At 40.6% G+C, this 144179-nt stretch overlaps 1 pseudogene; it reads left to right on the forward strand.

Moving 5' to 3' along the window:
- The first annotated feature begins 50385 nt into the window (after positions 1 to 50385).
- LOC114079437 (melanoma inhibitory activity protein 2-like) lies at positions 50386 to 108997 on the forward strand (annotated as a pseudogene).
- Positions 108998 to 144179: the final 35182 nt, after the last annotated feature.

Genomic DNA, 144179 nt, shown 5'->3' on the forward strand with positions numbered 1-144179 from the left:
TACTTCTAGAGGGAGGAGGGACTAAGGCTAGGATGCAACTATGTGAGATGCTGGCAAGGTGCTCTTCCTGACTTGGTTATAGAATATTTGACACAATTTTTCACTGTTACACTTTTTTCACTGTTGTCCCCTCCCCTGCTTTGTACTTGCATTGCTTTCCATTACTGTGACAAATATCTGAGGTAATCAGCTTAGAAAGACAAAGGTATATTCTGGTTGACTGTTTATAGACTTCAGTCCACAGTTGGTTGCCCTGTTGCTCTTGGGCCTGGGGTGAAAACACATATCACCCTTGGAGTGCATGGTGGCAAGTGACTCACTTTATGGTGGCTGGGAAGCAGAGAGTAGGAAATGAAGAGGCCAGGGTTCCTCAGTCCCTTGAAGCAGGCCCCTAACAGGAAACCCTCCACTACCCCCCCGCCCTAAAGGTCCCACATCCTCCCAATAGCTAATGAAATTATGACCAAAGCTTTCCCACGTGGGCCCGTAGGGATCATTCCATATTCAAACTTTAGTAGTGGCAGTGCTTAATTTTAAAAGGAAATTATTGGAAGTATACCCTCCACAAGTCTTTTCCTACAGATAGGAGTCTACAGGTGGGAGAAGCTAGGATCCCACCTGGAGTCATTCCAGCAAACAGGAGAGACCACATCTTGACCAGGGAGGCCAGAGCAATGGAGGCATGGAGTGGAGGCCAAGTTCTGGATGCACTGGAAGTAAGAACCAGCACAGCTACTGACAACTGATTGGAGCAGAAGGAAAGAGAAGATGGCACCAGGGTGGAGCTCAGGGGCAGAGCACTTGCCTGGCATGTGTGAGGCCCAGGATTATATCCCAGCAGCACAAGAGAATTTTTAAAAGAAAAAAAATAGGAGATACAAGGTTATATCTGTGCTTTTCCTTCCTTTGTTGCACAACCAGACAACAACAAACTCTGTCCTTAGGATGGTATTGATCACACCTGGGGCAAAACAGCAATATGCAGGTAGATGTCAAGGAAATCTGCTTTGCAACAATGAGATTCTCAGATCCCCTGGCTTGCATTCTTGTCCTTGGCAGTTGCCTGTAACTTTGTTTCTGTTCTCCCACTAGATAAGGGTGCCTGGCCAGGGCCCAGCAGGTAATGCAGGCACAGGCAGCATTTACCTGGTCCAGGGTTGCTGTCAGTCTAGACCCCAGGAGAGTCCTGGTGTCCCCTGTTACACTAGATCATCCACTGGGAAGGTGCTCTTGGCAGCAATGCTGCCTGCAGCTTCAGTTTCTACAGGGTGGGGCCTATAGCCACCTGCCCTTGTAGTGAGGGAACTGATCCCAGTGATGAATGCAGCTGCCTCCTCCCCCAGCTCACAATGTTAGCTGATTGGTGAGCCCAGAAATCTGCTGCTTTGGGAGAACAGGGAAAGCAAAATAGTTTCTACTTTAAGAAGCTCCTGAATCCTAATTATCTTATTTGTTAAGATAAAGAGATTACATTTTCTATGTATTTCTTCATTTAAATCTACACTCAAAGCCAAGTAAAAGAGTAGCACAGATGAGGATCCATACTTTGCTTGACCTTTATCCCAGAAGTCTTGCCCCTGAGGTAGAAAAACACCTGTCCTTCAGGGGCAGCTGTCCTCTTTTTCCCAGATCCCAGTAACATACAGTATGCACCCAATAAAAGTTAATTTTGCATGAGTGAATGAAGGAATAATCCAATAATATTTCTGGAGCATCCTTATAGTCAATATGTAGCCTGTGCCTCATGATGCTTTTCTTACACAATCACTCTTACTTGCAGGTCACCTGGCAGAATTCCTTATCTTTATTCACCAGATCCACATTTTAGAGTTGTAGGTAGTTTTGTATTCACTCACACAAGCATTTATGTTGTACCCTCTATTTGCCAACCACTACTTCACAGTAGCTTAGGATACATCAATAAACAAGAAAAATAATCACCTGTCTTGTGGGTGTCATTCTGATGAAGAGAAGCAGACAACAAGTAACAAATACAATAAATAATCCAGTAATTCAAAAAAAAAGTAGATCTATGGGGGTGCAGAGTATAGTAGAGGATAGGAAAGGAAGCAGAATACAACAGTTACTAATATGGCATTATGGAAAAATATGGATGTGTAACCGATGTTATTCTGCAATCTGTATTTGGGGTAAAAATGGGAGTTCATAACCCACTGGAATCTAATGTATGAAATATGATATGTCAAGAGCTTTGTAATGTTTTGAACAACCAATAAAAAATAAAAAAATAAAAACAAGAGAAGCAGACAACAAATAATAAAGACAATAAAGAATCCATTAATTCAGAAAAAGTAGATCTATGGGGGGGCAGAGTATCACACAGGATCTGATGCAGGAGAGGGACTGACTGTGTCATCGTAACATCTTATTATAGTAACATAAGTTCCAGAACCTGTCTTGTATGTCTGCTGAAGAGCAAACTTGACTTTGATTTTCATTTAATAGTGTGCCCAAATATATTTAACAAGAATACCAAAACCCTAGAAAAAATACAGAAGTACTACTGAAGCTATAGAATGAAATAAAAATGAGAATGCCTAGGATTTTGAGAAGATATTGATTCATAAATAACTTTTTAATAATTTTTTTGTTTATAAAACTTCAGGGAATATGGAAAATATTTTAAATTGGTCACTAACTGATATATAAAATGTAAAAATGGTACGTATGTATAGAGTGCCATGTAATGTTTTCATACACCAAATAATGTACAATGGTTAAATCAGGTTAAAGACACCTTCCTCCTTAAACATTTTCTCCTTTTTATATGGTGAAAACATGTGGGGTCTTTTCTTCCAGCTTGTTGAAATATACCATATATAACTGTTACCAATACTCACCACCCTACAGTGCAACAGCATTCCAGAAATTGTTTGTTGTTGGTTTTTATATATTTATTTGTTTGCCAATGTTCTTTCATTTTATTTCTTTATTTAAATGTGGTCTGAGATTTGAACCCAGTACCTAACATAAGCTAGGCATGTGCTCTGCCACTGAGCTACAACTCCAGCCCTGTTTGCTGTTCTGATAATAAGTATATTTTTGCAGCACCAGCGACTGAAGCCCAGGGCCTTTCACAGTGGGCAAATGCTCCAGCATAGAGCTACACACACAACCCAGCAGAAAGCATTTTGGGTGGGAGTGAGAGGATGAACTGAATCCTCCCATGAAAGGAACAAATTTGGACTATTTCCATTATTTTTTTTTCTGGTTGGTCTCATGTCTTTTCAATTACAAAAACCATGCATATTCTTTGTAAAACAACAACAACAACAACAACAACAACAACAACAACAACAACAAAAAACAAACAGCCATACTGCACAGAGGTTTATGAAATAAGTAAAAAGTCCTCAGAGACCTGAGAAGAGATCTCTTATTTTGACTTTCCAAAAGTGTAAATGTGTTAGTATATATATATTTTTTTGTTTCAAAAACATGGAAATGCATGTCTCCTTAACAGATATTCGATTCAGCACAATGCCCTATGGGCAGGGAAATGAAGGAGGTTTTCATTCTCTACTTTTTGTTTGAATGTTGACATTGAGTACCTTACATGTATATACTTAAAAACTGATGAAAATGAGAGAGATGTGGTGATATTTTATAAACTAACCAGTGAACAGTATGACAGTTAACACCCAGCAAGCTGAATAGTAAGTACGAGTTTTCCACTCCAAACTCATGGAAGAACAGAGTTTGAAACCTAGCTTGACTATCCAACTAATTACATGGGGATTGCCATTAGGAAAATAGCACACTTCCTCCCTTTATCAAAATGTCAAGAAGAAAGCACTTTTTTCCTGACTCTACCCACATGGACATTGGTCTAATGCATCTTCCATGGCATCTCATACAATCATCCAACCCAACCACAGCCAGGATCTCCACCATCCCCAAGTCTTCACCTGTGCTGTCCTCATGCAGGCCAATGTCAAAAGCCAGCTTATCAGTTAAAGACCACCAGGTGGAGAGGCAGCACAGATACTAAAAACACAGAACCAGAAGTGATCACTCAACATTTGTAGTCACCATGAAGTTCTGGTCTGACAACTGATTTGATAAGTGTCTCTCTCTTCTGCTTAGCCTTTTTTCTAAGAATCTGGATCCCTCTGCACAAAGCCCAGATTTTTAATGGCTGAGGCAGAACAGCCCTAGCACAGCATTCATTAGGAGCAATATTTAAAGGAAGTGTGTAATTTTTCCCTCATAAAAGACTAAGGAAATGTGCTGTGTCACAACAAGACAAGTAACTGGATATGTGATTATACATCTCTCACTTCATGTGATATTCATGATCCCCAGCAAGAGCACAGTATGATCTGACAGTGAGAACTGGCTCCCAAGCAAAAATTGAGAAACTATTCAATTTTATCTTTTAGTTCTGTTTTCCCCTCATTTTCTAACTCTCCGAAATCCATCCAGAATTGCTTGATTTTGCTGGGCAGGATGTCATTTTACTAAAATGAAGTTTGTGCATATGTTTCTCTAGGAGGAATTGGTTTCTCTTCATACTATCATCAACTACCACCCCTGGGTTTTCCTAACTGTATGGTCATGAAATTTAGGGTCATTTTTTCAGACCAACTCCCAGCACCTTGTTATGTGCTATAAGGAAGAGGACACAAAATGAATATAGTATGAGCTTACAGTACACCACCATCTGAAAAAAGCACACTCACAGCCAGTAATAACCGGACCATGTGAAGAGAACACAGAGATAGTTCTGGGGATTAGGAAATGCCAGGGCCCTCTCCAAAAGCTCTAGATAATTAAGGAAAAGACTATAAAATTTCCATTATGGAACAGGGACCATTCAGCTAAATGGCAGCCAGTGAGTGTGTGAAGGCAGGAGATGAACTGATTGAGGGGGGAAGTCAGCACCATAGGGATGTGTCATCTATATGACCTGGTGACTCAGAATTGGCCTGCTGACTATGAAGCACTAGCTCTCATGGTTATAAAAGAGCTTCAAGTGTCTCCAAACCTGTAATGAGTAAGAACAGTACAGTATGTCTGACCTGGAGATAGGCAACCCACAGGCATCCCTGAAGTTCACAAGCTTCAGATATAAACTGTGTTAAATGTCTGTTTTCATTATGTAAAAAGTAACAACTTTACATTACTCTGTTCTCAGACTAAAACAAGGTGATGCCTGATGCAATATTCTGTGAATTTCCTCAACAATATTACAGTCCTCAGCACTTCAATTATTAACAGACATATTATCTGCTAACTTTCACAGTTAACATTGAGGTAGATGCTATAATTATCCTACTAACTTCATTAAGTTCCATGGAAGCAGGGACTTGGCCTATTCACTCTGTACTCCACACCTAGTATATTGCCAAACACACAGAAGTTGATCAAGCAAAGTGATTAAAGGACCCAAAGAAATTTTCAGACACAATTAAAAGTTTAAAAACCCAGAAAAGTATCCCAGGCTCTATGGTGGCAATGTGTTCCTGAACCCAGACATAGCACCAACATGCAGAATAGACTCAACTCTATGACAACCTTAACACTGAAATACAAAGAGTAACCTCAGGTTAGCCACCACCAAGTGTGCAAGAGATAGTGGTTGGGTCAACAGACATTAGTGACCAGATAGCTATCAGGTCTGTCATGAGCTGGGATTTGTTTTCATAGTTTTAACTAATTTGCACTTAGTCATAAATTTTAATGCAATTCATATGAAAATTCCAAAGAGAATTCTTCACAGAACTAGAAAAAGCAACCATGATATTCATGTGGAAAAATAAGAGACACAGAATACCCAAAGCAATCCTTAGCAAGAAGAGTGAAGTAAGACACATCATAATAGTATGGCTTAAACTGTACTACAGAGCCACAGTAACAAAAACAGCATTGTATCACCATCAAACTGACACATAGACCAATGAATGGTACAGAATCGAAGACACAGAGACAAACACACAAAAACACAGTTATCTCATACTAGACAAAGGCACCAAAAACATTCATTAAAGAAAAAAAAGCCTATTCAACAAATGGTGCAGGGCAAAAATTGGAAAGCCACATATATTTTATATATGCATGTAACATGATTACAATGACCACTTCAGGGTAAAATTTAAAAACTTGCCATAGTAACAATGAATGACTTATTTAAATTGAAATTCTTGGGCTAAAGGTAGGCATGCACTTTAAATTTTGGCATATTTTCTGAAACTTCTCTGTAGAAGAGTTATGGCAATTTTGTATTGCAGTTATCAGAGCCTGACAATTCCATTTTCCAACACTGCTGACATTAGATTTTCTCCCTCTCTTTATTCTTTGTATTTGATAGGCAAAAACACACATGTACATTATGTTTCCTTTGGATTACTAAATTGTGACGGGGAAAGTCATTTCAATTTTTGGTATGTCATCTTTTATAAACAGCCGATATCGTGTTTTTCCCATTTTTGTTGGCTGTTTATCCTTATTGACTTGTAGGAGCTCAGTATGCGATTAAGCTCTGTGGAGCTGTGCAGACAACCACAAGTACATCAGCAAAATACTGTTTTCTAGCAACTGGCAACAGTTTTGCCTCTTGCAGAGAACCCTTTTCCAGCTTTAGAATTCTGGTTTTACTTCTCAATTTGCAATGGAAGTCAAGAGTTTTTCAAAGTTGCAGTGGGTGGCTTCCAGTGGACAGAAGCGGTCCTTGGCCAAGCCTGGACTCAGGCTGGGTTCTGCGGTGGCAGGATGAACCCAGGCCTCTACTGGGTCCCGTGTCCATTGCAGGTTGGCAAGGTGGATGTGGACCAAGCCTGAGTTCTGGCAGGTGTATGCCGGTGGCGGGATGGAACTTGGATTACAGTGTTCCCAGGCTTCCGCCACAGGTCATCCTGGAAGATTTGGGGTGATCTTGACTCCCAAGGATGTCAGGAGGTGAGCGGAGGCAGTCCTTGGCCAAGCTTAAGAAACACAGATGTCAGGTGGTGGCCAGTAGAACTAGGGCCTTCCTTGGGGTACAGCTCCTGGGGAGAGCTTGAGCTCCAGTGGAGGTGTGCAGGTGGTGGGATGGAACCAGTTCTATCCTTGCCAGGGTTCCCACACAGGTCCACATGGCAATCCTCAGCCAAGGCTAAGCTCCTCCTGCTATCTAGCAGTTGCGGGATGAATTAAGGCCTACCCTGGATCTGGACTCCCTCAAGAGTACTGGAATAATCTGGGCTGAGCCCAAGCTCCAAGAGGTGTCTTAGAGTGATCAGAGGCAGCCTTGGCCCGGGCCTGACCTCTGGCAGGCTTCTGACAATAGGTGAAGATGGTATTGGTCCCAGTGGGGGGTCACTGAGTGGCGGGATGGAACTGTCGCTACTCTTGCCCGGGCTCCCACGCAGGTGGACTATGCTGACCAGAGCCAAGTTTGAGCCCCTGAAGATGTCTGCCTGTGAGCATAGGAGGTCCTGTGTCTGCCCTGAGCTCTGCTATGGTCCTGATTGTGGCAGTTGGTCCCAGGCACCTTGGGCCAGCCTCCTGCGCCTGTCAGCTAGGCTGATCTGGGCTGGGGTTGAACTTCTTCTACTGTCTGTCAGTGGGCAGAGTCCGTCATGGGCGGAGCCTGAGCCCAGCTGCCAGTCTCAGGGTGACTGGATGAACTTGGGCTACCCTGGGCTTGGGCTCCGTCTCCTGCCAGGTGGTCGAGTTGGATCTTGGCAGAGCTGGAGCGGAGTCATTCCTGGGAGGAGCTTGTGCTCGAGTTCCAGTCTCCTGGTGACTGGATGGACTTGGGCTACCCTGGGCTCGGGCTCTGTCTCCTGCCAGGTTGTCAAGTTGGATCTGGGCATAGCTGGAGCTCTGGTGGGTTTCTACAGCTGGCTGGCTGGATGGGGGCCTCCCCTTGCCTGGGTTCCCTCACAGGTCAGCAAGGCCAATTGGCTGCCTTTGAGCTCCGCCTGTTGATTGGAGGCTGTCCTATGTCTCCCCTGAGCTCTGCCTGGGGCCTGCTTGTGATAGTTGGTCCCAGGCCTACCTTGGGCAGGCTCCTGTATCTGTCAGCGAGGCTTTTCTGGACTGGGGCTGAACTTCTGCAAGCATCTGCAGTGGGCTGAGTCCATTGTGGGTGGATCCTGAGCTCTGATGCCAGTCTCTTGTTGAATGGATGGAATGGGCTACCCTGGGCTCAGTTTTCATTTTGCCAGGTCACTGAGTTGTATCTGGGCAGAGCTGGAGCTCTGGTGGGGTTTTGCATATGGCGGGATGGAACCGGGCCTCCCTTACATGGGCTCCCATGCAGGTCAGCAAGGCTGATCTGGACTGGGGCTGAACTTTGGTGACTGTCTGACAGTGGATGGAGTCATTCTTGGGCAGAGCCTGAGCTCAGGTGCCACTCTGAAGGTGACTGGATGAACTTGGGCTATCCTGGGCTCGGGCTCAGGCTCAGTCTCCTGCCAGGTTTATGAGTTGGATCTGGGCAGAGCTGGAGCTCTGATGGGTTTCTGGAGATGGCGGGATGAAACTGGGCCTCACCTTGGCAGGGCTCCTGTGCAGGTCAGGGAGACTGATGTGGGCCATTTATGAACTATGGCAGGGGTCTTCATGTAGGCAGAAACAGTCCCGGGCTGAGCCTGAGCTCACTCAGGTGTCAGCCAGTGGAGGAAAGGAACATGCCTATCCTTTTCTGGGCTCAAGAGGAGGACATCAAGGTGAACATGGGTTGGGATTGAGCTCTGAAGGGTGTCTTGCCTGTGGGTGGAGTCATTCCTGGGCCTAGCCTGAGCTTGGATGGAGGTCTGGTGGTGGCCATATGTTCCCAGGGCTGGTCTGTGCTCGGGCTCCTCTGTGCACAGGCTTACCTAGTAGGAGGAGCTTGAGATCCCGCTGGGGGTTCAGCTGGGGGCTGGATGGAAGAGGGCTTACCCTTGCCAGTGCTTCTGATTAGATCACAAGGCATATCTGGGCTACAGAAGAGCTGGGGCAGGGGTCTGCCTGAGGGTGGAGACTGTCATGTGTCTGGCCTTAGCTCTGCTCAGGGCCTGCTTGTGCTGTTGGTCCCAGGCCTACCTTGGGCCAGGCTCCTGTGCCTGTAAGCAAAGCCGATCTAGGCTGGGGCAGAAGTTCAGCGACTGTTTTTCATTGGGCTGAGTCAGTCATGGGCGGAGCCTGAGCTCCGGTGACAGTCTCATGGTGACTGGATGGATTTGGGCTATCTTGGGCTCGGGTTCTGTCTCCTATCAGGTTTATGAGTTGGATCTGGGCAGGGCTGGAGCTCTGGTGGCATTATGCAGGTGGTGGGATGGAACCTGGCCTCTCCTTGCCTGGGCTCCCGTGCAGGTCAGCAAGGCCCTGGATGAGCTCCAGCAGGGGTCTACCTGTGGGCAGAGGAGGTCCTGTGTCTGGCATGAACTCTGCTTGGGGCCTGCTTGTGGCAGTTGTCCAAAGCCTACCTTGGGGCAGGTTTTTGAGCCAGTCACAGAGACTGATCTTTGCTGGGGCTGAACTTTGGTAACTGTCTGACAGTGGGCGGGGTCAGTCATGGGTGGAGGCTGAGCTTGAATGCCAGCCTCATGGTGCCTGGATGGATTTGGCTAACCTGGGCTCGGGCTCTGTCTCCTGACAGGTCGTAGAGTTAGATCTCTGGTCAGGATCTGCAGGTGGTGGGATGGAGCTCGGCCTCCCCTTGACCTGGTTCTTGTGCAGGTCAACTGGGTGATCTGGGCCATTTATGAGCTCCTGCAGGGGTCAAGCTGTGGGTGGAGGCAGTCCTGGGCTGAGCCTGAGCTCCAGCAGGGGTCAAACAGTGGAGGAATGGAACATGGCTATACTTGCCCAGGCTCTCCTGCAGGTGTTTGAGGTGGACCTGGGCTTGGACTGATCTCTAAGCTCTGGAGAGTGTCTTGCCTGTTGGTGGAGTCAGTCATGAGTGGTGCCTGAGCTCAGGTGGAGGTCTGTTCCCAGGGCTACCCTGTCTCAGGCTCCTGTGCACATCTGCAAGGCTTATCTGGTCAGAGCCTGAGATCCACTGGGTAGTGGAGGTCAGTCAGTGGCTGGATGGAAGAGCGCCTACCTTTGCCAAAGCTCCTGAGCAGGTCAACGTGATGGTTCTTGGCCTCATATGAGCTTAGGCATGGGTCTGCCTGTGGATGGAGATGGTGTTGTGTCTGGCCTGAGCTCTGATCTGGGCCTGATTGTGGCAGTTGATCCCAGGCCTACCTTGGGCCAGGCTCTGGCACCTGTCAGCGAGACTTATCTGGGCTGGGGCTGAAATTCAGGGACTGTCTACCAGTGGGCAGAGTCAGTCATGGGTGGAGCCTGAGATCTGGTGGCATTTTTCTGGTGATTGGATGGACTTGGGCTACCCTGGGCTTGGGCTTCATCTCCTGCCAGGTCTTCTAGTTGGATGTGAGAAGAACTGGAGCTCTGGTGTGGTTCTGCAGGTGGCAGGATGGAACCAGATCTCCCCTTGCCCAGCGCAGGTCAGTGAGGACAATCTGGGCTGTGTATGAGCTCTGTCAGGGGTCTGATTGTGGGCTGAGTTGGTCCTTGGCTCAGCCTGATATCAGGTGGAGGTCTGGTGGTGGCCATATATTCCCAGGGCTACCCTGTGCCCAGGCTCCTGTGCACATCTGCAAGGCTTATCTGGGGGGAGCCTGAGATCCAGCAGGGGTCAGCTGGTGGTGGAAAGCAGCAGGGCCTATTCTGGGTTTCAGCTGCCATTCAGGTCATTGAGGCTGAAATGGCCCAGGATTGGCCACTAGGGAGTGCCTGTTGGTAGGCAGTCTGTCCTGGTCCAAACCTGAGCTCTGGAGGGAGCTGCTTGAGGGTGGAGGTAGTCCTGGGCAGAACCTGAGCTCTGAGGCCAGCCTCAGGGTGAGTGGATGGACTCGGGCTACCCTGGGCCCCTTCTCCTGCTCAGGTCCTTGGGGTGGCTCTGGACTGGATCAGAGTTCCTGAAGTGATCTGCCGGTGGGCAGAGGCAGTCCTGGCCCGAGTCTCAGCTCTGGTTGGCCAGTGTTGGCATGGACCTGGACCTACCCTTTCCCAGACTCCGTGCATGTTGGCGAGGCTGATCTGGGCAGAGCCTGCGATTCAGTGGGTGTCTGCTGGTGTGCAAAGGTGGTCCTGGGCCCAACCTGAGCTCAGTACAGGTCTCCCAGTTGAGGGGTGGATGCAGGCCTACCTTTTGTCTAGCCTCCAGTGCAGGTTGGTGGGGGAAGATCTGGACTGTACATGAGCTCTGGTGGGTGACTGCAGGTGAGTGGAAGCAATCCTGGGCTGGGCCTGAGCATCTTTCGGTTGGTGGGATGAAACCGGGCTACAGTGGGCCCTGGCTCCAGTGCATCTGGGAAGGGCCTAAGCTTGGGCAGGTGTCTCTGGACCTTTATTTTATTCATTTGTTTGTATGTGGTACTGAGAATCAAAGCCAATGTCTCACATGTGTGAGACAAGAGCTCTATCACTGAGTCACAACCCCAACCCTATTTGCTTCTTTTTGACCTTTAATCATACCATCTTTTGGTTCTATAGCATTTTTTCATGCATGCATTTGAATTTTAACAAGTAGCTATTATGTGATATCCCTAGCAATGCTTCACAAGCTGGCCCCAAATGAGACCTTGATCCTCAGCGAGATTACATTCCACCCATTCACATCACCTCTGGCAAAGGTGCAGAAGAGAGATGACTAAGACATGGTTCATGACTCTCAACTTTTGGGAAAAATTGTTTTGAAGAGGTAAAGGATAAGGGGTCACTTGTCAGAGATATTGAAGGTATGTTTTTAAATAAGGATTTATGTATTGATAAAGTTTGTTTATTTCCTTTTTGCTGGCATTCACTTACCTGTAATTTTATTTTTTCTTTTTCTTTTCGGAACGGGGATCGAAGGCAGGGCTTGGGGAATGGGAGGCAAGGGCTTTGCTGCTTTCTGATTTAGCTGCTCCCAGCCCATTCATTCATTGTCAGTGTGGGAATTCTGGGCTGCTTTAATGAATGAATATAGTTTGAATATTAAAACAGACTGACCAATGGCGTTTGTATGTGTCTAACCCAATTAGCATAACTTTGGGCCAATAGCATTGGTACTTCTTTCAAGTCCTAATTAGCATAAGTTTGGACCAATAGCAGTGGGCCAAGTGCTATATAAACCCCTTGGAGGCTGTTTTGACGAAGAGAATCTACCTGGACCTTCAAGATTACTGCACTGGAGTTTCTCTGGAGTTCTGCCTGAGTTCCACAGAAGTTGCAGCCTGGTTTGGTTCCCAGAGATGATTCTTCGACTTTGAAGAGACTGCTAAAGAAGAAGAGATGGTTGAAGATCTGCTGGGGTCTGCTGCAGCGCTGGATGGAATGGCCCACCATGAGGAGCTAGGACTCCTCTCTGCTGCAGAGGCCTCCCTGCCCCATGCATGCAGACCCTTACCTACCAGCAGAAGCCATGGATTTTATCTTTGAACTCCGGTTTCAAAGGTATTGTTATATGTTAGCTATATAAATATATATTTATATATTATATATAATAGATATATAAATATTATATATTTATTTATATATTATATATAATAGATATATAAATATTATATATTTATATATCTATTATATATCATATGTTTATTATATATTATATTATATATTGTATATGTAAATATATAAATTTTGCAATTTTTAAATTTTAATTTCTATCAGTGAAATTATGAGATTCATAAAGAATAGAAAATTATTTCCCACAGTTCTGGAGGTCAGAAGTGGGAAAAGTCTGTCCCAATAGTTGTGTCATTATTTGGCAGAAAAGTGGGAGAGACTAAACCCACTCATAAAAGCCCTTTTTCTTTCCATTCATTTGAGGTTTATTTCAGTGCTATCAAAATGTTTAAAGGAACCTAGGAAATGTTCCATTTTATTAATTTTCATTTATGTGTCATTTTTAGTTATAAAATACTTTTTTTTTTCAAAATTTTTAAGTTGTAAATGGACCCTTTATATTATTTTATTTATATTTGGTACTGAGAATTAAACCCAGTTCCTCACACATGATAGGAAGGGCTCTACCACTGAGCCACAACCCTGGCCCATGAAATTCATTTTGATATAGTCCATATTTGTATAATTATACCTTATCTATTTAGAGTTGCATTTTTATGATGTATATGTTGGTGGGATTTACTGTGTTGTTTCCACATATATACATGGGAAAGCTGCATCAGAGTCTTTCCACAGTCCTTAATTTGCTTATACCCCCTCCTTTCCCTCAATTTCCCATTGTCTAATCTACTGCACTTCTGTTCCCATCATCCCTCCTGTTGTGGGTGAGATTCCATATATCAGAGAAAACATTTGTCCTTTTTTTTTTTTTTTTGTAAACTGGCTTATCTTCAATTAGTGTAAATGCCTCCAGGTGGATCCATTTATGGGCAGATATTGTAGTCATATTTTTTTTTTCTGCAAATTGATGTTTTTTAATCTACTTTTAAAAAAGTTGTTCTAATTCTACATGACAATAGAATGCACTTTGACATATCATACATAAATGTAGGCTAATCCCTCATGCTTCTGGTTGTGCCGGAAATAGCATTACACCAGTCATGTATTTGTATATGTACTTTGGATGATAATGACTAATTCATTCTAGGATCCATTCTACCCACTATACACTTCCTCTCACTTCACTCCTCTATGCAATCTAAAGTGACTATATTCTTCCCTACCTGCCCCCACCCGATTACTGTGATTAGCATAAGCATATCAGGGAAAACTTTTAACTTTTGGTTTTTTGGGATTGGCTTATCACTTAGAATGATAAACTCCATCCATTTACCAGAAAATGTCATCATTTCATTCTTCTTTAAGGCTGAGTTGTATTCCATTATATATATGTGTGTGTACAATTGTTTTTTTTTTTATTTTTGTGTGTGTATGTGTGCATATATATGTATATACATATATATACACACATAATATGTATATCTACATATACATATATACACACAAATACACACATATGTATATATATGCTCATATACACCACATTTTCTTTATTCATTTATCTGTTGAAAGGCATCTAGATTAGCTCCATAGTTCAGCTGTTATGAGTTGAGCTGCTGTAAACATAATGTGATTTTAAGTTCTTTGGTTATAAAATGAGGAAAGTGATAGCTGTGTCAAATGTTAGTTCCATTTGATGTTTTCTGAGGAATCTCCATACTGCTTTCCATAATGGTTGCATCAATTTGCAGTCCCAGAAACAATGTGGACATGCAGCCTTTTCCCCACATCCTCGCCAACATATTGTTACTTGATGATTGTATTCTTGAAAATCATGTTTTTGACTGAGGTGAGATGAAATCTTGGAGTAGTTTTGATTTGCTTTACTCTAATGGCTAAATGTTGAACATTTTTTTTCATGTATTTGTTGCTTCTTCTGTGAAGTGTCTGTTCAGTTCCTTAGCCCATCTATTGATTTGGTTATTTGTTTTTTGGTGTTATGTTTTTTGAGTTCTACATATATCCTGGAGATTAATGCTCTGAGTTGCATGTGATGCAGATTTTCTCCCATTCTGTAGGATTTCACATTATTGATTGTTTCCTTTGCTGAGAAGATGCTTTTTAATTTGAATCTGTCCTTTTTATTGATTCTTGAATTTACTTCTTGGAAGGTAGGAGTCTCCTTAAGGTAGTCAGATCGTAGGCTGACATAGTGAAGATTTGGGCCTACTTTTTATTCTATTAGGCATAGGGTCTCTGTTCTAGTGCCTAAGTTTTGATCCATTTTCAGTTGAGTTTTGTGCAGAGTGAGACAGAGGGCTTTACTTTCATTTTATTTTATGTGGCTTTCCAAATTTTGCCCTGCACCATTTGTTGAATAGGCTTTTTTTTATTTAATGAATGTTTTTGTCGCCTTTGTCTAGTATGAGATAACTGTCTTTTTGTGTGTTTGTCTCTGTGTCTTGGATTCTGTACCATTCATTGGTCTATATGTCAGTTTGATGATGATACAATGCTGTTTTTGTTACTGTGGCTCTGTAGTACAGTTTAAGCCATACTATTATGATGTGTCTTACTCCATTCTTCTTGCTAAGGATTGCTTTGGGTATTCTATGTCTCTTATTTTTCCACATGAATATCATGGTTGCTTTTTCTAGTTCTGTGAAGAATTGTCTTTGGAATTTTCATATGAATTGCATTAAAATTTATGACCAAGTACAAGTTAGTTATAACTATGAAAACGAATCCCAACTCATGAAGGACCCAACAGCTACCTGGTCACTAATGTCTGTTGACCCAGCCTCTATTTCCTGCACACTTGATGATGGCTAACCTGAGGTTACTCTTTGTATTTCAGTGTTAAGGTTGTCATAGAGTTGAGTCTACTCTGCAAGCTGGTGCTGAGGTCTGGGTTCAGGGACACATTTCCATCACACAGCCTGGGATAATTTGCTGGGTTTTTAAACTTTTAATTGTGTCTGAAAATTTCTTTGGGCCCTTTAATTACTTTGCTTGATCAACTTCTGTGTGCTAAGCACTGTACCAGGTGTGGAGTACAGAGTGAATAGGCCAAATCTCTGCTTCCATGGAACTTAATGAAGTTGGTAGAATAATTATAGCATCTACATCTACTTCAATGTTACTGTGAAACTTAGAAGATGGTATGTCTGTTAATAAGAGCAATGCGGAGGACAGTAATAATCTTGAGGAAATTCTCAGAAGATTCATCAGGCATCACCTTGCTTTTGTCTGGGAAGTCTGAGTAATGTAAAGTTGTTACTTTTTCTATAATAAAAACATCCATTTAACACAGTTTATATCTGAAGTCTGTGAACTTCAGGGTTCCCTGTGGGTTGCCAGTCTCCAGGTCAAACACACAGTCCTGTGCTTACTCAATACAGGTTTGGAGACCCTTGAAGCCTTTTCTATAACCATGTGAGCCAGTGCTTCATAGTTATCAGGCCAAGTCTGAGTCTCCAGGTCACATAGATGACACATCCCTATGGTGCTGACCCCCCCCCCCCCCATGAGTTCATCTCCTGCCTTCACACACTCACTGGCTGCCTTTAGCTAGATGGGCCTTGTCCCATTATGTGAATATTATAGCCTTTGCGTTAATTGTCCAGAGCTTTTGGAGAGGTGCCCGGCCTTTCCTAATCTCCAGAACAACCTGTGTTCTCTTCACATGGTCCTGTTATTACTGGCTCTGAGCATGCTTTGTGCAGTTGGTGGTGTACTGCAAGTGCATACACATTCATTTTGTGTCCTCTTCCTTATAGCACTTAACAAGGTGCTGAAATTTGGTTTGAAAAATGACCCTAAACTTCATGACCATACAGTTAGGAAATCCTAGGGGTTGGAGGTGATGTTAGTATGGAGAGAAAACAATTCCTCCTAGGGAAACACATGCACACTCAAACTTCATTTTAGTAAAATGACATCCTGGCCACCAAAATCAAGCAATTCTGGATGGATTTCAGAGAGTTAAAAAAAATGAGGGGAAAACAAAACTAAAAGATAAAATTGAATACTTTTTGAATTTCTGCTTGGGAGCCAGTTCTCACTATCAGATCACACTTTTCTTTTGTTGGGGATCATGAATATCACATGAAGTGAGAGATGTACAAACACATCTCCAGTTACTTGTCTTGTTGTGACACAGCACATTTCCTTAGTGCTTTATGAGGGAAAAATTACACACTTCCTTTAAATATTGCTCCTAATGTATGCTGTGCTAGGGCTGTTCTGCCTCAGCCATTAAAAACCTGGGCTTTGTGCAGAGGGATCCAGATTCTTAGAAAAAGGCTAAGCAGAAGAGAGAGACACTTATCAAATCAGTTGTCAGAACAGGACTCACAAGTGACTATAAATATTGAGTGATCACTTCTGGTTCTGTGTTTTTAGTATCTGTGCTGCCTCTCCACCTGGTGGTCTCTAACTGATAAGCTGGCTTTTGACATTGGCCTGCATGAGGACACCACAGGTGAGGACTTGGGGATGGTGGCGAGCCTGGCTGGGGTTGGGCTGGACTATTGTATGAGATGCCATGGAAGTTGCATTAGTCCAATGTCCTCATGGGTAGGGTCAGGAAAAATTGCTTTCTTTTTCACCTTTTGATAGAGGGAGGAAGTGTGAATTTTTCCTAATGGCAATCCCCATGTAACTAGTTGAATATCAAGTTAGGTTTCAAACTCTACTCTTTCATGAGTTTGGAGGGGAAAACTTGTACTTACTATTCAGCTTACTGGGTGTTAACTATCATACTGTACACTAGGTAGTTTATCAAATATCACCACATATCTCTCATTTTAATCAGATTTTAAGTATATACATGTAAGGTACTCAATGTGAACATTCAAACAAAAAGTAGAGAATGAAAACTTCATTAATTTCCCTGCCCATAAGGCATTGTGCTGAATTAAATATCTGTTAAGGAGATATGCATTTCCATATATTTGAAACAAAAAAAGTATATATTAACACACTTATACTTTTGGAAAATCAAAATAAGAGAACTCTTCTCAATTCTCTGAGGACTTTAGACTTATTTGAAAACCTCTGTTCATTATCACTATTTTTTTTTTTTTTTACAAAGAGTATACGGGGCTTTTGTAATTGAAAGACATGGGACAAAGTAGAAAAACATAATGGAAATAGTCCAAATTTGTTTCTTTCAGGGGAGGATTCAGCCCATCCTTTCACTCCATCCAGAAATGCTTTCTGCAGGGTTGTGAGTATAGCTGTATGGTGGAGCCCTTGCCCAGTGAAAAGGCCTTGGGTTTAGTCCCTGGTACTGCAGAAATAAGCAAAGCAGAAAAACAGCAAACACGTCTGGAGTTGTATCTCAGTGGCAGAGCACTTGCCTAGCTTGTGGGAGGTACTGAGTTCAAATCTCACAACCACATTTAAATAAATAAATAAATAAATAAAGGCTCATTGACAAACAAATAAATATATAAAAACCAACAGCAAACATTTTCCGGAATGCTGTTGCACAGAAGGGTAGTGAGTATTGATAACAGTTAGATATAATATATTTCAACAAGATCCAAGAAAAGAGCCCACATGTTTTCACCATTTACAAAGGGGAAATATTAAAGGACATCAGTGTCTTTAACCTGATTTAAACACTGTACCTATTTTGGTGTATCAAAATATCACATGGTACTCTATAAATACGTACAATTTTCATATTCTATATATCAGGTAGCTACCAATTTAAAATATTTTTTATATTCTCTGAAGTTTTATAAACAAAAATGGATAAAAAGTTACTTATGAATCTAATCAATAACTTCTGAGAATCCTAGGCATTCTCATTTTTTTTTTTTTTAATTTTTTATTGTTGGTTGTTCAAAACATTACAAATTTCTTGACATATCATATTCCACACTTTGATTCAAGTGGGTTATGAACTCCCACCTTCACCCCATACACAGATTGCAGAATCACATCAGTTACACATCCATTGATTTACATATTGCCATACTAGTGTCTGTTGTGCTCCGCTGGTTTTTAATACATCGAGGGTATATATATATATATATATATATATATATATATATATATATGCATTCTGTTATGGTTTAGATGTGAGGTGTCCCCCAAAAGCTCATGTGTAAAACAATGCAAGAAGGCCAGATGAAAACTGATTTCATTGTAAGAGCCTTAACTGAATCAGTGGTTAATCCCCTGATAGGTTAACTGAGTGGTAACTGAAGTGGGAGGGTGTGGCTGGAGGAGGTGGGAATTGGGGCATGGTTTGGGGTATATATTTGTATGTGGCAAGTGGAGTCTCTCTCTGTTCTTCTTGATCACCATGATGTGAGCTGCTTCTCTTTGCCACACACTCCACCATAATTTTCAGCTTCAACTCAAGCCCTGAGGAATGGAGTCAGCCTTCCATGGACTAAAGACCTCTGAAACTGTGAGCTCTCAATAAACTCTTCCTCCTCTATGATTGTGCTAGTCAGGTCCTTTAGTCACAGCAGTGAAAAAATCTGATTAAAACAGAAATTTGTACCAAGAAGTGGGGTTGTTGCTGTGACTAACCTTACCATGTGGTTCAAAGTTTTTTGAGCTTTTTATAATTGGTAGGAGGAATTTTGAGGTGTTTAACAGTGCAAGCTGGAAATACTTTATGTTGTCATAAGTTGAGCTTAATGGCCAATTCTGGTGGGAGCTCAGAAGACCAGAATGCCAATATGACTATGGTCAGTGAAGATAGGACTCAAGAGGGTTCAGAAAAGTAATTTGGAGGCCATTCATGCTATTGAAATTTGAAGGCCATTCATGTTATGTTCTGAATGAGAAGCTTTCTTCATTTTCCCCGCATCTAGACACTTTTTGTGAGATTGATTTTAGAAGTGATGGACTCCTTATCTCATGGAAGAAATGTCTAGGCAGCATTGCATTCAGGAGGTGGCATAGATGTTCCTGCATATTTTAGCCAAGAGCATTCTCATTTTTATTTCATTTTCTATAGGCTCAGTAATACTTCTGTATTTTCTCTAGGGTTTTGGTATTCTCATTTAATATATTTTGGCACACTATTGAGTGAAAATTAAATTCAAGGTTGCTCCTCAGCAGACATACAAGACAGGTTCTGGAACTTATGTTTCTATGATAAGATGTTAGGATGACACAATCAGTCCCTCTGCCCTGCATCAGATCCCTTGTGATACTCTGCCCCTCCCCCATAGATTTACTTTTTCTGAATTATTGGATTATTTATTATATTTATTATTTGTTGTCTGCTTCTCTTAAGGAGAATGACACTCACAAGGCAGGTGATTATTTTTCTTGTTTATTGATGTATCCGTGAGATACTGTGAAGCAGTGGTTGACAAATACTGGGTACAGTATAAATGCTTATGTGAGTGAATGCAAAACTATCTACAACTCTAAAATGTGAATCTGGTAAATAAAGATAAGGAATTCTGCCAGGTGACCTGCAAGTAAGAGTGATTGTGTAAGAAAAGCATCATGAGGCACAGGATATATATATATATATATATATATATATATATATATATATATATATATATATGCTAAGGATGTTTCAGAAATATTATTGGATTCCTCCTTCATTCATTCATGAAAAATTAACATTTATTTAGTGCATACAGTATGCTATATGGAGCTGTGAAAACCAGGACAGCTGCCCTTGAAGGGCAGGAGATTTTCTACCTCAGGGGCATGTCTTCTGAGATAAAGGTTAAGGCAAGGTGTGGATCCCCATCTGTGGTACTCTTTTCCTTGGCTATGAGTGTAGATTTAAATGAGGAAATACATGGAAAATTAAATCCCTTTTTCTTCACAAATGGGATAACTAGGACTCAGGGGTTTCTTAAAGCAGAAACTATTTTGCTTTCCCTCTTTTCCCAAAGTAGCAGATTTCTGGGCTCACAAATCAACTAACAATGTGATTTGGAGGAGGAGGCAGCTGCCTTTGTCACTGGGATCAATTCTCTCCCTCCCAGGGCTGGTGGTTACAGACTCCCCAGGCCCCACCCTGTAGCAACTGAAGCTATAGGCAGCCTTCTTGCCAAGAGCACCTTCCCAGTTGATGATATTGTGCACAGGGGACACCAGGACTCTCCTGAGATCTAGACTGACAGTGCCCCTGGGCCTGGTGAATGTTGCCTGTGCCTACATTACCTGCTGAGCCCTGGCCAGGAACCCTCCGCCAGTGGGAGAACAGAAACAAAGTTATAGGCACCTGCTAGGGACAAGAATGCAAGTCAGGGGAACTGCAACTCTCATTGCTGCAAAGATTTCCCTGACATCTACCTGCATATTGCTGTTTCACCCCAGAGGGGACCAATACCAACTTAAGGTGAAAGAGTTTGTTATTGTCTGGTTGTGCAACAAAGGAAGGAGAAGCACAGGTTTGACTTTGTGTCTCCTATTTATTTCTTTAAAAAAATTCTCTTGTTCTGCAAGGGATGGAATCCATGGCCTCACACATGCCAGGCAAGTGCTGTGCCCCTGAGCTCCACCCCGGTGCCATCTTCCCTTTCTTTATGCTCCATTCAGTTGTCAGTAGCTGTGCTGGTTCTTACTTCCAGTGCATCCAGAACCTGGCCTCTACTCCATGCCTCCACTGCTCTGGTCTCCCTGTTGAAGCTGTGGCCTCTCCTGGTGGCTGGGATGACCCCAGGTGGACTCCTGGCTTCTCCCACCTGTAGACCCCTATCTGTAGGAAAAGACCAATGGAGCGTATATTTCCCATCCTTTTCTTTTAAATTAAGCACTACCTCTACTACAGTTTGAAACTGGAATGACCCCTACAGGCCCAGGTGGGAAAGCTTTTGTCTCAGCCACAGGTGCTATTGGGAGGAGGTGGGACTTTTAAGGGGGGGGCGCTAGTGAGGAGTTTCCTGTCAGAGGCCTGCTTTTAGGGGACTGAGGAAATCTGGCTTCTTAATTTCCCACTCTGCTTCCCAGCCATCATGCAGGGAGTCACTTGCCACCATGCACTCCCAGGGTGTTTTGTGGTTTCACCCGAGGTCCAAGAGCAACAAGGCAAACAACCATGGACAGAAGCCTGCAAACTGTAAGCCAAAATATACCTTTGTCTTTTTTAAGTGGATTACCTCAGATATTTGTCATAGTAATTGAAAGTAATGCAAGAACAAAGCAGTGGAGGGGACCAGAGTGAAAAAGGTGTAACATAGTGAAAATTGGATGAAACACCCTAGAACTAAGTCAGGAACAGCATCTTGCTAGCATCCCACATGGCTGCATTCTAGCCCTAGTCCCTCTTTCCTCCAGAAGTAACCAGCCCCACTACCCACATGCTCAAAGACTAAGACACCCCATGAACCACTTGGCATGTCTTGGTGCGGGTTTTGGTTTGCAGGTTCCCCTCCATGTGTGTCTTTCCTTGTACTCTTCCTGTTACAGTGGCAGGCGCTGTGAATCATGGAGGCTCTCATATCTGGACTCTGCTAAATCATATTTAGAATATAGTCCACACCCTCCTTTCTGTTTCCTCCATATCTCTTGCAGAATGTCAGCTGGATGTAGAGACCTATTCAGAGTGACCTGTGATGCTGAAAAAAGTTCTGAATTTTAAATTAGATATTGGGGCCTGAGGGAAATAACATTAGAAACAAGATCACGATGCTGATATCCACCAATTGAAGCTCACCAGGGTGTCACCTGTGGTCAGAGTCAGTTTACTTAGATTTCTGGTGGCTCCACAGCCATGCAGAAGCATCTCAGAAAGAAGCATGGAGCAGTGCCCCTTAGAGGATTCTGGCTTCTATTCAATGACTCCAAGATGTTAGTCTGGACAGTGTCAAGAAGTGAGGCAGGTTGGTGATTGGGCATCTTAATTACTTTTGTCCCAGGTGTGGGAAGATTACTGGAGAGTCACAGTCCATGTTGGTAAAGAGGCAGCTGTCACTCATGTTAGAAAAAGGATGGACTCAGTGATTTTTCTAGTCTCAGAGTCAGTCTCCACCTAGTTTTCGATAAGACCACCATGTGGTCCTGCCTGCGGTTTTCATTCTATTAGCAGTGCATGTTTTGACGTGGGAAGATCATGGATGAGCCACCTATTGTCAGGAAAGTCATTTCCCTTTCTCAGTTCCTCTCAGGGTGTAGATGAAAAGAGCACTGATTCTATTTTATCAATGACTATATGGCCAATGGCCTTGAGTTTTAGTGAGAGGAGGTTTATACTTAGTAAGGTACATGATATTTAGATAGGAGGTGTCTCCCAAAACTCATGTATGAGAAAATACGGAATTGTTCAGAGGTGTCATGATTATATCATGAGAGCTGTAACATAATCAGTGGATTAATTAATTTGGTGGGTTAATAATTTGAAGGGGTTAATTGGTGATAATTATAGGTGAGTAAGATGCAATCAGGTCATTGGGGGTGTACCTTTTTGTTTATATTTTGCCCCTGACCAGTGAAGCTCCCTCTATCCCTGTCTCTCCTGGTGGCCATGACCTGAGAAGCATTCCTCCACCTTCCACTATGATGTTCTGCCTCATTTCAGGCCCAGAGTGATGGAGTCGGCCAGGCATGGAGTGAAGCACTGAAACCATGAGCTAAAATAAGCTTTTCTTCCTCTAGGTAGTTTGTTGGGTATTTTTGTGACAGTGATGGAAAGCCAACTAACAGAATGGATAAGAGAGCCACAAGAAAATTTGGGTGCCAGAGTGCTCAGCTGAGCATCAAGCTTGAGGGATCAGCATCTGTAATTCTTTGGGGAGACTGATGATCTGAGGCAGGTCTAGGAAGAGACAGTTCCAGAGGAGCAACTGAGGGGAGGAAATGATGAGGCTGCAGCCGAGGCAGGAAGCTGGCAGAGAAGGGAGCGAGTGGGGAAACTGAGGCCTGCCTCTGGACCGTGCCCACTTCTCTGCCTGCTGCATGTTTTTTCTAGGCAAAATGAAAAGGAATGGTGAGCTGTCAAAACCAGTCCTGGCTCTCCCAGTCAATTGGTCAGGCAAGCTGTCCATGACCTCACTCTGGCTAATGGGGTCCTGGGAATGGTCTTATATGTTTTCAAACTAAGAGTATAAAGAGGCTGAGCCCTAAATGGCCATTTTCCCTTTGTTCTGGGCAAACCCAGGGTAGGTGATGCCTGGTGTCATCCTTCCAGGTTTTGTTCTAAATTTCTTGGGATTTTCAGAACTTACTTAGTTGGGAATGTGGTTCCTTGTAGCCCAAAGCATCCCCATTGCAGTGACAGAGACACCTGGACTTTCTGAGGTGGCAACACACCTAGCCATGGAGCCTGAAGAGGTATGAGAAGCTGAGGGAGGAGCTATACTGGGGGTGGGCAAAGAAAAAGAAAACTTTGTTAGAATCTTCCAGGGGGTATATTGACAGTGAAATTCTGGGTCTTGGGACAGAGGCTACAGCCTGTGAGGAAGCAGATAGACCCCAGGCTCAAGGCTGTGGTTTCTGTCACAGGAGAGGAATACAGAAAGTGATCAGGGATTCTTGGTAAACAGGGACTTATTGTTCTCCACATTTTCAGGTATTTCTGTTAGGAGTTTGTGAGGTGAAGGCCTGGCTGGGTTTCTGCACTTCCAAGCCCTGCCAGAAAAATAAACTCCATCCCTTGTAACTATACAGCCACTACCCACTCCTCACAGGAAATTTTATTTCTCCTCTTCTGTGCCTTTGTATTCTTTTTTTTCTTTTCATTTTTCAATGTTCCAAATGCAGCTGTTGCCACACTCTCTAAGAATCTGTGCATCAGCAGGGTGACCTGCAGGTGGAATAAAGCCTGAGGAAGCAGGGGGAGGAGGGCATGGAGGTGTGGGGTGCAGAGCTAGTACTGTGGATAGCACAGGCTTCATGGTGAGTCAGAGTTAGAGGGTGAGGAGGATGCCTGGGAGGACCCCTGGTCTGCTAACCCCTCTTTGTTTTAAAATATCCACCTCTAGTGACTTTAAAGCAGGAACAGATGCAGGAAAGTGAGTCACAGAGTTGCCTATTTTTCTAGAACCAGGGATTAATTTGGGGTTGCCGCCAGAACTCCTTCTTGGTCTTGCTGTTATTCCTAATTGTCACTGAGAATAAGATGAATAATAAACAGAGGGCTTGGAGCAGAGGACTCATAGGGCCTTCTCCAAGCTGGAGGACATCATTCAGAGTGCTCTCTTGAGCAGAAGAGGCCGAGAGTTGTTACAGGCCTGAAGGGCAAGAGGTAAGAAGCTGGGAGAGATGGAGCTGAGATTCAGTGGGGATAGTTGAGGAAAGCTTGGGGCAGGCTTCGTATGTTCCAGAGATGGGGTTGCTTTTCCAGATGGACTGTTGAAAGTGAGGTGACAAAGGTGACTCCCAGCTTAGGTCCTGAGAACAGGAACCATGATCTTGCCATTGACTGAGATGCTCCAGGAGCAGCAGGTTTAGAAGGAGGTTGTCTCCATCTGTGCAGGCTGCTAGAACCAAATACCATAGACCAAGTAGGTTATACATGACATAAAGTCATTCCTCACCATCATGGAGGCTGGACAGTCTGAGTTCAAGGTACCATCAGATTTCATGTCTTGCCCTTTCTGTCTCATGAAGAGGCATTCTGCATGCATCCCTGCACATGAATGAGATCCTGGGCCTGTTTGATCAGGAGGCTAAGCTAATTTCACTCAGAAAGACATATCTGGGTAACCTAATCTCCTTTGAGAGGCACCTTCTGATACTTTTGGGGTAAGGATTCAGCCTTTGGTGTGGGGGCAACCATCATTAATGCTACAGTGAAGGCATGAAGATTTTTACTTAGACAGGTTGCATTTTAATTTATCTGGGCAGTTGGGGGATGAGTCAGAGTTCATATGAGTTTCAGGCCAGAGATATCAATGTGGGGGCACCTGGGAGGTGTTAAAATCCTCTAGCTTCAGAGGATCTCCCAAGAGAGGATGCTAACCTTCTCAAATGTGGTGGCCCCTGGGCCATCCTGGGAAGCCATGCCATTGCTTGAGCCTTTTTCTTGACTGTAAAGATGTGATGTGAATTGAAGCAGTTTTTCTCCAAATTCTTGTCCTGCTCTGAGATTCTGCAGTGAAATGTCTTCAAAACTGATTGGTGCAGATTGACCAAATGATTGCTGTCCACACCTCAGTGCTGATCTCCTGTAAGTGAACATCTGGGTTACTTGAGTTATCATGGGACTGACACTGTGGGTGCTCTTGGAGTGAGATCTGGGTTGGCTCCCAGTTCTTCAAGCTTCTCAACAGGAGGTGTTATCTCCAGGAAGTCAGAACCACTCAAAAAAAACCAGTCCAGGGGGACCAGTCACCTCTGCAGCTATATCCCCAAAACCTGTTTTCAATCTGTTCTCCCACCAGCCATTAAGCCAAGCACTACAGAAACAACCAGAGCCTTTCTGTCCAACATCCTCTCCCACTGCAGAGAACTGACATTTCTATTGCAATCACTGAAGGATGCAGACATTACAAGATGAACTTGTTCTGTGGTATCACAGGCTGATGCATTAGAAGTACGGCCATGGAAAATTGGGAGGTCAGTCTTTGCCGGTCAGGTGGGCTGTTCTCAGGAACAGAGAATAACCTGGCCCTTAGAACAGAGTGAAGTGTTTTGTGGGATGGACTGCAAACTCTCAGCAGCCACACAGTTAAGGTCAGGAGGGTGCCAAACAGGCTGTGCTGAGACCAACAGGAGCACCTGCCCATGCAGCCTTCCATGTGACAGTAGGTGGGGTGGCTAGGAGCCAGAACTCTGGGAATGTTGCTGAAATTGAGGCCAGATATCTGACCCTGTGGTCCCAGAAAATAGGTATAGCCACTCATCCCAAAACCAAACTGGAAAGTAATGGAGGAAACAAGGAAGGAGCTTTCCTCACCATGGCCATGTCAGGAAAGCAAAATGAGCCCCAGGGTCTCGGTCCTGTCCATGGGATGCTCTCATGAGCTTTCAGGTTAAATAGAGGAGGGATTGAGTCAGAGCAAGAGGGCTGAACAAGGATGTAGCCCTGAGAAAACTGATCATGTCATTGTCATCTCCTTGATGCTCCTAGGAGTGCTTCTTGTCTATTGGGCTGTAGGTCCAGAAGGGGGCAATTTGGTTCAGACTGGACACATGCACCTGCTTGGTGGGGCCAGCCTTGTCACCAGGTGATATCTGCTGCAAGGTTCTGCTGTTCTTTGGAGGGGCATGGCAACTACTGGAGACTTCTAGGCCACTCCAGGGCTGTGGAACAGGATGATGTGAAAGCTGACACTGAATGTCCCTGAAAACTTTGGAAATCCCTTAGGTATTCTCATGTCATCATCTTGTCCCTCTTCAAGACTAGGTAAATCAGGGCTAATAAACTTTGTGCTACCAGGTTTTAGAAGAGCACTCCTTAAAGGAGCACTCACCTTTATGCAGAGATGAGCAGGATTCTGAAGAGAAATAAAAAAGGAAGGCAGAGATACCAAGCTTCCTCCTCTTTTGTGCCAACATAATTATCAACTTGTAATTCTGTGTTGGGGACCTGCACACTCCCTTGGCTGGAATCCTGCTTCTTTCATTTTCTATCTGTTTCATATTGGTTGAGTGACTTCACTGTGTTTAGAAGCTTGATATGAAAAAATGGATGCAAAACTGTGCCATTCCATCATATCATGCTGAGGACCCAAGGAGCATTATGCCTCGGAGCAACACTTGGAGCAATGTGAGTGTACTTAAAGGAGTACTGTGAGTGTACTTAAGTCTTGTTCTTCCCCAGGACCCACTGATTCTGTAGCCAAATTCCAGATTCTCCCTACTCTGAAAGATAGCCGGGAGCACATCTGGATTCAGAAGTGTTTCAGTACCTCAGAGGAAGACCTCAGCTGCTGGTTCTTCCCCCTCCATGATCTCTCTCATCAGATGACATCAGAGTGATTGACTGTGGTGTGGGAAACTCAGAACCTTTAGGTGGAGATGTGAAGCCAAGACATAAGCATGTCACTGATACACAGAAAGAGACACCAAGTGACATTCAGGGTTGTGATGGGGACTTGTCAAAGGGCAGTACAATGCAAATGGTTAGATGCTTGGTGGGACAGATAGGATAGGCATGTGGACAGAGAATCAGCAGATCATTGCTGTATACAGAAAGCCCCAGAGAATCAGCTACAAGTGTCAGATCTTATAATTGTGTTCAGAAGCCCATAGGTATGTTGGGGCTCAGTTTGTCAGTAAAACAGTCACATGAACAGGATAACAGTAAAAGAACCCTAGGAGTTTAAGGAAAGGTAGGACATTTAGGAAGGGCTCACTCCACCAGACTTGGTTTTGATTCTGTAATGAAGAAAAACATGACCGGATTCTTGTATGTTCAGAATAGTGTACTTGAGCCTGTTGTCCTCTCACATGGAGGCTGAGACAGAAGTTCAAATCCAGCATCACACATGCAGATTTTGATGATAAAGCTGGGGTCAGGTGGAGAGCAGGTGTCGGATGGAGAAACAGATCTAAAGAGGCAAACTTGAAGTTGTGGACCAAGTAGCCCAGAGTCACTTGGGCATAGAGGGGGTCTTATGTATAGTTGGAGGGAAATTAGGGATCCCACTAGGAAGGCTAGGGCACTGATACTCGTGTTGGTGGAGCCCTTAATATTCTGTAGTATATTAAATTTTGCAATAGAGGACACATCCAGAAAGAACACGTGCCTTTATGATCATTAACACGCAGTTGAAGTGAATACTCAGGTGCCACATTAGGTTGCAGGCACTCCCAGAAGACTTCTGTCCTCTTGCCCGACCACAGCCTCTAAAGTCATCACTTGCTGACTCAGGCAGTGGCTTCCAGTGTTCCTCTGTTTCCACACTACCCAGTGCTGCTCACTAATGTCACATCTGAGTTTTACCTGATTCTGACTTCATGTACATTTTTCCATGTCTGATTTTGCTGGATGGGGCTTCATCCTGTCAGTCATGGTAGATAGTGTGCCTTTGGGTGGACATCCCAAGGTGCTTATATGTCGGCTGCAAGGGACTCTTCCTCATGCCATGGTACTGTGGTGGAGACCTTGAACATGTGTCACATGGCATTTCTACTGAGGATACACCAAGAGTGCATTGCTGAGATCCAGAATCTCCATAACTTCAATTCCATTAGACAAACTGCTCTCATAGGCCTGACATCACCCACATGCTCCATGGACTTGGTGGTTTCCCATCATTCATGTCCTCACCAATGCTTCTCAGGACCTTCTATGCTCACTCAGGTCCCTGCAATTTGCCACAGGCTTCCCTGAATCCATGGAGGTTAGGACCCAGGATGAGCCTCTTTAGGCAGCAGTCGGAACAGTGTGTCCTGTATACTCAGCAGGCCAGTCCTCAGAATGGCTTAGAAAAGCATCCCTGGAACTCACATCTTGGCTGACCCTCTTGCTAACTGTGTAATCATTGGAGATTTAATTAACTCCCTGTGCCTCCATGTCTTTGTGTGTGGAGCATGGGTGAGAACATGTTCCTCCCTGGGCCATCTTGATGATTAACAAGTGAAGGCTGCAGAGCATTTGGAAGGAGGCAAGGATGCTGTAGGGGATCCATATCTGTGAGCCAGAACTGGAGCCTTCCTAGGGCACAGTCATGACTATGTTCTACAGATGGCTTAGAAGACAGAAATGGGGCTTATCCCATATCACTGGTAGAGCTCAGTGTGTCTAGGTGTGTCACCTCTCAGGGTGGGATAGGCATCATCCTTTCCAAGCTGAGTCCAGATGAAGGAGTTGGCTGTTTTCAAGGACCTGTGTTCATCTGCTATTCATCACAGTGACAAAAATGCCCCAAAATAACAATTTACAGCAGGAAAGATTATTTAGGCTCATGGGTTCACAGGTCTCAGTCCATGGTTGCCCCAGCTCTATGGCTCTGGGCCTAAGAGTGAGGCACAACATCATGCAGCAGGGTATAGCAAACGAGAGTTGTTCAGCTCATGGCAAATGGGAAGCAGAGAGAGAGGGAGGAACTTTGGAGACAAAATTATGATCCCCAAGGAAATGTCCCCACTCTCCTAACTTCTTCAGCCAAGCCTCACCTGCCTACAGTTAACATTCCAGTACAGTAGTATTCAAATCCATCTAATGGATTAATCCATGATTAGGGTCATGGTTCTTGTATTGTAATCATTTCAGCTCTGAGCACTGCTACCTTGCCTGACATGAGCTTTTAGGAGGACATCTCACATCCAAATCATATTAGGGCGGGTCATGTTGTAGGAAAATAGTCTCTCTTTCAAGAGCAAGAGTGCTTCCTCTCCATGAGATGTTCAGAGGGCAGCATCACAGTGGACATCCACAGGCTGGGAATGGTGCTCTTGGGCTTCTGGTCCACGCTTACTTGGCCTTCTGATTAGCCGATGGCCATGGTGGCCAGTGCTGGTCCTTCCCTTTGGCAGAATGCACAGATGAACTCGCTTCAGGGTTTCAGGCAGCTGAGGATGTGCTCGTAATCAAGATGAGTGGAGGGTTCCAGGACCCAGCAATGGGCAAAGCCACAGCCCATCCAGTACTGGTTCAGTTGAAATTCACTTTAAATCTTCTGATCACATCAGGAGGAAGTTCCAGTGTAGTCCTGGGAATCCTGAGCCAATAACGTGTGTATCTGTTTCTTTCAGGGGGGCGGGGAGGAGAAAACTGGTCCTGCCTAGAGCCATCAGATCCCTTGTCTGCGCTGAATGTATCATCAGTGTTTGTCTTCATTGGCTAGGATTGTCTTCTTCCTGGCCAGTATCTGAGGGCTGTGGCTGGGTGTCATCCATGGGGCATGAGTCTCTGCAGCTACTCTAAGGTGAAATCCAATGGAGTCACATCAGCCCTTGAAAACCCATAATGAGCCTGTTGAGCAAGGTCCTGCATACCTAACCTTGGGCAAGTGAACAAACGTGAAAAAAGACATGTATGTAAACTCAGGTGATGATACATTCTTAGATACTTGCTTTCTTTCAGTTAGCCCTCACATCATTAAATGCACCCTTTTAAAGCAATCCTCTCTCTCACCTCAGGGTAGCATCCTGTGCACAGACCCAGATGTTTTAGCCATCACCACCATCTAGTTTGATTACAAAGTCACTGATTTTCAAATGGTGTGCTGTGAACTCTGGTCGGGAGAGGTACTTCATGGTTTGGGGGCCTGGAGGAGGCTCTGAGCCTTATCACACTACCTGCTGTTACTCTTCTCTGCCTCTACAGTTGATTTGGATTTGCTTTTATGCATTGGGGTTCCTTGTAAATTTTAGGTTTGAAAATCCCTGTTTTGGAATTTTTAGGAAAAAGGTTAAAAAGTTCTGGCTTAGGCAGTTTAATTGTTTTTGAGGTTGCTTCTAGTTTTAACATTCCCTGATTATCTCTACTCATTTTCTTATCGGCATGATAACATACATCCTGCCTGAAAACCCCTCATACCATCTCTGAGATGTGTTGTAATCCCACAATCCCAGGCCCATGGCTGTGCAAATCAGAGGGTCTGTACACATCATGAATGTCTGTCAAATCAGTGAGTGAGCTCTGGGCTAACTGCTGCCAGTGTGCAAGAAAGGGAGGGAACAGAGAAAGATTTTTAGTATGTTGTAAAAGGTCATCAGTTACATTTCACTAAACATGTTGTATCCTACACTGGCCTTGCATATTAGCAAACTTTCTTTTTTCTTAAAAAAAAAAAAAAAAGAAGTAAACAAATAATCAAGGGTGCCCTCAGTGCTGGTGGTCATGACAATGAGAGACAAAAATGCCTTTTATGCCTCAGGATTGTGAGCAAGGCCAGCTGATTTTATTAGCTCCTCCTCTGTTTTCCTAAGTTCCATCCTTTCATGTCTGTTTAGGCTTTTTCCACCTGGCCTGTGCCCTTTCTATCACTGGACCTTGCTCTTGCAATTTCATTTTTCAGTGCTATGACTCAGCACCTCTCCCTTCACTGTTTGCACTCTGTGAGATACTGGGCCAGAGGGTTCTTATTCTGTGCTGTGACTCAGTTCTTGTCACCTGTTGAAGTTAAAATGCTATCTCACCACTGTTCTGAAAAGAGGACCATCGTCTGAGGAGTCTTGGTTAGACAGACGTCTTCAAGAATGCAATGCATCCTGCAAATGCTGTCATAGAGAGTGGGCTGTTGATGAAAGGCTTATAACAGGTAGTGGAGGACAGTTGGTGAGGAGCAGAAAGTCCCAGAATAATTCAGTCTCTCATTTTCTACTGGCATGTTTACTCTTTACTAGAGAGATGCACACAGAGGCATGGTTGATTATTTTCATCAACTGGATCAAGCACGTCCCCAGTAACTGCATTTTATGGTGCTAAACAGGCTTGCCTCTTCTCCACAGTGTTCAAATCATGGCAGAGGTACCATACTGGGGGCCAAGAGACTGGGGTGGGATCCATGTGATTTCTGGTATCTGTCATCTTTTGTAGCACTTATGTTCTTCCTGCAGAGATTGAAGAAGCCAGAATTTGTGTCTCATTTAATCTATCTGGCCTCTCCATGTTGTATGTGTCTGTCTGGATTTAAATGGAGCTTTGTATTTGGACCCCTTAACTCTGAGGCCCTACCTGTGTTTCACAGGTCTGGATGTGTATAATCTGCTCCTCCTTTTATGCAAATAATACACCCAGCCTGGCTCTCAGCAAGCAGCTTCTGTATCCTTAACAATAAATCAGTTCTGTTGCAACCAAGAAAATGCATGCAATAATGTTAATTTCTTTCCTTTAAAAGTATATAATCTTTTTTTCCATAATCAAAAATTGCCAGAAACTATATACCCTATTATTAATTTAGTGACATTTTTCAGATTGAAGTTGATGAAACATAATAGAACCAAATATCTCCTATTAATTGTAACTGTTGATTTTAAGAGACATTATATTTTGAAGTTTAAATGTGAAAAATTTTGTCTTTCCAACATGTACATATTTCTTTTGAGTAACTTGCCTCTTTTTCATACAGTTATCTTAGGAGGTAAAAAAGCATTGCTCTAAAACACACATAATTGAGCTTTGCAATATGAGGTTAGAAGAAACTAAATTTACATTGGTAATAGGAGAACTTCTGGGGATTTTTGTTGTATCAGTAGCTAAATAACAGCACATTGCATTTGATAACTAAGGATTTTTTTTTTTACTTCTCAGTATGCTGACCCCTTTTGTCATCATGCATTTGAAGAAAAACAATAAATACTAATTTTAATTTTTTTCAAAACCAGAATCCATTTATATTAAGATAAAACTACTATGAAAGAATTCAAAATATACATTCCAAAGTCAAAGTTCCTTATGAATTTCTCCCTTTAATTAATCCATTTAACAGTTAGTTGAATTTTCTGCAATGCTAAAAAACAAAAGAAAACAAAAACACACACACAAAAACAACAACAACAACAACAACAACAAACGTACAATATAAGAGTCAGAAAGGTGGCCCATGCCTGTAATCCCAGCAGCTAGGGAGGCTGAGACAGGAGGATCCTGAGTTCAAAGCCAGCCTCAGCAGCAGTGAGGCACTAAGCAATTCAGTGAGACCTTGTGTCTGAATAAAATACAAAATAGGGCTAGGATGTGGCTCAGCAGTTGAGTACCTTTGAGTTCAATCCCCAGTACAAAAAAATAAATCATTTTTTGCTAACTTGTATTTTTAAACATCAAGACTTCGGTTTAATAAAAGGAACTTTGATTTGATTTAGGAAGTTTCTGAATGCAGCAGGGTGTATGCTTGTGAAGTAGCAAAAACCCTTCCTTAAATTTCTTTTCTTCCAGACTAAAAGTAACTTCAGCAAAAGTGCAGTGAAAATCTTATCTAAAGTGTGTGAATTATAGAATTCTTATTTATAAACTTTTTAAAGAGGAAAATATTTAAATATTTGACCAAAATCACACTTCGAATACATCTTTTTTGATTTGAAATCCTGTGATTTTCTGGAATATCTGAAAAATCTTCCAAATGAGATATCCCATTATACAAATACTATTTAATTATTGAAGCATGTATTAATGAGACTGGGCACCTATAGTCTGATTTTTGGCTTTAAGTTCCTGAGGGTCCAGGAGCAATCTAACACAGTTGTAACCAACTCTTGATAAGCTGTGTGGGTGAGTGTAATGGTAGTGTACAGGGTGTTATGGCATCAAAGTGTGGGCCATCCACCCAGCCTGTGTGGAATTCAGATGGAGAAAAAAGTAGATGCAGATGTGAAGGTTTCCCAGAGAGATATTGCTTCAGCCCAGCACTACTGTTTGAGAGTCTTCAATTGGGTGCAGAGAGGCTATATGGAGCATGTGTAATGGGGACCATCTGTAGATTTCTGTAGATCCAAACTGTGTTAGGATGTTGTATACAGTATCTGTAAGATCATAGTGAGGAATGAGTTTCAGATGTATGTAAAGAGAGGATCATAGTCTAAGGTAAATTGTTTACATTTTATTCTGAAAACCTTTACAAGTTTTTGAAGAAGTTCAAGTAAAATAATAATTATTTTTGTGACCATGGATTTGAGATGGGTCATTGGAGGCAGGGAAGGCAAGTAGCAATGTTGGTGGCAAGAAAGTCACTTATATTTTATATATTTGTTGTTGTTTGTTTTGTTTTAGTTGTAGTTTGGCATAATACCTTTATTTAATTTTTAGGTGGTACTGAGGATTGAACCCAGCACCTTGTATGTGATAGGTGAGCACTCTAGCACTGAGCCACAACCCCAACCCCTTACTTATATAATATTAATGGAATAATCCAGGTGAGTAATGACAGTTGGCAGTGCAAGAGATAAAGTAGAAACTGTGTTTACATGCTTAGTGTTGGACACATAAAGATGAATGATTATGATTTGTCTCATTAGCACTTCCAGGCTCAGAATGTCGGAAATTTCATCTCATTGAATAACCACTCCATTACCAGTTCTTAATTTTTTTCTCATGAAATCTAATTTTACTCCTTCTTTGCAATCCAGTCTGAACCCTCATTATTTAATATCTGAATTTAGTGTTAGGATTTCCTGACTTGTCCTCCTGCCTCTAGATTTTCTCAGGAAGCTCTGTAACTGCACACTCATTATCACCATCCTTCCAGCAGTGTTGTTCCTTCTTTTTGTTTTTAATATTTAATTTTTTAGTTGTGGTTGGACATAATAACTTTATTTTATTTATTTATTTTTATTTGGTGCTGAGTATCAAATCCAGGTCCTCACACATGCTAGGCGAGTGCCCTGCAACTGAGCCCTGCATTTTACAATTTTTACACCATCAATAGAGTTATGGGTTATGGGTTCTACCATTTTGATTATTATGAACATTCCATCTGTTCTTAACTTTTGAAAGGAAAGCCTTAAATACCATTATATGTTATTCCACTGGGCAGAAAACATCCAGCACGTACAATCATTTAAATATCAATATCATTTGGGAACCAAAAGCAAATATACAAGGGTTAATAAAACTGAGTGTGTGGCCTCCTTGTTCCTGTTATGCAGCATTGTGTTGGAAGAGGGGAATAATGTAGGTGACATACTACCATTACCTTTGGGATCTTTTTACCCAATTCATATGAAAGCCTGGATTAGAGATAAGTTTAGAATGCAGAGTGAAAGTGAAAAATGGAAGAATAATCCTAGTATTTTTGTCTCTCTACCCATATGTACTGAGAGATGATTTTAAAATTAAATAAGTCTGTTTTAGAGTAGAGTGTCTTAGGGGTTATCAATTTTAACTTTTCTCCTATTCTGAAACCCCTTCAGTAGTACCCTACTAAATATCAACTGACTTTTTCTGCTCCATCTCCATTCATAGTCATACACTTGGTTCTTCATCATATTAATCATTATTCCCATCCTATGATATTACTTTAAAAGGTTCTCAAGTTTTCATGTTTTATGCTAGTTGCTTCTTGTCTTTGTCTTCATCATCTTATTATTATTATTACATTTGTTTTTCAGAAAAATCTGTTTCCCTTGCCAAGAGTTCAACATTCTGTGTTAAAAGTCAGTGGCCAGAACAGCAGATCCTGTTATTCTACACCATCTGTATCACTGGCTGTTCATTTTCTACATCTTTTTTTTCCTTTTCCAAAGTCCAAATAATCAAATAAAATAAGAAATAAAAAACAATATTTATGTATGCAACATATTTAATTCCTATGTAGAACTTTGCATACCCAGGAGGCCATGCTCATCAATTTTTATTACATTGTTATTTACCTATCATTAATTGATCAAAGTTGGTGGTGGTCAGGGGATTTGTTGAGGTTAGTGAAATCTTCCAGTATTAATCTCTTATTTATTTAAGCCACTTTAAGTGTCATTTTAAAATGGTCCTCGTGATGACTATGAGTCATCCTGTGTAGAGTTTTCACATTTGGTTTTTGCTTTTCCAGTGAAAATACTAAATTACTAAAGAATCTGTTTATACCATTATGGTTTTAAAATTTGAAGGGTAGTTCTTTATAAATAGGGAGCAAAAAAAAGACAGGTTTTCATATTTTCAGCTTTTGTGTATATGGTCATCTTCTCAACAAATATTTACTGATGCTTCCTTAGGTCTTGTCCTCAGAGGAGATTACCTGTTGAGTATTAAGTAAAAGGAATATTAGGTTACCATTGTAATTTTGTATTTCTTTTGTTTATGATAATTATGTATGTCTTAATTGCAGAATGAATGCACAAAATGAAAGAGAAATAATCAGCTTCATCCTTTACCTTTTTCTAAAAAAAAAGATACTTGAAAATATCTGTTTTTATATGTAATCACATGGGAAAGTAGCTGAGAGTTCAGTGCACAGAGCAGGTTGAACAGGTAGAAATATTGTCAAAAATAGACATTTCTACTTGTTTGGAAGGAAATAATCAATTTTCTTTGTTCGGAATGTCTGCAAAGGAAAGCAAATAATCTATAAACATGAAAAAAAATAAAGTGGAAAACAAAAAAAAATTACATAGCATTTACAATAGTAAATTATCCAAGTGTTAATTTGATTAGTTCTTGAATTGTAATTTAATGTATGAACACAATAGATCAAGTCATTTACTGCTGATATATTACTGGTACTTTTCTTAGTTCAAACATCTTTTACATGACTATTTTTTTCATTGAAGGGAATAAGAATATTTTATAGCCCTCACTATAAAGCTAGTATTAAATATACAAAGGTTGGTTTTGAAACTTAGAATCCAACTATCTTATTAGTGAACTTAATATCTATCTACCTATCTATCTATCTATCTACCTATATAATATAAAATATATATATATATATATATATATATATATATATATATATATATATATATATAATATAAACACATGTAACCAATGTATTTGAGCTTTTAAAAACCAGAGCAGTTTTACATAAGTGAGAGAATCTTATTTTTCTCTATTAAATAATTTCTGTGTTAGAAGCACAAATAATGTGATAGTATAAAAAAATCTTACGTTTGTACATATAAAGCTTCATATTGCTAAATATTTTTATTAGTTGGCATTCAAAGGAAGTATGTAGATAAGTACATCCCCCCAGTAGAATTTCTGTGATAATGTATTATCAAAATTTGAACAAGCATAATGAATCCACAAATGTGCAAGTATGATTTTCAACAGTCCACTGTTTGCTTCAGGCAGGAGAGTGAGGTAGGAGTTTTCAATTAAAAGGAGGTTACAGAACACAAAGTTAATAAATGATTTAATACTTTTTCTATTTCACCCAATTTAGAAAAGAAGGTGCATTACATGAACCAGAAAATTATTGTGGATATGAAAAGAATTGGCAAGAAACATGACTTCAGCATATATTGATTTGTAAAGGCACTGCATTTATTCTCTCATGGAGCCAAGAGCAGACATATGCCCTTGAACTTCTGCCAAAATCTTAGGCAGAAAACTAACGGAATTGCTACTAATAGTTCCATTCATGATTTACGATAATGGATGCTGTGGAAGACTAAATCATTTAAATTTATTGAGCTCATTTGTTTTGTTGTTGTTTGTAGTTTCAGACATTGTAGAAGATTATTAAAATCCTTATATGATATATACATATATAAAATTATAAGAATAATAGCATAAAATATACCATAAACCAATTGGAATTTTACCACATACAATGGATGTTCCTGGTGTTGCTGTTGTTGGGTTGGGGTTATACTCTATAGGCTTGATCAAGGGAGAGTAGGCATTTTTCTGAAGATAGTGAAATGATGATCTTCAGAAATCTGACCAAAGGGTATTGTCCAGGTTTTAGTAGTTTTTTATTATTTCCCTGGGCATATATTTTCAGCTGCTGTCTGTCTGGTAAATCTCATTTTTGGTGCCTCGAGAATGGGAAACAGACATAGATGAGAAGTGCAATAATAAAAATTGTACAAGGAGCTCTAGGAGTATAAGCAAAAGGTGGTTTCCATGCTGGAATTGTAGAACATTGACTGGCATACATTTAGCCCTCTTGAAAAAGTTTTTCAGCTTTTAAGAATTGCTTTATAGTGATTTGGTTCATTATTTTGAATTAGGGTCACATCCAACTAGGGTTGAAGTAGTGGTCTGTGGGCATATAGTACACAACCTTGCTCAAGGATACTAAGCAGGATGCTGCAACCCTGCTTAAGCTATATTTGTATTTTCTTTGGGGAGTGCTCCTTTGGCTGTACACAGGTCATGGCCTGCTGGGATAGAGATTATGTTGGCTCATGTTTGTGTTTATGTGTGTGTGTGTGTGTGTGTGTGTGTGTGTGTGTGTGCTGGGGATTTAACTCAGGGCTTGTGCATGCAAGGCAAGCACTCTACCAACTAAACTATATCCCCAGACGCTGGCTCATGTTTTTAACCAAATGTGTCAAGCAAAAGAATAGTGAAACTTTGTTTTTTATGTTATTCTAAAATAGCTGGCATCTTTTAAATAACAAATTTATACTACTTGGCCATTACTGTGACATGATCTGATAAACTTTTCTGAGATTTGTGAGAGTTTAATAGCAGAAAACAAAGATATTGGATCTATATTAGCTAGTTTGATTTGCTTAATATTTTGTTTTAGTAATTCAAGTGCTCCTGGCTGGTTGAGAGACAAGACCAAATTTCACTTGATAAGATAGTAAGGTCAGTTCTTTGCAAAACTTTGAGATGAAGTCCTCACTGTCCTATTTGATTCTGTGTTATTAGAAACTCAAAGTGATTTGTTCCTTATTTGTTGATGCTGCAAATAAATGATTTTGAAATTCTAGAAGTAATGAAGATGCCATAGTTCTTAATGTCTTTATAAAACAGACGTAGGCAGCCAATATCAGAAAAGATTGCTAAGAGTGACTGTTGAAATGTGCAATCTATGATTTTTACATATTTCATATATTTATTGGTGCATTCTAATTATATGTATATAATGGTGGGATTCATTACTACATATTTCTACAGATACACAAAATATAACAATATAATTTGGGAAATATCATTCCCCAGTGTGTTTCTTACTTAAAAGATAAATTAGGAGCCTAATTAAGTTATTTTTCATTCTTGCAAATGTAAACAGTTTGAACTGCCTTGTTCCATAGGTTTAAAGTATAGACTAACGGGAATAACATTGTAACCACTATAACTTTTATCTGCAAAATATGAAGAAGTGAGAGTTATTGATTTTCTTGCTCTTAAGCTGCCCTTGTGCAGATAATCATGCAAAATTATTGAGAATTAGAACCTGTAGTACAGATAGTAGCATCTACAAATGATGTTGGCATTAACAATATAAAGAAACGTCATAGAGCCCATGAGGATCTGTTGTTGTTATAAACCAAAAAACCCACTCCTTGGTGTTCAGAAATCATAAGTGGACCTATTTGGAACCCCAAGGAAAGAAGTCCTGTGCTAACAGTGGTGTGTTTATAGTGAGTGGTACAGTTTACCAAATGAATGAGGGACCAGGATGTGTCTACACTGCCTTAACCAAGAAGAAAGAAAGCACTTAGGGAAGGAAACTTGCTTGTTTTCTTTCCTTTCATCTTGTCACTATAGTGCAAAGACCCTGATAGGTCTGTGCTCTGCAAGGAGGGTTGAGTCCTCCCCTCATACATGTTGAGTAGCAACCAGAATGTTACTTTGCATACAGAAGCATCTAGCTATCTAGCCAGGAAGCTGCTTCTGTCTTGCTACTGGTGCATCCTCTTCACGTAGCAGACATGTGTGCATGGAGCTCATCCACATCGCATATTTCCTTCCAATTCTATTCAACCTTAAAGAGTGTTGCCATCCAAGTTGAGGGCAGGACCATTCTGCTGTAGAAAATGTAGAAAAGTAAAGGTCTCAAACATTTTTGCTTACTTATTTTTGTGACTGTGATTCACCATATTTTTATTTTTGTTTTATTTTACTATCCAGTGGAAGAAGACACAGAATAAAATTCACAATCAGGAAGAGAATCTATATCCACAGCCAGTGATCAGCCTTTACACTCTCTGGAGAGACAAATGAATGGGAACCAAGAGACAGGGGACCATACTGATAGGAAAATGACAAAACTGGAAAAGAGAAGAAAAAAAAATCAGATAAAATGAAAGCCAAGAAGATAATGCTGAAGGGTTTTGGAGACATGTTCAGGGTAAGTCTTTACCACCATAAACTGGAGCATTCTTAAATATACAGTCATGCACTTAACAAGAGGGATACCTCTGAGAAAAGTATATTGGGTGATTTCTTCATTGTGCACAATTTTGGAACTTACATGGTATAGTCTACTGCATGCTGGACTCTGTGGTACATGCTATTATATATGTGGTCTGTGATTTACCAAAATTTTAGGTGGCACATGACTGTATGTTATGGTGACATTCAGATAAAAAACACAAGAAGCACATATTTGAAAACAGTATCTTTGAAGACAATGAAAATTTTTTATCATTTCCAGTCTTAGCTACTGCAGTATTACTTTATTCAGGATTTTGCCTTAGTTATTTCAGCAGCCTTCAGCATGATATCTTGCCAACCACGTAGATAACCCTGTGGAGGAAGGAGGGAGTCCTCTGTGTTTTCACTCTGTACAACAGGTAGAGGCCCATGGAAACAAAGGGCTATTAAAATAGTTTTTGTTCTTTTTTTTGTGTGGAACAGTGGTTCATTATCTGCATTTAACAACCCAGAGTTCAAGTTGTGGTAGCATTTAAAGGTCCATTAATAGGAAGTCTAATAAATATTATGTTACATATAGAGCTTCAATTAAGCTGTGAAGATTAATTTAATACTTATTACTTTAAGTCTGCAAAGATTGATGAAACGTAATCTCTGCCTATTTCTTGACAGTCATTTTTGTGTCCCTAAATTATACTCCAGGATGACTTAGCATATCATTTTTACAAATAATTTCAATAAAAATGACAAGTTCTTCAGAAGTTTCACTGAAATTCCCCCATAAATGTTTATCTAAGGTGATTTATAATATTCAGGTATTTAATGTTAACTGTAAAATTGCCTGATTGTTCCATAAATTAAAGCCCTAAACTATCAAAATGATGCTTTAAAATTGAAATCATATAGCATCATCTATTGACTTATTAAAAAAGTAGTTACCCTATGTTTTGAGTCCCTTTCTTTTAAATTGTTTAATTGAAGAATGTAAAGAAGAGATTTATTTTCATGGACTTATGATCCTCAAGTTGACCTCAGTAACTCAGGATGTTACAGGTATGTCATATCTGGAAAATTTAGGAATCAGAATTCAGCTGAAAGGTCACACAACAGAGCAGATGTGTTCTGTAAATGTGGTGAAGACACGTGCATGTAAGAAGCAAACTATAGATTCATATTAACATAAAATCTGGTCTGTTCACAGTATTATCTTTAGTTTAAAATAGGATTCATTTCTCCAATGGTTCACGCAGTCATTTTTCATTAGACTTTTTCTTATTTATATACTGCTCCTTCTAAATCCATCTTCAGTCAATTCTTCATTCTTAATTATATTCCATGCCCAAAAATATTCACGGAACAAAATAGCTCCTACTGCCCTTTGTTCAAGCTCCTGTGTTAGCCAGGGGTCTTTTCTTTTCATATATACAATCTGACACCTCATAAACTGGCACCTGTGAAATGCACAAGACACAGGCTGCTGTCCATCAATTAAAATTTAAGGAATTTGTGCTAGTGTCATCTTTAAATTAGAGAATAACAGGTAAAAGGAAACCTCTTACAAGAATGCAGGATAGTTGCATTTCTAGGGCTCTCCTGAAGGCATATTGAAAACCAATGGTTTGCTAGTTTTCATTCATCAACCAATATTTATCTGATAGATAAAAGGGTTCTGGACTTGTTATTATGTAATGGTTAAACAAATTTCTAGTCTTTTGAGATTATCTTAATTATAAATTATCTTTGTCTTCAATTTGCAACTTCAATGGTGGACTTACAATTTGTGGCCAGAGTAGAGGACTTTGGGCAAAATGTATATTTTGTAAATGAACCATGAACACTTCATGGCCCTCTTTTTCTTAAATGGCTTGCAGAACATTATATGACGTTTTCTCAAGATCTAAATCCAAAGACTTTACCTATAATCTGTAAGGAAAGCCAGCCATATAGTAGAAAAAAATTGACCTATATATAACTTCCCAAACCTGCTTACTCTTGAAAATCAAATTATATATTCTGGGATGGAGGGTGAAGTTTCTTTCATTTTATTTTTTCTTTCTTTTTATTAATTAGGCTAATATTCTTCCAGTACTTAAGAATGGCTGGTAAGAAAATCATGGATACTTAAACTTCTCTGGATACCTGGTATCATTGGTTTGTTAAAGTCAGCCCACATTTATTTTTTTATGAGAGTAGTTTTTATCAATTTGCAAATCATTGTTAAACCCAACCATTATTAAAAATTAAGTAGATCATATTAAAAATCAGGGATAATTAAAACTTAAAATTCATCCCTTCCTAATTATTTTTACCATATTATAATCCCAGGTTCTTAGAAGATGTATACCTGCTTAAATTTGGGATTTAATATATGTTAATTAATATATACATTTGGAATTAATATGCACATTTCCACAAAATTGACTGCTACAATTTGTAATGAGATGACATCAAATCTTTAGATAAATTTTGGGAGAACTAACATCTTCATAATATTCAACCTTCTAACCTGTCAGCAGTGGATTCTGCCATGAGACTGGATCCCATTCCAGCAGAAGCAGCACAGTACCTGGCAGGATGGAGGTGAGGATAGTGGTAGCCAGGAGAGGGGCTGCTGGAAAGGAAGGATTCATAGTTCCACGGGCACCTGTAGAGGGGACATCCAACAGAAAAGTGAAGAAGGGGCCAGTTGTCACAGGGCTGCTTGGGTGTGGGGTCACAAAGAACGTGGTGGTACTCACATGAATCTGAGAAGGGACACTGAAGGAAAGCCCAGACACTTCTCTGATCCTTGTGGCAGCTGAGGATTGCTGGAGCTGATGAGGACAAGAGGGCTGATCTCCATAGATTGTCAGTTCTGGGATGCATGAAAGGACTTGCATGCCATGAGGAAGGAAGTGAAGGAGTGCTGCTATTTCATGTTCTTCTCGGTGTCAAAAGTGCTTTGGGGCAGTGCTGCTCTGGGCTACTGCTGAGGTACATGTTTCAGCATCAACTCATGGCATGGGAGGCTTATCCCATTCTGTCAGATGCTTAGCAGCCAAGTTACACTCAATGTAGGAAATCAGAAATATTCTGATTTTGTCTGCCAACATTCCTTCAGAACAGCTTACATCCACTCTGGATCACAGACAGAACATCATCCTTAGCAAATGGAAGTCAGTCATTATGTGCTTCATTGTCTTTCACTTCAAAGTCATAAAATGCTTTGCACTGGGGTGGGGGCTGATGCAATGGTTTAATATTCTGCACTAAGTTGGTTGGGCAAAAGCCATGGATCCCATTGACTTACTCTGTGGAGCCAGCTTTTATCAACGTGAGGTAAAAAAAAAATGATGATGTCACATTTGCTGAATTTAAAGTCTCCAGGTTCTTTTTCTTCACAGTTGTGTAATTCTTTAGGACATGGTAACAAGTATACCTCTCACTGGGGCCACTAGGCTTGCACTCAAGGCTTCCATCCCCATACTGGGAGCTCTACAAATGTTTTGCACTACAATTAGAGATAGTGCTGCCCTGAACCCTTAATGCATTTGTGCAGATGGCCCCACTGCCCCCATTGGCTAGATTTACAAGGCCTCTGCTTGATGTCATCCAGAAGCGTGAGCAGCAGGATGTTACCTGGAATCTCATCATGGGAGCCAACAAGAGTTCTCCACTCAGGACAACGGAGGGAACCTACAATCCCAGAAAACATGATTTGCAAAACCTGTACTGGCAAGGCAAGACTTTTGCAGAAGCACCAGGACACTCCAAAAGCTACAAGGAGGCAGATTCATTCATCTTGATGTACTTTAATGAGAAAGGGCTATAGAAATGTTCAAGTTGTGTGCAGCTCTTAAAATGATTCATGTAACATTCATTTCAGACATTGATCTTGCACCTTGGCTCCTCCTCCTTGTTCTTAGTCCCCACAGTGGTGGCCATGGCCAATGCAGATTCCACCCAGCCTTGCCTTCTGATTCCTGTTTCTCTGAAGCAGGCACAGTGGCCTCTGGATACCCTCGTCTCTGCTGACCCCTCTATGCACAGACGCTTTACACAGGTGTCACTGCCTCCCACTTGCCCAGCCTTAAATGTTATTGTTTAAATAAACAGAATGTTTGATGGGTTAGAAACCAATACATGAGAGATGGAATAGTCCAAATTTCAATCCTGGCTTGAATATTTTGTGACTGTGTGACTTTGTAAAAGTGACCTAACTTCTCTCCTTTCTTTTTCTCTGGTGGAAGTAATAGTCCCTGTCTCAGGGAACCAAAGGAACTAAAGATAAAGCTTCAATGCAGTGCATGTCAGGATACACACTCCAGGCGTGGCAGGACTTGTTACCCTGATTTTAATAATGTATGAAACAAGAGTAATAATGACAGTGTCTTGTGGTGATGGGAAGCTGACAGTGCAGGGGTAGCAAGGATCTTCACTCTTACTGTGAAGCGGCTGAAGGATAGACACCAAGGTAGATGGGGCATGAATGCTTGACACCGGTGACATATACACACCTCTCCCTCTTTGCTTGCAGAATGTCCCCCAAGACCTGTCCATCAACACCTTTGGGCTGGAGCAGTCCCTCTTGTTGTGGATCTGGCAAGAGATGCTGGCCAACACAGTGGAGAAGTTGGAAGGGGCAAGTACACTTTAGACTGGAGTATTTTAGTGTGCTCAGCTGCTGGGGGATGGTGGATCTTACAGGTATTGGAAATTGTGTTTGTGGAGTTAAGTCAATTAATTTTTAACTTGTGACTCCCTTGGGGTTGACCTTCTGCATTACCTAGCACCCCATCATATCTTCAACTTGAAAACAGAAATCCAAGTGCAATGAATCTCTGTGGTTGCCTGTTGTGCACATGGGCATCTGTGTGTCTCCCTGTGTCTTCAGAGCTCTGACTGTTTCTCTTTTGACCAGTTGTTTTGTGCAAGGCACTTTGTTATTGACCATTATTTATTGTCAAATATGTTTAAGTGTGTGGCTATGTTCTAAGCTGTTGTTTGGCGAGTAAAATTTCATGGCACTGTTACATAATTTAGGTAATGAAATCATGGTGATATGGCTTTAGTGAATTATAAATTTGCCCATAGTTAATCATTGTCTCCTTTTGAAAATTAAGACTTTTATTTCTGTTTTCAAATGCAGATATTTTTCTTCAAAAATATATAAGATGATTTTAATTTTTTTCCATGTGGCAAGCTCTTACTGACTGGGTAATACCCATTTGTAACCAATTCATACAGTTTAAAGTTAAGCAGAAGGACAAATGGCCACTTTTTTGGGTCTTCTCTATAATTTTTTAGGGGTATTCTAAGTGCTGCACTGTTGCGTAGTTTTCTAAACTCGAGTATTTTCAGGAATAGTACCAAAATTTTTCTTTGTCATTAATGATCTCTGTATAGCTTTTATGTTTTGAATCATTATTCTAGTGGGATGATTAAAGAGATTAATAATACATGGTTCCAAAGAAATGAGTGATTGATTGTGCTGTAACACACATTTTGGCACCATCCACAAGAAAATCCTGTTTCTCTATAGTTTAAAAAATTGTAGTGTCACAGCTTAGAATTTTAATTAAGCTGTGTATGAATTCTAAATTAAATATTAACATACATAATTTGATGAAAACCTACTATAGGAAAGAGATGAATTTCATGGAACTGGAGCTTACTTTCACTTGCTAGTATATTTTATGAAGAAAACACTGTCAAATAGCTCAAGGGAAAAATACCTAAAATTTTAGGGGGGAGAAAGATTCTTATTTAAGAAGCAGTTTTGATGATACCCAGGAGTGATATTCAAAATATTTTACAACTGCCTTGGCATAAGTACCAGTGAATCAGAGTGGCTTTCAAACACAGTTCTGGAGGTTGGGGTGGTCTGAGTGATTTGTGGGGTGTCCTGGAGGACCCCTAGGGGGTTTAGTGATGTTTACCAAGAGGGATAGTTTTTTGCACTGTAACAATCATTTAAATCAGGAAAGTGTTTACTGGTTGTATTTGATCCATGGAAGCTTTTGGGACTCATAGGAATCATGTTTTGGACTCCCTGGATGCCCATACCATGTCTCCTTGAGTTTTCTGATGTCTCCTTCAAATGCCTTATGGGACTCTGATGGTGAATGCTTTTGTCAAGCAAATTGACATGTCTCAGTTAATAAATTGTACACAGTAGATTCTCTGGAATGAAGATTCCCATTTCCTTGGGTAATGTGTCAGAGAGGAAACATTAATCTTTTTATTTGGTGATGGTGAGGTTATCAGGGATTGAACTCTAGGGCACTTGACCACTGAGCCACATCCTTAGCCCTAGTTTGCATTTTATTTAGTGGCAGGGTCTCACTGAGTTGCTCAGCACCTCACTTTTTGCTGAAGCTGTCTTAGAACTCATTATCCTTTTATTCTCAGCCTCCTGAGCCACTGGGATTACAGGCATGCAAAATCACACCCAGTTCAGCAGTTTCTAATTATAGAGTGCTACTGATTCTCTAAAATAGAATGCTTGCATCTTACAAAGAAAAAAATTTGTACTAGAATTTTGGTAGGAAATGATATTACAAGTTTTGGGAAAGTGTACAAATAGCTGTTCCTGAACTCTGGAAATGCGCAGGAGGCACATGGGGTACTTCATCTGTCATAATCATCTCTGGTGATCTGGGGAATGATGACATGAATGGTGCAAAACTTTCTCACATTTAAATAAGGTGTAAGACCAGGTGCCCCTGTTACAGAGTGGAAAGTCAAAGGTAATTGACCAAGACTCAACTTTTTTAGCTGGGTGTGGTTTGGTATCTTTTTACTATTTGATATACTATTATAGTTTCTATACCATTTGAAAATCCTATAATCCTTCAAAGAAAAATAATTTTTAAGAAGCCTCACTTTTTTTCTTTTCTACTAAGAAATGGGAAAATAAGAGTGGAAAGGAATGGAACAGCATTTGATGTCTGTTCTGTTTTTCTCTTTAATAAAGGGAAAAACTCTGTTATAGTGAATATGATGATGATGATGATCATGAAAAAAGTGTTATTGACTCCATGTTCAGATGAGGACAATGCTCAGGAAGTTAAATTTAAAGTAGGTATCTTGATACAGATGCTGTAGATGCAAACAAGCTCGTGATTCATTTAGTGACTTTTACATTCAAACACAAACAGCTCTAGCAAGTAAAGAAGAATCTGCAGCCTGGTTTTTGTGTGCTTCTATATTGAATGGAACTGAAGACAATTGGTTTGAGTCCCAAAAGTGTTGCTTTTTAGTTGTGTGCCTTGACCAGTAATCTCTCTGAATCTTAGTATGATTTCTGATGCTATAGTTTGATATCACCCTGGGTAAATTATAGAGAAAAGACATTTTATTTAGCTTATGGCTCTGGAAGTTAAAGAGCATGCTACTGATTCAAGTAGTCCTGATTCATGGTCCTGCCCAGGTTTGAATTCAAGTGGGTTATGAACTCCCATTTTTACCCCATATACAAATTGCAGAATCACATCAGTTACAATATGATATATCAAGAACTATGTAATGTTTTGAACAACCAACAATAAACAAATTTTAAAAAAAGATTATTTTATCTATACTCCCAACACCTACTAGATTATTTCACATTTTTCAGACATCATATAATTTAATCCATAAAATTTTAACTTTTTCTTTAAAATATAAGGGCAATTAATTTTTTATTTATTTTATTTGTTGTTTTTAGGTACACATGACAGTAGAGTATATTTTGACATATTATACATACATGGGGTATAATTTATTCTAAGATCCCATTCTTATGGTTGTAAATAATGTGGAGTTATCTTGGTCATGTATTGTATATGAGCATAGAAAAGTTATGCCTGATTCATTCTACTGTCTTTTCTATTCCCATCCCTATAAAGGAACTTTAAAAGCTAAAAATACAATAATATTATCACATCTTAATATTTTAGCAGTAATATAAAATATCACAAAATAGTTGGTTTCAAAATGTTCTTATTTTAAATTTTCTGTATTGTAAATTCCATTCTCACAGAATGCCTGTTGATTTTTGGCCGAACTCATATTTGTAGCTAAGCTGAAGTTGCAATGTAACCATAATTTGAAGAATGGAGTTGAATCCCCAATCTGCTAACTATTTTCCCAATAAAAATATTATTAAATCTGATGTCATCCACCAATAAACTCTTTCTCATCTTGTAAAAAAAAAGATACAGGAAAACAGTTTCAAATACATCTATAAGAGTGAGGGGTAAGGGTTACAACAAATTTTTGGAAAATAATGAGACTATTAATATTAAAATTAAGCAAAGTTTATGAATCAATGATTCATTGGTTTTAAGAAAGTATTTTATAAAACAAAAGAAATAATATAAAAATATACATGCATAAAAATAGTAATACAGCATTGTTCATGGTGGCAAAAAAAAAAAATTTGGAAACAGTCTGATTTTCCTCTATAAGTTCAGTCCTTCTTCTGTGTCTCCCCCCCACTCCCAAATAGAGACAATCAAGTCTATTCAATTATAGCAAGGAATACCATTTTGACATTAAAAAGCTAAGTTAAACATAGACTTTTTCCTGATATATTAGGAGGAAAAAGAAAATTCCATAATAATGTGTATAGATCCTATTATTAATAGCAATTACGTATTCCATAATTCCATACATATGTGTATATGTATGCATGAAATTGCGTACATCAAATTAATAGCTTTAATTCCCCTGGGGGAGGGTAGTTGAGGATGTATCGGTGAAAGATAATTTACTAAATATCTTTATATATTTTATATCATTTTTAAATCATTTTTCTAAAACGAGAATGTATTCTTTTTATAATCTTAGATATATGTCAGCCAAAATTGAGAGAATAATAAAACCAAGTGTGGGTTCATCTTTATTTTATACTGTAAAAAAAAAGAAAGAAAAAAAAAAAGAGCATGCTACTGGCATCTGGTGAGGCCTGCTGGGTCATGAGATGGCAGAGGGCAGCAGGCCATGGTGTTGTAGCTTAATGGATCTGGAAGGGCCCATATATATATATATTTGTTTTTTTTTTTTTTTTTTTTTTTTTTTTGAGAAGGGGTCTAACTAAATTGCTGAGGCTGGCCTTGAACTTGTGGTATTCCTGCCTTAGCCTCCTAAGTGGCTACTAGGATTAAAGGTGTGTGAAACCATTTCCAGCTGACAATTTGATTCTGATACATGTATCAGACAGGTTGATAAAACTGGCCATAGAAATAGAAATGGTCTAATCATACATGGTGGCATAATGCCTTTGAACTTTAGAGACATTTAGAAAACCTAAAACTACTAGTGAATGCTGTCCTTGAAACATTAGATTTGGCTCATCAACAATTCAAGCATAACTAGGAACAAAAATATATATTAGATGTCTTTTATTATCTTAACAAAAACATAATTCACCTTCAGGAGCTAAAGCCATTTCACTGAGTCATATCTTATCCTTCTTTTTGCTATATATTTATAATGACCCAGTTACTTGGAAGTTTTTACATCCTATAAGAAGTCAAAAGAACATCTGAAGAACTACTTTGAAGACTTAAATAAGTAGTAGTCTAGAAAAACTGACATGAATACCAACTCAAGTTTCAAGTTCCTTCTTTTTAGAAATATTACATATGCTGAACTTTTTAAAAGCAACTTGTCATAACTGATTTGTGTCCATGTTAGCAACTCTTCTAAAATTACTTTTGAAATAGTCTAACATGAGAGTTTTTCTATAGAAATAAATCAGATTATTTTTCTAGTAAGTGTCAACAGGCTGCAGATGTAGCTCAGTAGTAGAAAGCTTCCCTAGCATGGAGAATGCCTTGGAGTTTAACTCCCAACATTGGAAGAAAAGGAAAGGGAGAGAAGGGAGAAAGAAGGAAAGAAGGAAAAATGGGAGTGGACAGGAGGGGAGGAAAAGGAATGAATCATTACAATAAATGGACAAGTGGTACAAATATAAATATATGATGTAGTATCTCTTTAAATTATTTTACAATACTTTAGTATTTTAGTTACATCAAACTTGGTGACATTATGACTGAATTAAATAGTACATAATAAGCTCCACCTTGGCCTGGTTGACACTAAACAAAGGGCTATGTGGCATGGAGAGGAGTCTTCTCTTGCTCAATTGCGACAGACTGGAACCTGCACTGCTTCAGAATGCACAGCATAGTGAAGGGGCCAAGACTTCCCTGACAGGCACTTGAGTGTGCTAGGCTCCTGGTAGCCTATGACTAGCTTCCCAGGTCTATGCCCACAGCTCCACCTGTCCCGCTTGCAGCTGCTTCACAATGGTATGCTCCATTCCCTGGTGCAGGTTTGAGTTCCTCACCAAATATCTGAGTGTCCACAGCCTGTTTGGTTGTGGCTGGGCAGGCTGTGGCTGCAGCAGTAGTAGGCAAAGCAGCCTTAGCATGATAGAGTGGTCAGGGGGTGCCCCTCAGCTGTATTTTGGGCTCATCCTAGAAGAAGTATGCAGGCCTTTGGCATCATTGTCTGCTGATATAAAACCAGGCCCTTATCCTTATTGATATCCTTGGGAGTTGGTGATATATGCAGTTATTGGATTTTTTGCTGTACTCTTGTTTCTGTGGAGATGTTGTCACTGTGTTAGAAGCAGGTGTTATGTGAGAAGAGGAAAAACAGCTTGCTCTAAAACTTGCTGGACTAATTGAAGAAAAATGTCAACTACTTGAGAAAGTTAGCCTTGTTCAAAAAGAGTATGAAGGCTTAGAGTCATCTTTAAAGGATGCCATTTTGGAGAAGAAGTCCATAGAAGCAGAAAATTTGAAGGCAATTCATGAAAAGCTCGATAGTTCTAAATCTAAACTAGGGGATGAAATACTCTTTATAGAAAAAGATCTAAAAGAAGAGAAAACTAAACATTCTCAAAAGGATGAATTTATGGCAGATATATCAAGAAGGATTAAGTCCCTAGAAGATGAATCCAAACCCCTCAAGTTACTAATAGCCAAAGGTGAAACAACCTTGAGAATATTTCAAATGAATGTAGGAGGGTTTAATGTAGCAATTAAAGAGGTTTTGAAAGAAAATTCCCAACTTCAGGATAGTCAGAAACAACTTTTACAAGAAGCTGAAAGAAAAAGTGAATAACCTTAATAAACAGAAAATGACATTGGAAGACTCTACTGTATATGCAGAACAAGATCAAAGAGACAAAGAAAATCATATTTAATCTCTGACTGAACACTTGGTGCAGAAGAAAGATTGGGATTCTGTGCTTGGAGAAGACCTAAAAGATTATGGTAACTTGGAATTGAAAATTAAGAGTGAATCAGAAATTGGTGTTCACTTAGATGATCAACCAAAAAGAGCTTAGAAGTAACAGGTTCACAGTGCTAAATTAAATGCCCCAATTTAAAAAATTAGAAGGAGAAAGAAATAAAATATTTACTTTATTATCTGAAGTAGATGAAGTAAAGGAAGACTTTATAGAAAATATTAAATATCTTAACACAGAACAACCATCTTTGCAGTAAAAAACACAAATATAGAAAAAAAACACAATTGGAGCCTATCAAAAGGAGATGAAGAGTCTTGGGCTTTAGACAGTGGGACATGTGGATTCTTACAAACAATGTTGAAGTTAAGAAGTTACTTCTTTCACTATATAACTCCATATACATAAAATACAAAATGGACACAAAGAAATGCATTCCTATATTGCTAATAGGGTCATTTTCAGAGAGTTATGGCAGGAAGGGAAAATGGAATTAGAGTCTGCATGCTCTGCTCTAGTTCTTTTTTGTTTGTTTGTTTCAGTTACATATGAAAGTAGAATGCACTTATGCAGTTTGATATATCATACATAGGTGGGAAATAATTTCTCATTTTTCTGAGTGTACATGTTGTAGAATCATATTGGTCATGCATTCACATATATACATACAGTAAAAATGTCTGTTTCCTTCTACTATATTTTCTATCCCCACATCTCCTCCCCTCTCCTCCCATCACTTCCCTCTACCTAATCTAAGGTAATGCTATTCTTCCCCATTGCCCCCTGCCTTATTGAGAATTAGTATCTGCATATTAGGAAAAAAAATAGGTGTTTTGTGTTTTGGGATTGGCTTATTTTGCTTAGCATGATATTTTCCAACTTCAAACATTTACTGGAAAATTCCATAATTTTACTCTTCTTTAAAGCTGAATATTTATATATTCCCACTCCCCATGTTCCACTTAGCAGAAGCCAGACTGTCAAATGATGCTGGTGGCGAATCTTAGAAAGGGGGCAAGGGCACGGAACCAGCCATTGCTCTCCCTGTGTTCCCTGATAACTGAGCCTCAGAACTCCCAGTGACTCTCCAAGATGTTGCTGCCTTGGTGAAAAGAAGAGCTGGAACCCACAGCTCTCTGACTCACTGCATGCGCAGCACCTTCTGTGATCTTGGCTGTCTCTCTGGTGAGAAAACTCTGGACCTTCTGCTGGCTATGGCCTCCTGGGGTGGCTCCTCAGTCTGGCTTTAAGGAGAAGCTGCACTGGTTTGTTTCATACATAGAGGCTCTGTGAACCTTTTAGTTCTATTTTCTTCTATGCTCTGTCTATTAGAAACCCCATTGACTAATATTTGATGGTTAGAGTGTCTCCAGATACATTACATTATCATTATTTTTATTATTTTCCATTTGTCTGAATTTCTGTCTTTCTAATTTTATGTTACTGAATTATATATTTTTATGAAATGCTATGACTTTTCTTTTAGAACTAGGTTGAATAAAATTAAGTGGTAAGTCAGTTGATTTTTTTTTTCACTAGTAGATAAATCACTCTCTTTTTCTTTGAATGTTGGCTATTTGCTAAAGCTTCCATTATACTGAGGAGAAATGGGAATATTGTGGAAGCAAACACAGGACCTGAGCCACAGTGAGTGACCCTCGAGCCTCAGAGGGCCCTGGCGCTCTATGGACAAGGGTGTGGGACCACTATGCTGATGGGTGGGGCAGGAGGGACCCTCCTCCACTTGTCTACTTCTAGATCATCTGTTCCATCACATTGAATAAGTGCAATGAGTAAATAAGGTTATATTTGGCATAGGAACCCATTTTTAGAAATCCAGATGTGTAAGTAGTTTTATAATAGTTCCTCTCTAGGCTCTGTGTCAGGTCCTGGGTTTCATGGACATATTAGCCTGACATCTGGAGTGGGGCTGAGGTGAGGCAGCAGAAAGGGGGCCTGAGAGGGCACTCTTCAGGTCCCCTGAGCAGCTCCTGAGAAACATGCAGCCCATGCTTGCCCTCCTGCTGCAGAGCCTTCTGGGACACACTGTCACTCAAATGCACTTCAAATGCGTGCACCTGGCCTAATGCACAAGTTGTTATTTACTTAGGGAGTTCTTAGCTCATCAAAGCCTGCAAGTAACTTCAAATGAAAGAAAAAAAAACCTAATTTTCTGGAGTGGTGGCAGGTAAAGGGCATAGCTCTTCAAGGGTGAGCTATGCCCTTGAACCTGCTACAATGGCAGGTGGAGCCATTGGAGCCCGAGCAGTATTCTCCTTGAGTGTGATCACTGCCGATTGCCTGGTTACCAGTATGAGAACCATGAAGGGACAGGACTCTGTGTGTTCCAGAAGGAGAGGCATTTCATTGTCACCATGACACCAGAGGAGTGGAGCCACCAGCCAAGTCCCTGGCACATGCAAGCTATTGCCACATCCAGTGAGGGACTCCTCTCGCCTCTTCATGGCCCATGTGGACAGGACAGTGGAGAAGAGTGGCAATGGATTAATACATAAACTTCATGAGCCTCTGCTGGGGAGCAGGCGAGCACTCAGTGTGTGATCTGGGAAACTTTACAAGAGCGTTCTGAAGTACACACTTCTACTGTCCCTATCCTCCAGATGGGAAAACTGAGGAGGAGAAAGCATAGGCCAGAGGGCAGCCTTGCAAGCATGCATGGAGTGTGCCTGCATCCACAATTGACTTGGCTACATGAAGCTGGTGACAGGACCTCCAGAAGCTCCATAAAGATGGTGGAGCGAAGACTGTGTCAGTGGACTGACCCTGAAAGGTTGGCCTATATGACAGAACAGCAGGGCCTTGTAAAGCTTGGATTCAGGGCAGACATGCTCGACTTCACTGAGGGGTCCATGCAGCCCAGGGGGCTGTAAGGCCTCTGTGACCTCCTTTGCTCATTCTACAGGTGAGGCAGGTAGCTGTGCAGAGGGGCTGGTGGAGTGAGAGCCTTTAATGGATCTCAAGCAGCCACGTTGGGCCCAGGCTCAGACAGGGACTCCAGGTGACCTTGGAACAGGTGGTTTCTGTGGCTTCCTTTCATCATATCCAAAAGTGGAAGACTTGAATAGTAATTTATAGGGTTCCTCTGGGTTTAAAAATCACCCCTCCACCCCAGGGAACACAGACATTGGAAGTGACATGGTAAACCAGCACTAAGACTGTAGGCCATGGGGGGGTCCTGCCCAGGTTTGAATTCTGGCACATTGGCTTCCTGTGCAAATATCATTAAGTTAATTTCCATAAGCCTCAGATCTCATGTTTGTAAAAATAGAATGTGGCACATCTTGAGGGCCTTTGGTAGGATTAAGTAAAGAGAGTGTGCAGGACATGCAGTTCCAGCCACACAACTTTCCTCATGAGGCCATGCAGGTGGTTCACAGGCTAGATGCTTAGATGAGGAGGGCTGTAACTCATGGGTGGGATAATATGTCTGATGATTTAATAATTTAAAAGAACCAATGGGTGGTAACTTTGGTGGATGTGGCTGGAGGAAATAGGTCACTATGCATGTGGCCTTGAATGATCTGTCCCTGGTCCACTTTCTCTCTCTCTCTCTCTCTCTCTCTCTCTCTCTCTCTCTCTCTCTCTCTCTCTCTTTTTCTCTGTCTCTCTTGTTTTTGGTGGGGCTGGTGATTGAAACTAGGACCTGGTGTACAAGAGGCAGCACTTTACCAACTGAGCTGCATGCCCCAGACACCCCCCCCCCTCCCCTCTACCTCTCTGTATCCTGGCTGCCATGAGCCCAGCAAATTTTCTTCATGACATACTTCTGCCATGATGTTCTGCCTCACCTCAGACCTGGAGCAGTGGACTGCGCCAAACATGGACAGAATCTAAGAAACATGACCTCAAATAAACTCTTCCTCCGCTAAGTGGATCCTGTCAGGTATCTTGGTCATGGTGATGACATCTGACTAACAAAATAATTGTTATGGGCAAGGTGGGGTAAATATTTTCTAGAGTTCACCATGGAGGACATACCTAAGACATCTCTCTGATAAAATACTGATGGATGCATTTTACCATAGTGCAGAGCCAGGCACAGAGGCCTAGCCATTGGTGGAGTAAGGATTTCTGTCCAGTGTTTATAAGCTAGAGGGGAGAGTAGTCTGGGCAGAGGATGGCAGGAGAGCCTGGTGTATGGGACAGGAGTTGAGTATAAAATAACTGAGCTCTGATGAAAGACCGTGCCAGTGAGAGAACCCCACAGGTATATGGGTGCTGATGGAGGAGAACCAAAACCAGACAAACCCAAAAGGCCACCCTTCCCCAAGGCTGAAGAACATGTCTCTGGGGAGGCATGCAAGGAACCACCTGGGTGTCCAGGGTGGGCCATATGGAGCTTGTGGAAGTATGCAGAGAGGATGGGGACAACTTTTTGAGCAGTGGGCCAGTTGCCCAGGGTCCTGTAAATACTGCTGCACTGATGTGGGGTGTGGTGTCCTATAAGGTCCTGGTTTCACTTTCTGTAGATATGAACCTAGAAGGGGGCTTGATGGGTCATCTGGTAGTTCTGTTTGATTTTTTTTTTAGATTCTTATGCCATTTGCCCTTATCCCCATCAACTACAGAGGTAGGGTTTCCTTCTCTCAACCCTTTGATAGAGGCTGTCCTAAGAGGTAGGTGTTCTTTCTTGTGGGATGATTTGAGTATCTTTGATGGTTAATGACACTGGGCAACATTTCTGATTCCATTTTTAAGTTGGGCAAATGTTGTCTCCAGTTCCACCTTCTTTCTAGATCCTCCCACCCTCAAGATCCCTTTCCTCCTTCTTTACCTGAGTGGGCCTCATTGTGCTCCATAAAACTGACCCTCTTTCCCTCCATTTTTCTGTGCTCCTTTACTTCTTTCTTTTGTTTTGAGAAATACAGTATTCCAAGTGGTAATGAACACATTAATGGGTTCTCATTTGCTTTATGTGTATTTTAATTTAAAAACCAAAGCCTCCTAAATAGACATATGCATCCATAAATAGCATGCAAATAACACACAGTATTTACATTTTGATGGTTCATGTTGTAAACACTATTCCATGGTTTACTTTTTCCCTCAGTATCTGATTTTGCAAACACTCTGCACTGTGCTGTGTTGTGCTGTGCTGTCCTGTACCTGTAATGTGTAGTTCTGGCTCTAGCTGCCCATTTGGCACAGTCCCAAGTTCATACTCAATCATCCTCCTCCAACTTCGGTAGCTTCCTCTGCCCTGTTTGGTTCATGCTTCTTTGTACTTGTTACAATACAAAATCATGTAATTATGTTCCAGTTGGAATAGGTTTGTGAATGGCTGAGAGTGCCAGATGTCCTAGCACCTTGAATGGTGGTCTGAGTACCTTGCTCCTTTTGGCCTTTTTGAAAGGTTTCAGGACTTGTGCTCTGTGTGTGGCTGCTCACTGGCTCCCTCTTTGATTCAGCAGATCACAGGAGCCTCTGCCCAAAGCCCAGCTATGGTCTTGCTGCATTGCTGCCCAGCTCCTCCAGGTTTCCTTCTTTCTTAGAGGTAAAAGCACACTTTCTTGGACCTGGGTGCATCTAGTCAGTCAGTGTCTTCCTCTCTCTTATGGGGTCCTGCTCCCCTGTGCCCTTGCCATTGGGGCCCAGCATGTGCCCAGCTCCCCCACAGAGTGCTCTTCTGGTTGCCCTTCCCATCCACAATGCCTCTGTCTTCCCTTCCTGCCCTGTTCAGGTGGCCATGTCTCCTGGCTCTAGTTCCTCCCAGAGCTGTTACCTCAGTGCTCAGGCAAGCACTGCCTCCATGTGGAGAAGGCCCAGCCTCCTCACTTCCCCCACACCTGTTTCTGCCCGAATTTGTGTCTGGCTGTCTTGCAGAGTGCTTATGTCCAGGGGTTTGCTTTCTACACTTTAAAACCCATGAAGAAAGGGGTGGTGTCTTGAGTATCTGTGTCCCCACAGCACCACCAAACCAAGCATGGCAGTAGTTGAAGATTTGTTAAAACAAGTGAGGAAGTTAATTGTAGCCAGTTAACAGTAGCCTCTCAGTGTCAGGATCTGGGTCCTTCTACAGCAAGGTCCTTCCTAATGAGAAGGACCCCTAAAAACTCACAATGTGGCAGTTTCCTCAGCGAAGTCCTTTGTGTATGAAACCACAGAATGTATCGCTTCTTCACAAAATTGCGGGTCTCTGTGTAACAAGGACATTTAAATATTTGTCAAGTGAGGATGGCCACTGTGGAGAGCACAACCTCACTCATTATTCCTGCAAGCTAACACTTGGAAACATGGGCTGTTTCTCATGTTGTTGGTGAAAGACAGCATCAGCTCCTGCTTCACTTAGCATGTATGGACTTTGTTAAGATTGAAGCCCAAGGCATAATTTAAAGTGACATTTACCTTGTTGACTTCACTTTAAATTTGCTTCAGATTTAGGTGCAGTGTTGACATTTCTAAGAAAACAACCTGCTTTTGTTCCCAATTTGGGGCAATGAGGTGGGGACAGATTCCTGGTTACCAGAACTGTCAGAAATGTCTTTAGCAGACATCCTGAAGGTGTGACCCTGCACGAGGTGCCATAGGGCTTATTAAGAAAGATGCACTGACACCCACCACAACACAAGAGAGGGTTTGATAAGCCATCACTGTGTAGAGGGAGTGCTGTTGATTTCTGGATTAAACTACAAAAGCAAATTTTGAGTGCTGCTCTGTGATCAAAAATGGTAATGGAACAGAAGCTAAGAAGGGTCTGAACTGACTACAAATGGAAATCTTAAAATCCAGCTGTTTCTGATTTCTATAGTGGAAAATTACATTAGCATATTATCAAGCTTGTGGGTGAGACTGCACAGTGGGATCTTTGTTAGAGCTGAAGGGAACAGGCCAAGAGGGGCGTGGAGCTCTTGGGCCAGATAATGTTATTATTCATTGTGAGATCTCCTTCCTCTGGCTGTCATTTCTTTTTTTGAATCAAGGGAGAATGGGTGCTACTGCTTGACAGTGACAATGACATTCCCATAGGGGTTTATACGTTAATTTATGATGAGACAAAGAGAAGGAATGGAACTTCAGCAGGAGAATAAAGAGAATAACATCCTTGCAGAAACAGGCAAATGGAAAGGAGCCAAGATCACAGAGGGCTGGCCCCATGCTCTCTGTGGCCTCACAGCAATCCTTGGTGAAAGTTGTTTCTTCTGAGGGCTGGTACTTGTAATGGGCCAAGAGGAGCAGCAGGGAAACCTCAGAGTACTTGCATATTTGGTGATGTTATCAGGCTTTGTGATGTATAAAGACCTTGAATTAGCATGTGAACATTTCTCATTAACTAGGAAAGCCAGTAGTGCAATGTGGTACCTGTCCCTTTAAACAGCCCTTGATAAACAAGCAACACTCATTGAATATGTTCTGGAAGATGTGAATGAGGCAATCGCACTTGCTGTTCATCTGGTCCTTAGATAAGTATCAGATATTGAATTTCCAATATTGAGTGCATGGCTGCGTCATCATTGTTACCAGCCATGCTGATGAAACTTTTCATTTGTATTGTGCTTTAGTAAGACTCCAAGTACTTTGCCTAGATATTCACTCTGGACGTCATAACACTGGTGGGGTTTGGGGATGTTACTCTCATTTTAAACACGAGAAGACTAGGGTAGCAGAAGTACTTGGGTTGTTACTGAGACCTTGGAGAAAGTCTTACAGTTGGGAGCAAATTGTTTCTAGGTACTAAAGCTAGAGAATCTTTCCTCAGTCAGTGCATAAGAAGAATCCAGCAAGGAAGAAGGCAGGACCATAGATGGATGTCATAACCTACACAGTGCTGTGCACCTTTCAGTCTCTTGAGTGACTCTCCTGTTCTTCATCTTGGGGAAGTGAGCATGGGTGGTGCCCTCTGTTGGTTTTGGTGTACCAGCAACTTCTTGCCTGGCTGTCCTCATCAAACCCTCCTGGTACTGCCCAGGGCCAGCTGTGCTCCTTGCATGCAGCTTCCAGTCTGGCTGTTGAGTTGTTAATGGCATGAGGTTACAGTCCAGCACCTTCTTGTTTTTCTTAAGGAAGCTTTTAAATTTGATAATTGTTTTTTTGGATCTGCACACAGTACAGAGAGCTCCCATAACTCCAACACCAGATTCCCATCATACATGAGTGGGTACATTTTTTCCCAATGCTGAAACCATGTGAAAGCATTAGTATTCAGATAGGTGCCTGAGTAATCCAGGCGTCCTTCTGTGTCCCAGGACCCCCTCCAGGATCCATCATGCCTCCTTATGCTCCTTGGGACTTTGGAAGTCTCTCAGTTTTTGTGTTTTGTTAGTTTTTTGTTTGGTTTGGTCCTGGGGATTGAACCCAGGTGTACTCTAGCTTCAAGCTAAATTTGAAGCCCTTTCTGGTTTGTATTTTGAGATAGGATCTCACCAAGTTGCTGAGGCTGGCCATGAACTTGTGATCCTCCTGCCTGAACCCCAGCTGGGATTATAGGCTGGCTCCACTGTGTACCAGAGTTTCCTTTTTTTTTTTTTGATGAACTGGGTGGTTTTGAGGAATGCTGATCAGGCATGTCGTAGAGTGTCCCTTTACCTGAAGGTTTTCTCTTGAACACATTCCTATTGGTGTTTTGGGTAAAAGACTGCAGAGACCCCTTCCATGCTCTGGTTTTGAGGCTTCCTGCCATCACCTTGACTACACTGCTGCTGTCAGCCTCCTTTACCCCACTAAGGCAGCATGAGTCAGGTTTCTCCAGGACATGGGTGACTCTTCTTAAAAGGGAAAACCCCTGGACAAGCTTAAACAGAGTTTATTTGAGCAAAACAAAAATGATTATAAATCAGGCAGCCCCAGGAACCAGAAGAGGTCTACCCAGCAGTGTGACCAGGCTGGGTGTGTGGAAACTGGAATAGGTAGTCAGGACAGGTAGTCTCCTCTGCTCTGTTAGTGTCTCCTCTGACTGACGTCAGCCACAGAGATGGACATCTTAAGCATGTAGTTCATCAGGCATGGGACAGGAACTGAATCCAGTCACTGCCTTCTGCAGGTCCTCCTTCATCCTTTTCCCTTTTGTATTGTGCACATTGGAGTAGGTGCCATGCAGGGCCAATCCTGGAGGAGCAAGGAACAGGGATGGAACCTCCTCCTTGAGGGTGGACTGTCTGCTGGTCACTCAGAGTACTTCCAGGAGAGGGGACCCTCTACATGACCCACTTACCTGCTTATGTTGTATGACTCCTGGATACATGTCTTGGAGTGGATATTGACCTGGATATTATTGACCCACACTTTGTGTCCCCTTGCCCCTTTGCTAGAGTTTTGTCCCCATGCATTTTTTTGGGTGTTGTGTCCCTTGACATATTCCATCACTTTGCAGGACTCTGCATTTTTGGTTTTCTTTTAGTGCTTCCTGACTTTAGGCTCCACCAGAGGCTCTGGGGACATCTTGCTTGTTTCCTGCCTTTGCCCCACAGTCAGCTGTAACACCAGGGAGTCCTGATTCCTGTTATTGAAGAGTGAGATTGGAGAATGAGATATGGTGAATTTCCATTTTTATCAAGGAGATATTTGTAGGAAATGGAAAGGAGACAGATGACATATGTTAATGTGTGCCTTTTAATCTACTTGGGCCTCTAGGGGTCATGGAAAGTAGCATCAAGTCCAGCTGGGTCTCAGTCCACAGGCAGGCTGGGGGTTTGTGATACTTTTACAAAGTCACTGAAGAGCAGAGCTTATGATTTTATGCCATCAGATACAATAGTACACAATGTGATTGCCAGTTTTCACGTAGTTGAGAAAGATCAGATGCTTCCATAGATGGGATTGCCTGACGGTGAGCCTGTGCTTGTTCCACAACCCACAGTCCAGTGAACTAGTAGTCATACAAAAGAGGGAAATGTTACATTTATTGGAAAAGCATGTGATGTGTATCTGCTAAGCATGGAGGAGGGCCAGCTTTTTAAACAGATTCATACAAAAGCAAAATTCATAAAAGGGAATCAAAAGTTAAATATAGCCATACCAGCAAGTTTGAACTTGCATGACAAAGGACAGGAATCCAGCCCTAAGCTGGGATGATGGTACACAAAGAATTCTTACAATAACTGTAAAAAGACCAAGAAACAGAAAATGAGAAGTGTGAGCCTTCAGCAGGTAAAAAGTCAAATAAAAACAGCCAATCAACTTAGTGATGGCCACCTCACAGAGCCTTGGGTGCCTCTCTACCCCAGCACCAGCAAGGTAGGATTGCACAGGCCTGACAATGTCAAGGCAGGTACTGTGGGAGAATCCAAGGTGCCACCAAGGGTCAGCACTCATGCACACTGCTGTTGAGGTGAGTTACCAGGTTCCAGGGGATGGCAGTTAATAGAGCCAAACCCACCATGTTCATGCTTCCCCATGCCCTAACAGCTCAAATTCCAGGAAGAATGAACATATGACTCACATGCATATGACAAGTAAGAATGCTCTACATTACAACAGCAAGAAGCCCTAAGACCCAAGGCCCATCAGGTGAAGGATGAATGGACAACAAATAGCAGATGCCTAGGAGGGGAACTAAACAGCTTCCAAAAGATTAAATAAAGTCTATCTTTTAATCTCTTTTCTATCTGCTTTAAAAAATGAATCACTTTTAAAAATCCTTCTGCTGAAAAACAAAGTGTGGAATGAAACAAGCACATTATTATAAATTATTATTGCTCTGTGTGATAAACATGGAATAATGCAAAGTATTTTCTATATTTATATCCATGCGGTTATAAAAGTATTGTTAAGGTGGGTAAAACCACTCGAGATACCATAGTAATGGTAATAATTGGGGATGTTTGAGGGAGGAAGTTTGGAAATGCAGAATAACAGACATTGTGATGATCTAATTTGCAATAAGAAGAATGGATTCCTGTACCAATAGTAAAATTTAAAATTAATTTTATTTATTTTTATGTGGTGCTGAGGATCAAAACCAGGGCCTCACACATGCAAGGCAATCAAGCACTGTACCACTGGGCTGCAACCCCATCCCTAAAAATTAATCTTGAAAAACGAAATAAAAATTTTACAGATATCTCAGAAAAAAGAAAAAAAAAACCACAAAGTTTAGCTCTTAAGAAAGGCAAATTGTTTTTTAACCATATTTGCCAAAATTCCTAGAGCTGCCATTGATTGCTGAGGAGAAAATATCCTTCATTTTTAGAAATCAGGTCATTTTCTGGCAAACACACTTTTCATGCCCGTAGTACTTGGATCATTGTAGTTTACATTTCTTGTTCCATTTCAAATGGCTTTTCTCACTTCTGCTTCCTGACTCGTCCTCTTGCCTGCAAATTCACAACTTTTTCAGTATGCATTAAGATGAAAAAGCATTGATTATAAAAGCAATAATCTTCAGATAAAAGGGACTTGGGACAATAACCTGACTGTTCCAGAGCCTCATTCCCCTGGAAAACATGACCTGTGAACCAAGCTACATAAATCTGTAAGTGCACCTGTACCGCTGGGAGAGGACTGGAACTGAGACTCCTGAGGAATCCAGGAGATGTGGGGACTTGGATGGTTTCTCCAGCTTCCCAGTTCTCAAGAGCAAACCTCATCAACTTGCTCTAATGTCCCCTTATTCCTGTGGTTCTGGAACTTGAAGAATGGGACAAACTCTTATGAACATCTGGTGTTTTCTTAATCAGTAGAGACATAAAGGTTTCACTGCTGGTGCACAGAACTTTCTGTGTTCCAGGTGCAATACGAATATGGGATGTGTTGACTCAGGTTCCTCAATCTCTCTCTCTTTTAAAGCTGCAAAACAGAACACCTTCTGCCTGAAGGCACCATTCATCCATTCCTGCCTCAACTATTTGCTCAGCACCTGTGATACACCATTGAGCAAACCCGTTTCCTGTACTTATGGAGCTTTTCCAGAGGTAGGGAGGCCCTCTGCAAAGGCCAGAAAGTGCAAATCCTTGGCTTTGTGACCCCTGCATTTGTAACACAACATCTCAGCCCTTCTGCTGCTGCTTCAAATCAGCCACAGCCCCTGAAGCCACAGACGCATATCACTCATATGGCTTAAATAGGTAAATATTCTAATATTCTAAAATGTATTATTCTTCATTTTTTATATAACCATGCTTTTGTGGTGTGCTTAAAATTAACCAGATTGCAGTGGATGTCTTTTTATGTGTTTACTAAAATTTCTGTCTACTGACAACAGTAGATCAGATTTGATTCACTTTCTTAAATAAAACAAGACCTTGGAGCAGGAAGCAGAGGCAGATTTCTTTTCTCCTTTTTCGGACTTTCAGATGTCTTAAGAAGCATCACTGAGGTCCATGCTGGGTGACACTAGCAACTCAGTGTGAAGTTTCTTGTAGGACTTAATTTTCTTGGATACCTGCTACAAATTTATTTCAAGTTTAAATTGATTCAAATGCAATGTTCCTAATTCCATTAAGTTTGTGGCTGTTCCACAGTGGCTAGAGGAATGGAATCACATAGGATTCCTTCCAACTACATTTTTAAAAAATTTTGCTTATCCCAGACTAAGATCATTTTCTGTCTTTTTGGTCAGAACAACAATTTAAAAAAACAAGGAGAGAGAGAGAGAGAGAGAGAGAGAGAGAGAGAGAGAGAGAGAGAGAGAGAGAGAGAGAACACGAGTGAGAGAGAACATTTCCTGCCTCCATGCTGGTGGTATAAAGAATAGCTCAACCACCCCACTCAGATCTGCTGAGCCATAATGTCTGCCCTGTTCTACACTGTGCTCCTGGCACAGTTTTCACCTGGCAGGTTTCAGGTACAGGAAGAACCCTGTCACTCTTTGATACTATGCTTCTCTCCACTGCACAGAAACTGTGGTGCTTTAAAAACATCCCTCTTTATCCCAGATAAAGGAGCCCCAAGGTGGCACTCAAGAACTTATTCTTCAGAAGCCCTGTAGGCTAGGTGAGAGCAGGAGGATAAATTCAATGTGATAAAGGGGAAAAAAGGAAAAACTCACTAGCCAAGAATACTTTGTCCAGCAAAACTGTCCTTCAGAAATGAGGAGGAAGTAGGCGATGACTCTCCCAAAGAAAAGCCACGTTCCCCACCACGAGGTCTGTCCCTGAAACTGCTGAAGAGAGTGAAGTTGAAAAAGGCAAACAAAATTACTAATTTGCAACATAAAACATATAAAAGCACAGACAGCAATACTGTAAGTAACATTGAGTCAATATTTCTCTCCAGTATGTGGAGAGAGAAAAATATTTAAGAAAACTGTAGATCAAACAGATTTTCAAGATACTTGGTACAAAGTGATGGAAATGTTGACATCAAAAGCATAAAATGTGTGTGTTAAGGAGATAGTCAAAGCACAGCATTGTATATGATTGAGATTAAGTTGTTATCTGCATACAATTGTCTAAGATTTTTATATAAGTTGTGGTAACCACAAAGTGAAAATCTACCTCAGAAGCACAAAACACAAATAGAAGTGAGCCTGTGCACACCAGGTGCTCTGGGTGGAGTATGTCCCCAAGGGTTCACATATTGTTTGCATGGGAGCATCAGTCTAGTCTCAGTGTACCCACTCTCTTAGTCCCCTGACACCCATGACTCTGCCCAGGCAGGAAGGGAAAGTGAGTGGGCAGTATCACTCAGGGTTCTCCAAGAGCTCCATGGTCTGACTGCGAGGGCTGGACTTCTGGACCCAGTAGTCACTGGTTCTGTGATTACCTTGGGCAAGTCACTTAAAAGCCCATGAAACCCCACTCAAGTCCTGAGCAACTACAGGGCGTACTTTTCAGGATTGCTGGGAGGATTATACAGAACAATGTGGGAAGCAATTGACATTAACTCAAGATGACTCTGCTCCATCACATCCCCATGAGCACTGAGCTGCTGCCCATGGGATCCAGTGCCAGGCCAGGATCAGGATGCCCCAAATTAGTAGTCAACTGTTTAATAGTTCTTGTTACCCATAGAAGTTCTGCTCTGTAAAGTCACTTCGAACCCTAAGCCAGGGAACCTTGGAGTGCTGATCCTAGGTGCAGCAGGGCCAGGTGCCTGTCAGCCTCTGGTTGCACTTGCTTGCAGTCACCCACCAAAAAGTCACCTTGTGGTGTGCATGTTTCTGTTTGAGACACCTTAATTGATACATGCTGCTAGTTGGTTAGCATGAGACAGGTCCAGCAGTGCCCTAGCTAGTGCTGGAAGGGAGATTCTGTAATGTGTTTGTTCTCCATGAGGCCATCTCAGCTTTCCTTTGCTCAGGAACACAAGAGCACTTAAGCATGATGTGTGGAGGGTGTTTTAAACAGGGCCATGGGCAGGTGAAGTAAAAAGGAAACTTTTTACAGCGTAAGAACAAATAGGAAGGCAGGGGCCTCATTCAGCCTCAGCTGGTGCATAGTGATCAGGTGGCTCTGTGCATGTGGGCACTGATTTGGAGGTTACAAGTAAGTTTTAGCAAGCAGTAAACTTGCAAATACAGAAAGTGAATAATGAAGATTCGGCTACACATAAGATTTTAACTTCTGGAAAATGTTCACTGTTAGAATTGCTCTCCTCAGAAAGGCACTGAGGGACAGAGGCATTGCAAGACCTTCCTTCCATCTGGCAGTTCTGTAGGATGCCCAGAGGAGCATGGGAAACAGGTTGCTCTGTGCCAACAATTCCCCACATTTCTCCTATACTTTCTCTTTTACTTTCCTTTTTTCCATACTTCTTGCCATTTGCAAGGGTCTGCCTTGAAGTAGAACAGTGGCTACAAAGACCACAAGCCATCTTCCATCTTCCAGGAGTCATAGTGCTGGGTGCTGGGATGATAAGACAGACATGCCACTGCCAAGCTCCAGCGAGACAGGTGACCTTGTGGACATATTGCTGAGACCAGATGGAGATCCCCACATAATCCTGCTGACCTCCTTGTCCTGCTCAGCCAGGAGACTCAGTCATATGAAAAGAAACTTGAGCACTGGCCAGAGTTCAATTCTGTGGACACTCCTCAATACAGATTCCACCTTGACAGATGTCTGGGGTCATCTGGGAATTCTTTGATTTTCTCATAAATTTCCTGAAGCATCTATCTTTTCTCTGAGTATAATTTCCTTGTTGATTGTGCTCCTGGATGACAATCTGCCTTTCTGGAGAGGATGAATTGCAAGCATCACTTACATTGAAAGTTCAAAAAGTAGCATCCCAAGGTTTGAAGATGATAGAAGAGCAAATCTTTGTTTCTGCGCACATCCCAACCTGGCCAGGGAGAAGCAAGTGCAATGTCACCAGAGTGTGTGTGCAGTATGGGCCTGCTGGAACCAGAGTCCAAGGTAAGGTGACTTCTATTCAGGCCTGAGAAGAGACCTCTGATGGCTTCATTGCCTCTGCACCATAGCGAATTCTCTGTCACTAGTGTGTCCCAACCTACCTGTAGAATCACGATGGTCACATGTCAGGATGGACCTTCTGAACTGTGGATTTGCAATGATGAAAGGGAGAGGGAGAGATAGAGACTTATTTTAATGGAACTGGCTCACCAATTGTGGAGAGTAGCAAGTTTAACGTGATGTGCAGGGCAGATTGCAGGCTGGAGGCCAAGGAAAGTGCTGAAGTAAAGCAGTCTATGGGCAGAGGTCCCTTTTCCAGAGGGAAGCCCAGTCTTATTTCTTAAGGCCTTTCATTTGCTGATGCCCACTCACATAATGGGAAGCAATCTGCTTGACTCTCTGTCTGCAGAATTCAGTGTCAATCACATCTTTAAACTGTCTTTGCAGCAACATCTAGGCTGACTGATCATGTGGGCACCATAGTCAGGCCAAGTAGACATACAGGATTGACCATTACACTCCCTTACTCTCTCCATTTATCTTCAAACCTAACACCCATGGATCAGCCTATGATTAAAACCCATGCCTCAGAAAAAACACACATTCCTACTGTGCTTGGCATCCAAGTCAGCTGCTGGGTAGATGGTTGACCTGAGGAATGTAAATTCTGTAGTTCCAAGAGGAGGAGAGTGGGTCAGTGACAGACTGCCTCGTCCTCTCAAGGGCAGGTTTAGTTCCAAGGTAGCCTGGTATCTGATACTATAGGAAACTGTCAAGCAGGAACACAAGTTTAACTCAGTGACATTGAGTCAAACAACATGGTTAATCTGTGCCTCTGGGGCCCTCCTGAAGCCACCTGGGTAAGCTCCTAGACAGCAGATCCCACCCTCGCCCTCCATGCAAGACTGAACCCTCAGCCACAAGGGGGCTCTACCTTACTGTTATCCAGGGGATGTCACAGTGGTGCAGTTTCTGTCTTTCTCACTAACTTTTAACACTTTTTGTTCCTACTCATGTTTATGGATTTTCAAAGGCTCCATGTTCCTCTGTGGCTGCTATTTGTTTATCCCTGGATGAAGGCCCTTAAGGATGTATTTCCACTTCTTTCATAACAAACGTCTCTCTTTGTACTTAGAAGTCTCCTTAAAATAATGGACACAGTTGGATTATTATTACCAAGTCCTTATTCTTCCAAAATTGAAAACTCTAATGTTCAGTGGAGGTGGTACACCTCCTTTTTCTCTCTCTCCTCCTCTTTCTTCTTCCCTCTCATAGCTTACTTTCTTTCCTTCCTTCCTTACTGTATTTTTTTCTTTTAGAAATTGTACTTTTCCTGGATTCTAAACTCGCCATTGGAGGATTAGCTGTTATCTCAAATTCTAACTGCTCTTGAAGTTCATTCCTTCTCTTTAAATAACTCCCAGGATCATTAGGTTGAGAAGATTGTAATTAGCAGTATTTTTTTTCAATACTACAGAAATTATTTTTATTGTAAATTAATTCATTTCTTCTGAACAGAGTAAAAAGCCCAAGATCATAGGCTGGAAAATGGCTTCAAATCAAAGCAGTTGAGGATGTTCTACAAATCACTGACCAGCACCTCTCAATGCTTCTGTGAAGGTTCTCGAAACCCAGGGAAGTCTGAGATACCATGACTGCCCAGAGAAGCCCACACAGCATGACCATGCCCCATAACGTAGTATCTTGAGTGGGATCTGCAGACAGAAGAAAGATGTTAGGGGAGAACTACAGAGTGAGTAACACATTAGTCAATATGTCAGCATAGATTCATTGATTGTGACAGACATTCAAAGCCATGTTTATGCTAACCTTTGTGGAAACTAGCTGAGAGGTGGTACCATTAACCTTCTGCACTGTATTTTCAGTTTTTCGATAAACTAAAACTGTACTAAAAGTTTACCCTCAGAAAAGAAGCCTGGGAATGGGGCTCAGGAGATACGTTCATTTGGCTGGTGCAGGGAGAGTGAGTGGGAGGTGATGTGGGAGACGCTGTTAATAGGAGTGGATCCCATCTTGCAGGGCCTCATGGACTGCCTCGGCCTCATGCTTCACTCACTGTGGACATGGGCAGCTGTGCAGTGGCTTTGAGGGGCACAGCAGTGTGATGGGTGTTACATCCCAGGGCATCTGGGGTGGTGTTGAGAAGGTGGTGACAGGTGTAGCAGGAGCTGTGCTCCAAGCTCAGTAGGAAGAAATGAGGCCTCGGCTAAATCACTCCAGGCAAGCAAGGAAAGGAGCTGATGGACAGGAGAGTTGTTGAGGAAATCGAATGGATAAAACTCAATGACAAGCTGTGTGGAAAAAAAGGGGGATAGAACAGAAAAGGCCCAGTGGCCCACGGAGGGGCAGAGCTTCCAATCACTCCTGTAAGGTAGGAGGGCCTGCGACCCACTGGCAGAAGAGGAGCAGCGGCCTGCTGAGAGGCAGAGCCGCCCCCTCCCCCTGCGCCGGCACGGTAGACGAAACTGTGACCACCCACAGAGCAGGCCCAGTGGCCTGCTGAGGGGCAGAGATGCCCCCCACCCCCCGCGCCTGCCAGGTAGCCGGAACTGTGACCACCAACAGAAAAGGCCCAGTGGCCCGCGGAGGGGAAGAGCTTCCAATCACTCCTGCACGGTAGGCGGGACTGTGACTGACCAACCGGCAGAAGAGGAGCAGCGGCCTGCTGAGAGGCAGAGCCGCCCCCTCCCCCCGCACCTGCAAGGTAGACGGAACTGTGACCACCAACAGAACAGGCCAGACCTGCAACCGACAGACAGAACAGGCCCAGTGGCCTGAGGAAGGGTAGAGCCGACCCCCCTCCCCCGTGCCTGCAGGGTAGGCGGACCTGTGACCCACTGGCAGAACAGCCCCAGAGGCCTGCAGAGGGGCAGTGCCGCTGCCTGCGCCTGCAAAGTAGGCAGAACTGCGACCACCGACAGAACAAGCCTAGCAGCCCGCAGAGGGACAGAGCTGCCGCCCGCGCCTGCAAGGTAGGCGGACCTGATACCGAGCGGCAGAGCAGGCCCAGCAGCCTGCCGGCGTGGTAGGCACATTGCCCTAATTGGAGGAGGGGCAGAGCCGCCACCCGCGCCTGCGAGGGAGACTTTGCAACTATACAAGACCAATATAAATATATAGGGGGAAAATTCAATAGCACAACAGTTTCACCAAGTAGAAAGGAATGCGAACAGTATGAAGAGAAAAGGAAAGAAAGGACCACAAGCAATGCAGGTCAACTCAATGTTAGAAGAGGTAATAGCTGCAGCAGATGGAATGTCAGATAAAGAATTCAGGATATACATGCTTCAGATGATCTGGAGTCTCAAGGAAGACATCAGACAGCAAAATCAGACAATGAAAGATCACTTCAACAATGAATTACATAAACAAATCCAAGAAGCAAAAGTTCAACTATACAGGGAGATAGAGGTTATAAAAAACAAACAAACAGAAATCCTGGAAATGCAGGAAGCAATAAACCAACTTAAAAACTCAATTGAGAATACTACCAGCAGAGTAGAACACTTAGAAGATAGAACATCAGACAATGAAGATAAAGTATTTCACTTGAAAAGAACATAGACAGCTCAGCAAGACTGTTAAGAAACCATGAGCAGAACATCCAAGAAATATGGGATAACATCAAGAGACCAAATTTAAGAGTCATTGGGACACAGGAAGGGACAGAGTTTCAAACCAAAGGAATGAGCAATCTATTCAATGAAATAATATGAGAAAACTTCCCAGACTTGAAGAATGAGACAGAATCCCAAATCCTAGAAGCCTACAGGACACCGAATGTGCAAAATCATAAGAGACCCACACCTAGACACATCATAATGAAGATGCACAACATACAGAATAAGGAGAGAATTTTAAAAGCTACAAGAGAAAGGAAGCAGATCACATTTAGGGGTAAGCCAATCAGGATAACAGCTGATCTTTCAACACAGACTCTGAAAGCTAGAAGATCCTGGAATAACATATTTCAAACACTGAAAGAAAATGGGTTCCAACCAAGAATTGTGTTTCCAGCGAAATTAAGCTTCAGGATGGAAGATGAAATTAAAACCTTCCACGATAAACAAAAGTTAAAAGAATTTGCAGCTAGAAAACCATCTCTTCTAAACATCCTTGGCAAAACCTTACAGGAAGAGGAAATGGAAAATAACAATGAAAACCAACAGTGGGAGGTAGGACAGTAAAGGGGGGGAAAATAATCAAAGAGGAAAACAAACCATGTTTAGTAACATAAATAAACAAATATGGCTGGAAGAACAACCCATATCCTAATAATAACCCTAAATGTTAATGGCTTAAACTCACCAATCAAGAGACACAGGCTAGTAGAATGGATCACAAAACAAGACCCAACAATATGCTGCCTACAGGAGACGCATTTGATAGGAAAAGACATACATAGGCTGAAGGTGAAAGGTTGGGAAAAATCATATCACTCATATGGACTTCGGAAACAAGCAGGAGTGTCCATACTCATATCAAATAAAATAGATTTCAAGCCAAAATTAATCAAAAGGGATAAAGAGGGACACTACATACTGCTTAAGGGAACCATACACCAACAAGACATAACAATCATAAATATATATGCCCCAAACAATGGTGCAGCAATTTTCATCAAACAAACTCTTCTCAAGTTCAAGAGTCTAATAGACCACCATACAATAATCATGGGAGACTTCAACACACCTCTCTCGCCACTGGACAGATCTTCCAAACAAAAGTTGAATAAGGAAACTATAGAACTCAATAACACAATTAATAACCTAGACTTAATTGACATATATAGAATATACCACCCAACATCAAGCAGTTACACTTTTTTCTCAGCAGCACATGGATCCTTCTCAAAAATAGATCACATATTATGTCACAGGGCAACTCTTAGACAATATAAAGGAGTAGAGATAATACCATGCATCCTATCTGATCCTAATGGAATGGAACTGAAAATCAACGATAAAAGAAGGAAGGAAAAAGAATACATCACTTGGAGAATGAACAATAGGTTACTGGATGATCAATGGGTTATAGAAGACATCAAGGAGGAAATTAAAAAAATTCTTAGAGATTAATGAAAACACAGACACAACATATCGGAATCTATGGAACACATTGAAAGCAGTTCTAAGAGGAAAATTCATTGCGTGGAGTTCATTCCTTAAAAAAAGAAAAAACCAACAAATAAATGATCTCATACTTTATCTCAAAATCCTAGAAAAAGAAGAGCAAAACAACAGCAAAAGAAGTAGAAGGCAAGAAGTAATTAAAATCAGAGCTGAAATTAATGAAATCGAAAAAAAAGAAACAATTGAAAAAATTGACAAAACTAAAAGTTGGTTCTTTGAAAAAATAAACAAAATCGACAGACCCTTAGCCATGCTAGTGAAGAGAAGAAGAGAGAGAACTCAAATTACTAGCATACGGGAAGAAAAAGGCAATATCACAACAGGCATTTCAGATATACAGAAGATAATCAAAAATTATTTTGAATCCTTATACTCCAATAAATTAGAAGATAATGAAGGCATCGATAAATTTCTTAAGTCATATGATCTTCCCAGATTGAGTCAGGAGGATATAGACAACCTAAACAGACCAATATCAATTGAGGAAATAGAAGAAACCATCAAAAGACTACCAACTAAGAAAAGCCCAGGACCGGATGGGTATACAGCAGAGTTTTACAAAACCTTTAAAGAGGAACTAATACCAATACTTTTCAAGCTACTTCAGGAAATAGAAAAAGAGGGAGAACTTCCAAATTCATTCTACGAGGCCAACATCACCCTGATACCCAAACCAGACAAAGACACTTCAAAGAAAGAAAACTACAGACCAATATCTCTAATGAACCTAGATGCAAAAATCCTCAATAAAATTCTGGCGAATCAGATACAAAAACATATCAAAAAAATTGTGCACCATGATCAAGTAGGATTCATCCCTGGGATGCAAGTCTGGTTCAATATATGGAAATCAATAAATGTTATTCACCACATCAATAGACATAAAAATAAGAACCATATGATCATCGCGATAGATGCGGAAAAAGCATTCGACAAAGTACAGCATCCCTTTATGTTCAAAACTCTAGAAAAACTAGGGATAACAGGAACGTACCTCAATATTGTAAAAGCAATCTATGCTAAGCCTCAGGCTAGCATCATTCTGAATGGCAAAAACTGAAGGCATTCCCTCTAAAATCTGGAACAAGACAGGGATGCCCTCTCTCACCACTTCTGTTCAACATAGTTCTCGAAACACTGGCCAGAGCAATTAGACAGACGAAAGAAATTAAAGGCATCAAAATAGGAAAAGAAGAGCTTAAATTATCACTATTTGCAGATGACATGATTCTATACCTAGCAGACCCAAAAGGGTCTACAAAGAAACTATTAGAGCTAATAAATGAATTCAGCAAAGTGGCAGGATATAAAATCAACACGCATAAATCAAAGGCATTCCTGTATATCAGCGACAAATCCTCTGAAATGGAAATGAGGACAACCACTCCATTCACTATATCTTCAAAAAAAATAAAATACTTGGGAATCAACCTAACAAAAGAGGTGAAAGACTTATACAATGAAAACTACAGAACCCTAAAGAGAGAAATAGAAGAAGATCTTAGAAGATGGAAAAATATACCCTGTTCATGGATAGGCAGAACTAACATCATCAAAATGGCGATATTACCAAAAGTTCTCTATAGGTTTAATGCAATGCCAATCAAAATCCCAACGGCATTTCTTGTAGAAATAGAGAAAGCAATCATGAAATTCATATGGAAAAATAAACGACCCAGAATAGCAAAAACAATGCCAAGCAGGAAGTGTGAATCAGGCGGTATAGCGATACCAGACTTCAAACTATACTACAGAGCAATAGTAACAAAAACAGCATGGTCCTGGTACCAAAACAGGCGGGTGGACCAATGGTACAGAATAGAGGACACAGAAACCAATCCACAAAACTACAACTATCTTATATTTGATAAAGGGGCTAAAAGCATGCAATGGAGGAAGGATAGCATCTTCAACAAATGGTGCTGGGAAAACTGGAAATCCATATGCAACAAAATGAAACTGAATCCCTTTCTCTCGCCATGCACAAAAGTTAATTCAAAATGGATCAAGGAGCTTGATATCAAATCAGAGACACGCCGTCTGATAGAAGAAAAAGTTGGCTACGATCTACATACTGTGGGGTCGGGCTCCAAATTCCTCAATAGGACACCCATAGCACAAAAGTTAATAACTAGAATCAACAAATGGGACTTACTCAAACTAAAAAGTTTTTTCTCAGCAAAAGAAACAATAAGAGAGGTAAATAGAGAGCCTACATCCTGGGAACAAATCTTTACTCCTCACACTTCAGATAGAGCCCTAATATCCAGAGTATACAAAGAACTCCAAAAATTAGACAATAAGAGAACAAACAACCCAATCAACAAATGGGCCAAGGACCTGAACAGACACTTCTCAGAGGAGGACATACAATCAATCAACAAGTACATGAAAAAATGCTCACCATCTCTAGCAGTCAGAGAAATGCAAATCAAAACCACCCTAAGATACCATCTCACTCCAGTTAGATTGGCAGCCATTATGAAGTCAAACAACAACAAGTGCTGGCGACGATGTGGGGAAAAGGGTACACTTGTACATTGCTGGTGGGACTGCAAATTGGTGCAGCCAATTTGGAAAGCAGTATGGAGATTTCTTAGAAATCTGGGAATGGAGCCACCATTTGATCCAGCTATTCCCCTTCTCGGTCTATTCCCTAAAGACCTAAAAAGAGCATGCTACAGGGACACTGCTACATCGATGTTCATAGCAGCACAATTCACAATAGCAAGACTGTGGAACCAACCTAGATGTCCTTCAATAGATGAATGGATAAAAAATTGTGGCATTTATACACAATGGAGTATTACTCTGCATTAAAAAATGACAAAATCATAGACTTTACAGGGAAATGGATGGCATTAGAGCAGATTATGCTAAGTGAAGCTAGCCAATCCCTAAAAAACAAATGCCAAATGTCTTCTTTGGTATAAGGAGAGTAACTAAGAACAGAGTAGGGTCGAAGAGCATGAGAAGAAGATTAACATTAAACAGGGATGAGAGGTGGGAGGGAAAGGGAGAGAGAAGGGAAATTGCATGGAAATGGAAGGAGACCTTCAGAGTTATACAAAAGTACATACAAGAGGAAGTGAGGGGAAAGGGAAAAATAATACAAGGGGGACAAATGAATGTCAGTAGAGGGGGCAGAGAGAGAAGAGGGGAGGGGGGATAGTAGAGGATAGGAAAGGCAGCAGAACACAATAGACCCTAGTATGGCAATATGTAAATCAATGGATGTGTAACTGATGTGATTCTGCAATCTGTATATGGGGTAAAAATGGGAGCTCATAACCCACTTGAATCAAAGTGTGAAATATGATATATCAAGAACTATGTAATGTTTTGAACAGCCAACAATAAAAAAATTTAAAAAAGGGGGGATAATTTTGTTCCTTCCACTCACTCAGTTAGTTACCAAAAATTCACTAGGAACCTAGCACATTGTCACACCCAGCTCAGGGGTCTCCCTATAAGGAGGGAGGCAGACCACAGAAGGACATGCTTTTGGGCTTTTGGCCAGGTCTTTTGGTTGTGAGAGCATGTTGGAATACCATGATTATCAAAGCCATGGTTCAAGAGGGGAATTGATTGCCCAGAAGTAAAATACAAAATGTAGCTGTTAGGAAAAAGGAATGGAGCTACTGAATCCAGGCAAACTGCAGAGGTGAATTGAATGCTTGGATAGCAGACAGCAGCAGAGCTGTGTGAAACCTGAATATAGGAGTGAGGGCCACAAAGAGCAGGGCTGGGCTTTGTGACAATTTGGCAGAGGGCCTGGCTGGAGGCTACCTGGCTCACCGTCTACTCTCTTTGCAGCTCCACCATTAGGGGATGGACTCTGCAGAATTAGGAAGATTTTTTTTTGTAAACACAAGGATTTATCTGAGCCTGTGAGCTTCAGAAACTTTCTGGGTATTGGTCAGTCTCACTGACTGCAGTCAAGCCAGTGATGGTAGAAACCTCTTCTAGAGTGTCCACTGGCCTCCTCCATCTGTTAAATAGCATCCTTCTGGAAAAGAGGATCCAGCCGAAAGGGAATGCTCTCTGTCCTGGTACTCATGAGGTTGTCTGAGAAATGGGGCAATTGTAGCTCCCCTGTCCTTCCTGTCACCAGGAGGATCCAGAGGGGGAGTTTTGCTTTAAGAAAAGGAAATCTTGAGAATGTTTATGCACTGCATGGAGAAACAGGCAAGCAAGAGACTCTACAGAGCAGCGGCCACTGGAATGATAGGAGGTTGAATTCTTTGTGAAGCTGCAGGAAGTGACGTGAACAGTAGTGTGACTTCCTGCCAAGATGGGAAAGGGCCATTCCCACCAGATCACCTTCATTCCTGGGAAGTGGGAAGATGTCTGCCCAGAGAGTTGGGAAGGGTGGAGTTGGGATGGGGAAGCACAGAGAGGAGGTTACTGGAAACCAGTGCAGACAGTGCATCATTGGGGAATAAAGACCCAGCTGGGCCTTTGATGACACAGGTGTGAGGCTTCAGTGGAAATAAAGGAAATGTCTGCTTTTATAGTAAATTATTCTTAAAATTTTGCTTATAAATGACATTTTGACAAATTCTTCCTCTTTCATGCAGAAAGACAAATCAGAAAGTTGTGTGCTCTTTATGCTTGGGGCTGGGCAATAACTATAATTAAGGCAGAGGATCCAGCCTCATGAAAGTTTTCTATTTAGAGGGGAGACAGGTCATGCACAGACCCAGGCCTGCTGCAAGGAGACACTGTGGAGGCTGGGTTGTAAGAGCAAAGTGGAGGCATGTGTGACTGCTTCAGAGTCTCTAGAAATTTGATAATTTTGTTAGTCAACTTTCAATCATTTCAACAAATATATGAGATAGTCAGCTTATGAAGAGAAAGGGTTTTTTTTAGGCCCAACAGTTCTAGAGATGCCAGTCCACAATGGGTTGGTGCTGGTGCTCTGGGACTGTGGTGAGGTGGCCCATCATGGTGAAAGGGTATAGCAGAGAAGAACTGCTCCTGTCATCATCCAGGAAGTCAAAGGGGTCGAGGGAATGGCTAGGGTCACACACTCCTCTAAAGGGCACACCCCAGGGGCCTCAGGAACACCCTCTAGTCCCACCTCTCAAAGGTTCCACCTCCTCCCAGTAGCACCACCCAGTAGACAAGGCCTTAGTAAATGGTCATTGGAGGATCTTTCAATACCCAAACTATAGCAAGGAAAGATAATCAAAGGATCCATGAAATGGACAAGCATGGCTGTTTCTCACTCCCATCCCAGTTGTGAGTCTAGTGGCTCTGTGGTCTCCCTGACCATGCTGACCCAGGGATTCATGCTGGTTCTGTCTGGCACTGCAGCCACCTGTGGTGCATGGCTCTCTGTTATCCACAGAAGAGAGAAACTGGAGGAGTCTGCTCCAGGCCTGAAAGTGAGGAAGATGATCTATCCAATCTACTGTGAGGACTTAGTCACATGCACCCAGCCCAACTTCAAAGGGAGCTGTGCCAGGAAGAGATGGAAGGACTCGAGTGCACCCATCCAGCTGTCCACCTTGATCCTGTCCAGCGTCCCTGAGTATCTATCTATCTATCCACCAAATCATCTCCACATGCACTCACACACACAAACACGCACACACACACACACACAGACATACACATGACTTCAAAGAGAATAGTACACCTATAGCATATTTTATAATTATACCTACAAATACTATGTAATGCCTTGTCCATTATATAACAAAATTTGTTTGCCAATTGGAAGGTGAATGAGATTATTTTCTGTTGAACTTGATTCTTGTGAAGGCTCAGTTTCTGTTACAAGTGCCTATACCTGGAACAGTGTTAAAGCATGAAGGTATTCAGTACTCTTTAGATTAATGGGTGGTTGATACACAGATCACAACAGAATTGATTTGGTTGTTTTGGAAAAGTTAATCAGCTTGTGTGTATGCGTGTGTGTGTGTGTGTGTGTGTGTGTGTGTGTGTGTGTGACCAGTATTATTTTAGAGTTCTCTCAAGTGGCCTGTGTAACCCATGACCTTTACTTGAAGCAAAAATTAGATTTGTAGCATGTGCCTTTAGTAATTTATTTTGCTTGGTCTTTATATTGAGTTGGATGATGTACTCCCCAATTCATGTTCACCTTGAAGTTTATAATGTGAGGTTCATGGTCTTTGCAGATGTAATTCATTAAGGATCATAGGTGAATCATCACAATTAAGGGTGTACCCAAAATCAAAGATTAGTAACCTTCTAAGTAAAGGAGTGGACACAGAGAGTCAGAGACAAGACACAGCAGGACCTGGAATGAACAGCACCGGCTGAGGACAATCAGCCCAAGCAGAGACCAGGAGACATAAAGAATCCACCTATGATCACAGTCTCCTAGGAGCAGAAGGTTGGTATCCACAAGGCACCCACATGAGAAGAACCAGGAGAGAAAGAACCACATGGCAGCCAGTCTTTCCCAGGAGAAAAAATATAGATCTTTTTTTGATCCATTGCTAATTTTAAAAATAATTTTATGCTGTACATGAAATTATATAGATACATAAATAATCCATGGAGAAACACATTTATTCATATGTAATAAATCACCCTGATAGTAGAAAATGTGGGACTCCCAAGTTCTAAAACTGCTGAGCTACATCTGTATAAACAAGAAGACTGTTGTAAGGCAAAAAGAAAAAAAAATGCCTAAAAGTTGGCAAGCAATGATAGTTCTAGGCACTTGGTTATGTAGTTCTTGATGAAGTTTTCATGTCAAGTTCCAGAAGATAAAAGTGATCTCTTGACAGCACATGAATATCAACATTTCTATTAGTTATATCTTTGCAGACTAAAATAAAATTTTATTTGATAATAAATTACATTTACTAGTACAACTAAAGACTTATTTCCACATATCATTTCTCTGAGAGCTGATACTGAGTGGTAGAGTTACTTTCAAGGTGTCAGGTTCTTTTTGTCCTATGTCTTTAAATTCTCTAAGACCTACCAGTATACAGTGGTATTACTTCAGGTCTCTCATTTTACATGAGATCAGTACCTCTCCATTTATACTACATAAAACTGGGATGAACTTTCTATTCACAGTAGTAACTATTATTTGACATTTACTGAAAACCATAAAACACACATTTTAATAGATACCCAAAACTATAAACATAATTTTCCCTGCCACATTCGTTGCTAGGTCTCTGGATCCAATAAAGAATGTTAAGTCACAAGAAAGAATGGCCTTAGATGATGTGTAAGAGCTATAAGTGAGAAAGAGCTAGTTAAGCAACACCCCAGAACCTCTTCCTGTTAATAGTGCCACTGACATGAAACAGGAGGCCATCGGAGAAATTTAAAACAAATTGCAAGATGGTAGACTTAAGTGTAACCATATTAATAATTAAAATGACATGATAGATTCCAATACTACAGCTGAAAGGCAAAGATGAATAGACTGACTTGCCAAGCAAAAGCTATCTACATGCTGTCAACAAGGGACACATTTTAAGTATGAATCCCAGAGAAAAAAGTACAAAAATGTGATAAGATAAACCATGCAAATAACAATAAAAGAAATAGGAATGGCTGTAATTAGTATCAGAACAACAACACAAAGACTTGAAAATAAGAGGTTGGATGCAGCTGTGCACACCTGTAACCCCAGTGACTTGGGAGGCTGAGGCAAGAAGGTGGAGGCCAGGCTCAGAACTTAGTGAAACCCCAGCAACTTAGTGAGACAGTGTCTTAAAATACAAACTAAAAATTAGTACAACCACTGTGGAAAGAAGTGTGGAAACTCCTCAAATGAACAAAAACAGACACAAAAAAAACTAGGAATGGAAGCACAATATGAAGCAACTATCTCACTCCTTGATATGTGCCCAAAAGAACTAAAATCAGCACACTATAGCTATACAGCCACTTCATTGTTTAGATCAGCACAGTTTACAATAGCCAAATTATGGAATCAACCTGGATGCTCATCAACAAATGAATAAGTCAAGAAAACCTATGATATTATATATATATATATATATATATATATATATATATATATATATAGAGAGAGAGAGAGAGAGAGAGAGAGAGAGAGATAGATATAGATATAGATATAGATATATAGATATATAGATATATAGATATATAGATATATATATAGATATAGATAGATAGATGATATAGATAGATAGATATATCCACACAATGAAGTTTTATGCAGCCATAAAAAAGAATGAAATAATGGTATTTGCAGGTAAGGGAAGGAAATGTAGAAATTCATACTAAGCAAACAAAGTCAGACTCAGAAAATCAAAAGCCCAGTGCTTTCTCGCGTATGTGGAAGCTAGGGCCAAATAAGGGAAAGAAGGTGGTGGGGGAGGGGATAAGATATCATGAAGATATAGGGTTGATCAGTGTAGGAGAAGAATAAGAAGGATGGAAGAAAAAAGGGTATGGGGTAGAAATATGAAATGAATTCAACAATATCTTGTTATATGCATATAATATTGTAACAAAATATTTCACATGTATGTACATGTAGAAAATACCAAGAAAAATTAAATAAAGGAGTGAAAGGAAGATCAATAAAGGAGAAGAAGGAGAATAAGGAGAAGGAGGAGGGAAGGAAAAGGGCGAGGGGAATGGGGATTTTAATCAAATTCCTTGTACGTATTATTTTTTTCAAAATGAACCCTAATACTATGTATAATTATAATGCTCTAATAAAATTAAAAATAATAAAAATACAAAATATAAAGGTCAGGGGATATAGCTATCAGTGGTAAAGTGCTCCTGAGTTAAATCTATCCATCCAACCATCCCAAGAGAAGAATATGAACATCATATTAAAGAGTTTGCACACTTAAGAAAACAAGAGTAACCAGCCACAGTGGCACACAATGATAATCCTATCTACTGGGGAGGATGAGGCAGGATGACTGAAATTTTGATGCCAGTTTGGGCAACTTAGCCCAAGAGTGGAGACAGAGGGTGTCACCCTTGGGATGGATACTTAACATACATTTGAACTGCTGTACTCCTTAAGGGGAACAGTGGCCACGGTCAGAGTTGTGGTATTATACATTTTCATATATCTATTGTTTGAAAAATTGTATGAAGCAATGGCCTTTAATGTATATATTAAACATTAGCTTGATGAAAAAAACCTATAAAAGTACTTCCAGTTTTGAAAAAGTCCATTCATTCATGAATTATAGGGCTCTCTTCTTCCAATGGCAGCGTGAGCTCGTGTGAGATCTGCTGTTAGAGCAAGGGTGACAGTAGACAGAGAGGACTTGGAAAGCTTGGGGGACAGAGTTCTCGGGCTGGAAAGACATTTTCAGGTCAGAGAGTGTCACCGTGGAAAGGGAAAATGTCTCTTGGAGGTTTGGCAGGGAAAATAGAGAGGGGCTGAAAATAAGAGTCCCACAGAACTAGAAAATATCAAGAATTCCAAGAATTCTGAATCTGTCACTCATAGGAACACAGTTTTTTTAAAAAACTGAACTTCTCTTGAGCCACAGAAGAGGCCACTCTGAAATCAGCCACCTCAGCCCCAGGGGCTGAGCCACCTGCGACTGCTGGTCAGAAAATTCACACCCCATCAGGAGCAGAAATAAAATGACACACAGCACACAGAGTCTAAATCAGCTAATGAAAGCAGTTAATAATATATATATATAAAGTTAGAAAATACCCCAATATGAATTAAATTAAATCAAACAAATAAAAAAACTCTGTAACTTCAAATTTTATAATTCAAAATAGAAATAGAAAATTGCACAAAGATGTGATGGAATATTGGAAAGAAACCAAATATAAAGATGAACTTATTTTCAAAATGACAAAAAATAGTTTCCTTGACAGAGAGATGAAAAATATTTAAGTGGAAAGAAAGAGCAGGAGTAAAAGAGATAGGAAACAAATAATACAACTATAAATCAGAAACATGAACATCAGATATTCTTTTAAAGGGCTTCTTTTTAATTTTATAAAAACATTGTTAACTCTTGTATGAAACAACAACAAAACCACAAAATTAATTATAGGATATTTAAAAGTGATTTTAAAAACTTACTATATGTCAGAATTTACATGATAAAATTAAAGTACTAATCAGAGGAAAAGTCACAGGTTTAGAAAGATATACCAAAAAGGAAAATAATTGAATTAAAAAGCTCAATTCATTGATATAGAAAAATAAATTTCATGGGAAAATGTAGAACAGAGAAAATAATAAATAAGAAACTATGTTTATGCATTAGGAAACAGGACTAATCAATCACAGGAGACTGATTTGCAATACTCCATGCAAAGCATTTGGAAATTTATATGAAGTCTGCATATCTTTAAAAGAAATGATTTAATAAAATTAACCTCAGTAAAAATAGAAAATGTAAATTCATAATTTTAAATAGGATACAGTTATTGAAGAAGTATCCCCACATAAAAATTGCATTGGGCCCAGATGATTTCATAGGAAATTTCTTTGGAATTCTCAAAGGACATTATGTCAATGGTACTTGAATTCTCCAGGGCACAGAAAAAGAAGGAAGTATTCCACATTATTTTTTATGTAGTAGTATAACAATCATACCTAAATGTGAAAAGATTAGAAAATACCAGCAATTTTAGGTTGATCTTACTTGCAAATGCATGTAGATGTAGAGATTGATGTGAAACTTGATGTCAAGGGGAAAGAGCCTTAGCAGGCACCTGAGAGTGTGCAGGGGCCAGCTGATAAGCTCTTAGGATGTCAGTCCTTGCCTCCTGGACCACAGTCCTGGCTCACTTCAAAATAAGTCTGCCTAGTGCTGGGACCTGTGAAATCCCTCTTTTCATTACTTTTTTAGAGTGAACTATAGAAAACATTTTCATTCTGACATAAACATGTATATGACAAGAAAACAATATTTAAAAACATGAAACTCAAATGATACTGTACCTACTTCCACAATTCCAGTTCATTCCCACAAAGGAAGCCCCTGTTGCCAGTTTTGTATATTCTGATGTCTTTGTGTATCTTCTACATCATTCTGCATTTTATATGAACTTCCATTGTATTCATATGTATGCATGTATCTTTTTAATCTTTTGCACAAATAGGAGGATACTATGACTTCATGTGACAATTTGATCCCCTACTTGATTGTATAACACAGACTGTGGCCTTCCTTGTCCATGCAGATTTCATTGAATTTTTTAATTGATTTTATTTTTTAAATACATGACAGCAGAATGCATTACAATTCTTATTGCACATATAGAGCACAAGTTTTCATATCTCTGTTTGTATATAAACTATGTTCACACCAATTTGTGTCTTCATATATGTACTTCAGATAATGATGTCTCTCACATTCAACCATCCTTACTAACCCCCTGCCCCCTCCCTTTCTCTCCCACCACAATGCCCTATCTAGAGTTTTTCTATTCCTCCCATGCTCCTCCTCCCTACCCCACTATGAGTCAGTCACCTTATATCAGAGAAAATATTCACCATTTGTTTTTTTGGGGATTGACTAACTTCACTTAGCATTCTCTGCACCCACTCCATTTATTTACCTTCAAATGCCATGATTTTCTTTTCTTTTATTGCAGAGTAACATTCCATTGTGTCACTCATATTTAAAAAGTAGCATCATATCCAATAGTAGCTTTGTTCCATTATTTATTTAACTAATTTTATATTAATGGATATTGATGCTTTATCAGGGGTCTATTTTGATGTTTTTGTATATTTGGGTACTTGGTCATTAGAAACAATGCCATAAGCCAGGTTTGGTGGCACACAACAATATTATCAGTTACTTGGGAGACTGAGGTAGAAGGGTCACAAGTTTGATGCTAGCAAGACCTTATCTCAAAAAAAAATGTGGTGAGGATGTAGCTTACTATTAGGGTGCTTGTCTATCATACATGAGCCATGGGTTAGATCTCAAGTACTACAAAAACAAAGAAAATAAACCTATAGTATAGTCTTGTACATACACTTTAGCATACATTGGGAAATATAGCTTTAATTTAAATTCACAGATCTGCTGTTCAAATAAGCTATAATATGCAGGCTGTTCAGGAATTGAACACAATCCAAATGTCTCCCTGTAAATTGATAACATACATAGAAGTCAGTACGTAATTTCATAAGACTCCCTAGCTTGTCATAGCTGGCACATGTGACTTGGACAAGTCACAAATTTATAATGGCAAAGAACCCATCTCCCATTTATTTCATTATCTCAATTAACCTGCAAAGCTTAAGCAAAGAAAATCAGGTCATCTTGCATTGTATAAATCATCTAACTGAAAAGAAAGGCTGGAAAAGGACTCCTGAGGAGCTTCAGATGAGCTAGTTTTAAACATACGTGAGGCTGAACTCCAGATCATGTGTGTGGCTACTCCCTCCCTGGGGAGCTGGAGCTCACTTCACTCACTGTCTTGAGAATGGCCTGCTTCTGAGGAGTGTGGAAAGAAGTGGGGAAAGTAACTTCACAGTGGAGAAACCTTCAAACAAGCTTATTCTCACATTTGATGAGCCATGTCAACTGCATGTGTCCTCCAAGAAATGATGAGAATAACACCAGTAGGATTTTCTTACCCAAAATCCATAATTAAGAGACTATACATTATGTACATTATATATCATACATATTATAGAACCGGGGCTCCCTTGCCTGGGTATAACCCACAGTGGTTTCCTCACACATTAGCCCCAAGGACATTTTTCACTTTATAATAAGAATAAGGAAGGACATCAGAAGTTGCTGGCTTCAGTGGGTTATGGAAGCTGATATTTATCTCTTTAGAAATTAAGACCTGTAGGAGGCTTCAATGGCTCTTCCATTCCAAGTCTGAAAATCCATAATGACTTTTGCATTTTAAAGAAGTGATCATATGAACTCAAGGTGTGCAATTTCGTTCTCTTCCAAATCAAAACAATTGGTGTCCAAAGGATGGTAGTGCATTATTCCCATCCTGACACTGACACAAATGCTTCATTCTCTAAGGCACCAAAGGCCATGTTGTTCACATCTATGGGGCTTAGAGGAAGGGTACTTAGTTATCATTTCCTCATAAGGTCCTCATCACATTTCTCCTCAGAAACCCTGGAACACAGGAGACAGTAGGCTGAAATATTCAAAGTGATGAGAGATAAACCTGTCAGCCAAGAATCTTCTGGTCAGCCCAGGTGTCCTTCCCACAGCAGGAAGCATTGAATGAATTCACTGTTCAACTATGTCAGACAAGAGAAAAATAAACTTGAGTGAATTACAAACTCAAATTCAAATCATTATCAAAAAATCATATATTCTGAATGAGAAATGAAATTAATAAGCACTATGCAATGAAAAACAACCAGAAACAGAACTTTGACAGTGAAATAAAAAAAATAAGACACAAGAAGACTCTCACCTTCTGATTCTACCTAAAAGAAGATTGGCAGTTGTCCACCATTTTCATAAGTCAAACACTGAACTAATCCAAAATTAGCCACTCTTATTTCATCCATCAAAGAATTGAGATCTCAGTGCACACTGTTGGCCAAAAAATGGTGGATACAAGGGCTGAGGCTGTAGCTAGTGGTAGAGTGTGTGCTTAGCATACATGGGGAATTGGATGAAATCTAGAAAGAAACATTGATGGGGAGAATTACTACACGCCACAGCCATAATCCATAAGCACAAACCTGGGTAGGGTTTCTACAAGGGTAGGAAAACCCAACCTATAATAATTAAATTGCTGGAGTCTCAAAGGTGACAAGTCCCAGACTGCTTACACTGAGAAGAGGTCCCACACCTTCTAAGGTCATCTCCAGGAGCCTACCAGGTCCTCAGAGTGAAGTGCTGAGAAAAAAATACTTATGCTTCTTGAAGATCAGGGTGATCAACTGTTTTCAAAAACTCCTTAGATCATTTCTTGCTTCTCAAAGAGGCCTGCCATCAAGAGAAAGTATTTGGACTGACCTCACCTGAGTGGGTTTAATCAGGGAAACACCAATCTGGAGAAGGAAATTCTGAACTCCAGTCCACTTGATCCTTTCTGTTCCAGTTGAAGGGCGGGCAAAACAGAGTTTTTTTTTTTTTTTTTTTTTTTTTTTTTTTTTAAGAGACAAACTTGGGGACAAGGTTCAGTAATAGCACATATCTTCATCACTGAAATGAACAGTGCCTCCCCTCAACCCAAACCTCACAACTATGTCACTAACCACATCAATATCTCTCAGCCTGGATTCCTTGACCTGGAAGTCATGCCTAGCATTATCAAGAATACTAAAAGGCAAGCAGAGAAGGCAGGGACAGAGAAGTGTCAGAGCCAGATTCAGATAAGGCAGGATTTCAAAATGATCAAACCAGGAAATTAAAACAACTGTGATTTGTACGGTAATGACACTACAGGAAAAGCAGACAACATGAAAGAACAGATATTTTACATAAGTATGATATACATATTCAAAGAAAAAGCAAAAAAGAAATGGTCTACAGCCAAAACAAAATAAATGAAGAATGTATTCATGGGGATTGTTAGAAGACCAGCCACAATAATGTAAATTTCAGGAAGCTTGAGAATATATCAATAGAAACTCCCAAAATTGAAAAGCAAAGAGAAAAATACTGCAGAGCAAGGTGGCACAAGCCTATAACACAAGCTACTCAGTAGCTGGGGGCAGAAAGATCATAAGGCAGACTGGACAGCTAAGCATAATATTGTCTCAAAAAATAAAAATTTAATCTGACTCATTAGAGAGTTGGAGAATTTTGGCCACTTCCCAACATCAGAGTCCCAGGCTGGTCCCATCCCAGGGCTCCAAAGCTGCCCTGCTGTCACATGCACCAAGACAGCAGAGGACCTTTAGGAATATCCAGAAGCTGACAGTACAGCCCTGAGCGGCACCAAGTTCATCCACTGGCATTCCCTAGCTTAGTCACCCACCACAGCCAACCCACAAGTTCTTGGAGATATAGCCCATACCGTTCTTAATGAAAAAGGGGACAATGACTTTTAATGGACAGGCAGTGCTATCCTCTGCACATTTGTACTAGTGTATGTCTTTTGGGGATGCACATTTTCCTTGAGCCATTTTCTTTTCTTTTTTTTTTCTTATATCTCAATTGTTTTGATAGACTGTATACCTTATTTTCTAGATGTTCCATTATTTTAATCTTTAGCACTTTTTAAAAATTACTGGGTTTTTATTGAGTTTAAAAAATTGGGGGGGGGGGGCTGGGGATGTGGCTCAAGTGGTAGCATGCTTGCCTGGCATGCGTGAGGCCCGGGTTCAATCCTCAGCACCTCATACAAACAAAGATGTTGTGTCCGCCAAAAACTAAAAAACAAACAAACAAAAAAAAAATTCTCTCTCTCTCTCTCTCTCTCTCTCTTTAAAATGTTTTTTTGAATGAAAGTTTTATTTTCTAGTTGGGCTATTAGCTTCTACTTTTATTAAATTATGATCAGCACATAGTATTTGTATTGTTTCTTCTCTTGTGAGTTGAAGTTTGCTTTTTGAAGTGTATGACCTGATTTTGTGAATCCTTGAGAATGTTTGAAGTGATGGAACATTCTATACAAATGGGTACACTGTTGGGCTGGGATTGTGGCTCAGTGTTAGAGTGCTCACCTAGCACAGGTGGGACCCAAGTTCAATCCTCAGCACCGCATAAAAATAAAGGCATTGTGTTGTGTCCATCTACACCTAAAAAAAGGGGATACACTGTTGATATGTGTGTGTGTGTGCATGTGTATGTGCGTATAGTTATTTAAATTAGGTAATAAATTTGTACTTATGTAATCTGCAATGGATACAGAAAGGAGAACTAAACCTTCTTTTGCTTTCTCCTTTTTCTATTCCAAGGGTTTTAACTGATAAACTCTTATGTTCTCTTCTTTTGAACATAGAAATTAAGAGCTTCAAATTTTGTATTGGGCATTCATTTTTAAACTTAAGCTAATTTATCTCATTTAATGGTATTATTTCATTGCTTTTTATGTGACAGTATCTGGGCCTGCTTCACTCTACCCACTGTGTTTTTCCATATGGCTGGTGTGCTTTGTCTGTCCTATTATCTTTAGCCTTCCTGAGATGATCTTTCTTGAGTGTGTAAATAACAAATGCCTGGATTTTACTTTCTGATCCACACTGAGTCTTTTTGCCTGTAATAGGAAATTTAAAGTTACTTACACTGCAGATGTTATCAATGTATATGATGCCACTTTTGCATTGTATTTTTAAATTTTTTTAGTTGTAGTTGGACACAATATCCCTATTTATTTTTATATGGTGCTGTGGATTGAACCCAGTGCCTCATATGTGCAACTTGATTGTATAACACAGACTGTGGCTTTCCTTGTCCATGTAGATTTCATTGATTTTTTTAAAAAAATTATTATATTTTTAAATATATGACAGGAGAATGCATTACAATTCTTATTACACATATAGAACACAAGTTTTCATATCTCTGTTTGTATATAAACTATGTTCACACCAATTTTTGTCTTCATACATATACTTTAGATAATGATGTCCCTCACATTCAACCATCCTTACTAACCCCATGCCCCCCCGCTTTCTCTCCCACCACTGTGCCCTATCTGGAGTTTTTCTATTCCTCCCATGCTCCTCCTCCCTACCCCAACTATGAGTCAGCCTCCTTATATCAGAGAAAACATTTGGCATTTGTTTTGTTGGGATTGGATAACTTCACTAACTATTCCCTCCACTCCTCCTCCCCACACTCTTCCTTTCTCCTGTAATAATTTTCTAAGTCAATATTTTCTAAGTTAAACTAGTCACACATTAGGTATTCCCACAGTGTTCCTGTCCTAATTTTCATTTCTCTTTATACCTACTGAATGAGGTTAGCCCAAGGGTCCCTGTTCCCTCTAAGTTGTTCTATCTGTTGTCCCTGTGAGAATCCCATCATCCTTGCTTCACCTGTAGCTCAGGTGGGGGAGAGCAGCACCCCTTTCTGAGCTCCCTGGACCTGCAAATTTATGGGCAGCTTCAGAAGTGGCACACTTCCATCTTCTTCCAGCTCTATGCCTATGAGGAACACATCACTTTCTGTTCCCTATCGTTTAACAAAAGTTTTAGGATTTCTGACATTTAGCTGATGGAAAGAAAATTGAAAAATTTAAAAAAATAATCATTTGAAAAGAAGCCAAAAGAGAGCAAAGAAAAAGAAGAATTAGTTGACAAGATGATATAATTAAATCCAGAATTTTTACAAGAGCTATGCTAAATGCAGTAGGGTAAATATTGTAATTAAAAGCCATAAATAAGACTAAATAAAAATACATGCTTCTTATATGAAACAACTTAGAACATAAGGACAGAGAAAATTGAAAAGAAAATGATGCAGAAAGATAAGCCATACAAATACTAACCTAAAACCAGTGGTGTGACTGCTTAATATCACACAAAATAGAATTTAAGTACAAATATTATGGAGAGATGCTACATGATCACAGTAGGCTTGGTTCTTCAGAATACTTTTTAAAAACAAATATTTGGTTACACCTAATTACCTGGTGAGCATGTATGTATATGTGTATATTTTTATAGATACCTATTATGGGTATGATGATTCTTTTCTTATTTAAAATCAAAAAGGTGTAGATGGACAGAATGCCTTAATTTTATTTGTTTATTTTTATGTGGTGCTGAGAATCCAAGCCAGTGCCTCACACATGCTAGGCAAGCGCTCTATTACTGAGCTACAGCCCAGCCCTTATTTTGTTTTTTTATTTCTCATTTGTTCTAGAGAAAATACTCTGAAAGCTGAATTATTTCACTCATTGGAAATTCATTGAGGCTTGATTTATGTTGAAGGATATGGTCTAATGTGAAAACATTTTGCAAACATTTTTTGTGTATGTATATGAATTGAACAAAACTTAAAAAGAGACAGACAAGTAAAACATAGAATTTTTCTTTTTAAATATTTGTTTTTTAGTTGTAGGTTCAAAATAACATTTATTTTATTTTTATGTGGTGCTGAGAAGCAAACCCAGTGCCTCACTTTTGTAGTTGCTAGGAAAGTGCTCTATGTCTGAGCCACAACCCCAGCCCTAGAAGTCTAGGGCTAGGTCTAGGGATGTATCCCAGTGGTAGAACATTTCTCTAGCAGGCATAGGGTCCCGGGCTCCATCTGAAGCAGTACACACATGCACACATACACGGACACATACATATGGAACAAAAATTGGTATAGGGCTGGGGATGTGGCTCAAGCCGTAGCGCGCTCACCTGGCATGCGTGCGGCCCAGGTTCGATCCTCAGCACCACATACAAACAAAGATGTTGTGTCTGCCAAAAACTAAAAAAATAAATATTAAAGATTCTCTTCTCTCTCTCTCTCTCTCTCTCTCTCTCTCTCTCTCTCTCTTAAAAAAATTTGTATAAATAAAAAATGGAACAAATTTCAGCAGATTTTACCAATGTACACTTAGAGAATAATGCACTCTTTCAGGGCATATAAACCATTGTTTTTAAGCACATTTTTAAAACTGATCATATTCTTCATCATAGATTTTCATCAGTCACTCAGAGTTTATTCTTTGTAATTCAATGAGGAATCATACATTTTTATAAGATGCTCCTGAGTACTTGTACCTGTTTGGAAGCAATATACTTCTAAATAACATAGGTATATAAAGAATCCTAATAGAATGTACATATTATTTTGAACTGAACTATAAGAAAGACTCTCAAATTTGTAGGCTGCACCTAATGCCAATATTAGGGGAAAACATACAGGTTTGCCTGTGTACACAGGGTGGACAGAGGGAGCAAACACAGATGAGAAGTACCTGTCTCAAGAAGTCCAAAAAAGAGGAAAAATGGAGCTCACATATGGTGGCAGGACGGGAAACACAAAGAACACAAATTAAAAAATAGAAAACAACCCTCAGTGGAGAAGGTCTACAAAGCCCAATAGTTTTTGTTAGGGAAAGATTAAGCAGGGGATGAATCCCTGATGACTGATCCTGTGTGAGTGAAAAGGGCAAGGGCCTGAAGGAGGATGAAAAGGCTCACTTCATTGCCTGACTCACAGACATTGTAAGAGTCCACAAGAGGACAGTATGGAAAACTTTATACCCATACAGCAGGACTCTCATATGAAGTAGACAAATTTCTAGAAAAATATATTTATGAAAACTTTTGTAGCACCACAGCAGGCAATTCCTGTAAAGTGGACAATTTCCTAGAAAAAATGCATTTACCAAAAGACAAAATAAATATTTAAATGGGCTAAAGTCATTAGAGAGACTGCATACCAAATCTACCTGCTTGCTTCTTGGGGAGTATTTTTCTCTAGGCTCCTCTTTGTGAGTTGTATTTCAGGGAATTTTTGAAATTTCTTTTTCCTGTTTCCACAGCTTGCTCCTTGGTCTCAGACTTCTTCTTCCCCAAAGTGTTGTTTCCTTTTCATGCAGCAGGCTTTCTAGCAGCTCTCAGGCATGCATCAGCCTGTGGTGTCCTCTGCGGTGCAGATGAGGGTCATCTTCAGTGCCTGACTGGTTTTGGGATATTAAACCAACCTGGAATTATTGGGCAAATTTTACCTATTCATTCTTGTCAGGGTTACTCTGTTCAGATGACAAGTATTTTATTAACAATTTTTGCTTTTCTTCAGGAGGGACAATAAGTGGTCTGTAGTTTTCTTGCCATGTTTCCTCTATATTTTATATAAGAGAATATTTTCCTTGTAGAATGAGTTGGCAACTGTTCTTTCTTCCCTATTTTCTGAATATGTTTGCAGATGAGAATCACAGCTCTGTTAAGAGCCACAATTCCCTTCCACTAAACAACTGCTCCTCTGTAATAATGGCCTATTATTCTACTTTCAATCGAAGGAGCAGTCCTTTAAATCATAGAAAGACCAATCATTGTAATTTTAAGCATCTCTCTTGCTTTTCTTATTTATCACTGGTGGGGGTCATTTTCTCAGGGTTTTTAGCTTTCAAACTCTTTTTGTTGTTCCTGGGATTGAATCCAGCACACTTAAGCATGAGCCACATCCCATGCTCTATTTTTATTATTAGAGACAGGGTCTCACTGACTTGTTTAGGGCCTCATTAAGTTTCTGAGGCTGGCTTTCAACTTTGAATTCTCCTTCCTCAGCAATCATAATCAATGGAATTATAGGCAGCACCACCACAAGGGGTCAGACTTAATTATATTAATAATTTTTTACTTTTTGTTCACAATTATGAATGAGGATCACTAGACTTAAGATCCGTAGATAGAATTACCTCTGTGATAAATTTTCTAAGTCACTCATTTCTCTAGGAGGTATGATTTCACTCATCTGCTTATACTGAGAGGCCTAAGGGAATAACGTTACCAAGCAGGACTCGCTGGGGTCCAGGGCTAAATGCAGACTGAGGATGAGGTCTTGCTCTTGAGCAACATGGATCCTCAAGAAACAAAATTACCTCTTGGTTTAAGGTCTGTGCAGGCAGAGCATGGAGAGGAGCCTTGGAGTATCCTCTAAACATCCATAGCAGAGTACAAGGAGAAAATCTTTCCTCCCTTGGATGTGGCACATTGTTAGTTGGAAGTAGCTGTGGGCACTAGTCCTGCAGTCCTGCAGTACACAGGTACAGAAAGAAGATCATTTGGATCTTCAGTCCTGGGGAGGAAGGTGCAGAATTGGCAGTATGCAACCTTAGTGGAACATGTGAGGCCCAAGGGCATGTAGGAACTTGTAAGAGTGCTGGGAACCCCCAGGGTACACCTCTGGTGTGGTGTCCCAAGGGCATCAGCTGCTTTTGCATGTGGGCCCACTCAACAGAGACAGGCACCACTACCACCAGTAGAGAAATTTTTCTCCAACAGCTGCAACCTCTACCTGGGACTGTTCCTCCTGCTGTTGCTGCTGCTGCACCTGGTGAGTCCCTCAGCACTTAGGGTAGGTGGAAGAGAATGAAGGCTCTATAGACCCAGGTCTGTCTCAAGACATAAAGCTGGTGTGTGGGGGAGGTGTCATGATTCTTAAGAGATGGGAGCAAAAGAACTTCTGGAATTTGGTACAGAAGATGTGCAGGGGCACTGGTATTCACCAGAACGGAAAGATATAAAGATGACTTGGGGGTCTGAACTCATTAAGAATTGATGCTGGGTGAAAGGATGCATCAGACTCTGCTTGTCACTAGGAGTGTTTACCTATTTTGTAGGTGAATAACCTGAGGCCTCATAGCTTGTTATCCTGGGGCTGTATTTGGTATAAAATATTGTACAAGATAACCAAAAGACAAAAGGAAGTGTCAGAGCTAGCCTATTTCGGTGGTTGGCCCTCTACTTTTCCCATTTTGCTTTGAGAAGGTAGGTTCAGTGATCACTTCCTCACCTTTCAATTTCCACACAACTGGGGGATAGTAATCTGTAGAAAGATATAATGGATCAATGTAAAGTACTTTATGCTAAAGAAGCATTGCAGCACCTTGTTGGGGTCTGACTCTTTCATGAGGTTGTGATAGGTGAATGCTTGATGAATATTTATGTTGATGAACTTCTTAGCTTAGTTAAATATAACTAACTTAATATTGAACTTTTAAAAATCAAAACAGCAATAACAAAATTTTCATATCCTGCTGCTAGTGTGCCTTTAGTTATTAGAGAGGAGTTGTAGGTGGGCATGTTTGTTGTGAGGTTTCTTTTTCATGCATCGTCTGTCTCCTTGAAACAATGCTTGCTAGACTTTTTTTACTCTGGCCTTCTGCTTTCCAAAAGTGCTCTCAGAAATAGAAGAGTCTGGGCTGGTGTTGTGGCTCAGTGGTAAAGCACTTTTCTGGCATGTGTGAAACACTGGGTTTGGTCGTATAAAAAACAATTGAATAAAATCAAGGTATTGTGTGCACCTACAAGTGAAAAATAAAAATTAAAAAATAAAAGAAGGGTCCCTACCCCACCAAAACTTCTCTTCTCTGGTCTTGAGCCTTAACTATATTCTTCTGCACCTCAGGGTTGCTTGTATTGTTAACATATTTTTCAGTTTGTTCTTCTGATACAATTTGGTTAAAAACAATACCTGACTGCATACTGATAGCAGGGACGTACTCTTAGTTCTGTTATTTAATAAGTCCTGAACATTTATGTTTTTTGCACAATTTTAAAGATCTTTAATCAAGATAGTCCCACTGATGGAAGGATTCACCTCTTAATTAAGTAGGAACCTTGAATACCTATGTAAAAATTTTATTAATTACTAATTATTCAAACACTTGTTAGCCCTATAATTTATTTAGATTTTTGGTTGGGAATAATGGAAAATAAGTTATTTGTGTACAAATGACTTATATGTTTATGATTAATGCTAAAAGTACACAACTAAAGCATTAGGCCAAGTTGGGAAATTTTCAGGTTTTAATCTGCTTTATTGACAAGCTAATTTTCTGAAAAAATGAACTGTGTACAGAGATATTTAGACTTCCATTTTTTGCACATGGTTCTGTGTGTATACTTTGAAGTTGACAACTGAGGGAGGTGCAGGTGGAGCTTGGAACAGGAGCACTGGGGGCCTGATGCTAACCTCCTATGTGCTCCATGAGCCTTGGCTCATGTCCAAAGACATTGTTCCCAGTCTTCAGCTCATCAGTTATATGGCCTTGTGTAAGTTACCCCACTTCTTCAGACCTTGTTCTACCATCTGTAACACAGGGACACTGTGTTTCTTTTGGTAATGTAGCATCTGAGGTTCCAAGAGTGCTGGTAATTTGTCCAGGACTCGGAATGTTAGCCAAGGTGACAGGACTCGGAATGTTAGCCAAGGTCCTGTTGTGTCCAGGTCTTTGGCTTTACACAACACCATGCTGTCTGACATGGTGTACACCAGATCACTATGAGCTCCAAGAAAACAGTAGGGTTTTACGTTTGGGTTATGATAATAATTGGGCATCATGGTCAGCCTTAGTGAAGAGGAAGAGCTGAATAGTGAAGAATGGAGGGACATGCACATTCTTCATGACCCAATGAGGCAGCAGCATATGCAATGCCCAGGCCTGGTAGGATGGGCCACCCCTTCTTCCATGTAGGGAGCCTGTGCTTTCTCATGGCCTAAGCATTGTTGCCTTTCTTGTGCCTTTATTTGAGACAGATGTGCTATTTTTCCAATTGTGCTTTTTGAATTTTGCCATAGGAAATTTCCTTGGTAAGAACCCCTTTATTTCTAATTGCTAAAATTCTAATTAAATAGGATACTCTGTCAAGTCCTAGCATAGCCCTGGACATACAGCAAGTCCTGGGCAGGCTAATGTTTATTTTCACGCCTAGTTGATGGCTCTTCCATGATAGACTGCAGCCAGTCCCTTATTCTGCAGCAGCAGCACCTCTGCTTAGGTCCTGCATTTATTTGGCCATTCTTTCTTCCACCCCACTTCTCATAGATGTCAGATTTCCATTGCTATCAAAAACAATTGAGAAAAATGAGCTTAAAGAGTGAAGATTTAATATGGTTCACGGTTTCAGAGTTTCAGTTCCTGGTCTGTTGGCCCTGTTGCTCTGGGCCTGAGACAAGGCAGCACATCATGGCAAGAGACCATGGCCAAAGAGGCTGCTCATATCATGGCAACCAGGAAGCAAAAGAGAGAGGTAGGACTGGGCTCCCAATATTCCTTTTGGAGGCATGTCCCTGGTGATCTAACTTCCTTCTACCAGGCTCCAGCTCCTATAGGTTACACTATTTCTCAGTAGCACCACAGGCTGGTGACCATGTCTTAAGCACATGGGTCTTTCAAGGGCTTTTAAACTATAGCAGATGTCTTTGTGTGAATTATGGAAAGGAATGTTCCACCAAAGGTTATCCTTTGCTAGCAAGTTTGACTGCAGCATCTGGAGGCTCTGTGTAGGATAATACCTGCACACCCTTATGTAGCAAGTCCAGCCTGTTCCACTGAATGTTATTTTGACTAACTGCTCAATGTGTTGCTGTTTCCAAAAGGATTGCCTCTCATCTTGGACATTACTAGCATTTATATTCAGTTTCTCTGTCCAAAAGCCTCTTGATATAATTGAATCCTGTGGTCCACATTTTTCTTTACTCCTTGGACTTCCAGAACCTCATTATCTGGGCCTTCCACCTCTAGGCCTTCATTTACTCTCACATTGAGATTTCTGACTCTTTGCACTTTTCCTGTTTTTCACTGGAACATGGCAACCCCTCCTCCTGCCCTACCCTGCATGAAGTAGATTGGGGTTTGAGGTGAAGAGCTCACAGCCTGGCAATGCCTAAAAGACATTGCTCCCTGATCCATGGGCCTCCGCAAGAACTGCAGACCACCAGCTGGATTTGGGGTGAATGCCATCTGTGGAAGTTGTCCTAAAATGCCCTACTTTAGATGACTGCTTGAATGTGGGTGCAAAGGGCCAGTTCTGTGCAGGGATCCACTTTCCTGAAGTACACACTTTGATGAGGGACTTCACCCACAGTCCCCAGGGCACTCATCTTTACTCTTCTCGTTCTGATGCCACCTCCCATGAGTGATGAGTCCACTCTTTCACAAAATCCATCCCTTGTACTCTCACCCTCCCAATAGACTAGGTACATCTTCAGTAGGGTCTCTGTGCTCAGCTTGTGTTTCTGTATCTTTCAGAGAGGGCCCAGCCCCTGCTGCATTAGGAGGTTGGGTGAAACACCCTCCACAATGGGGTCAGTTTCCTTTCTATTTTAGTTATACAAGTTCACCACTAGGTTCCTGGCAACTAAAACTATGTTTGCCTCCTGTTCCCTGAGATCCCCCATAGCCACTGGTTATGGGTTGAGTAGTGCTCTTCTGGGATAAACCATGTTTCCAGTACTCTTCAACACTCTCATGCCCTATCATTTTGTTTTAACTGGAGATGCAGCTCATTCAGTTTGATATATTTTGCATGGTACTAGGTACTTGCAGGTGATTATTGTTTTATGACTTTAATCTCTCAAATGATGAGCTCTAATTATCACCCAGGCTCATCCTCATTTTATTTGCCCTGAATCATTTCTTTCTCCCTATGAAAGCAAAACATGGAGTGGCTCTTCATGGTGTTAAATTTTATTTTATTTTTCTAATGGATCTCCCCCCTTTGTCCCAGAAATTGTATTATTTTACTATTATTACTGGAACAGGTAAGAACAACAGATAATGCCTGTTGAGTAAATATGAGGCAGGTGCCTTCGTAAGAGTTTTGCATGAACTACATAATTGCATCCTCATCATGCCTTGGGGAGGTCCTGTCACTATTCCATCTTCAAGCTGATAAAACTGGCACAGAAAAGTTGATTCACATGTTTGTGGATGCACAGGCAGCCATGCCCTCACAAAGCAGCTACAGTTCTTACCACCAAGCTTTCCCAACTCTCTCAGGTCATTTCCCAGCATGTGCTTGTATTGGCATACATGGGCAGGAAGACACACAACACTGACAGTGTGCACAAGAGCAGGGGGCAGAAAGTCAATTTCCCTGTCATGCTTGTCCTAGTGTGTCCCTTGAGGGGCAGCCTCTGCACAGCCCCCTTTGTTCTCCTCCCATTACATTGTGTACACAGATGAGTAGACATTTGCACGTGATGGCCCCAGGTTTGATCATATAGCACATTTGTCACCCAGTATCCCAATTGTCTGTAGGGTTTTCCATACCCTGAGTAAAAAACATGGGCAAGTGTTGTGGTGACAGGCACCCAGATTCTATTCCTGCTCTCAGAGACACAAAGAATTAACCTGCATTTCAGAATGTACAGCTCTACACAGCAATCAAAGTAATCAAAGATACAAGTGCTCAGTGAATTCCCCAGGCAGGAAGGGGTAGGAGGCTGGCACCTTCCTCCTCCCTCACAAAGGTGCTCACATTTCCCATGTCCTTGGCTGGAGAGCAGGACATTCTTGGCTGATGGACATAGTGATAAACTGTCCTGCGTCTTCATAATATGGCCCATATTCAGCTGTTCTTGGGTGTGCAATGTTATTTTCCCACTTGACATAACTACTGGCTCTAGAGAGCTCTTATGTCCATGTGGTGTGTCACCACATATAAAGGTAAACTCTCTGACTTACTTGGTATTTAGATAACTTATTTGGCTATTTGAATTTGACTCAGAGTTGAACACACATGTTTCACCTGAGATAACCTGTGTGTGCTAATATAACAGCCAACTCAGCATCTCTCTGACTTTACTCTTATTCAGGCTACATGTCAAGCATGGTCAGTGGGCTTGGGGGACATCATTAGAGGGAGGTTAAGCTCATTGTAGGCCTCTAGGAACACAGACTGATTGAAGCTCCACTTTGAGTTGGTTGCTCTATTGTCCTCACCTGATCCTAGCTGATCCTTGCTAGACAGGGTGGCAGAGGCAGAGAGAGTGACTTCATGCACTGACTCTTGACCTTTTGCCTGGAATTAGAAGATGAGCTTTTCACTCAGACATTGAGATCAGGGCAAGCCACATGGCATGCCTGACCTCAAGAGAGAAGACTGCAGTCCCAACTGTGCCCCAAGGAAGAGCTGGAACATCTGTGGGATTGAACTGATGTTCATGGCAGCAGTCAACTAAGTGCCAGGTGTTCTGGGTTTACTGGGAAAGCAGAAAAAGGTAGACTGATCTCAACCCTGATAAGGTTAGCAGACAAGGATGGGAAGACTTGAGTAGCACATGTCATGCACCACGTGAAGGAGGCTTAGGGGCTCTGTAGTGAAGTTAGGGACTGACACACTGTGTCTAATGGAGAGCTGCTGTAAAATTTCCCTGACAATATTTTTTATGACTGGGATTTTTGTTTTTCTGGATCCAAGATTCAGTCACAGATCATTCATGGCTTCTGGTTGCTTGGTTAGCTCTTGTTATAGGAAAAGTTCTCCATACCTTTCTGTGTTCTCTTGTGGAATTGACAGTTGTTTTTCAGAAGGTATTAACATGTACTCTTCTGATTGATCCCTTTGAGACTGGAGGCAGGATTATGCATTTTTGGTCATTTTCCAGCTAGGGAAATTCTGTGTCCCTGTGCACCACCTTAGAGGGACTTGAATGTTTCCTTCCCCCTCACCCTGCCCAGCCCATTCCTAGTGCTGTTTAGTGTGGCCACTGAAATGCTGGTGTCCTCCAGATGTCATCTGTATTGCAAAAGTACCTGTCTTCCCCTCTGTATTTAGTAAGCCCTCTTTAAGGCAAAACCTGAGTCTGCATATATGTGTTCCCAATACTCTTTCACTCAATAGATGCAACATAAATAAACATTCTTCCCTAAAATAATTATTACAATGGGTGGTTGTAGAATATAATTTTCCATGTTTAGTTTTCTCTTTCCCTTTATCATGTGGTATTCTTCCATAAAGGAGAGCTTTCCTTTAACTTCCCCTGTGGCTTTGTACTTTTTATAACCATTGGTCTCATGGTATGACTTTTTATTCAATGTGGTTTCACCCATTCTAGTAAACATTCCTTTTGATGTTCAATGTATTCACAATTTGCAAGTGGGACCATTGAAGCAGTTCCCAAGTCCTTTAGATATATCCCATGGGTTGATGAATATGCTCTTATTATCTTCTTCAGCAGGATGCTGCAGGGTTAGCTTGTGCTTTCCTTGCTTCAGCCCTAGAAGAATCAACCATTTCTCCAAGGAGACTTATCTTGCATGGTGGATGGCATTTGGAAACAAAATGATAGGGAAATAGTCATGTGGTCATGGCTACTGGGTTGTATTTTCTTCTAGGCCTTTTCAGTGGACAGAGCTAGCAGAATGACTGATATACTGATGACATAATCAATCAACTGACTGAGAGTTTAATTGGTGACTTTGAATCCAATCCAGTCCCACTCCACATTGCATCTTTTTCTCCCACAGTGAAAATACTGGTTGATTAGAATATCATCTCCTGAACCCCAGGTACATATGGGACTCATACTCTCTAACACTGCATAGACAAATCTTTAAGTTCAGTTAAAGGTTGCTTATTTATATATTTTTTAAATAAATCTCACCAGTAATATTATGTTAGAGTGCTTGGTTATAAAATTACTTATATTAATTCTTTCCCCCCCTTCATCATTATGGTTATACTATCAGTGTGATACATTGTTTTAGGCTTTCCCCATGACTATGTAATTTTATATTTTATGTTTATTTAAATTTTATATTTATTTGGGATAGTGCAGCCATCTATGATCAGCCCAGTTTCAGTGACTCACCATAACATGTGACTGGGATGCAGATCTTTAAAGAGTAAAAATAAGTCATTGCAAGTCTTACCTGCATATTGGACACTCCATTGTCTCCAAATATCCTTTAGTTTATGTTTGTATAGCAACTATGTACTTCTTTGTGGTATTTATAAAATGATTGTAATTTTTCCCTTCAATGGGAAATTTGAACTAAAATGGATATAGAATACTGTATCAAACAAAAGTGGTTTTTATGTCAAACTGCTGTTAATTGACTTTAAATGTAGAAAGGAAACAGAGGTTTTGGACACTGAAGGAAATTGAGAATCTTCCTGTCTTACCTCTTTTCCTCTGACATAAATATTTATATTGAATTATGATTATGATTCTGTTTTACCCCCCAAATCTTCATCATCTCAAAAGAAATGCCACACAGCTAATATTTATGTTTCATTGATCTTCCTTGTCTTGCTTTCAAGATGACTTAATAATCAGGGAAGAAGAAGGTTGCCTGCTTATAGTAAATACTCCTGAACAAGCCCTGAAAGATCTCACCTGAGAACAGTCAGCTGAATTTTTAAATAATTATTGTTTGTTATTATATTATCAAAACCTCAGACCATCTCTGCAGGCAAAAAAACATTTTCTTTTATTATTGTTTTGTCCTGTTTTAAAACTAATTCTCACCACCAGCACAATTCTCAAGGCCCTTCCTCTCTCAGTGTGAGTAGGAATCCAGCCTCTCTCTCCTCATAATGGTAAACTGTCCTCAAGGTGCTGGTCCCAGTGACTTGTTGTTGCTGTGTCCTCTCTGTCAGTGCTGTTAGCTCCTAGGGAGAAAGCACAGTGTGTCCTTGGCTCTGTGTTTGAAACCTGGGGAACAGTGTGTAGGAGATCTGTGTTCAAGCTGAATCCATGTTTTGGGGCAGGGCCAAAATGGCACTCTTGCCAGACTTCCAGTGGGCTCTTATGCTTTTAGTGAGTGACTAAGGCTATGAATGGTCTATTTTATGGTCAGTGTGTAGTCAAGGTCAGAAACATGGTGATTCAGCATATGTAATCAAGGTCATAAACATTTGCTTGTGGGGATGCCCCAGCTTGTTGATAATGTGCTTTCTTAGTTTGTCCTTTATAATAAAAAGGAATATGCAAATGGCCCTGGGGGCTATTGCCACCTCTGAATAAAAGATGACCAATAATCCCACAGTGCCTTGCATCTTCTTTCAACTGATGGATTTCTACATCTTGCTTCTTGGGTATGACCCCTGGCCTCAGTCTGACACTGCAGAAAGGCCCAGTGCTGACTATGCATCAGGTCCCTTGGGACATGCAAAGATTAGACTCAGCCCTTGTACTCAAGGAACTTCTAAGTCCTTAAAAGGAAAGTCTGTAAAAGGTACTGCTCTGTTAAATGGTGCATGTACCAGTGATCTTGGAAACTGGAGTGCTCAAACCTAGTATTCACTAAGCCTTCTTCTCATCAACTGATCAACCAATGATGGCAGGTGCAACCTGTGAAGTTGGGAAGAAGGGTGTAACTGGGCTTTGCTCATCCTTCACTCACATTCATTAATTCTTAGTGTTCTTTGTGTGGCTCCACTTCCCCTTTCCAGAGGTGTGGGCCCTCTTCTCAAGTGTTTCTTTTAGTTTCATTTTTTCCTCTCTTTATTTAGAGTCAAGAGGTTGTTCTGGCCTTGTCTGTAGCATCTGTGCTAACTGCAGGTGCCCTCACCTGGATCAGCTCACATCTCCTCTTGCCTACAGAATACATTGAGGTGGAAGTCATGGTCAAATGAGATCCCAACCACAGCTCATTTCCTGTGGATTCCCCACCTCATTTAGTGCTATAGTCTACTTATGAAATGCCAAGTAGTAGTTATCCAGAACTGAAGAGTGGAAGCAATGCAAGCATCCATTGATGGAGGAATGGATGAACATGTTGTCTACCCACATGATGGAATATAATTCACCCCACATTATGTTAAGTGTAGTCACAGAATCACAAAAGGACACTTAGTATGTAATTCTGTAGAAAATGTATTTAGAGTCATCAAACCCACAGAAACACAAACACACAATAGAGTATTACTCGGCATTAAAAGAGAATAAAATTATGTCATTTGTGAGTAAAAGGATGGAGCCAGAGAATATTATGCTAAGCAATGTAAACCAATTCCAAAAAAAAAAAAAAAAAAGACTGATTGTTCTCTCTGATAAGTGGATGGTGATCCATAATGGAGGGGTGGAGGAAACACAAAGGAGGGGAGATGGCTCAAAGTGGAGGGAGGGTGGGGAGGAAGCATGCGGAGAGGAAAGACAGTGGAATGAGATGGACAACATTAACCTAGGTACAGGTATGACTGCACATATGGTGCAATGCTACATCAGGTACAACCATAGAAATAAAAAGCTATGCTAAAATTGTATAGAAGGAATCAAAATGTATTCTGCTATCATATATACCTAATTAAAATAAATGCATTAATTAATAAAAAAGATATTGTTTATGTTAATATTAACAGGTTTATATTGCCTTCAAATGAAGTCATAAAAGAACACAGTATTGTTTATATTTCTCAGTTTTAATTTCTATCAGGGTAAATATGAAAGAGGACACCCACATAAACAGAGCTCTTGTGGCCCTTGGCTTTGGGAAAGGGCTGTGAACCTTGTATCAGGTACCTGTCCAGGGTGCTGCTTAGGAGGGGCAGCCACCTGTCTGAGGCCTGGCTGACAGCATATTGGGACTCATAGGGTGACAGCTGCTCCTCCACCTGGGGGTTGAGGTGCTGCTATTCCACAACTGAGTGCTTCATATGTGCTTGGCACAGAGGACCATGTTGAACACTTAGGATCCTCTACTGCACCTCTCATGGCCACACCATCCAGAAGATTGCCCACAGGCTTGGTCTGAGTGTGTCCTTGGCTTCTTTCACTTTATTTACTTAGTTACTCACTTCCATTGTATGTGACACCAGTGTTGGTGTGCAACAAGTTGGACAGGCTTAAAAAAAAATCACCCTTCAGCCTGAAGACAGGAGAAGCCCTGGACTAGATGTCCTATCACTACACAGCAACTGGGTGTTCCCTATAGCAAGACATTAGGAACAGAAACTCCTTCTGGCTCATTAACAGCACTCAAGAACACTTGTTTTACACTCACTCTGCCATGATGTATATCAATACAAGCCTTCTTAAGACAGAAATTGACAATGATAGAGGAAACTTACACACCTTACTCTTTGACAAAAAAAAATTCCCATAAGTCTCAGAAATTGACTATATTCATTAAGTTCATCTTGGATAACCTCTGAAAATAGGAAAACTTTCTTCTAAATCTGATCAGGAGCTAGGGAAGTAGCTCAGTGGTGAGTCTGAAAATCACATGTACAAAGACCTTGGATCTGGACCCAGCACCAATTAATAAATATTTTAAACATTTACTAAATATTTAATTTTAACCAATGTCCCATTATGGTAATATCAAAGGGGAAAAAACATTTACTGGATTTCCCACCTGGCCCCAGGACATGACCCAGGGCAGTCAAAGCCAACCTCACAGGTGCAACAGACACAGAAAGTGGGTAAGAGTCCGCCTTCCATCTCCATCCCCCCCACACACAGGCAGATCTAGTCCTGATTTCCATGAGCTTCCTCATTAATAAGAAGTCATGAGGCCAGGCCCATGAACAAAGAGCTTGTAGATGCCCTGGTCTAGTCCCTGTTTGCTGCTTACTAATTGCATGCTCATTGCTAAATCCCAGCACATGTTCAGCCTTCTATTTTCTCTCCTATGCCATGCAGATCACATTTATCCAAAGTCCTTATGAGGATGGCAGAGCACAGTGAATTCAAAATCCTGCCACTGGGACAGCTCACCCTGGTCACCAGGACCATCCCCTAGAGCTGCTGACCCACCACTGACAGCAACTCCCTGAGCTGAGTGCATGAAGGACTGAGTCAAAAGACAATGCCTGAATTTACCCTGGGTTGAGCCACACCTAAGAGGTGTGACCTGGGCAACTCACAAGTCCTCTCTCGGTGACAGTTTCTATACTAATACATATGATTCTGCTCATGCCAGAATCTAGCTGTGATACACAGAACAGGTCAGAAGTCCCAGAACATGAAGAAGCTCTTTGTATCAGGTTGTATCTCTGCACTAATCCACATTCATGGCCTCAGAGCTTAGCTACCAAGTCTTGCTTCATACCAGTGACTGGCCAGCAAGCCTGTCATCACTGATGGACCCTTTATTAATCCCATGAAGATTTGAATTGCTCTGGCCTTCTGAACTTCAGTCACCACTTGGCAGTCAGCACATGAAGATGTGGCTTTGAATCTATGGCTATTGAGCAGGGATAGCTCATGAGCTGGTGGGTCAGGAGCCCTCCTTGTTCTCTTGACAACTTACCAAGTGTCTCAGGAAGGTCTTCAGAGGGGTTTTCAAGCTTACCCACACCCTTTATACTACTAACAAGCAATTTTTCTCCTGTACAATGTGCCCCCAAATGCTTTCTACTCTCTAGCCCAGGTCTACAGCCTTCTTGGTCCATCTATAGCCACAAATGCCAACTGATTTATAGGAATTCCTGACTGCATCCATCACAACCTCACTGTCAAGATAGTTTAAAAGAAAATATGCCAGTGATTCCTATCAGTGTAGTCTCTCAGAACAAGGGTGTCCTTTGCAGAATGCAGAGTGGCTCCACCCACTACCACACAACTAGCCTTTAAAGCCTCCTGTGTCACCTGGGCCTTGGGCAATGGGCTGTGAGAGAGAGAGCTTATTCTGATACCAGTGGGCAGAGCAAGTGAGAAAAGTGAGTGGCTGGCACCTAGAGAGCATTCAGCCTCCATCAAAGAGTAACTACTACCTCAAGGAGGAAGATCCTGGGAACAAGGGAGAAACACCTGTCTGGCAACAACTGCTAAGACTCAACCCCATAAGTAACAGCCCAAAGGGGGTCTACAGGGTAGCCCCAAGGGCACTGCCTTCTGTAGGGTCAAGGTCAAGCCAGACTGCTAGGAAGTCTGAATCGCCTTCCTGGAGAATCTCCCCAATTCCAGGTACTACAACTGAAGCCCCCACTGAACTGGGGGGCATAGAGGTGGGATGTATATAAAATCCTCCAAAATCAGGGCCTTGAGTTGTCCCAGAAAACAACCAGAACCCAGGGATGTGGAGTGAGGTCAAGGCCTGGAATCAGGGCTCAAAGCCCTACCTTTGGAGACCATTCAAACTCTTTGCATCTCAGATACTAGAGGTGCTGCAAGGGAGTTGGTTACTACAGCCTAAGAGGAAGGGGTTCCCTCAAGAGATCCAGATGTCAAGTTCTGGCCTCCTTCAGACTTTTCTCCCCACCAGGAAACAGTCTGCAAAATGGTGAAATGCTAGGCAGGTACTTAGGAACACTTGTGGTTGCAGGTAGAGAGTTAGTCACTGCTAACATCACGTGAAGTTCACTGCTAACAACACTTGAAGTTGCTTCTTTGTTTCAGAACTGCTCTTTAGAAAAGGCCTGGAAGAACCAGCATAAACCAGTCAAAAATACAGAGCTCCTCTTCAAAGGGCAAACTTTACTCAATCTGACTCATTATAATGCTAAATTATCTGCTTTAAATGAAGTGCATCTGCCATTTGTTTGATTTGGTACTGGGAATAGAAGCTGGGGTGCTTTACCATTTTGTGGTAGAGATTTCTCAGAAGAAAGAAAAGAGAACATGATGCCCTCTGTATCATTGTGAGGCCTCGGGAAATTGGTTTTGAGCATTCTTGCTACTTTGTAGAATAGAAATATACTGCTCAAACAAGAATGTATATTACCTCATATGAAGACAAGTTTAGTATGTAAAAAGAAACTAACCAGACTATATAAGGGATCCCTCCCTACACTAAATGCTCAGCCTTTGGATAAGAATCCACTGAGCCTGAATGGACACAAATAAACACTGCTTCCTGTTGAATACCCTGGTGTCCCCTGTCTGTGTGAGAATCCCATGCAACATTTTATTTTGATTTGTTTGAGGCAGGATCTCACTTATCTTATCCTTCTCATTGCTATATATTTATAATGACCAGCTTGCTTAGAAGTGTTTACATCCTATGAGAAGTGAAAAGAAGATCTGAAAAAGGATTTTGAAGACTCTTAAATAGTAGTATTCAAAAACTTACATGAAAACCAACTCAAGTTTTAAGCTCCTTCTTTAGAAACATTAGATATGTTGTACTGCTTAAAAATAATGTATTCAAACTGATTTGTGCCCATGTTTGCAACTCTAATAAAATTACTCTTAAAATAGTCTAATGTGAGAGTTTTTCTATGGCAAGAATTCACATGGCTTGTATAGAAACTCTCAACAGGGCTGGAGATGTAGTTGAGTGCTAGAGAGCTTGCCCAGCATGTATAGGCCTTGAAGTTTAACTGCCAACACTACAAGAAAAGGAAAGGGAGAAAGAAGGAAGGAAGGATGGAAAAAAGAGGGGACAAGAGGGGATGGAAAGGAATGAGTCATTAAAACAAAAGGGCACGTGGTACAAATATAAACATATGAAGTACTAGTTCTTTAAAATTTTTACAGAGCTTTAGAATTTTAGTGACATCAAACTGGGTGACATTATGACTGTATAGAGTTCTGCCTTGGCCTGTCCTAAACCAACCAATGGGTGAGTGACCTGGAGATGACTCCTCTCTGGCTTGATTGCAACAGTCTTGAACCTGTGCTGCTTCAGGATGCATAATGAAGGGGCCAAGACATCTCTGACAGGGAGCATGAGTGTGCTAGGCCCCTGGGATCCCATGACCAGGGCTCCTGATAGGCATGCCCACAGCTACCCCCCCACCCCTACCAGCTGATGGTTCATAATGGTCTGCTCCGTTGCCTAGTGCATGTTTGTTTCTGACCAAAGGCCTCAGTGTCCACTGCCTGTTTTGGTGAGGCTGGGCATGGTGTGGTTGTTGAGGGAATAGTCAAAGTAGACTTAGCATGATGGAGGGGCAAAGGCTGCCCCTCAGCCCTATTTGCAGGTGGTCCTGGAAGAAGTAAGCAGAGTTGTGGTGTGCATTGTCTGAAGACATGGAAACACACACTAGTCCTTATGGCTGTTCGTGGGAATCGGTGATATGTACAGCTATTGGATTTTTTGTAGTTCTCTTGTTTTTGTGGCAAAGTTATCAGTCTGTGAGAAGCAGGCGTTACATGAGAAGAGAAAAAGAGCTTGCTTTAAAACTTTCTGGACTACTTGGAGAAAAATGTGAACTACTTTAAAAAATTAGCCTTGTTCAAAAACAGTATGAAGGCTTAGAGTCACTAAAAGATGCCATTTTGGTGAAGAAGTCAATAGAAGCAGAAAATTTGGAGGCAATATATGAAAACCTGGATAGGTCCACATATACACATGAGGATGAAATACTCTTTCTAGAAAAAGAGCTAAAAGAAGAGAAAACTAAACATTGTCAACAGGATGAATTGAAGGTGGATATATCAAAAAAGATTAAGGTCCTAGAAAATGAATCAAAATCCCTCAAGTCACAAATACTTGAAGCTAAAAAAGCGTTGAGAATGTTTCAAATGAATGAAGAAGAAGTTACGGTAGCTATAAAAGAGGCTTGGAATGAAATTCCCAACTTCAGGAAAGTCAGAAACAGCATTTAAAAGAAGTTGAGGTATGGAAAGAAAAAGTGAATGGCCTTAATAAACAAAAAAATGATATTTGAACACTCTAAAATACATGCAGAACAAGTTCTAAGAGATAAAGAAAATCACATTAATTCTCTGACTGGACACTTAATGAAGATAAAAAAAAGATGAAGGTAACTTGGAGTTGGAAATGGAGAATGAATCAGAAATTGGTGCTCACTTAGAAGATCAGCCCAAAGGGGCTTTGAAGAAACTGGTTTATGTTGCTAAGTTAAAGGCCTCTTTTATAATCTTAGAGAAATAAATCAAATTTTTACTTTATTATCTGAAGTAATTGAAACAAAGGAAGAGGTTATCCAACATATTAAAAATCTTAAGACAGAACAAGTATCTTTGCAAGCAGAAAATACACAGTTTGAAAGTGAGAATCAGAATCTTCAGCTGAAAGTTAAAATCATGATGGAACTATATCAAGATAATGTAATGGAACTCCAAAGGAAATTAATAAGAAGCTTTCCAAAGTGGAAAAAAAAAAAAAAGATCAGCCATACAACTAAACCGCTGGAGACCTATAGAAAGCGAACCAAAGATCTTGAAGAAGAATTGGAGAGAACCATTCATTTTTATCAGGGGCATGTTATGTACTATGACAAAAAAGCACATGGTAATGAGTTGGCAGCTCAGAGTGCTGAAAGATACCTCAATGATTTAAGGCAACAAAATGCTCACAACAGAGAAGAATTAACTGAAATGGAGTTCAAATTTAAACTTGTAGAAAAAGATCCTTCTGTGCCTGATGTTTTGAATACAGCCTTTGGCAGAGAGAATTCCCCAAATGGTCCCTCACCTTTGGGTTGAGCTTCATGTGAAACAAGTCCTTCTCATTCAGAAAATAAGGGTCCACTCATACTCTCATCTTTGGTGCAAGAGGGCCCAGAAAATCCTCTGGACCATCCGACTAACAATGAAAGAAGGGAATCAAACTGTGATAAGTTAACTGATCCTCAGAGAGCACCTTTTGACACTGGGCCCCTGGCACCTCCATGGGAACAGGCCCATAGGATAATGATCCCTCCACCAGGCCAACCATATTCTGATCCACAGTGTCCTCTACAAAGCCAAGATGGATGTTATTCTAATTATGGTAGAAGACCTGGATCAGCAGAACTCAGAAGTTCCACTATGCAGCCTTTGGATAAAATGGATGGGCCTACATCTTCAGAAATGGAACTCAGTAGAAATGAAATCAAAGTCAATCTTGGTGATTCCAAAGTGCCTGATTCATCTCTCCCTGCTGACAACCAAGGAACTGGCTCTGGCTTTGCTTTCTAACCTTTCCCTCCAATCAGAGGTTCATTGTTTCCAGTGGATCCAAGGAGTCAGTTCATGAGAGGGCCCTTTTACCTTCACCTCCTCCAGGAAAAATGTATGGAGCATCTCAAGAATATCTTCCACTAGGCCCGCCACCCCCTCTATTTCCAATTGGACCATGGTGTTTTCCTCATAATCTCCCCCAAGAGCTGGATTTCTTCCCTGGTCCCCCACCCCTGCATTCTGAAAGTATATTTGAGTTCCCTTCAGGGTTGATTCCACCTTCAAATGAACCTGCTACTGAACATTCAGGAGCACAACCAGAAACTTGACAATATTTTTTATCTGCCTTTAAAAGTAATATATCTCTCATTGTTAATTTAAGTAATTGCTTTGGAGTGATTATACATTTGTTCCAATTGAAGCTCAATTGAATGGTAATTCTTAGGATATATTTTGTAAATTAATATGGTTTAAATATTAATCTTATGAGTAAATTATTTCCATTTTATCTTGTTCTAGAGAGTATAGCATTTAATTTGAATAATGCATTATTATAGGAGTAACAACCAAAGTTTTATATATGTAATCTTGCAGTTGGGGATATTTTAAACTCCAGACAAAGACTTCCCTTTATACCAAGAAACGTATTTACTGTGATTGTAGCAAATGTGAAAGTAACTTTATGCTTAATGAAAGATTTTAGTTAATTTAAAGTCGTGTTTATTATTGATAATGATAATAAAAATCAGCTAGTTTTTCTATATAAAAAAAGAATAACTAGAGCATATTAAGAGTAAACCAGAAAACACAATTAAACATGTCATGGAAATTAGAGACTTCAAAAAAAGGTTCCAGTTCTCAGAAAACTTGTAGGAATTTGGAGACCATAATTTAAATTCACTCTGTCCCTATTTTCCCTAATATATTCTTTATTTTATGCCTGTTCTGCTGTGGTTCACTGATAGGAGGAGTGTCCTAGTCTTTGTTTTGTCTTCAGGGAGCATTTTGTAAAATGCAAATGAATTATGAGGACTCTGAAATGAAGAAACAAAGACATAACTCCAAATTTGTTATTGTTACATTAGATAGTCATGAAATGACTCTGCTAAGCTACTATAAATGTTTGATGTTATTAATCTCAATTTCTGTATCATTGCAAATATGTAAGAATTTACAAAACTGCACTGGTCCAGAGGTGACACTTTGAACAATATTTCACTGATAGTGACCAAGAAAGAACATTTATTAAGAATACCCTAATTAAGAATTAGTGGTTAAAGCTTTTTTCCAAGTGTTAAATATACTCTTCAGTTTTTTGTAAAGAGCATACCTTTAGATCTAAAATAAATGCAGTAATATAATTTTCTTCTTAAATATAAGCAACACCTTTATCACAATTGATGGCCAGTGAAGACTTTCAATGATACTTGAGCCCACAATTAATTTAAATGAGAAACAAGTTGGGCCTTGAAAAAGAAACTCTACGAGTTCAATAAATCAAATCTGTTTTCCCTCAAGAGTAACACTGGTTGTTAAATTGATCCTATAAATAATTTTTACTTTCCAGCATAAAGCATTCCTTGCTCTAAATGAGTGGATGGCAGTCTACATCCATGGTCTGTATAAAATGGACTGGTGTTCCCCCACTGATATTAATCCAGAACTTCTTCTGCCCTAACTACTAAAGGAGAATAGTTGCTAGTATATTTCATGTTTTACCCCAAGAAACTGGAAATATGATAATTTCAGGTTGAAAACACACCTGAAATGCCTAAATACCATGATACAGTCTTATAAAAAGTTATAACTTGAGAAGAAAAACCTGAAATGTTCTTATAAATATGACACCATTTATTGAATAAGATTCCAACTTTGTTTACAGCTCTGAAAATGACAGTTAAATAAAATAAAACAATATTAAAAATTGGCAATTTATAGAAAAATAAGGAAGTATTAAGTCCAAAAATAAGTCATATATTCTATACATATTTATATGCATTTTACCTAAGTAATTGGGCTGTTATTGTAAAAATCAAAATTCCCACAACTAGTGAAGAAATCTCCTGATTTTTGAGCTGTTATAATTAAAGCAATAGCCTTTTTTACATATATCATAAATGAATGAAACTAATAGCTACATGATTAAGTGTTTTATTTAAAAACATTTTTTTAGTCGTTGATTTACCTTTATTCATTTATTTATATGTAGTACAGAGAATGAAGCCCAGTGCCTCACACATGCTATGCAGGAGCTCTGCCACTGAGTCACAACCCCAGCCCATGATTATTTTTATTAACCACTAATAATAATCTAAAAGAGGAAATTAGTATATCTCCATTATCAAAGAAATACAAGCCCAAAATAATAAACAACAAAAATTAGACCTGAGTTATTTTCTAATGTTCTATTCATTACAGGTATTCTTTGATTCTATAGTGGTTTTACCAAAGGCATGAAATATTTCCTAGCACTTGGCCAGCTCTACTCTTCTACAATAGAGGAAATGGTTATGGTAGAATTTTGCTGACATGAATTAAATTCATATATTCAGGGATGTCAATATTCCTCAAATATGCTATGGACCTGAAAATATTGTTATTGAGTAAAATGATTGTGTTTAAAAAATATTGAGGTGTGGGGTTGTGATTCAGCAATAGAGCATTCACCTAGAATGTGCAAGGTCCTAGGTTCAATCCTCAACACCACATATAGATTAATAAATGTATTGTGTCTATCTACAACTAAAAATTGGTTAACATGGCAAATTTGATATCATGTATATTTTAACTACAATAAAATGGAAAACAAACAACTTAGGGTTGCCAGTGAGGGAGCTGTGAGACTAAAGGAATAGACAGATGGGTTCTCAATGAGGATGGCAGGTGGCCGAATTTCTATAGGTGTTTTAGATGGTGCCACATCCTGGGATATCCAGTCTGGTGAGGTGTCCATTTGAGGATTAATTTGAGAGGGCTTAGTTGGTGATGGCATGCTGTTCCTAAATCCTTGCCTGAAATTTTGGTTGAGTCATTATGCCACTTGCTATATTAATATTGGGTCAGAGGAAAACATACAACTTTATTTTTTTTTTCAACATACAACTTTATGAAGGTCAAAATTATTATGAATATGGCCTCCTATTCTTAGAGTGTTTTAAAGTAACAGATTCCTGGAAATAAGAAATGACAACTTCCTTTGGGACATGTAAACCTCCATTCAAAACATAAATATACTTTATTAACCCATAGGAAAATTCTGTGATATAAATTACATGATGCACTTTTTCCTGAGTCCTCTCTCTTCCATTAGCCCACGCCTCTAATGAGAGTACCTCCTGGAGGCTGCAAGGCCTGCTGCCTGAGAACAGTGAGCTCTGCCTTGAGCAAACTTGAAAGTGGCTCTCTGGTGAGGTTCAGAGGAAGGCAGGAATAGAGAAGTCTGGGCAGGGCAATGGCATGGCATGGCATGACAAGGAATATTCTTGGAGATGCTGCCTTCTGTCTGGAGGACCTGCTGGAGGAACAGGTGTTGAAAGGAACTGTGGCACCAGGGAACATAGGGAAGGAACCATCCAAAACATGCTATGAAACCTGGCTTCTCCTAGGAACTTTTCAGTAACCCTGTCTCTCCAACTGTTCCTGGAGAGGTGTGTGGCTGTCTGCATATGGGACAAAGTGCCTAGTGACCCTTTCTTCTTCAAGGATAAAATCAGGGCCTTAAGCAACTTAGTGAGACCCTGTCTTTTTGTGACTGGCTTATTTGAGTTGGCCTAATATTTTCAAGGTTCCTTGTGTCATAGAATGCTATCAGTACGTCACTCCTTTCTTTTGCAGAACAACTTTCCACTAGTGGATATGCCATATTTATTAATCTATTATGTTAGTTGACTGAGTAACTTGTACTTTTTGGCTATTTGAGTAACGCTGCTGTGAACACTCATATACAAACTTTTGGCTCCACCTCTACCTTTTTTTCTCGTGGGTGTACCTACAAGTTGAATTGCTGGGTCATTTAGTAACTCTGTGTCTAACATGCAAGGAGTTGCCAGACTGTGCTAGAAAGCAGGCACATCCTTTACATTTTCTTCCCCAGGTCACTGTGTGTCCTTATCCCTGAGAACATATTCTATTGTCCATGTCTTTGATTGTAGCCATCCTTCTAGCCATAATGTGGTCTCTTGTTATGACTTTGATTTGCAATTCCTTAATGATAAATGATAAATTATGACTACAAACATAATGATCTTTAGAGAAGTACATATTCATGTCTTTGGACTTTTTTAATTGGATTTTCTTTGCTGTTACAATTCTTTCTATATTTGGGGTAACAGTTATTTTTGAGTTATAATCTATGATTTGCAAATATTTTCTTCCATTCTGTGAGTTGTCAATTAAATTTCTTAATGCATACTTTGAGGCTCAAATCTTATTTTCAACTAAGTTCAACTTATTTTTTTCTTTTGTTGCTTAGCTGGTGCCGTATATTAGTAACCACTAGTAAAAGTAAGGCCAAAACGATGTATTCCTATATTTTTTTCTAAGAGTTTGTAGTTGTAATTTTGCATTGAGTTCTGTGATACATTTTGATGGTGTGTGTGTGTGTGTGTGTGTGTGTGTGTGTGTATGTGTCTATGGATGAAGGGAGGGAGTCTGATTCCATTCTTTTCTAGTCTGATTCCATTCCATTCCATCTGTTCTCCCAGAACTCTTTGTTGAAAATGGTTCTTTGTTGAAAAATGCCCATGCACTCTTGGTGATGCCTTAGCACATAATAATATTGATCATACATAAGGATTTTCTGCCAAAACTCATTCATGATTTGTTCTTCAGGATAAGAAGGCACAAAAGCCCTCTCGGTAAAAGGTTTGCTCTCTCCATCCTTCCCAGCTCACTGTACAGTGCCCACCTGCAGGTATAGGTACAGCCTGCAGTTGAAGAGGCTGGACTGTCTCTGGGCCTCAGGCCCTGAGGACTCCACTTCTGTTGAGCACTCATGCCCATCCATCTAGGTCCACGTGTCAGATTAGCACTTCTGACATAGGACACCCTAGTCCAGCCTACTTGACAAAGCACATGTTCATCTAGACTGGTCAGAGACCCAGGCACATTGAACCCAAAATGGACTGTTAGTCCCCTCAAATGCATAGCTCCAAGTATCTACCAAACAGGTCTCTTCCTAGGATGTCATCCAAAGAGGCACAGGAGCACATTCTCTTCTAATCCATCCATGTAGCAATCCGTTATTGATTGTATGGGTAGGGCCCTTGACACTTTTGACCCCATTTTTTTCTGGTGAGGGGAGTGGATTGAGTCTTCCAAATTGATTCCTTTGAGGCAGGAGACAGGTTTATGTTGGCCCAAGGAGGAGTAGGCAGCCAGTGAACAGGGCCCCTCTAGATTTGCTTCCTATGTGAACCTCTCCAAGACCCTGAAGGGGTCCTTCCTCCTAGGATGGCACTTGGAACCCTCCTACCCATACATTCAGAACTCTATGAGAGGTAACTCTATACCTTGCACCTGCTCATCTCTGGGCTGATCACCCATTCATCTTTGTGCACAGAACTTTGCTTCATTTCTATCAAGTGCCACTCCTTGGCAGAAGTGCACCTCTCTCCACTCACATTTTCTCTCAAAATTGCAAAGACAAAGAGGTTGATTTCTTATTTTGGTATAATTTGAGTTATACCATCATGCAAACTTTATTTCTCTGAAACATATTTTATGTACAAAAGTATGCCCACAATTGTATTTGTATTTTAACTTTTATTCAAAATTTCATAACAGTTTTGCATGCCATAGCTCAGAGAGCATATTAGGATTCACAAACATTAATAAGATACACCATTTTATTTTAAATATTAGATTTCTCAAGATGTGAGTAGGTCTTAAAAGTAAATATCACAGACTCATAATTATGTGACAATTAATAAGCTTTTAGTTTCCACCCCATACTTTAAGGTTAAAGGAAAACTCCTTAGACATGTTACATTTAGTGGAGTTTCTTAAGCAAGGAAATGAGAATGGAAACAAAATGACTCACTTACTTGTCAGGCTCAGGACTGGAACAGCTTCACAGCACTTATGACTCCCATGTGGCAGGGGAGCACTGATGAAGAGGAACAGTGAGGCTGAAAACAGCTTCCCAGGTCACATAGAACCCCATTCCTAGGATTCCGCAATTCACATGCTCAGCACTGCCATTTCTGAGACTGGGTTTGATACCTCATATAAATAAAATTCACATGTGACTCAGTAATATGCCACTTGAAATTAAAATACTGCAAACTGTAAGTCAAGCACAAAAAGAATTATGAACACCATATCACCCCCAAAAAATTTCTAATACTTGATCTCTTAGGTGATCTTGTACCTCTTTGTGCTTCAATGATAGTCATTGTATTTACATTTATTAAAAAAGAGATCAATATTATGAGAATACTAATTCACTGAATACTTAATTTGATATTTATCCTTAATTAATTTTATGAAGATCAAGGATGCTTTCTAAATTCAGGTCAGTACATTCAAGAAAATGTTTTTGGATTGATGGTAAACTGGCATGTTTATTTTACAACAATACAACAGGTTACCCTTTAAATCTTTGTTCAACAAGATACCACTATCAGGGCTGGGGTCATAGCTCAGCAGTAGAGCACTTGTCCCTAACAAGAGTGGCACTGGGTTCAACCCTCAGCACCACATAAAAATGAATAAATAAATAAAGATATTGTGTCCATCTTTAAAAAAATTCATAAAGAAAGATACCATTGTCTTCTGAAGTTGTACACTTCTAGTCATATTGCACATTGAATAGCACTGAAAATCAGACATTAATTTTTCTGTTAATGAATTAGCTGTAATGTTGGTTTATGTTGCTGATCACTTTGTATATAATCACAACTAAATCCTAGGAATGTTTATCTTCCAGGAAGTAGCATTACTAAACATTGAAATAAAGAATTATTCTTATGTTTGATACAAAACTATTCAAAATCAATTTGTGCTGGTTCATCATAGAAATGTAGATATATGTTAAAGGTAATATGAATAAATATTTCTGTTTTAATGGACACTAATAAATATATGATTCAGCTATGAGACTATATATTAAGTATTGATCAAATCCATTCATGAATTTGTATTTGTAAAGAGCTTTAGTTCTCACTAAATATAGTAGGTGTTCAAAACCACTATCATCAAGTTGACTTTGTAAGATAATGGTATAAACTGGGGCAAAAAGTCCTTTTTGTAGTTTCCCCCAAACCCTCCACCAAGTTCTGTCAGTGAGGATGGCAAACAGACTCTGACCCACTCACCCTGCTCACAGGCTGGTGGGTAGTCACTATTTCAGTGACTATCTCAGTCCTGGGGGTTTCAAGGCCTCTCACATGCTAGGCAAGTGTTCTGCGAGCAACCTATATCCCCAGCCTCCTTTAAATCTTATTGTGAGACAGGGTTTTCCTACATTGCACAGTTTGGACTGAAATTTGTAATACTCCTGTCTCAAATTTCTGAGTCACTCAAATTATAGGTATGTTCTACCATGGCTGGCATGATGAGCCAAATTCATTTTGAAATTTCAGTAAAAGACTGGAAGTTTTTTAACCTTTCTATACTTTACTAAGCATGGAGTGGTGAATGTGATCAATAGTCATCATAAAACTGTTAGCAACATAGCCACAATGCAGAGGTAGGGGGCACCTATGAAACCATGTCTGTTAAGCTTTGATTTTAACACTGCTATGCTGTCATTCAATTTGCCTTCAGTATCAGAGCTGCCTTTAAGTTAGACACAAATATCTGAGAGTTTCTTCAAAATATTAAATACATTCCAATTACAAAATGAAAAATAATTATTTTTGGTAGATCAGTTAAAATCACAAGCCACACTACTATCCAAATATAAACTCTAATTAGGTAAGTGTTTCCTTCTAACAATGTCAAGTAGTGAATTACTTCACTATATATCTCCACCCTTCAATCCTCCTTCTCCTTTTTGTAATATCCAGGACTGGATGTTATAATTACCTGCTGCTTCACAATGATGATGAGAAAGGTATGATTACTTTCATAATTTGTTAATTTGAGCCCATTTTCAGAGTTACTAAAAGTTGTATTCCCTTTTTTCCTTCAGTGTTATCTGAACTATAGTAGAGTAATTCAAGAAGTCAGTGTATATCTCCCTATGATAATGTGGCAGAACACAAACTCAGAGGTATTTAATCTATGAGACAGCATTCAAACTGAGACCACTTAGTTTTAAAAGCTTTTTATGTGATCAAGTATTACCAAGATCATAGTTTTTTGAATGATAATTCAATGATTAGGCTTTCATGGTTGCATAATGAAGTGTGATGCAGGGTGTCATTTCAGGAGTTCATTCACTGAGCAGGGAGGAAGAAGAGAGTCTAGGCAGACTTGAGGCTTCATCAATCAGTATAAACTAAAATTTGCTGAAAATTAAAACCCAATAAAGATTGCTATGATGTGACTTACAAAGTGGAGGCTGATAATTTCTTCTCCACTTTGAAGTCATCATTTTGACCTTGCTTGCCTCTCAGGTGGTTTGGGAGGTGCCATCAAAGGAAGAAAGTGCATAAACAGCTCTTCTTCCTGATGATCACATATTGGAGGAAGGAGGTAAAATGAATTCAGAAGGTGTGCAGTACCTGAATAATCTGACAAGTCAGTGATGATGACCATGTGAATGAACTCATGAAGCCAAATGTTCCCATATGAAGAAGAACAGGACCCTCACTGAAGAGAATGAAAGCCCTCCCCATTGGACCTGCTTCAAAAGGATCCCATGGTGCCCTAGCAACACACCATGTTGTCAATTCTGCCTGAGAGCCACTGCCCATTTCACCTGGGGAAGGCAAAGAGTGGTTGAGGGAGGTTGAGAAGAGGTGTGAGAGGAATGCAGGAGGTGGATGGGCTCAATGAGCCTTCACATCCCTCTCTCCTCCCTCCATAGAACCTCCTGCACTTCCCTATCAGAGGCCCAATCATAACTGACAGAGGTGGGAGAGCTGGGGTTACAAGCAGCTTAAAGGAGATTTCTGATGGGAGCAGCAGTAGCATTTGGGTACCCCAAAGGAAAATAGACTCCTGGATGTTATTCACAGACACAGCTCAGATTTTCTTCCTGTGTGTCCTCAGCAGCCTGCAAGGGGGAAGATCCAGACCCATTATTGTCTGACTGTGAACTCAGCTTAGGACAGCAGCATCCTGGGAGCATCAGATGGCTGTCAGCATGATGGGGTGCTGGAGGTCAGACTGAGCTGGAAAGAAATGTGCAAAGACCAATGACAGCCTGTCAGAGCCAAGAGGCTTACTGGAGATCATTTTCCCCCAGTGACACAGTGTTGATGACAAAGCAGAAGCCCAGAAAAGAAAAGGGATTCCCTCAAGGCCCATGGTGAACTTTAGATTAGGCCTGGAGACATCCTTCTGCTCCTTGCTCAGACACAGCTTATTTCCTGGACAACTCCCTGGGTGACACCTGCTGACCAGAATCACTGTAGGTTCTGAGAATCCATGCAGGCCTTTTCAGGGGATTTTGGAATACCAACAGCTCCAGCATGGCCTCCAATACCATATGAGTCTGCCCTGTTTCTCTTGCTGAGCACATCTCCAGCTGCTTTCCTCCCTACTGTCCTGCTACTTCACCAGCCACATTACCACACCTCGGCAAAACAGGACTGTGCACATCACAGGCTTTGGGCCAAAAAGGGCTTTCCACTGGTATTTTCAGGCCTTCCAGCTAAGATTTTCTACTTAAAATCACTTAAAAAGAACACTAAATGATGTCAAGAGAAATGATATAAAATTTCTAATTCAGTGTCCTTTAAAAAAATCATTGTTGTAGCACATTCATATCTGGTCACTTAGGGGTTGTCAATGTCTGTTTTTCAATGAGAGTGACAAAGTTGAGTAGGTGTCACAAAGTGCATATGGCCCTCAAAAGCTGCAATATTTACTATCTGGTTTTTGAAAAGAAAGAGTTGACCATATGTTTTCTGAGAACACTGTGTTTGTTCTGGTATCAGGAGCATTGGAATAGCTGGCCTCTGTCTGGGACACTCTTACTCTGATGGACATATGACCTGTCCCTTACTTCCCATTGTGACCTCGCCATAGTCTCTGTCTTGGTTCATCATATAATTATATATGCTCTTAATTATTTATGCCCTTTTCTCACATGGACTCACCGATCTGCCTTTGACTTCCAAAATTTGTAGTAGTCCCACTAATGTCTCATTTCCTTGAGAGCAGGTGCATCATCATTCTTCAGGAGTCCTGGTTTGTGGAACTAATGATGACCTTACAAAGAGCAAGTGCTCGATGAATATTTATTGACTGAATAACTAATGTCACATAACAAAAGGAGGAGGCCTTTGAGCCAGGAGCAAAAGCCAAATTCAACCTTCCCACAGGAAATCTTACTACACTGTGGTGGTGAAACACATATATGAAGGGAAGAAGTGCTGCCATGAATTCCTCTGTGAACAGGAGACAATGGGGTGTGGGATGTCAGCAGGAATTGGCACAGCACTACATCATCTCCACCCAGAACCCTGCTCACAGACATCTCCACCAGGAAAAATGGTGAGATGTTCCAAAGGCATCTGGGAGGTAGAAGGTCACATGACTGTAATCTGGCCAATCAGAAGAGACCATCCTCCCAGAACACACTGATTGACTATGGTCTATGACCAGTCAGGCTGAATAGGTCAGGACTCAAGGTGGAACCATCAGGGAGGGTTGCAGAGGGAGTTAGTGTCCATCCTGTCAATATGAAGTCATATCCCTAAAAAAATGACACCCTATTAGAAGTCAGCAAACAAGTCAGGAGAGATCACTCCTGCTGACCTCATCAGCAACCAGATGCAGCTTTGCCTCAGGACACCTGGACTTCTTTCTTTCTTAGATCATTCTTTGCCTGCTCTATCATAATAATTTGAACTCACTTCTCTGTCACTGTTCATCCAAAGACTCCTGAGAGTTCCTACCAGCTGTCTAAATGGAGAACTCTGGAACATTAACTACAACCAATATACTGGAATGGTGGAATTCAGCAATTATGAACAATAAAATCAATCACCATGAACTACACTTGGGTTTAGTAAAGCAAACCACAGGCTTCAACTATATCTTACACACTAGTAATGACTGTATTATCATCAATAGTGGGGTCAGTGGTGATATAATTCCATTAGTTCTGAAGGATGGCAAATATACAGTTGATTGCATGAAAATAAATCATTTTAGGAAGTTACAAAGAGTCTTCAATTTCAAAAAGATGAACAGAGAATTCAGAAGAGATACAGCATTTCTCCTTCTTTGGAAGGAGGGGGAATAGAATAAGCAAGGTATTGAGAAAGAGGCAAAGAGCAACAGAATTTGGTCCATAGTATAAAAACTGACAAACAGAAACAAGAGGAAAAAAACAATAAAGAGCACTAGTAAGAAAGGAAACCAAAATATATAATCCCAAAACCCAGGTGCCTACAGGAGAATGCTAGGAAACAATAGATACATTTAAAAATGCTAAAAATGAGGGAAGAAATAAGTGTATGTCCTTGAACCAATCAGCATAGCCAGAATTCACATGAGAATGCACACATGTTCCCACTACTATTTTTGTGTGTGTGAGAGAAAAAAACAATGAAAAATAATGAAAATTTAGAAATTCCAACATCTTAGTGTAGAATGAAGAAACTATCTTCACTGAGGTGGTTAAAATAGTTGATTGGAATCAGTGGTCACTTTTTTTTATGCCCTAGTGTCTTTCTTTCCATTTCTTCTTGAGTTAAGTACTGTCAGAGCAAGGGGGGTGGGAGGTGTTAACACCATTCTGTCTTTGTGTTGCTCTCTGAGTTGCCAGTTGGAACAGCTTGAGATTGAGTTGTTTTGATACATGACTCAGCTTTCCTTCTCATTAGTATTAAGTGGGAGGAGTTACTTAGTACTGTCAGTATAATTTTCTCCATTCACCCCAGTTTGGTACACACTTGGGGTACTCAGTTTGGATATGCTCAGGGTACCACTTCTATAGCTCTCTGTGAGAGGAGTTCCAGTAGGTAAAGCTGGATCAGACCTAATGGGGTTTGTTTTAGTGGTGCCACCTTGGGAGGGATTAGATTGACTAAGACCTAGGGTAGACAGTAGCTCATCTCTGATGAGGGTGTGGTCATCAGGAGAAAACAAATTGTGGGGCAGAGGGACCAATCCTCCACTGACTGATGCCCATGAGCACAGCATTCATGAGTTTAACACCTGAAGTGTTGACCCTACCAGCTCAGACTCCCAGCCCACTTCAGCTGGTCACATGAACCACCAGACACAAAGGACAAATGCGTTGATCTCCTCTTTGCCCTTCTTACTTCAATCAAACAGGGTGAAGTCCACTCTGTGCCTATTTCACTCAATTGACCTCTCCTTGGTCACTCTATAGATGTCAGCCAAGATATTGCAGCTATGGTCTTATTTTTCCCCAAATATTCTAAGACCTATAGTAACCAGGACAGTGATCTCAACCATAGATGGCTCCTGCTTCTGTTCCCAGAGGCCATCTGAGATACAGAGCATACTTTTCAAGCTCCAGCACACACTGAAGTCTCTGCATCAGCTAAGATCAGGCAGCATTTTTAACAGCTCAGACTTTTCTGAACCCAAACTGTGTTCACCCTTCTTCTTTTTGTGGTGAATTAGCACCAGAAGCACTCATAGGGCAGCCAGGTCATCACTGATGTAGTCCTTCATTTTTGCTTATTGTACCAAAGTTTCTGTATCCTTAATCCACTTTGAGTGTCTGATATGAAATGTTAATAAAATCCCTTCTTCACAGACCATGCTGACAAGCTATACATCATTATTTTGGTCCTGAGGCACATTACAGCCTAGAATGCAGCTTTCTTCCATTCCACCATTTTCCATCTCTTAGTCTACACTCCATCTACATAATTTATATAAGGTGACCATTGACATGGGTCCCAGCTGCCAAGCTGTGCACTCAGACCCATGGTCCCTGCAGGGAAGTGGTAGCCTAGAAGTGGAATGGAGAAACAGTGATAGAATGGCAGCCCCAGGTGGGTTGGACATCATTGATGAGTACAGCATGAGACACAGTTGGCTATCCCTGTAGGAGAGCCAAGGCACACTGACCTGTCATCCCAGCAACAATCAACTCAAACTGGCCCAGGGCAGATCCCTTCTTTAGGCAGGGCTGCAGATACAGAACCTCAGCAACCCCTGCCCCACCCACTGAGCCTATGGGATTTATTACCTCAACCTCTTGCCAGGAGAAGAGGCCAAGAGAAAATGGAAGTAAGGAAAACATGAATGGGATTTAGGGATAAGCAATAACATTAGTACTTTTCCTAACCCTAGTTACTGTAAGTTTGGAAGAACAGAATTGATATTTTGTTCAAACCCTAATTGGCATAAGTATGGAACCATAACATTCACCCATGTGCTGTACACTCCCCTACACTAGCAAAGAGAGACAGAAAACCTCTCACTGGTTCTCCTCTCACAAATGGTGAGTACCATTCTTGTTTCTATTCTTCAATAAATCCTATTCTTACTCTCACTCATCCTTGCATGTGGATTTGATTTTTCAATTCAGAAAAGAAGAATGCAGAAAGCAGTAGAAATGGATAGTGTGAGCCTGTGGTCTGCTGCAGCATGGGAGAGCATGGCTCACCATTAAGAAGTGCAACACTTCTCAGCTTAGAGGCCTGCAACTTGTGCAGACCCCACCTGCCAGCAGAAGTGTAAACATTCCAGTTTCACTGTCACAGCAATAGAAAGCTGATTAAGGCAGAAAATAAGAATGCAACTGGAAGGCAGAAGAACACCCATATCTCACTCCTTCAATCCTCCCTTTTATCCCCAGCCCCTCCCTACCAGAGTTCAAGTTCTATGAGTGTGAGTCCATCAGATAAATTCCATTGAGTAGATCATCATTTTGGGACCAGCTAAAGATCACAGGCCAGCCATGTATGAGATGTACTGGCAAATGGCTGATGGCAATGCATATTCAGCACTGAGGCTCTCAGGAACAAGGAGGTAACAAACCAAGGACCTAGAGGAACAAGAACAAGGATCAGAATGTGCAGGAGTCAGAGGGAGAGAATGTACAGTTCACAGTTTATTTCTATGTATTGTGAAGTGACACTTCAGAGAAGTGATACCATAAACAGTCACCAAAGAGCAGAGTGCAAGTGTCCACACAAGTACAGGTTCAGTGGTATCCATTGCTAATTTCACCCCCAAGAAAATACTGTGTCAGGAAATGATCCACTGTTTAGTGCAACCACATCAAAACCCAGAGAATGCAGTCTCCACAGCTGTTCCAAGTTGTCATGGGCCTGTGAGCATGGCATCTGATTTGGACCTTGCATCTGATTGGGCATGAACTAGTGCTTCTTGCCTATCCACTTAGCAAGGATTCAGACCTAGTATTCAAGTCCAGGTGGTGGGAATGCAATGAGACCTGCCCTCTTCTTTACCATTCTTTCATAAATATTTATATATTGCACCACTACTCTGGCTTATTATGTAACCATAAAACAGACACAGAATGTATGCAGTAATTCCACTTCTGTTGGTTCACACACACACACAAAAATAATCAGAGGTACTGACAAAAGCTGATGTAGTAATTGTTCACTGCAGTTTTATTACAATGACTCCCAATTGAAAGTTACTTAAATACCTTCCAGTAAGGTCTGTCTAGATTCAGCCAGTCCTTCAGACAGTCCTAAGGGGCTTCTTCCTAGGCACTGCCTCTGGGTGATGCCACCCTATTTATGTAGCCTTCATACTCCCCTGCATGTTCACAAGCCTTTCCTTCTCCTACCTGTGCCACCCCTGTTCCACCACATTTCTTTCTCTGCCTTCATTCTCTCAACATTTCCTCCCTATTCCCTTTCCCCTCACACATTGGAAACCCTGTACTGTCCATCCCTCCCCTGCTATACTGCTCCACCAGTCCCTTCCCTGCTCCTGTGACCTCTTCTCCACCCCTCCCTCTTTCATTATCCCTTCTTTTTCTACAGTGCTTCTATTCTACAACCAAGAGAGCCTTATCTCTCTAGCCATACCTGGAACATGTTGAACACCTTCTTGTCCACTGATTCCTCCAGCATATACTCTGCTCTTGAGGACAAAACCCAAAGCACTTTCTGTGTATCTGAGTTTGGACTAATGGTAGACAGAAGAGGAGGTCAGCTGCTGACCAACATGGCCAAGGTCTGAAAATCCTTCTGCTTCATAGACATGCCTTTGGCTCCTAAGAACCATGCCAGAAGCTGCCCGATGGGTTTCTCAAACCACATATTCACTGCCTACATTGGGAACACTGGCAGCTGGAAAACTGCAACTTGCCTTGGAAAACATCTCCTTTCAGCCAGCCCTCCATTCAGAGAGGTTCCTGTCTCCTGCCATAAATCCTCCCTCTGCGCCTCAGGTTATCTGACCAACTACTCAGCACACCTTGGAAACTCAGGGTGGCTGAACTGTCCATTCCTCAATCAGGGCGTTAGAGGAACTGCCTCACCCAAGTGCTCTAAGGGGGAGAAATAAAATCACCATTGGAAGACCAAACTCCTTGCTTGACACAGTCAAAAAAACTGAGCAACAGATAAGTAATACTTAAGCTGTTCTGAGGAAATCCCCGCCATCACTCCAGGACTCCCATCACAGCCTTCATTCCAGGTTTTCCTGATGCTATAATGGTGATGGCACCTTTGATCCTTAGGTCTCTTGTAGATGAGTTCACCAGGTGCCAACACTGCTGGGTCACACAGTATCTGCATTTCAGCCCCCCAGGTAGTCAGGGCCCTGCCCCTCCCAAAGCACTTTGAATCTATTTGATGCTGCTGGGAGACCTCACTGGTTCTGTGGATGTCTCACTATTCCTGTGCTACATTCCTAGGAGTACATGACTACCCACGGCTCCAACAGAAGTATAAGCAGCCATGATTCTGCAAAGAGTGGTAAGAAGGAACCACTAAGATGGCAGAAGTCACAAAGTCACATGTAAACATAAGCCAGGAATAAGAAAAAAATGAAAACAGAACATATATGAAATCTTTTAGGACAGTAGTAATCACCATGTATCACTCGCCTAAAAATATTACATTGCCATAAAGTAGCAGGTGTACAAACTTTATCCTTTGCACTATAGGGGCTTGAGAACTCTTAAAAGTAGTGGCAGGCAAATTAACATAATTCACATAGGAAGTTTTGTAAAGTTAATTTAAGAGTGGGATAATGAGAGATTTAATAGCAAAAAGTACTGAAAAATATCAGGCATGGACAAATTCCAAACCCTTGGATACCACAAGGATGTTTCCCCAACAACTCCAATAGAAGTCCAGCAATACTGACCACAATTTTTTGGATAATTCATCAAAATTCTACATTAACTATATCACACAGGTGTCAATATACAGTTCAAGTCATTCTTTATATTTTAAAACTCTATGAAGTTAAGTCTAAAGTGAAAAAAACAAAGTTATTTACACGAATGTAGTGCCCAGGCTCACTCCAGAGCCTTTCTCAGGACTGGAATGGTTCTTCTTCTATGCAACAGTGCTGTGTCACTAACATCAGTTATGTGCTTGAATAGTGCAAATGGGCAGCCCGGGAATCTGCATATATGCTGTGACACATATACAAACACAATGCATACCTCTGTCCAGAGGTCTTTAATTTCTTTAGAAGATTAAAAAAATGACAGCATAATAATCAAGTATTTTCAAATAAAACTAATTATAAAAATAATTTCTTGGGTCTTATCCATAGAACTGGCCAGTGTAGACAGGTAACATGGAAAAAAACATCTAACTTGTACCTTCCTCTGGTATTTAGCCACACAGAGTGGCAGAGTATTACCTTGCCAATTTCACCACTCAGAGATACATGTGTTCAAAATAGAATTAAGTAATAAGAGTACAAAATTCCTATTTTGCAAATTTGTATTTGATAAGCATGGTCATAGTGTCTTAAACACTTGTTCAGTGACTTAGAACTTAAAGGCACCATCAGACACTCATGGGCACTGAGCACTTGACATGTAGCTAGTGTGATGGAGAAGTGCAATTATTAATGTATTTTAATATAAACTTACACAGGCTCATGTTTCCATTGGCCACCTCATAGAAGTACATCTCTGAAGAAAAGCACCACCCCCCTTACTTTGTCAAGGTCCTCAACTTGACTGCACAGCTGGGCTCCTGGTCCTGTCTCAAGGCCCACAGGAGAAAACTGCCTCAGCATGGAGCTCCTATGTAGCATTTCTGTACCATAGAGGTTATGCAAGAAACACCCTCTGTTAGCACACTGCAAACTACATAAAGACAGGACCAGGATCTTTTCTTCTTAGTTACCTCAGCTTCCAGAAGAGGGCCTAATTCATGGTGGATTCTCATTGCAGTTTTGTGAACTGAAGAGAAAATGTTACAAGCACCTCATTAACCAGGGGAATTCAAGTTGAGCCCTCCAGGACTGTGGAATTCCATCCTTTGGCAAAACCTTTGTTTTCTTACACTCATCAAAGACATTTCCACCTTATCTAAATCCTACCTAGCAGCACAGCCTTTCTGCTACAGCTATTTCAAGGGTGCCTTATCCAATTGGCTACTTGGTACCCATGGGATTTAAAAGTTCCAGCTCATCCACTCACTTACCCTCCAACACCAGGCATCAGAACCATAGTTACACTGTACCACAAATGCAAAAATGAGCCAAATGAGCACACTCACCATGACCAACACTGGAGTTCTTGAAAGACAGCTTAGAAACAGCCCTCAGCAAGGTCCTGACCCAGAGGGAGATATCCATGAATCCAGAGTCTCTGATGCTCACATGGTATGTTGTTGAATATTAACAAAAACCCAGTTGCTAGTTCATGCTTTTTGGGACTGTAGTATTTTAAAAATATAACTCCACATATTTTCATATATATACCTAACTCCACATATTTATGTATATATATATCCCCTGCTAGAGCTCAGACTCAGCCCAGAAATGACTCCAACCATTGTCAGATGCCCATCAGAGCTAAGGCTCCACCTTGCACTGACTCTGCCTACTGGAAGACACCTGCCAGAGTTCAACCCCAGCCCAGGTCAGTCTCGCTGACAGGCATGGGAACCTGGCCCAAGGTAGTCCTGGTTCTGTCCCACCACCGGCCAAGCCCCACCAGAGCTAAGGCCAGACCCAGGACTGCCTCTGCCCACAGGGAACACCTTCCAGAGCTCAGGCTCCTGTCTGATCCACGAAGTCCAGGTGTGCGGGAGCCTGGGCAAGGGTAAGCCAGGTTCCATCCCACCACCTGCAGAACCCTGTGGAGGTCAGGCCCAGGCCTGTTCAGCCCAGCTGAACTGCATGCCACCCCATTCTCAGGGTAAGCTCTGGTTCATCCCACCACTGGCTGACCCCCCTTCAGAGCTAAAACACTGCCCAGATTCACTTGGCCTGAAGTGCACAGGAGCCTGGGCACAGGGTAGGTCAGAGTTCATCCTGTCCCTGCCACCGCTGTAGCTTGGGCTTGGCTCAGGACCGCCTTTCTCTCCTGCCTGGCAATCATGCCCAGGGTACACACGGTTCCATCCCACCACCGGCCAACCCCTGCTCAAATTGAAGCTCTGACGAGGAGCTGGGCTCCAGGAAAGGCCCAGGTGCTACTCACAACCTGCTGAAATCTGTAGGTCCTTAGGCTTGGCCCAGGACTGCCTCCACTCATCAGCAGACAACCTTGGGAGCTCAGGATCCATCCAGATCTGCCACACTATCTGGAGCAGAAGCCCAGCACAGGAGAGCCACAGGTCCATCCCGCCACCAGCTGACCACTGCCTGAGCTCAGGCTTGGCCCAGATCCACCTTGCCAACCTTCAGTGGGGCTGGGGCTCAGTACAGGCCTGGGTTCATCCTGCCACCACGGAACCCAGCCTAAGTCCAGGCTCTGCCAGGACTGCTTCTGTCCACAGGCAGAGCCTTGGAAAATTTTGACTTCCATTGCAAATTGAGAAGAAGAACCAGAATTCCCTAGCTTCCAAAGGGCTCTCTACAAGAGGCAAAACTGTTGTCAGTTGCTAGAAAACAGTCTTTTGGTGATGTTCTTGTGGGTGTCTGTACAGCTCACCAGAGCTTAATCACATATCTAGCTCATACAAGTCAAACAGGAGAAACAAACAGCCGATAAAAATGGGAAAACACAATAGCAGCTGTTTATAAAAGATGACATACCAAAAATTGAGGTGACTTTCAACATCACAATATAGTAATCCGAAGGAAACATAGAGTACATGGGTGTTTTTGTCTATCAAATACAAAAAATAAAGAGAGTGAGAAAAATCTAATATCAACAGTGTTAGAAAATGGAATTTTCAAGCTCTGATAATTGCAATACAAAATTGCCATAACTCTTCTGCAGGGAAGTTTCAGAAAATATGCCAAAATTTAAAGTGCATGCCTACCGTTAGCACAAGAATTTCAATTTAAATAAGTTATTCATTGTGACTGTGTCAAATTTTTAATTTTACCCTGAAGTGGTTCATTGCAATCATTTTACATGCATATATAAAATATATTTTACTAGTTTTTTTTTTTGGGGGGGGGGTTGTATTTTGACACAATTCCTTTATTTTATTGATTTATTTTTATGTGGTGCTGAGAATCAAATCCAGGGCCTCTCCTATGCTAGTCAAGCACTCTACCACTGAGCTACAACCATATCCCCTCTAGTGTTTTATTTCTTAAAAGTACTTTTACATATCTGTATACATATTCCTATATAATTATATCTCAGACACATTTTTTAAAAAGGTACCACATGGTCTGGGACTGTAGTTCAGCCATAGCACACTTGCCTGGCATGCCTGAGGCCCTGTGTTCCATTCTCAGCATTATTTATAAATAAATAAAACAAAGATCTAACAACAACTAAGAAAAAAAAAACATTTAAAAAAGAATATAGATGGTGCTTTAAAAATAAGCTAACACATCTGCAGTTGTACATGTTCATTATATGAGACAATTAACATATTAATAACTTAAAAAGGAGTATGGTTCTATGGCATCAAAGATAATTATGTTATTATACAGCCATCACCATCATTCGTCCATCCCCAGGCCTTTTTTACTCCTGAATTCAAACTGTCCTCATTCAATACTATCTTGCCACTCTTCCCCGTACCCCATCCCAGTAACCACCATTCTACTTCCTGTCTATATGAATTTGATTATTTGAAAGATTTATTTTAACACCACCAAAGTATAAAAGCAATGTGTGCTGGTGTATGTGTGTACATGTCCACACATATGTACAACTCCATATACATACAAAACATGCATTAGTAACCAAATTTGCCTTCTTGCTTTCCACATTTATGTTTAGAAATCCTCCTGTATTGTGTAAACATTCATTTATTTTCTTCTTGGACTTTGATGATTTATAAATTTAATTCATTAGAGCATATGGAGTTTATTTTGATGTACATCATCAGATAGGGATTGGATTTCATGTTCTTACTGACATTATTAGGCATCTTCAAAATGATCCCACTATCTTTTATGGAATCATTTGTCTCTCTCCAAATAATGAAAATGTGACCTTTGTGACATCATGAAGTGTTTTATCTATGCTCCAGGGTTTCCTGGTCTGTCTTTTGCATTCTGTCTCTTTGTTCCCAGTTCCCACGCTTCAGATATTACAATTCTCTATGTGAAGATACCTCTTGGTGCTAAATTCATGACTTACTTTATTTTTCCAAAATGATACTTTTGTGTTGGGCATGATGGCCTATGCCTGTGATCGCAGTGGCCTGGAGGACTGAGGCAGGAGAATTGCAAGTTCAAATCCAGCCTCAGGAACTGTGAGGCACTAAGCAACACAGTGAGACCCTGGATCCAAATAAAATAAAAAAAATAGGGCTGGGGATATGGCTCAGTGATTGAGTGCCTCTGAGTTTCAATCCCTGGTGTCAAAAAATAAATAAATAAACACACACACACACACACACACACACACACACACACATGTTTTACACATGTATACTTTTGTGACTTAATTTTTCAAAATGACTTTAGACCTTGTTTCCTCTCATGATATTTTCTGGAAATGATAAGATTGAAGCTTTGAACTACAAAAGCTATGAATTCCCTCATTCACTCCAACTATTGTCTTTACTGTGAGCCAACTATACTTCTAGGTGCCTGAAATATATCAATGAACAAAGCAAAGCTATGACTCCCAAGATGTTTGCCTCCTAGAGGATGCCACAGCTATTCTTTGTGAATGGGACAACTGTGGCAGCACAAGTGCTGATTGTGACAGGGGAAATTATTATGAAGTTGTGGAGCTATTTCTAATTTTTTTGCAGCAAAACTGTAGGCTAGAAATTTGCTTGTTGGAGTTAGATATTATTTGTCATTAATATCCCATTTGAAATAATGAGTAAAGCATATCAAGAGTATTTATACTTAAAATTATTTCAGAATCATTTTTCACTTCATCAATTTGAATGTTATATAATGAGGTGATAGAGACAGAAAATTTAAAAAAAAAAAGGATACAGGAGGTAGAAAAATAAATGGAAAAAAATGAAAGTGCTTTGGAGAGCCAGATATCACATTGAATTTTTTATTTAAACATTATATAAAACAAAATACTTCAACATATTGAAGTTTCTAATGTGAGTTTAACTCTGAGAATGTGCTTTTCTCTAAAATTTCTGTCCATCAAAGGATTTAATCCTAAAAATGGATTACAAGTAAAATATTACAATTTATACAGACATTAGTTCTCTAATATTAAAATCTTTCCTTGCTTGTTGTGTTTATGTGGAATTAAAAATTTTAATGAATGAATATTTATGGAGTATTGTCTACATTAAAGTTACTATAAAAGGCAATGGGGACAAAGTTTCAAAAAAAATAAACAGAATTCATCTCCAAAAAATTTACCATCTCAACAGGGAAATAAATATGGTAAAATCCAATCCAAACCAAACCAAAGCTAGAGTAAAATATAGTTAAAATAATCAAGGTGTCGGGGCTGGGGATGTGGATCAAGCGGTAGTATGCTTGCCTGGCATGCATACAGCCTGGGTTCTATCCTCAGCACCACATACAAACAAAGATGTTGGATCTGCCGAAAACTGAAAAATAAATATTAAAAAAATTCTCTCTCTCTCTCAAAAAAAAAAAAAAGAATCAAGGTGTGATTTTTCTCCTTGGGTCTAGCAAAAGAATGAATCTGAAGATAATTTCAGAAGGTAGATCAGGTCACAAAGGGCATTTCAGGCAGAGGCAACTTCTAGACAAATAAATGCACCAAAGGGGCTTAAAGGAGAGAGTATTAAGCAAATTGCAAAATGAAGGAAGGGCTGATAGTGCAGTCGTCAAAAGGCAGGATCCTGAAGTGTGGCCACGAGCAGCTCATAGAGAGCCTTGCACACTAGGCCATGTTAGAATGTCCAACAGTGAAATCTGCCCAACTCTGAAATGTCAGAAGAAATAATGCTGTCTTTATGCTCCTTAAGCACACTATGTTCAGTAATAACACAAATCTGTGAAGTGTTGTGAAATAGGATGGTTCAGTCTAACACAAAACAGTGATCATTTTTGCAGGATGAATCTATTTTTTTAACTGCATAGTAATCTTTTTTTTTATTGGTTGTTCAAAACATTACAAAGCTCTTGACATATCATATTTCATACATTAGATTCAAGTTGGTTATGAACTCCCAATTTTACCCCAAATACAGATTGCAGAATCACATCAGTTACACATCCACATTTTTACATAATGCCCTATTAGTAACTGTTGTATTCTGCTACCTTTCCTATCCTCTACTATCCCCCCTCCCCTCCCCTCCCATCTTCTCTCTCTACCCCATCTACTGTAATTCATTTCTCTCCTTGTTTATTTTCCCATTCCCCTCACAACCTCTTATATGAATTTTGTATAAAAATGAGGGTCTCTCTCCATTTCCCTTTTCTCTCCCTTTCCCTTGCACCTCATGTATCTGTTTAATGTTAATCTTTTCTTCCTGCTCTTCTTCCCTGCTCTGTTCTTAGTTGCTCTCATTATATCAAAGAAGACATTTGGTATTTGTTTTTTAGGGATTGGATAGCTTCACTAAGCATAATCTGCTCTAGTGCCATCCATTTCCCTGCAAATTCCATGATTTTGTCATTTTTTAGTGCTGCGTAATACTCCATAGTGTATAAATGCCACATTTTTTTTTATACATTCATCTATTGAAGGGCATCTGGGTTGGTTCCACAGTCTAGCAATTGTGAATTGTGCTGCTATGAACATCGATGTGGCAGTATCCCTGTAGTATGCTCTTTTAAGGTCTTCAGGGAATAGTCCGAGAAGGGCAATAGCTGGGTCAAATGGTGGTTCCATTCCCAGGAATCTCCATACTGCTTTCCAAATTGGCCGCACGAGTTTGCAGTCCCAAATCAGAGACTCTGCGTCTGATAGAAGAAAAAGTTGGCTCCGATCTACATATTGTGGGGTTGGGCTCCAAATTCCTTAATAGGACACCCATAGCACAAGAGTTAAAAACAAGAATCAACAAATGGGACTTACTTAAACTGAAAAGTTTTTTCTCAGCAAGAGAAACAATAAGAGAGGTAAATAGGGAGCCTACATCATGGGAACAAATTTTTACTCCTCACAATTCAGATAGAGCCCTAATATCCAGAGTATACAAAGAACTCAAAAAATTAGACAATAAGATAACAAATAACCCAATCAACAAATGGGCCAAGGACCTGAACAGACACTTCTCAGAGGAGGACATGCAATCAATCAACAAGTACATGAAAAAATGCTCACCATCTCTAGCAGTCAGAGAAATGCAAATCAAAACCACTCTAAGATACTATCTCACTCCAGTAAGATTGGCAGCCATTATGAAGTCAAACAACAACAAGTGCTAGCAAGGATGTGGGGAAAAGGGTACTCTTGTACATTGCTGGTGGGACTGTAGGATGAATCTAGATTCCCTGGAGGTAAAGAAGAGTAAGACCATAAATAGATACAGTCTTAATGAGCTTCCCAAAGGTAATACTCATCTATTCAGACTGTAGAGCCACAAACAGCATAACACAAATGGATTAATTCATCCAATAAATATTAGCTGCCCATAATGTACCACTGAAGGAGATGAGTCTTGCTCCTAAAGAGTTTATAAGGTACCACAAAACTCACAGTCTCTGATTGTGAGGAACTAAAAGCAATAGAATCAGCTTGACATATTGTGGCTGTTTCCTACTTCCCAGGTACAGTGAGGGATTACATTGCTGATCTTCAGAGAGTTGTAAGTTTAATGGACAATTACATTTCTTAATGTGCTTATAAGTGCTTCTTTTGTGAACTGAATGTTAGGCTGTTTATAAGACATGCTACCAAGTGGTCTAGTGGGAACTGGTGCTACAAACCTGAGGTTGAAAAAAAGATTAAAAAAATATATGTCTGTACTTTTAATACACTATAATGAAAATAGGAGAGAATAAAATGGATGAGACCAACAAGGGATAGCTTTACTAATGAAGATAGTGTTGTTTGGTGGCCTACAAGCATTCACTGATTTTGTCCATGCTTTGCCCAGGGATTTTAAGCATCAGGAGAATTTGGCTTCCTACCAACTCCAGGGGTGGAGCTTGACTTGTCCAAGCCAATTATGGTAATTCTATATCCCTGCCAACTTATTCATGCTAGCATGGTCATTGACAGAATTCTGTCAAGAAGGATATGAAGGGAAATCAGGTGGGAGACTTCTGGGATATTTCTAGCCATTCTTATTTAGGGATACAAGGAGAAGAATATGCCCTCTCTCCATTCTGGCTTTTGGATGTTATTGTGGAAGGATGTGATAAAGATGCTGCAGCCATCTTGTTGTCAATAATTAGGACCAGCCTGAAGACATATGTTTCCATTCTGATGATTGTAATATGGAAGATGGAAAGAACCAAACTTATTCAAGAGAGACTGATGAAATCTTAATCATTTAATTTAATTAATCAATTAATAATTCCTACTTTGCCCCAGCTCCAAACTCCTATATGACATAGAAAATGTCCTTGCTGAACCCAGTTTTTATTTAATGACTTTTCTGTTTCTTGCAGCCAAAGGCATTGCTGGGGAGAACATCTTTTCTTCAACCCTTTTAGATTCAGTATCTGTGTTTCTGCAAATTTAACTGAAAAAAAAAAAGACAGATTAGTTGAAGAGAATATATGTCTTTCTTTTCTCCTTAAAACACCCTTTTTGGGGATATTTTGATGTTCAAAAATCTGTACATATTTAATATATGCAACTTGATGAGTTTGGAAATATCTATATATTCATGAATCCATCACTATGATCTGCCATAAACCTGTCCAGAACCTATAAATTTTTCCTTTTAACTTTTTATTAATTATTACTATTATTTTGTATGATGAGAACACTTAACATCTACTATCTTAGTATAACTTTAAGTAGACCTCAGTTTTAACTATAGGCACTGTGTTCTGCAGTTGTGTTCTAGGACTTATTTATCAGGAAGAACCAGAATTTTGAGTCATTTGCTTCATTCTCCACATTTTCCCTCTTCCCATCCCGTGAAACCACCACTGCACTCACCTCTTCTGAGTTTGACTGTGTTAGTTTCATAATATAACCACTTATATTATCTGTACCTGGCTCACTTCACTAGGTTATTCTTCACGTTCCCCCACGTTGTCACAAGTGGTCAGAGTTCCTTCTATCCTCACACTGAATGGCACTGCATTGTGTGTATGTATCACATTATCTTTATACATTAATCCTCTGAGAACATTTAATTTTCTTTTATGTCCTGATCATTGTGAACAACCTGAAATTAACATATTTTGATTTCAGTTTCTTTGATACATACCCAAGTAGGATTGCTAGATCCTATGGTAGCTCTAGTTTTAATTTTTTGGAGAGAATGCCATACTGTTTTCCATAGTGGCAGCACCAGTTTGAATTTTATGTGTGGTCCTTTTTTTCCCACATCCATATTAATATTAGTTATTTTATTTATATATATTATATATATATATTATTTATATATATATAATTATATATATATATATATATATATATATATATATATATATATATATATATATATATATATATATATATAATGATCATACCTATAGGTGTATGGAAACATTTGGTTTTTAATCTGCATTTCCCTGATGGGTGGTGACATTGAGTACTTTTCATATACCTGTTGGCCATTTGTATGTCTTCACTGAAGAAGGGTCTATTCAAATCTTCTGCTCATTTTTGTAATAGAGAAATTTGGGTTTTGCTATTGAATTGTAGTAGTTATTTATATAGTTCAGATATTATCCCTTTATAAGATACATGGTTTGCAAATATTTTGTTCCATTCTCTGTATTGCCTTTTTATTTGGTTGTTTCCTTTATCGTATAGGAACAAATTAAATTGAAATAGCCACATTTCTCTCTTTGGGTTTTTCTTGCCTGTGTCTTTGGTGCTACTTCCAAGAATTATTGCCAAGATCAGTGTCAAGGAGCTTATATTTTCTTCTTGACTTAGTTTTGAGTCTTAGTTTTGCATTTTTAATCAATTTTGAGTTGGTTTTTCATGTGTGACACAAGTGCATATGGATACAGCATTCCCAACACCATTATGTGAATGTGCTGACCTTTCCCCGTTGTATATTTTTGGCATCCTTGCCAAATATCAGTTAATCGTTTTAGTATGGATTTTGCCAATCATATCTAATGCATATTGCTGTTTATTCTTTTAAATATCATGTTGCAAATTATAAAAAAAGGATCAGTCTTTTGCTGTTACTATGAGTTCTAACAACTCTCTTAAAATGGAATGTGCAGACTCAGTGCTTATCACCTGTAAATTTTCTGATTTTATGCTGTGAAAGGCTCTACACTAAAGCCTTAGCTTCCCAAACAGAAGCCTCTGTCACTGCTAATGTTCTCTTGTGCACAGAGATTCTATACATATTATGCTATTTAATCTTTAGAATTACCCTATGACATAAATATGAATAACTTTTCAGAAGATGGAAAAGCCCATATCTAGAAGATATTTAGAGACAATGGAGAAGCTCCTATTCAGGGACTTATACCCAGAGTTTTGTATTCCCAGTGTCCATTCTTTCCCTGCTTGACCACATTCCACATGTCTTATTCACATCTTTCCCACCTTGGAAGTCCAATCTGACAAGCCTCAACCACACAGAAACTATCTTACTTAATTCTCTCTCACCACATTTATGTTGGAATAGATTACCTTATTCATCAATGTCTGAACTCTCATGACATTAGCACAATTTCAGCCCCTCTGAATCAGGGAGATGCAACTCCCACCTGCACTGTATACTGAGAAAGTAATACCATGTAAACTAAACACACTGAATTGCTGTTGCTGCCTAAAAATAACCCCTCTCCATCAGCCATATGGGGGAAGCACTCCCTTCATTAAAATAAGAAGTTACTGACCTCAGGCATCCATCTGGAAATACTCTATTCATACACCCAAGGCAATAAAGTTGAAATCTGAAATGATTACCACAATTGCAATGAATAGAAACGATTTCTGTTTTGAAATTACAAATAAAAATACATCAGATAACTTTGGCAAGATAGGGCAAGGTCTTTTTTTAATCAAAACTTCTGAAGATAATACTTCAGTACATATGTTTCTGTATCATGCTAGAAAATTTTATGAAATAAAAAAATTAAACAATTTTCATCTAGCTGGAATACATTAGCAAATCAATGAAAAGGCAGAGCATCAGGCTGATTAGTATACGGAACTCTTCCTCCTGGAGAAAGGAATGATCATGATTCACTGTCAACAGACTTGACCTGTGTCTGGACCAGGGGTGATTGTAAACATGGGCAATGGAATCCCATTGAAGGGGAAGGAAAGATCAAGAGCTGACAAAGGGGAACTTCTGACTTCAGATTTGGCAAGGAAATGTCCATTTCATCTGAGAACCCTGCAGTCACTGTGGAATAAAGAAAGTAAGAGCTTGAATGGAAGATGTGGATTCAAGCCTGATGACATCCTTGCCTCAAACTCTTTAATCTCTGAGAATTTCATAAAATTCCTCTTTTGATAAAATGGAAATAAAGCATTCTATCCTATGAACCCTATAGAATTGCAGAGACTATACTAGAACACCTTTAATGAAATATAAAGTAACATATTAACACAAGATTGAATTTCAAAATTTTTTTGCCTATTACATATTTTCTATTTGTACATGAAACTTGACCATTTCATAAAGTACAATCCTTCAACAAGTGTTCTTTTAATACTTAATACAGACAATGCCTGTTCTTGAAACTTTCAATGTAACAATTAGCATTGTAAAATTTTCTGGCCTCTTGGAGTTTACATATAGAATCAGTGGAAAGTACAATAATAGTAAAATAATTAACATTAAAAACTTGATTCCTTAGTTTTTAATATTAATTCATCTAACTCAACCTACTAGGAGCACCTACTGTATGTCAAGAACAATGATGAAATGAAATATTCAGAATGCCTGCTGCCATGGAGCTTGTTAGAAGGCAGCCTAGAGCTTGCCAAATTTAAAGTGTGTTGTAGCATTATAAAGCTAAGATAATTGTGAGGAGGAGACTTGTAATTCAGATGTGGCTGTCAGAAAGAAAGTCTGAAGGAAGTACTGCTCACATCAGAAAACGGAACACAGAATGAGGGTGGTGGGACATTTTCTCAAGTCTACTTTATATTTCAGACTATCCTATTTCTGGCTGGGTCTGAAAAAGGAAAATAAACCCAAGGCATAGAAGAAGTAGAAATTTGAGCACATGATAAATGGTAAAAGAATGGAAGATATTTGGATAAAAGACTTTAAATATGCCTGGTTATAAATAAATTTATTTTGTGTGGTTGCAGGTGGCAAATTTCAATCAATAGACAAATATAAATCTTTCTAAAACCTTCACTCCTGTCTCTTCTATTTTCTCTGAGAATATCCTCCCCTCTCACTAACATCTTGCCTCCACCCCAAATTCCTTCTCCCTCTGTCCTGCTTTTCTCCAGAGCACATACTGATTTCTGTCAATCTATCTATTCACTTATTATTTTTAATTTACATTCACCCCAAATGATATGTCATGTGAAGGCATATATTTTAAATGTCTTTTGTTCCTTGCCATAATTGAAGTTCCTGGAAGAATGTCTGGTCCATAAACACTTGTTGGATAATTGAATGAGAGTTGTCCAGGATATGAAAGGTGTAGCTGTGCAGAATGGTTTATTTCTGTCACAGGCAAAAGAAGGGCAGTGGGCTTGTTTGCTGCACATTACTGCAAAGAGTAAAGAGCAGAATTAATTGGATCTGTTGGATTTTAAATTTCTTTCTAATGAAGATATGTAGACTTTTGTTTTATGCAGCCAATGTGGGGGCACTCACCACCTCATGGGCAAACTAGATATTTGATAGTGTATTCTTACATTGGACCAAATTCTGATACTCTGAAAAATATATTTAGTGACTCTAATTTTAATATGAAGAGATATTCAATATAAACATCTGCATATACTGATTAGGATTAAAAATCACCTGGGCTGGGGATATAGCTCAGTGGTAGAGTGCTGGCCTAGTATGCATGAGGCCCTGGGTTCAGTTTTCCATGATGAAAAAAAGAAATTACAAAAACTATCATTTCACAGGTCATCATAGTCACAGTGCAGATATAAGAATATTTCATAAGATCTAGGGTATTCTATTTAAAATGATTCCTACTGTTGCCCTTTCTGTAGTACAAACAATGAGAACAGGTCTCAACAGACTGTTTTTTATAAGGCTCGTTTTCATTGATTCTCAGGATGTTATGTCAGGACTTTTATGCTCTTGCAGTATCATTTTAAAGATGGTGTCCCAGCTTGGGAAACAATGTCATTAGGAGATGATATAGTTGGGAGCTAACAGATTGCATTTTCTATAATTACTAGTCTTCATAACATGCAGTCTTTGCTTTTGTTGGGGCATATATTTAGACTGCATAATGAAACCTTATTATATGCTTACTAGTTAGTGTACCAGAAGGGGAACTTCACTCTTGGATGAAAACATAAAGGATTTATCAGAAAAGGAAACTGACTCATTTGTAGATTTAATTTACCATCCAATTCCTAATTCCTTTGATTCATCAATACTTCTTAAGTTTTTAATAGCCCTTTCCCTCCAGAATTCCCAGTCTTATTTTGATACTATTCTCAGTGATGAATATAATGAGAGCTAATGTTACTAAATTAGATATAAGGGTAACTAACATTTGTTATGTGGTCTAGTGTTATTCTGGATTCTTTGTAAGTATGAAGTTATGTAATCATATTACTAGAATTTTGATTGAACTAGTAATATAACCCATACTTTAAGGAAACCCAAGTGTTGAATAAATGTAGGCAGTTCAGTTCAGGACCCTGTGCTCATGGCCACAATACTAGGACAGAAACTTTCCACTGATTTCCATGGTTTCATATCTGCAAGACTTTATTTAACTGTATGTACAGATAAGGATATGCGAAACAAATATGTCTTATAAAAACCTTGTGGAAAGAGGAAGACATAATGGATACAAAAATGAATCACAATTACCTTGGAGTCCAGAGAAATATAGCTAATTAAAATTAATCAGCTAATTGAAATGATCAAAGTCTCACTATGTCTTCATTGTCTTAAAATTTAATTTATAAAATATTCACTAGGAGTGTATCTGTTGACAGCTTAATGTCTTAGAACAGTAGTTCTTAAACTTTGTGAGCTTCCTTATGCTTTTAAAAGTTATTCAGCACTCAAATGTTTGCTTATATGAAGACTATCTATAGATATTTATTTTATTAGAAATTAGAATTCAGAAGTCATTAAATATGAAAATAATTTGTCAATGTTAGTTCATATAAAAATGACAATAATATATTCATTATGTCTATCAACTAATGTTTTTTTTTTTTTTTTTTAAATACAAGTACATTTTCTGGGGCTAAATGTAAAAGCCAGTGGGTACAGCACACACTGAGCCTGGGGGAGGCTCTGGGTTCAATTACTAGAGTGCACGCTACACAAACTCCACCCAAACTACATTTTCCAAGCAAAATTATTCAGTGAGAAGAGTGATATTGTTTTTCATATTTGCAAATATCTCTAACGTTTGGCTAAGTAGAAGATACCTACATTTTCATATCTGCTTCTACATTTAACCTGTTGCACTACCACAAACCAGGTAGCCTGTGGTGAATGCCAGTGTAAGCTTGTGAAAAATAATGAAAGAAGTAAACAAGACTTTGGTGATATCATGAAATTACCACGGAAATCTTATGGATTCCCTGAAAAGTTTCAGGATGCTCAGTGGTCATAGATCACCCTTTTGAGAAATAATATATTAGAATGGTGGGCTAGGAGAAGCACAGACCTGAGGGATTCCATTAGATCATTACATAAACCCTGGGTTGTCCTATTTTCAGTGTACAACCCCATCCCCTTATGAAACATAGTAGGATGCTTCAAAATTTTTAAGGGATTTAAGAGCACTATGTCCATTTCTATTCAAGAGATAATCAATAACTTTCACATATTCATGAATTAATTTTCTATTTAAAAGCATTTTATGATTGTAAAAAGCATAGAAATAAGTAATGACAAATTGAAAGTATTATTCTGAGTCAGTAAAAGCATTTTGAGGTTGGTGGTGAAACCCCTGGATTTTTTATTGTGATAGAACAAGGGTCTCCTTCAGGAACTGGCTTTTCCCCATTTGTGTATTTCTCACATTAGGCAATCTGTAACAACCTATATTCACTTGTTTCCTCAAAGAGGATTCTATAAAACCTGGACCTAAGGGCTAGAGCTATGTGCTGTCTCAGTTTCCCAGAAACACCTTGCACTGTTGGCAAGACTCTTTTGCTTGACTGTCTTTGCACAGAGGCTGAATTCTTCCTGCAGGAGCAAAATAATTCATTTGGGGACAGAGAAACAATCTTTCTCTTATGAATCAGCTGCTTGTGCTGAAGAAGACTGAAAATGAACAAAGATATAATCTAATATTAGATAGTAATAAGTCCTATAAAAATAGTTAACCAAGGTATGGGCAAAAGGAGAGACAGGACATTTGGATAATGTGATCAGTGCTGTTTCTGAGAACTCAGGTGACATTTGGCACAAGATCTAAAAAGATTGAGGGAGAAGTCCATTTCTGAAGTAAGAGTAGTCTGAATGGAAGCCATCAAAAATGTTAATTTTCTGAGGACAGAAGTAACTTGACTTATTTGCAGTTGAGGAAACAGCAGGACAAAGTTTGGCTGGAGCCAAATGAATGGTCAAGATTAAGAAACAGGGGGGTGCTAATAGTTCCAGGACAGCTCATAAAGTATCATGAGAAGACCATGATAGGTTATCACCCTGCATTACAAGAGTGCACAAAGCTATTGGGAGGTGGTCAGTAGGAGTCTTATTCAACGGGCTCATTCCTAGTACAATGGGGATGTTGCCTGGAAGCAGGTAGCCCAGTGGGGAAAGATGTGCTGGTGGCTTTCCCTAGGATACTTACCATGAGGGAAGAGTGATGTTTCCTAAGCTCAGCATATTTAATTAATTTAATTTAATTTAATTGAGTCCCACAAGCACAGCACATTTAATTTCTTTTTTAAAATCCCTGAAAAACACTGTTTTCCTTTATAAGAAGTTGGAAATGATTAAAATTCTTCATTCATAGGGAAAAGTGCTGAGAAATAAGGCTGTGGGACTCAATATGCCATCCTAATATAATCTGGGATTTTAACTGAAGAGTTGAAATGAAACAATCACAAGGATTTAGGTTGTCACTAATTCTATGTGACAATTTAGGTAGCAGAGGCTTGATTCTATGCCCAAGTCCTTTCTCTGACATGCATTCCAGCCACACTTCACAAGGGCTAAACTCCAGTTCAGCCTTTGGTGGAAGGAGGAGCTGGCTTCTCAGTCAAGCTGCTCTGTGCTGACTATCGTTGGACTAGTGTTGGACATCTGCCTAGTGAGGAGCCCCAGGTGCCCTCCATGGGCAGTCTTTTGACCAAGTGCGGTTTCAGGCCATGCTGCAGGGCCCTCTTGGGCCATCAGACACCCCTCCCCCTGGCCCATGAGGCTCCCTCTCCTCACAGGGACCACTCAGCTGCACCTGCCTCTCCCCTAAGCCCTGCCAGCAGGTGTTTCCTCCAGGATTCTCTACCTCAGGGCCCTACTGCTGCTGGCAGGGACAGAGGCCCTCTCCTCTGTCAGGGGATCCTGCTGTCAGTGTCCTGGGAGTCATTCCCCCAAAAGCCAGTGCTATTGTGTAAGAACTCCCAGATGTTTGGACCCTCGACATCAGTAAGAATCCCCCGTCCTGGGCAAAGGACACTCCTCCTGCCTTCAGTTCCTCAGCTCATCCACCAAGCTGAGGGGCCCATGACACCTGCTCGTTGCCCTGTTGGTGCTTCTAAGGAAGCTGAGCTCAGGGCCCAGGAACAGTGAGAATAAGGCAAGATCCACCAGGAGGAGGAGGAGGAGGAGGGGGAAGAGGAGAAGCTGAAGGAGGAGAAAGAAGAGAAGCTGGAGGAGGAGAAAGACAAGGAGGAAGAGGAGGAGGAGGAGGAGGAAGAGGAGGAAGGAGGAGGAGGTGGAGAAGGAGGAGGAGGAGGAGGAGGAGAAGGAGGAGGAGGAGAAGAAGGAGAAGGAGGACACTCGGGGATATCTCAGTGCCCTGGAGCCCAGTTCTTGGCCCCCAGAGGGAAACAGCTTTCCAGAGAGGGCCCAGGTGTCTCCCAAGAACCTGTCATGTGGGAGCCCCGCCACCTGCAGCTCCCACTGCCCTGCTCAAGGAGTGCTCCTCCTGCTTAAAGCTGAGGGCCACTCAATGCTGGACAAGTGGGCCCAGGAGCGTGTAGGTTAACTGGGTCTGCCCATCTCTCCAGCCTCCCAAGCATCCATCCAGGGAGAGCAGGGCCTGAAGCCGACCTCTGTTCTATCCCAGAGTTGGCCTTCACTAATTGCTGCTACTGGGAGGCGAAAAAAAGAAAGAAGCCCATGCCGGTGGCCCTGCCATCATTGATTGTTTGGCATCAGGATGGGCTGCTCCCACCTGCAAAGCAGCCAGTTTTATGTACAAAAAGCACCCTGAGGATGGAGGTTTGGAGTGGGAAAAGTAACAATGTGGAGCCTGAGGCAGAGGTCTCACAGGGCAGAAGAGAGGCTCTGGAGGACTGCACCACCACTGTCCATTCATCCTCCCCACCTGCAGGCCCTACTTGGAATGCAGGCCCCCTCCCCCCACCCACTGACCCCCTCCCCCATAGCAACCATCCTTGCCAGCAGGCAGTTGGAATTCCAGCCTGCTGGGCCCATTAACCTATCCATCCCTCCACCTTCCCCCTCAGCTAATAAAGATGAGGGGGAAATCCCAACCTCCATTCCTCTGTCTCTTCCCACTACACCTTCTTCTCCCTTCAGCCCCAGTCCCCATGTCGGAGTTACCCCTAATGTTTGTCACCCAACCACACAACTGTCAAGACCTGTGATACCTCCCAGTTCCCACCTCCCCACACCTCATACCCAGGTCCCTTTCCTCTCCAATCCTACCTATTCCAGAACAGAATCCCCAACCCCCATGTGTATTGATCCTTCTCCTCCTCCTTTTTATCCTCCTCATCCACCTCCCCCTCTTCCCTCTCCTCCTCCTCCTTCTGCCCCTCTTCTCCCTCCCTCTCCCATTCCCCACCCTATTCTTCTTCCTCCTCCCCCTCATCCTTTTCCTACTTCTTCTCCTCCTACTCCTCTTCCACCTATTCCTCCCCCTTCCCCTTCTCCTTTTCCTCCACTTCTTCTGCCTCTTCCTCCTTTTCCTCCTCCCCTTCTCAGTTTTATTTTCCTCCTCCTCCCCCTTCCTCCTCCTCTTTCTTTTTCTCATCCTCCCCCTCCTCCCCCTCTTCTTCCTCATCCTCCTCCTATTCCTCCTCCAACAACTCCTTTTCCTGTTCCTCCTCCTCTTCCTAATGTTCCCTCTCCTTTGGCTGCTCCTCCTGTTGTTCCTATTCCTCCTCCTCCTCATTCCTTCCCAAGACCCACTCCTGTCTCTTTTACCCACAACCCCAATACCTAGGGCCAGCTCTCCACTTGGAGTGTCCCTCCAACCCTCATAGCCATGTCACTGGCTCACGTTTCCCAGCATCCCACTGTGCTACCTGAGGACATAGCCATGGACACTACTTCCCCTTCCATGGCTATCATTTTCTCATCTTCTGTGTCCAGTGACAGCTCTGGCCCACACAGCAAAGTCCATGGCCTTAGGCAGCACAGGCAGCCAGCAAAGGGACCAGTCCTCCCAGGCCCCCCAACCCTTCAGTTCTCCCAACCCAACCCCAATCTGTCCCATTCCATTGTCCCACAACCCACCCCTCAGCGTGCATCTGGGAACCCTCCTGGACAGCAA

Source organism: Marmota flaviventris, chromosome 3 (genome assembly GCF_047511675.1).
Source record: "Marmota flaviventris isolate mMarFla1 chromosome 3, mMarFla1.hap1, whole genome shotgun sequence".
NCBI classification, from domain to species: Eukaryota; Metazoa; Chordata; class Mammalia; order Rodentia; family Sciuridae; genus Marmota; species Marmota flaviventris.